The sequence below is a fragment of the Bufo bufo genome, chromosome 6 (genome assembly GCF_905171765.1).
Source record: "Bufo bufo chromosome 6, aBufBuf1.1, whole genome shotgun sequence".
NCBI classification, from domain to species: domain Eukaryota; kingdom Metazoa; phylum Chordata; class Amphibia; order Anura; family Bufonidae; genus Bufo; species Bufo bufo.
Window position 1 is genome coordinate 248159113 of NC_053394.1, and position 105997 is coordinate 248265109.

General features: G+C 42.8%; 1 protein-coding gene across 1 annotated transcript; it reads right to left on the reverse strand.

Moving 5' to 3' along the window:
* Positions 1–19421: 19421 nt before the first annotated feature.
* LOC121003681 (microsomal triglyceride transfer protein-like) lies at positions 19422–105773 on the reverse strand. The gene is made up of 18 exons (XM_040435549.1): positions 105478–105773; positions 98253–98440; positions 94732–94851; positions 85085–85192; positions 83496–83612; positions 69338–69477; positions 68405–68555; positions 54147–54304; positions 53394–53562; positions 50375–50482; positions 47614–47826; positions 42226–42440; positions 41932–42017; positions 41358–41479; positions 39759–39983; positions 24766–24890; positions 22751–22921; positions 19422–20181 (listed from the first exon to the last, which is right to left on the reverse strand). The coding sequence occupies exons 1-18, from the start codon at positions 105536–105538 to the stop codon at positions 20016–20018; spliced, it is 2643 nt and encodes an 880-aa protein (XP_040291483.1). The 5' UTR covers positions 105539–105773; the 3' UTR covers positions 19422–20015.
* Positions 105774–105997: the final 224 nt, after the last annotated feature.

Below are 105997 nucleotides of genomic sequence, written 5' to 3' on the forward strand. Positions count from 1 at the left end.
ATCTTTGTAAATGACAACTTTTAAAAAGATTTTATTCAAAGTTGTCAATTTACAGAGATATGTAAAAATACACCCAAAAACACATTGCCCTACTTCTCCTGAATACGGCAATACCACATGTGTGACACTTTTTTGCAGCCTAGGTGCGTAAAGGGGCCGAAAGTCCAACGAGTACCTTTAGGCTTTACAGGGTTGCTCACAATTTAGCCCCGCCCAAAATGCCAGAACAGTAAACACACCCCACAAATGACCCCATTTCGGAAAGTAGACACCCCAAGGTATTCGCTGAGGGGCATATTGAGTCCATGAAAGATTGAACTTTTTGTCACAAGTTAGCGGAAAGGGAGACTTTGTGAGAAAAAATAAATAAAAATTTCCGCTAACTTGTGCCAAAAGAAAAAAAACATCTATGAACTCGCCATGCCCCTCACGGAATACCTGGGGGTGTCTTCTTTCCAAAATGTGGTCACTTGTGGGGTATTTATACTGCCCTGGAATTTTAGGGGCCGTAAAGCATGAGAAGAAGTCTGGAATCCAAATGCCTAAAAATGCCCTCCTAAAAGGTACTCATTGGAATTTGGGCCCCTTTGCGCACCTAGGCTGCAAAAAAGTGTCACACATGTGTTATCGCCGTACTCAGGAGAAGTAGGGCAATGTGTTTTGCGGTGTATTTTTACATATACCCATGCTGGGTGAGAGAAATATCTCTGTAAAATGACAACTTTGTATAAAAAAATGGGAAAAGTTGTCTTTTACAGAGATATTTATCTCACCCAGCATGGGTATATGTAAAAATACACCCCAAAACACATTGCCCTACTTCTCCTGAGTACGGCGATACCACATGTGAGACACTTTTTTGCAGCCTAGGTGCGCAAAGGGGCCCAAATTCCAAAGAGTATCTTTACGATTTCACAGGGCATTTTTTACGCATTTGGATTCCAGACTTCTTCTCACGCTTTAGGGCCCCTAAAATGCCAGGGCAGTATAAATACCCCACAAGTGACCCCATTTTGTAAAGAAGACACCCCAAGGTATTCTGTGATGGTATGGTGAGTTCATGTAAAATTTTATTTTTTGTCACAAGTTAGTGGAATATGAGACTTTGTAAGAAAAATAAAAAATAAAATAATCATTTTCCGCCAACTTGTGCAACAAAAAAAAAATATTCTAGGAACTCGCCATGCCCCTCACGGAATACCTTGGGGTGTCTTATTTCCAAAATGGGGTCACTTGTGGGGTATTTATACTGCCCTGGAATTTTAGGGGCCCTAAAGTGTGAGAAGTAGTTTGGAATCCAAATGCGTAGAAAATGCCCTGTGAAATCGTAAAGATACTCTTTGGAAGTTGGGCCCCTTTGCACACCTAGGCTGCAAAAAAGTGTCACACATGTGGTATCGCCGTACTCAGGAGAAGTAGAGCAATGTGTTTTGGGGTGTCTTTTTACATATACCCATGCTGGGTGAGAGAAATATCTCTGTAAAATGACAACTTTGTATAAAAAAATGGGAAAAGTTGTCTTTTACAGAGATATTTATCTCACCCAGCATGGGTATATGTAAAAAGACACCCCAAAACACATTGCCCTACTTCTCCTGAGTACGGCGATACCACATGTATGACACTTTTTTGCAGCCTAGGTGCGCAAAGGGGCCCAAATTCCAATGAGAATCTTTACGATTTCACAGGGCATTTTTTACGCATTTGGATTCCAAACTACTTCTCACGCTTTAGGTCCCCTAAAATGCCAGGACAGTATAAATACCCCACAAGTGACCTCATTTTGGAAAGAAGACACCCCAAGGTATTCCGTGAGGGGTATGTTGAGTTCATGTAAAATTTTATTTTTTGTCACAAGTTAGTGGAATATGAGACTTTGTAAGAAAAAAAAATAAAAAAAATAAATCATTTTCCGCTAACTTGTGACAAAAAATAAAAACTTCCATGAACTCACTATGCCCATCAGCGAATACCTTAGGGTGTCTACTTTCCAAAATGGGGTCATTTGTGGGGTGTTTCTACTGTCTGGGCATTGTAGAACCTCAGGAAACATGACAGGTGCTCAGAAAGTCAAAGTGTGTAAATTCACATTTTTGCACCATAGTTTGTAAACGCTATAACTTTTACCCAAACCAATAAATATAGACTTATTGCATTTTTTTTTTATCAAAGTCATGTAGAACAATAAATTTTGAGAAAAATTATTATAGAAATGTAGTTATATTTGAAAAATTTTACAACAGAAAGTGAAAAATGACCGAAATTTTTGCAAAAAAATGACAATTTCAATTAATATCAAAAAAAGTTAAAATGTCAGCAGCAATGAAATACCACCAAATGAAAGCTCTATTAGTGAGAAGAAAAGGAGGTAAAATTAATTTGGGTGGTAAGTTGTATGACCGAGCAATAAACCGTGAAAGTAGTGTAGTGCAGAATTGTAAAAAGTGGTCTGGTCATTAAGGGGGTTTAAGCTAGGGGAGCTGAGGTGGTTAATTGCACCCCATATGTCGTGATTAATGTATATAACCCACCACCGGCCAGTGTATCAGTCCTGCAGGCTATGGTGAGTTTTATAGCACAGTACCCAAATGTAAGATTGCTTTGTATGGGTGACTTTAATATGCTAATGAACCCTGACCTGGACCGCTTTCAGAGCGCATCGGAGGATGGAGTGGTAGTTTCCTCAGCCTCCGTGCTCTTCAGGATGACCTCAGAAATGGGATGGCTGGACTTGTGGCGGGAAAGGAATCCCGTGACGGTGCAATACTCTTGTTTCACCCCTTCTAGGGGAGCCTTATCTAGGATAATTACCTTCTGGGTAATGCATTAATTCTGACAGAACTGGAGAGTATTGAGTATTGCCCGCAGGGGCCCTCTGAACACGCACCAATGGTGGCGAGGTTCTCATTGCCGGGAGATGTAGTGAGAGGGAACAAGATGCGCATACATCCGTTCTGGCTTACCCTCATGGACTCCAATGATAGGATCCCGGATCAACTCTGCATGCTTTTTTAGGTCCAGGGTGGCACTACAGACGAGCTGTTAATATGGGAGACGTTAAAAGCTTATTTGAGGGGATGCATTAAATCATCTATAGCATTCATTAAAAGAGAGGCCCATTGTAGGGAGGAGGAGCTTCAGAACTCCTGTAGTGAGGCTGAGATAAACTTTACTAATGATCCCACTGAACCCAACAGGCTGAAGTGGCTGCTCAGGGGTAGAGAGTATATGCAGCACTTGCAAGAGAAAAGCGGTCGTAGGCTGTTTTTCCTTAAGCAGCAGTCCTTTGAGCTAGGGGGGCAAGCGGGTAAGGTACTTGCTCACATTGCCCGCAACAACTCCGCAGTCCCCCCGGTTATACGTATCCGCGGGGCGGATGGAGGGACGCTAGAATCGCTAGCGGGCATTCTCGCTAGATTTCAAGAATTTTATCAGGATTTTTATAGATCAGCGTCACATTATTCCACCCAAGAGCTGAGGATATATCTGCAGGAGGTGACACCCCCCCAGCTGAGTAACGAGGACAGGGAGTTGCTAGAGGGTGACATCACATTGGAGGAGGTACAGGAAGCTATAAGAGGACTTACAACAGGGAAGGCACCCGGCCCTGACGGCATACCGATCGAAGTGTACAATAGAGATATAGATATTTTGGCCCCTAGATTGGAAAAAATGCTACAATCGGCGAAGAGACAACAGAGACTACCAGATTCATTCTATGATGCCACCATAGTGGTGATATTGAAACCAGACAAAGACCCTTTGGAGTGTGGGTCGTACAGACCCATCTCCTTATTAAACCTGGATTATAAAGTGCTCACGAAAATTATTGCCAATAGATTGAATAGGGTCATAACATCAGTCATACACCCGGATCAATCCGGATTCATGCCGGGGAGGTCTACTTCCAATAATATTAGGAGGGCACAGGTGATTACGCAGGTCAGTGGGTCTCTGGGCAAGCTTTGGGCCTTGGCCTCCCTGGACACAGCCAAGGCCTTTGATTCGGTAGAGTGGCCATAAATATTGGAAGTATTGAGCTGCTTTGGTTTTGGCTCAGTGTTCATCCAATGGGTTCATATGCTTTATAGGCAACCCAAGGTGAACATCCTTGTGAACGGCTCTCATTCAGGACAGTTTACCTGTCGCCTCTTCTCTTTGCAGTTGCAATAGAGCACTTAGCTCTTAGACTGCGACAGGATGAGGTCTACAGTGGGGTAACCCTAGGAGGCAGGGAAGACAGAATTGGCCTGTATGCCGATGAGCTGATTCTCTTTATGGACAGGGTAGATCATTCGCTGCCCAGGGCAATTGAACTGATAGAAGGCTTCGGACGATTTTCCGGATTGCACATCAACTGGTCCAAGTTGGCTCTGATGCCCCTTTTGCCCACAGACTGGCCCACGACACACTGTAATCTACCAGTTGTAGACATTTTTTAAATATCTGGGCATCATAATAACCAGGGATCCCCCCTTAGCTTATACTGTGAATACTGAACCCCTAATCTCTACATTCGCTGAGAAATTCGCGAAAATGGCAATCCCTCTCTATTTCAATTATGGGCCGGCTGAACCTTATAAAAATGGTTCTACTTCCTAAAGCTCTGTATATACTGGAACATGCTAGCACGACAGTTCCTCGACGCTTCTTTGATCGTCTGCACTCTATGATGTCAGCCTTTATTTGGGGGAAAGCTAGAAGGAAGTTGGCACTCCGGACTCTACAAAGACCCAAACTTCAGGGGGGAGCGGCGCTTCCTGACTTATTTTTGCATTTCCTGGCGGGCCACCTCTCATCCTGGATATCCCCGTCGTCCCTCCCAAATGCGGAATTTTACCTACAACATTTCCTGCAGATTAGCTCCTTATGGCCGATGCTGGAAAATATTAGTCTGTTCCCTGGCCGTGCCCTTCCAATACATAGACTAGCCCATCAAGTCTGGGCAGCGGCTAAACTTAAATCCTATGCGGATTTGCCAGACGTATTACCCTTGTGGGAGAACCCTATGATCCCTCATCTGCAGCGACATGAGGGAGTGGCATTGTGGAAAGAACATGGGGTCCAGACCTTGGGAGATTTGTATGAGGGGGGATCTCTAAGGTCCTTTTCCCAACTGCAGGATAAGTTTGCGATCCCACGGAATATGTTTTTCAGATTTCTCCAGATCAGACATGCTCTTTCAGTACAATTTGGAGGAAGGGAAAAGATTTCCAAATACCTATTGATTGGAGTGTTGTCCACACAGGGCCCTAGGGGTCTTATATCGGCTATCTATACACACCTCATAAGCGCTAAAATGAACACATCCCCATTACTTGTGGAGGATAAATGGAGAGTGTATTCCTTCGCTCTCAGAGGTTGAGTGGACTGAGGCCCTAGCAGCTCCTACAAGAGTTTCTCCTTCAGTTAACAATAAGCTGGTACAGTTACATATTCTTCATAGGAGTTATCTTACCCCTACTAGGTTATTTAAAATGGGTAGAATGGAAAATGGTAACTGTCTTAGGTGCCTTCAGCCCAATGCTAACTTCTGGCACATGATTTGGGAGTGTAGACATATCCGAAATTTGTGGCAGGCTGTAACCTCATTCCTATCTGATCTGGTGCCTGGGACTGTTTCTTCCTGCGCCAAGATGTGTGTGTTGGGAATTGTAGATGACGAGCAATGGTCTCATCATCACAGGATATTTTTAGAAGAAACCTTATTTATTGCTAGAAAGTCTATAGCGTTTAGATGGATGGCCGATAGACCGCCTACCTTGAATCAATGGAAACTGATAGTGAATCAACTCATTCCATTGGAAAAAATGGTTTATACACATAGAGGGTGTCCGCAGAAATTTCAGGAAGTATGGGGGGAGTGATGTGCGTCCACAAACACGTTACCTAATTGTTGATGCTCTACACGTCCTTGAACAAGGGCTCTGACTGTTATTATACCCATATATGCTCGGGGGCTTGTCCCCTGTGATACTGCAACCACTGATGTTTGGAGAATAACTTATACATGTCAGATACCCTGCTGTGCACAGGGAAACACCACCATGTATCGTGTATCTTGTTTTATTTATTTTTTGTTCCTTTATATTTCTTTGATTTTATTGCCATGTGACTTATGTCATGTACTTTACTATTTGCACCATTATACTCCAATAAAACGAGTTAAAAAAAAAAAAAAAACTGCCACCCCCTGCCACCCCCTGCCACCCCCAGGGGAAGGTGTCTGGTTCACAGGAAAAGGTCAGAAATTGATGGAAACACCACTGAAATGGTTCGGGAACAGCATGGGGAGGATGTCTGGTTGCATCTTGGACTCCCAGGTCGCTGCTGGGAACGATGTTGTCCGAGTAGTACGCCACTTTTACAGACTGAATACACACAAAACCGAAGATAAAATCGATTTTAGAGGAAAAATTGTTAGGAGACATTCTTTCCTGTATTTTTACTTGTATATAAAGTGCAAGTGCTGCTAAAAATACAAGCAAGAGGCTCTCCAATATAACCTGTATATCACATAAAGGAGGGCCTCATTCACATCCAGCTCAGTCTAGTCCCTTATACCCTGCCACAGCTCCGCGGCGGTGTGCTGTTTGTCACCTAAGCAAATTAGTTTCAGAATGGCCTGTTGCCACTTCCCCACTGCAGTGCTACACTGCTTCCAGCTACTGACTGATCGCTGACTGGTGCTGCAAGATGAGAATTCATAGGTGGAAGTGGAGGAGGAGAAGGGGGGTTGCAGCCACTAATGTAGGTGGTGGCGGAGATCCTGATGGAAGTAGGGCCCGCAATCCTTGGCGTCGGTAGCACCTGTGCCAGCCCAGGGTATGACTCGCTCCCGGCCTCCACAATGTTCACCCAGTGTGCTGGAAATGTAGCATCCCTGGCCAAACGCACTTGTCCATGTGTCAGTCGTTAAGTGGACCTTCTCAATAACTCTGTTGGTCAGGGCACAGGTGATGTTACGGGACACATGCTGGTGTAAGGCAGGGACAGCACACCGGGAAAAATAGTGGCAGCTGGGGACTGAGTAACTAGAGACGGCCACTGCCATCAGGCTGCGGACAGCCTCTGTGTCCACAAGTCTAAATGCCAACATTTCCAGGGCCAGCAATTAGAAAAGGTGCGCCTTTAGTGCTATGGCCTGTGGGTGGCTGGGTATTTGCGCTTTCGTTCAAAGGCCTGGGGTATGGACATCTGTACGCTTCGCTGGGACACAGAAGTGGATGTGTTAGATGATGGTGCTTGCGAAGGTCCAGGTGCAGGGCGGGAGGCATCCGGGCCTGCGTCTTGGATAGGGGATTGGACAGCACGTAACACAGGGGAAGAGGAGGCAGTGGTGTGACCTGCAGACACTGATTGTGGACCCAGGCGTTTGGCCCACGTATTAGGGTAATTTGATGCCATGTGGCGGATCATGCTGGTGGTGGTGAGGTTGCTAGTGTTCACTCCCCTGCTCATTTTGGTACGGCACAGATTGCAAATGACAATTCTTTTATCGTCCGCACTTTCCTCAAAAAAGCGCCAGACTGCGAAACACCTACCCCTTGGCAAGGGAGATTACCGCAAGGGGGTGCTCCGGGGAACAGTTGTGGGCCTGTTTGGTGTGGCCTGCCTTCTCCCTTTTGCCACCCCACTGCCTCTTCCAGCCTGTTGCGGTGCTGCGGATCCCTCCCCCTCTGTACTGCTGTCCTCGCTCGGCTTGCCACCTTCCCAGGTTGGGTCAGAGACTTCATCGTCCACCACCTCCTCTTCCACTTCCTCACTCTGGTCATCCTCCTGACTTGTTGACCTAACAAGAACCTCACTTATTGACAACTGTGTCTCATCCTCATCATGAACCTCTTGAGACACTAATTGCGGTTGACTTATTGGCAACTGTGTCTCATCATTATCATCCACCTCGTGAAACACTAATTGCCATTCCCCACCATCATCTTTTTCTGACTGTGGATGCTCAAGAGTTTGGGAATCAGTGCACAAGATCTCCTCATGTCCCTCTTCAAGCGGGCTTGTCGAGAGGCCCAAATCAAGGAATGGCGATGAAAAGAGCTCCTCGGAATATCCGAGTATGGGATCACTTGTTTGCCAAGACTCTCCATGGTGGGAGGAAGGACACGAAGCTAGGTATCATGGATGAGTGTGTTTCTTGTGCTCTGGCAGCAGGCACAGTTTCACCGTGCCCAGGGCCACGGCCTCTGTGTGCACCATCAGCATCACGGCCACTTCCACGTCCCTTACTGCTCGCCTTGAGCATATGAAATAGTATATATGCTTGCAAGTATGTCACAGGTATAGTAGCGCAGGTTTTGTATGCGAAAATAAATTTTACTGAATGTCACAGATATTTAGGATGCGCAAACGTCATACAGGAGATGTAGCTCAGGTAATGTCGCTGTCGCCAGCGGCAAAAAAATTTAACTGAATGTCACTAATATTTAGGATGCAAAAACATTATACAGGAGATGTAGCGAAGGTACTGTCGCTGTTACCAGCGGAGAAAATATTAAACTGAATGTAACTGATATTTAGGATGTGCAAACGTTATACAGGAGTTGTAGCGCAGGTAATGTCACTGTCACCAGCGGCAAAAAAATTAAACTGAATGTCACTGATATTTAGAATGTGCAAACGTTATACAGGAGATGTAGCACAGGTAATGTCACTGTCAGCAGCGGCAAATTTTTTTAAATAAATGTCACTGATATTTAATATGCGCAAACGTTATACATAAGATGTAGCGCAGGTAATGTCGCTGTCACCAGCGGCGAAAAAATTAAACTGAATGTCACAGATATTTAGGATGCGCAAACGTTATACAGGAAATGTAGCGCAGGTAATGTCGCTGTCACCAGCGGTGAATTTTTTTTACTGAATGTCACTGATATTTAGGGTCGCAAATGTTATACAGGAAATGTAGCGCAGGTAATATTGCTGTCACCAGCGGCAAATTTTTTTAAATAAATGTCACTGATATTTAATATGCGCAAACATTATACATAAGATGTAGCGCAGGTAATGTCGCTGTCACCAGCGGCTAAAAAATTTAACTGAATGTCACAGATATTTAGGATGCGCAAACGTTATACAGGAGATGTAGCGCAGGTAATGTCACTGTCAGCAGCGGCCAAATAATTACAAGTAATTTAGCGCAGGTTGCGCTAATTATGTATATTGCAGCCAGATAAAACAATAGTACTTAAAAGGACTCTAACACCTTTCAAGACTAAACCCTGCCTAAAAAAAAAACAATTCCTGTCCCTACACTATCTGTAACTTCTGCTGCAGCTCTCCCTAAGACTGAGCCGAACCACACGTCATCGGGTGCTATATACCACCCAATGACGCGTTATGGCCAGCCAATCATAGTAATGCCAGTAACCAACAAGGCTACGGCATTACAGTGAGTGCCAGTACTTCCCCGCAAATTAATTGGCTGCGTAGCAGGCGACAAACATGCAGGGAGGAGACACAAGTCAAAATGGTGTTCGGACAAGCATGCTCGCACAACACTAGTCAGTACAGAGATCTCTTTCATCATTTATTTATCCCCAGGACTGTGACTGTGATGAGGGGACATTTACTGCGTCTAGACTAGAGAAAGAAGGTTTGTACACATAGAAGAGCAGTGAGACTATGGAACTCTCTGTCTGAGGAGGTGGTGATGGTAAATTCACTAAAAGAGTTCAAGAGGGGTCTAGATGTATTTCTGGAGTGTAATAATATTACAGGTTATAGTTACTAGAATTCAGGATGTCTTTGTGTCACGGACGTTCCCGCGACAGGTGGCAGGAGATCGGTGAGACTGGCAACACGTGGTTTGATCTGACAGGTTTTCCTTGTGGATCAATAGGCGTCTGTGTTGTTTTCTGGTAATGACCACACCCTTGCCTCAGGTGTTGCTAATGTGGTCCTTTAACATTCCTTTTTTTTTTTTTGCTTCTCCCACAGTGCTGTGCGGTTTATAGCTTCAGTTTTAGTTGTGGATTGCTGGTGTCTGGATCTCAACAGAGTTCCTGGTGCTTCCACAGCCCCTTTGAAGTTAAGTCTTTCCTTTCCCTTTTGTATTTTGTTTGGGTTCTATGTGTTGCATTTCCCTATTGTTGGTATTAGGCCTGAAGGAGTCTCCTGTTTGTCCTTCCTTTTGGATAGCAATAAATTGAATAATCGGAAAACCTTAAAACAATCTTTAATTCATTACGTATTAAAATAATAGGCCCAAAAATTTGTCAAACAAAACTACCTACACTGCGTGTAGCAGTGGGGAGCGATTACTCGCGCTGGCGTTATTTTTAAAGCCGCGCGGGTCTAATTGAGTCCGCCCCTAAGATCACATGATCGGTCATGTGGGTCGTGACGTAACTAGTCACAAGATACCCGCGTTTCAGCCCGGAGTCACATGATCGGGATCGGCACCATCAGTGCCACCCATTCGCTGAGGCCAGCCCTCTACAATAGGAGGTAGGCCCAGCGCTGTAGGGAGGCGGATCTATGATGAGAATGTAGAGACATAGAGATGTGCTATCTCCAGATCCCACAGACCACCATCTAGACCGGCGAAAATCGCCAGATGAGGTGCGTCGCTTCCATACAGTCACGGAAGGAGCTACCAGGGCATTTAAATAACAGATTCAATAGGTAACAGGCCTGTTAGACAATAATCAGTGAATACAATACTTTTTGTCTGTACATTTAAAACCAGTCAAACCCACAAGTGCATGAATTATATGCACAGGTGAGAATCTCAGAAATGTTAAGGTCAGATACCTGTCAGACAACAGATCTAACCACAAATCATATAGTAGTGGGGTAAATCGTATAGAGCCCTATTATATTGAATTCAGGGGGATTTTTGTTGCTAATTGTGATCGAATTCTGTTATGGGTCTCTTCAATTCAGTATATGGAATATGGATTATCGCAGAGGGAGTAGAGCGGTCCCCGAAGTCACCGGGAGGACCTTGTTTCCTCAATGTAGCAGCCAAATGAGAGCTGCTCATTGAGGCAAGTGGGGTGGGAGGTCTTTAACTGAAATATCCACCATGTCTCCCTCTGCAGTATCCTCCTATCCCAATTGCCCCCTCTCTTCAGTGGAGGGATCAATTCAATGCCCATAAAGGTCATCCCCTTGAAATTTCCATTGTGACTCGATTCTATGTGCTTAGCTAGTGGGGTGTCTCTATTGTGCCTTATGTCACCAAGGTGTTCCCCCACCCTCCTTCGGAGTTCACGGGTAGTTTTGCCCACATATTCAAGGCCACAGTGACAGGTAGCCTTGTATATTACTCCCTTGGATCTGCAGTTCAAAAAACGCTTGATAGAATAAGTCTTGCCTGTTACATTGCTGCAGAAGTCATGGCCCTTGCTAATAAAGGGGCAGGCGATGCAGTCACTACAGCGAAAGCAGCCCACCAGTGGTTTGAGCCACATTTCCACATGTTCGTTGGACTCACTGAAGTGGCTGCGAACTAAGCGATCTCGTAGGCTGTGACCCCTATGATATGTGATCTGTGCAGTTGGTGTGACAATTCCTTTGATATCGGGATCCAACAATAGAATATTACAATGTTTGGAGATGACATTACGTACTTCTCTTGCAGCACCATCAAAGGTGCCTATCAGGCGTATTTGATTGTCCACCACATCTGTTTTATTAGGGTGGAGAAGTTCCGTTCAACTCCTCGAACGGGCTCTCTGATAGGCTATTTTAAGAGTAGATTCGGGATATCCCTTTTCCCTAAATCTCTCACGCAAATCATCGGCCTGTTTGTATTCACTCAACGTGGAACAGTTCCTCCTCATACGTAAGTACTGCCCTGTGGGGATACCTCTTTTTAAGGGGAGGGGATGGTGACTATTCCAATTCAATAGAGAGTTTGTAGATGTTGGTTTTCTGTACGTTTTGGTCTGAAGTTCCCCCCGATCACCTCTCATGATAACTATATCCAGGAAAGGGAGGGTGTCCTTTTGGCCTTCCGAGGTAAATCTCAACCCCACATCGTTGATGTGGAGTCCCTCCACAAAGTGCTGCAGTTGTCCAACTTCACCATTCCATAATAGGAAAATATTGTCGATGAATCTGACCCATGTCACCACGTGTGCAGCAACATGGGTCAAAGATTCACCAAAGACAATGGTCTCCTCCCACCAGCCCAGGAACAGGTTAGCATACGATGGGGTGCAGGGACTCCCCATCGCCGTGCCCCTGAGCTGGTGGTAGAAGATGTCGAAGAGGAAATAATTGCAGGTAAGCGTGAACTCCAGAAGTCTAAGTATCAGACAGTTATGAGCGTGGAACTGGCAACCCCTGGTTAACAAAAACGTCTCCACTGCCCTCAATCCCAGATGGTGTGGGATTGAGGAGTAGAGCGCCTCCACGTCGATGGAGGCCAACCATGTGCCATTTTCCACGGAGATACCCTCCAAGTGACCCAAGAGATCACCTGTGTCCCTGATGTAGGAAGGTAGAGTCCTGACAAACGGGCCAAGATGTAATCGAGATAAATCCCCACGTTTTGTCCTATGCTGTTAACCCAGGACACTATAGGTCTTCCCTTAAGGAAGGTGGTTCCCTTGTGGACCTTGGGAAGGCTGTAAAAGGTAGGAATAGTATGGCATTTTTTGTAGAGAAAATCAAGTTCCTCCTCGGAGATTAAACCTGCTGATTTTGCCTCACAGAGAATGGTTTTCAATCCTGTTTGGTATCGAACAGTGGGATCACTTTTTAGTTTCTCGTACGTGTCCCTATCCCTCAACAGATCAAGGCAAAGTTTTTTTGTATTGTGGCGTGTCTAAAACAACCACATTAACTCCTTTATCGGAGGATTTAATCGTGATGTTATTGTCACGTTCCAGGTTCTCAATTGCCTTATATTCTGCTTTGGAGCAGTTGAATTTGGGCTTCTCAAGGACCAGATGTTCCAATTCTCGAGAAACCTGATTCATGAAAACATCAATACAAGAAGGGTTCCCTGCTGGTGGTATTCTTGTACTTCTATTTTTGAGCACAGTAAATGGCTCTTTCCCCTCCTGTACGGTGCTATCACTCAAATTGAATAAGAGTTTGACATCCTGTAAGATATCTGATGGAATACCCAATTCTCTGCTTTCCCGTCTATTGGTCAAGGCAAAGTATTTGTGCCATTTGAGTTTCCTGGCAAATAAACTTAAGTCCTTGATCCAATTAAACAGGTTAAAAAATTATGTCGGTACAAATGATAGGCCTTTATTGAGTATTGCCATTTCGGCCTGTTCAAGTCTTCTCGATGAACGATTTAATATCTGCCCACATTGTTTTGTATTAGGGTCATGGGCGACGCTGATTGATTGTGATTCCGTAGATGGTAGGGTATTCCCTGTTCTAAAAAACGTGAACCACTGTTATCATAGGATCCCCGTGCCCCACTATTATCGTAAGCTCCACGTGACCCGCTCCCCCTTCTACGTCCACGACCTCTTCCACGATTCGGTTGACCACCCTCCTTTTCACTCTCAGAGATGTCAGTTTTATTTGAGGTAATATCAGAATCAGGTTTTTTTGTCTTTTGTGTTCCGCGATCAATAGTGATATACTCACTTTTTACAAATTGACCCCTTAACACGTGTTGAGGCACAATAAACTGGTTATTTACAATTGGTCACTAGGACCAGTGGTTGTCTCTGGGTTGACACGTGTTAAAAATATCAGCTGTGTCTGCACTACCGCTCTGAATGGCCACAATGTGGCTAGCTGGAGGACTGCACTTCACTATTATCTGCCTGATTCACTCCTCTATTTCCACACGGCATCCGCCGTGCACTGTTCAGTGCGTGCTGTTTGGTCACAGTGCGCTACCCTAGGATCAGTGAGTGCCCTCCTAGAGCTCCCTATTCGCTCATTCTAATTGCTTAGCCATAGCTTGGCAGAACACTAGCTGGCTAAAACACACATAAATCACAATCTGCCCCCCGACATGTTTTGCCAAATACTTGGCGTCTTCAGGGGTTTGGGCAGTGAACTGTGAAAGGGGCGGGACCAGGCTTTTAAAACCTTCCTGTCAGTGTCATGATTCCGCTGGCTAGTGTGTAACTCTTTTGTTACTGAGTGAGTAATTCGACCTATCTGTATCCACTTCTTAGGATCTTCTTATCCAGTAGAACCTCCCACAGTTCTATTGTCCAATGCGCTTCGGCTATGCTACTGCGCTTGCGTTCACACTTAGCGCATACCGAGACTGGTGGTTAGTAGTGCGCATGTCTGGGCACTTATATACTCATAACGATCTTAAGTACAGCTACGCATGCGTGCACTTTTAGAGTTCAAATCCTCACTGTCTCCTGCGTATGCGTATATTTGCCATGCAGGTTGATAGTTGGCCAAGTGTTGTGCTTCTAGTGCGCATGTCTGGACACTTAGATATTCAGTGGGGGGTTCCTACCGCTCTGCGCTTGCGTCAGGTGATAGTGCAGGAACACGTGTCAACCCTGAGACAACCACTGGTCCTAGTAACCAATTGTAAATAACAAATAGTGATATAGACTCGATTTTCTCTAAAGTCTTGTAAATCCCTATTGAACTGGTGGTGCTTCCTCTCCTTTAAGTGAAACTGAAACCTCTCCAATGTAGTTTTTAATTGTGCTTCATTATTGACAAAATCAGGTTCTTGTTTTAATTTATTGGTCACCTCAATCTGTTCAGTTTGATGTCTAATAGGGTCAGGTTGGCTCTTTCCTCCTCCAGCAGGAGGGACATGAAGCGTAGGGAGCTTTTAGTTGCTTCCTCCTCCCATTTGGTCATAAGAGTAGAGCTCCTGCACCTGCTGGCTGGGGTAAGAGAAATCCTTAAGCCTCTGGGTACTATCTGATGTTTAATATAGTTTTCAAGGGATTGGATTTCCCACCAGGAGCTAATTTGTTCCTTGAAGATTTTTGTCAATTCCTTGAAAGCAGCTTTAAAAGGAAGGGGTGTATCTTTTCAAGGTAAGTGTTTTTTCTGAGAATACATCACTGGCCTCAGATAACCATAGATTTCTATCCAGGCCGGTAGCCCAAAAACTTGCCATACCCTATGAATCGCAAGACAAAGCGAGCTAAGTACTCTCTATTTCACCAATAGGACTGTTCTTTACTTGCTGGCGCCGGCATACTTGGTAGTGCCTGATGCTGGAATAGCGCCCACTATGTGTTTTGATTGAATTCCTGGTATTCATTGGTCCCCTGATGACCTGGCCCATAGCCAGTGAAACGCGTCGGGACAGTTTGTATCATATTTGTTTGTCTGTCTGCCCCAGGGTGTGATTCATCTTTAAATTCTGACGAAGCTGGGCAGTCACCATATTGCCTATAAGGGACACCTAGGGACAGACAGAGGGGTGTTGGTTCATAAGTGAGGATTGAGGGATGTTTTAGGGGAAGAGACCCAGTATCTGTCTCCCTCTTTTATTGTATCCCTGTGTTTCCTAACTCACCCTCTGAGTAAGCCAGTGAACACACCTCTTGGCTGCTTAAAACTCTCTACCATATCAATCTGGTTGGCAGTAGATGACTATCTTTTTAGGTAGTTTTGTTTGACTAATTTTTGGGCCTATTATTTTAATACATGATGAATTAAAGATTGTTTTAAGGTTTTCACATTATTCAATTTATTGCTATTCATAAGTTGGGGGCCATATTTATATATTTGGTGTGACCGGCCACACATTTGGTTAAGTCACTTATTTGTCCTTCCTTTTGGAGGAACAGATAGTCTCGTCCCCGTACCAGGGTCCTATAGGGCTAGAAAGGAATCTAGGTATTCCTGCGTATGAACACACCTACCTCTGGGATCTTTTTATACTGGTAGACAGTCAGGATTTGGTTTAGGGTTTTACTAGGAGGTGTTCATCTTCCTTCCCTAGTTCTTAGGCCTGATTCCTTGTCCCCCCTTCCCTCTTATGCTCGGTGTGGGGTTTCTCTCCCACACCGAAGCGAGACACTTTGATTCTGATTGCCTGATAGGAGTCAGGAAGGATTTCCCCCCTATAATGAGGACAATTGGCTTCCATCTGATGAGGATCTTTGAACAGGATGGACAGATGTCTTTTTTCAGTCTTATAAATGATGTCACTATGTTACATATGGCAGTTTGAAATATATCTGTAGTCTCCTTTATATATATATATATATATATATATATATATATATAGATAGATACAAACATTGCAGTGTCACCAAACTTAAAGGGTTTTACAGTACTATCTATGGATGACCTATCTTGAGGATACATCATCAATATCACATCTTTGGGGGCCCCACTCCTAGCACAGCAACCAATCTAGCTGAAGCACCACAACCAGGCCCCAGAACTGTACATCTTTTTAAACTGTGTAGTGGCCATGTCTGGTTAAGGCAGTGCTGCTTATATTCAAGTGAAAATGGTGGGGGGTTTGACCAGTGGTAGGTATGACTCCCAGATATTGATGACCTATGCTAAGCATAGCTCATTAACAGGTAAAGGTGGTCATTTCACATTAGTCCTGGAAAACCCCTTGGACATACCAAAGGCCCATTCCAATACCTCTCTCTCTCTCTCTCTCTCGTGTTATTCCTGTTTCTACAGAAGAAATGTGCAAAGAAGAAGGTCTTCCCTGTTAATGAAATTAAAAAAATATATACTTATCTATGTAGAATGAGAAGATGCAGAGAAAAGACCCATTATTATTATTAAATGGTTTTCCAAGATTTTATAACTGGTAAGGTCATCAGTATCTGATCAGTGGGAGTCTGACACCCGTGACCTTTCGCAGATCAGCTGTTTGAGAAGGCATGGCGCTCCTATGAGTGCCATGGTTTTCTCCGTGTTCACCATGCACAGGACCGTACATTGTATAGCAGCTGTGCTTGGTATCGCGCTTAGCCCTATTCAATCCTATAGGGCTGAGCTGCTCCTAGGCCAGGTGACCTATAAAAGTGTCCTCACTGGCCTAGGAAAAGCTGAGAGAAGGCCACAGTGCTCACTGGATTGCTTATACCTTCTCAAACAGCTTATTGGCGAGGGGGCCAAGAGAATAGGTCATCAGTTGCAAAGTCTCAGAAAACCCCTTAAAAAAATTGATTTCCGTTTAACTCCAAAAATTAACATTACATCGCTAAGTTACTTTAAAAGATATCTAATCCCTTCAAAGTCTCCACAATCAAGAGATCTCAAGGACAGGAAGGCAGGCAGCCTCCTGAAGAAATTCTGGCAGGCATCAGCTCATCTCATTAACTTTTTGAATATCTTTCTCTTCTGATACTTCAGCTCAATCTGTAAGATCTGCAGCCAGTAATGTGGTCTTATCTAACTCCACTAGATGAGCACTGTGGCTCAAGGCTTGTAGGAACACACTCTCTAAAATAAGGTTCATTCTATACAATTCAAGGTAGCTATGTATTTAGTTCTTAGAACTGGACAAAATACTAGAAGCGGACATCCTGAATCCTAGCACTAGCATCTGCATTTTTCCATGTGTCCTCTGATCTGCTTAGTTCACAGGTAAACTTATTCTCCCTTTTGGCCCAGGTGGAGCTGGTTTCTAGTTCTAAAAAAAAATTAAAAAATACGAAGATCTATATCAAAGTTCCCTTATATACCAGAGTGTTCAGCATCTAAAACAAATCTGAAATCTGTCTGGAACTTGAAAGGGAGATGCTGAAAAAGCAGGGGGATTCATATGTTATTTATTAGTGTGGAGCTTCAGTCGAGCTAAAAATTGTTTACATCGTCTGTCTACTTAGATTTGGACTTGTTCCTCCCTTGAACTTATATGTAGTCCTGTTGGGTCCTTGTGCTGCTCTATTTCAACATTGACACTAAAAGGTTATAGACACCTTTGCAGTATTTTTCCATTCTTGCATTTAACTTATCTAGGGCTAAAAATCTTTTCTCAAAATGTATGAGCAGTTAAATGCACCAAGGGTGGGTTAAAGCCATTCTGTGCACCCTTGTTCTTCCTGTTTTCTCTGCCAGCCCTACCTCTCCTTCTTGATAGACCTGTTCTTGCAAGATAAATTTGCAGAAACCTGGCCCTCTCAATCAAGAAAGAGAGCAAGGGGCTGGCAGCGGAAGAAGGGTGAGAAAGGTTCCACAAAGTTGCTTGGCCCACCCTTAGTGCACTTTACTACTCATCTGCATATAGATTAAAAGTACTTCTCAAGAATTAAGCAATGGACCGGTAAGTGTATAAGCTACATTTATAGCGAAAAACAGACTTGTGACAGCTGTATTTGTAAGACCATGACACGGTCACTTTCAGAGACAAATTAAGTCCATGGGGTTATTCGCATGACTGGGTTAAAGAACACATAAAATTAAGATTCCAAGTTTACCATTGCAAAGAGGTTAAAATCAACAAACCAAAAAGTTTAGAAAATCCAAGAATATATGTCAAGTTTGCAATTTATGACCATACAACCGTAGCAGCATCCTGGGCCAAATGTTTTCTCATGTTCAGATTTACAGGGCTGCAAAGTGGTGAAACCTTCTTCAAGCATCACAGACTTGATGTTTTCTTCCTGAGCTATTTATTTAGTACTGCTCCTGTAGTGCTGTCATGAAGGATGGTTTTTAAAATGGGAATTATATCCTACTATTAATTTGGTTTACATGATTTGATCGAGATTGTGGTGCTGATGGACTGGCAGGAACTAATTTCTCTTTTTTGCCTTTAAGGGAATTTTCCATCTTTTTCCAGTGTATGTAACAAATTACAATACATTCTGGTTCAGTTTACCATCATCACAACTTTACTGTTAGGGATTGCGCTGTTTCCAATCAGCAGAAAATGAAGTTTGTGTGATATGCTAATTAGCCTTCCAAGTGCCCAGGTAGGCCAAACCCGCCTCCATGAAGAGCCCAAGTCGCCTCTACTCTAGTTCCCAGTGCCCCCCCTTGCTCCTTCATATCTTTCCCCTCTCTGTGATGTCACGATCTGCACAAAACTCAACTGCTCTGCACATACTCCAGATTTTGGCAAGACACATGATTCCCAGGTTAGCAGCGTTTTGTGCAAATAGTGACATTGCAAAGGAGGATGTGCAAATAGTGACATTGCAAAGGAGGAGGCAGACAGGAGGTGGGCTTGGGCACTTGCCAGAGGCGGATTTGGGCTCCTGCAACCATTAATCATGCCCTGCCGGGCTTTGTACACTAATTATATCAAACAAACTCCCTTTAAGGAGCTGGCCCATTTTCATATGATGTATTAGGATATATGGATGATAGACGAATATGACTACTACTCCAAAGAGTAAGAACTGATAGCTTGCTTTGGAGAAGTCAGAGCAACCAAATATTATCTGGTACCCATTCCTTTAATTGGGCACATCTAGTACCCACTGACAGCTCTGAACCCGGACAACCCCTTTAACTGGTTTACTACAGTCTAAGAGGAGGTTATTTGTGTGGTAGAACAAATAGGTCACAAACATGAGTCATTAATTCTTTTTATATCGAATCATAGTGTACATAATTTTAATATGCAAATTATTGGAGTATTTCTTTTGCACAAGAAGTATCTAAAAAATACGTTACCTTTCAGTTGGGGCCACACACAATTTTTGTAGTGCAACAGCGACAATTGAAACTGTGGGAGATCCCGGAATTGAGCTAAAATGTGCATTTATTCCAGTCATGTGAAAGCAAACTAATACCCAACTCTTTTTTTTTTTGCCACATCTCCGTCTCTGGAAAATTGCATGTAAAAGAATTGTGCATAGCCCCAGCTTAACAATAAGTGGCTTGTGCTCCGATAGGGGACAGAGTTATTATCTGCACAATAGGACGGCTCTGGGAGTCTTGGAAACAGCACACCTTGCTTTTCACCTTCTGCGGTTTGGAACACTAAACATTTCTGTTTAATGTACCATGACTATCTGCATTATGAAGAGCACTTGTACAAACTGATTTCCATTCCAAATTGATTTTATTGACCTCCTCAGATTACATAGTCGTCAGTGTGACAAGTTGAGTCCACAGCTCTGGTAATTAGTATCGCTCCTCAGAATAGGTGCCTGCTGCTGTCAGAGAACAGTGCTTATATCCTCAGCATCCTTCATTGTCCTACACATTTCAGAGTTTGCATTATGAAAGGGAAATTCTCGCCCCCACAGAATCGATGTTCTTCTTTTCCTTACGGTACGTGTTGTGTTGCTCGCTGCAAATGTTTCTGCAAGAATGTAGGTTTCTCTGCCAAAAAAAAAAAAAGTTGAAGAAAGTCAGGTAATTGCAATATGGACCATTTACATTTTTTTATTAACAATTTGTTGAATTCTGGTTAATCTAGCAGGACATGACTGTGCACGCTTTATTATTAAAATAAGCAATTAATCTAATCTTTATTTCCCATAGCGTAGGGCTTCTTCACTGCAGACCTAGTACTGTTCATAGAACTGCAGTGCAGCCCATTCAAGTGTATTGGAATGTGCTTCACTACCTGCCCAGTGGCAAGTCTGGAGTAACATAATGCAGGGAAAAGGAATGGAATAGTCATTTCTCTTTACTGTAATATTACTGTATCCCTTACCTTTAATTTTATCACTCTGCCTATTACACTTGTGCTATGATATCACTACAGTACTTTAAAGGGGCTGTCCAAAGTGAGTGGTCAGATGGAAAGTGTTACTCACCTTGTCACAAACTTACCTGTCTGGGCTCCAGCGGCGAGATCTCCAGCTTCTGTGTTGAAAGAGACGTGCTGCTAAGCCACGCACCCAGGGGACGCGACAGCATCCTTACCAACAGGATGCAATGCTCTTCCTCCCCCCAGCGGGCATGTGCTGGGAGAGATTAGTAGTGGGATGATTGCTCAGCTGCTCTATTTCTGTGTGCTAGTGTTTCTGACTAATGGAGCGCCAAGTCATGACCTATCAGGTTCTGATTCTGGGACCCGGCGCTCTATTTAAATCCCTTCCTGGCCATATACCAGTGACAGTGATAGTCTTGTTTGGGCTCACTAGCTAGGTTCCTGGTTCTTGGATAGAGGTGAGGCCTAGTATGAAAAAAAACTGCTGCGGTCCACGCAGTTGGGAGGTATGTTGCACCCCGATTCCACACTGCACTGGATGCAGCTTCATTCCCTTTCTTAGTTTAATGATTGTATGGTGTTCTCTAAGCAACTCTCTGGCAGTGTTATTTAGGCACATTATAGTTGAGCCAGTTGTACACTGTGTTAGTTGGGCATTATATGGCACTCCAAATGGTGGAACATCAATAGAAGGTACTGCGCAGAGCACTTATGGTTGAAACTGGCTATAACACCATAGATAAGAAACTGACCCTATGGACCAAGCTAGAGTCAGATATGAAAAATATGACATGTCAAATCTACTTTCTCCAGCAGGGATCTGGATACCCACATAATATACCTATTGACTTTGTGTTTTGTATATTATACATTTTACAGCTGAATTCTCAGATACTGGCTTGAAATAGTTGCTATAGAAAGCAGAGATATGCCGTTCTCTATAAACGTTACCAGCTCTTGTGATGACTGTTGTGATAAAGCAGACTATTGGTGTCTTATCAGCAGTCTAATAGGAGCATGAGTCATATTATGTCTGGGGAGGTATAATTCTTGGTGGCTATTACAACAGGGAAAACTGGAGGATAGGTAAATAATGCAAAAGATAAAAGTGACATTTTGGTCTTGATTCAAGGCATTTATTACAAATATTATTATTTTATAACCATTATCTATAAAGCGGCTGTAAGACTTAAAGGAACATCATACATTAATGGTTTAGGGGAATGCTTTTATGTGTGTAGCATCAAAGAAATTGGATTTTTGTAGCTGTGGCATAATCAAAGTGTGCTGACAATAATTACAGAGCATCTCTCATCATGATCAACCATATTAAGCTAGGCATACTGTCTGGTAGGGTTGATCATGATGAAGATAACAACTCCTCTCTTGCTGCATTTGGATGTTGCATTTCAGAGAAATGTATATTTTTATTATTAAGTTAATGGTATGCTCGGAGCACCAAGACACTAAACTAGCACCTAGGAGCACTGCTTCACCTCCTCCTCTCCCCTGTTGCCACTCCCTCTCCCCCATCGATTGACAGGGGCAGGCATCTTACTTCTCCATTACCTGGCCTTGAAATCTTATTCATGCGCCGGCAACACTACAGTCAGCAAATGCACAGTTTAGACCTTGGAGTGGCGACAACCAAATGAGATCAACTGTGCATTCGCCAGTTGTACTATCAATCTCGCATGTACGAGATTTCAGGGTCAGACAATCGGTGCAGGAGAGGGAATGGCAACGGGCAAGAGACAAAGGTTAAGCATTGCTTCGAGGGGCTAGGCATACTCCCCAGTTCTCTAAGCATCTAATTAGCATAATAAAAAGCATGAATTTCTCGGCAATGGAACATCCAATTGCAGCAAGAGAGGGGTCAATACACTCACCATGATGAACTTTACCAGCAGTATGCCTGGTTTAATAGGGTTGATAATGGTTACATATGCTCTTTAAAATTTTGAAAAATAGAGGAATACCTTTGGAATGTGTTACATCTATGACTAGGTTTGCACTGAAACATATAATTAGACAGCAAAGACATCAGTTTGGAAAATGTCTGCACATTGGACAAAAGATTTAGAAAATCAAATCTTATCTACTTATTTGGTACTGTATTACACAAAAATACATTGATAACATGCACCTTGCGCATTTACCCTACTGCTGCATCCTTCATAGACAGGTGCTCGCAAAATGGGGCTGCTGCTATTAGTTCGACCTTTACACTACCTGTAAGGCATGTTATCCTGTCGTAATTCAAGGCACATCTGCATCGGAAAGCCTGTAAACTGCATTATTGAATCCAAATTTATAGAGGTTTCTGCATCAGCCTCGGCCTTCACAGATATATGGAAGAAGGAGGTATCCATTTCTGTTGTGAAGTCAAGGAGAAGACCAGCTCTAGGATGAAAAATGGAATTCAAACTGATCAGAATGGATTTTTTTTTATACACAGGAAAAGAGACTTTAGAAATGTAAACCTCTGTTGAAGGCTATTGACAATATTGTATAACATTGTAAAGATTCTCATTATAGGATGAATGAGATTTATTTTCTAAAACTTAAAGCCCTTAAACATCTCTAGGTGACCCTTTTATGCCACACCCACAACCCTATTATGCATGGTATTTGTTGGAAAAAATGTGTCACTTTTCAATACTGTTTTTGCAGTTTTTGCAGATATTGCAGTCAGACGCATCATCTATCTGCTAAAACAAAGTGCTAAATGCTAGATTAAAGGGGGGTCTGAATGCTGGCAGCACCCACTGATCCAGGGACCCTGCCCCCTATTGAGGCCTTCAAGGAAACTAGAGGAGCAACATAAAGAGCTTTTTTGGCCCTAAAATAGGAATAAAGATGTTGTACATGATCAGAAAACAGTTCCACCCTTGTTTTATGCACCCCCCTCCATTCCTATATTCTTATGCATGCATATATTATCCCAGCTAACATGGTAGTGTTAAATGTAGGTCTGGTGTATTTTTAATAACTTGAGGAGGTTTTTGGTACCATAAAGTACAAGCAGAGAATATTTCATCTGATCCCCTGCCTTTAGTCCTAGCACTCATCTTAAGTTTCTCTCAGCCTGTCAACATTATCCTATCCCCGGCTTTCACAATGATATATATATTACAAAGATGTGACACATTATTTAATAAGATAAAACATCACGCAGAGACTGGTGAGTTAATGGGTTCACTTTCAAGTTTAAATCTCACAAAGATCATCTAAAACAGCATGTTAATTTACAGCTCCTCTCGATTTAATACATAGTGTTAGAGGAAAAAGTTCTACGGATGCAGCAATGGTGCCCTCTTGTGGAAAAGAGCAAACTAGAAAACCATTTTCAGTATGCAACATACTTTTTCCTCCTTTCTAGATATTTTATGTAGTTTTAAACAACTTTAGTTTCTCCTTATTGGGTGTCCAACTACACAATCCTCCGGCCTGTTAAAAATGTGTAGGGGCCATAGTAATCTATGAAATTGCTAGACTTTCCTTCAGGTTGCTGTCCTAGCACTGTATTCAAATGCCCAGGCCAAGGCAGAGTAGCTTGTTGCCCCCTCTCCACCCAAAAAAAGAAAAAGGTCACCAGTGTTTTTCCAAACAAAAAAGGAACAAGGCTTTTGCTTCACCCATTCCCTAGGTCATAAAGCATCTGCTACGGTTGCATTGACTGCAGCTACACCCAATAGACATGATAATAAATCTGTCTTTTGAATGGAGTCGTAGGACAATCTTTTTGTTAGAAGTATTCCCTCATCAATATCCGATCATTTGGAATCTGACAGCCCGCATTTCACCAATCAGCCAGACCTGGAAGCAGACAGCTCCATAAGCTGTGTATTAGCCATGCAGAGATAATGCAGGTGAGTTGCCATTAAAATAGTTCAGAAACTACACAGTGTACAGAGTCTTCTGCCTCAAACAGCTGACTGGTGTGGGTGCTGGGTGTCAGACCCCCAAACGACAGGTCATCAATATCTGTAGCCTGGACAACCTTCTAAGCTGATCACAGGATGTCTTTCTGCTCTGACCTCCAAAGACCAGCTCTAATCATAGAGAGAACCTAGCAGCAAGTTTTTCTATCCTCATTATTAATTATTGGGATGTGTGTGATGCACAGATGCACCTGGTTCTTCAGGTTGAAACATGTCCTTTGTAGTCGCTGTCTATTATCCGTTACTGTTACCTTCACATAAATCTATAAAAACATAGACGAACCGTCATAACATGAATCATACTTGGCATTGATGTTACTTTTTGCCTGCTGATCCCAAATGCTGACATCAATTTTGGATGAGATCTCTAGTCCAAGCGCTCCCTGATACCGGACAATGGCCTGGAGCCCAGACTGCAGTGGTAACCACTGGAAAATTCAAAAGAGAAAGCCTTGAATATAAGTTTACTACCAGACCGGAATATAAGAAATTGTATATAATACTGCATATATTCTTTAGGAATATATAAATGTTAAAACAAACACAAGTATCAGTTTGAAAAAATTATATACATGCAAAAGCAAGTATACTGGATATAATATCAAGCTGCATACATAGTCCACTACATTTTTCTTTCTTCTCCAGAAGAAGGTTGAAGCCACAAAGACCTGCTCTGGTTGGTGTGCGGCTGCATGGCATCTAAAAACTGCAAATTGGGGTGGTTTGTCAGTTCTTCTTTTTGGCTGCACATTTTTTGCAAGGAAACCAACAGTTTTTCAGTATGCAAACCATTGTGGTTTTGTGGCCAAAGCTGCAGCTGCAGAGAAATGTTGCAATATAATCCTCTTGATGCTGTTGTTTAGCTATGAGGACTAAAGCGCCACATGGATTTGGACTGTTACTGTGAACAGTCAAGCAAGTTGACGATGGAATCATCTCCAAAAAGTTTAAATTTAAAGAAGAAACACAATTTTCAACATGTTAAGCAATATCAGTGTACTATTTTGGTTTTTTTAAATTTTAGGGTGAAAAAAAGAAAAGGAGTACCTTGCAAAAGCATGGCAACCCAAGGAGATTTGAGCGTTCAGAAAACTTTGACCCATATTTCAGACCTTAAATAGCCTGTTAGGGTTAAGGTTTGTTCACAAGTATCATTAGGAAAGGCCAGGTGATGCAATTTTCCAAGCTTTATAAATACCCAGACTCCTCTAACCTTACCCCCCAAAAACAGCAGCCATTGGTTATTCTAAGCAGCTGTCTAACACTCTTAAAATGAAAATGGTTGACGCCCACAAAGCAGGAGAAGGCAATAAGAAGATAGCATAGAGTTTTCTGCTTGCTATTTGCTCATCTCAAAATTTTATAAAGAAATGGCAGTTAACAGGAATAGTAGAGGTCAAGAGAAGGTCTGGAAGACCATGAAAAACAGATAGCTGCTTGTAGGTTTGATAGAGAGGCAAATCAGTACCCCTGCTTGATTGCAAAACATCTTCAGGAAGATTTAGCAGACTCTGGAGTTGAGGAACATTGTTTTACTGGTCAGCGACACCTGCACAAAGATGGCCTTTCTGGAAGATTCATCAGAAGAAAATCTCTCCTACGTCCTCACCACAAAATTCAGCGTCAGATGTTTGCAAAATAATATCTAATATCTATTTTATTAAAAAGACACCTCTTCAACTCTTAAAGGTGGATGAATCATGGTTTGGGGTTGTGTTGCAGCCAATGGCATGGGGAACATTTCACGGGTAGAGGGAAGAATGGATTCAATGAAATTCCAGCAAATTCTGGAAGCAAACATAACACCAACTGTAAAATAAAAAGCTGAAAAGATGATGGCCTCTACAAATGGATAATCATCCTAAACACACCATAAAATACTACAGTAGAATATCTCAAAAGGTGCAAGCTGAAGGTTTTACCATGGCCCACACAGTCCCCTGATCTGAATATCATTGAAAATCTATGGCTAGACCTCAAAAGAGCAGTGCATATAAGACAGCCCAGGAATCTCACAGAACTGGAAGACTTTTGCAAAGAAGAATGGATGAAAATCCCTCAAACTAAAATTGAAAAACTGTTGGCTGGCTGGCTACAAAAAGTGTTAACAAGCTGTGATACCTGCCAAAGGGGATGCTACTAGGTACTAACATGCAGGGTGCCCAAAGTTTTGCTTCGACCCCTTTTCCTTTTTTGTTATTTTGAAAATGTAGATGAAAGATTAAAAAAAAAAACATTATTTGCTTAAAATACAAAGGGAATGTGTCATCTTTAACTTTATGCCTTTTGGAGCTCATTTAATCTCCAACTTGCTTAACTGTTATAAGTAGCAGTGATTTTGGGGTGCCCAAATTTTTGCATGCCACTGTAGGCAGTACCATTTATCATATGATGATTGTATAGGGTTATTATAAAAATCATGGAGAAAATGGGCATTTATGATTATTCTTAAATAGTGTATGTAAGAAAGTGGTCATTATAGGGATTTTCCTGGCTTCAGATATTGATGAATACTCTCAGGATATCAATATGTGATTGGTAGGAGTCTAACACCCATCAACCCTACCAATAATCAGCTGTTTCTGGCTGTGACAGAGCCAGAATCTAAGGGGCATATTTATTAAGCCCGGCGTTTTAGAAGCCGGTCTTAATAAAGCCATAAGCTGGCGGTGGTTCTGCCGAAGTTATTTAGTGGTGCTGGCTGCTTCCTTTCTGTGTTACATTTAGGCCTTTTTCAGTGCCTAAAACAGGTGTAGAAAATGGTAAATAATACGGGCCTGCAGGCCCGTACCCTTCCCCGCCCGATCCACGCCCACAATTTTAGACCTGGCGGGAACGGGGAGGAGTCAAAGATTGCACCGCAATCTGCGCCTGAAATAAGCCTATTTTAAGCCTATTTCAGATTGATAAATGACCCCTTAAGTGTATAGAGCGGACGCAGAAAGCTCTATACACTGCATTTTCTGGTACTAGTGTACTGAAGCTCAGCTCCCATTCCCTTGAATGGAAGCTGAGCTGCAGTATTCTGGCCTTAACACTACACAGTGTACCGAGAGGTCTGCCGACACCCAGAATCTCCACTAATCAGCTATTTTGGGTTGAGGATAGGTTATCAATATCTGAAGCCCAGAGAACCACTTTAATAAATTATCACAATGTGCACGCTATTTACATGACCCCACAAAATGATGTCAAATCATGGTAAAGATGATTTTTCATGCAGTTTCCATTATTGTTCAATGTATCCGTACTGCCCTAATGCATTCTGAGTGGATGCGGATCCGCTCAGAATGCATCAGTCTGGCAGCGTTCAGCCTCCGCTCCGCTCAGCAAGCGGACACCCGAACGCTGGGCCTGGCGCCCAGCAGCCTGACACCAAGTGTCTTGATTATCTTTCGTGCCAGCGCAGTCATTTCCACACGATCTCCTGCACAGCCCGGAGCCTGACTCCGCCCACTCATGTGACTGATCATGTGCTCCTGACACATGAAAGGTCCTTTTGCCCACTATCATCTCCTGAGGTAGGACATGTGAATGGTGATACTTTATCTGAGGTGCATGTTTTGGCTGTATTCTGCCCCCTGCCCTGTACTGTACCCCCCCATGCTGCACTGTGTGTGCCTCCTGCCCTGTACTGTACCCCCCATGCTGCACTGTGTATACCCCCTGCCCTGTACTGTACCCCCTATGCTGTATTTTGCCCCCTGCCCTGTACTGTGCCCCCCATACTTTATTCTGCCCCCTGCCCTATGCTGCACTGTGTGTGTGCTCCTGACCTGTACTGTGCCCCTTATGCTGCACTGTGTGTGGCTCCTGCCCTGTACTGTACCCCCTATAATGCACTGTGCCCCCCTATGCTGCACTGTGTATGCCCCCAACCTTGTACTGTACTCCCTATGCTGCACGGTGTGTGCCTCCTGCCCTGTATTGTGCCCGCTATGCTGTACTGTCCCCCCTGCCCTTTAGTGTGCCCCCTATGCTGCATTGTACCCCCTATGCTGCACTGTGCGTCCCCCCCCTTGCCCTGTACTGTACCCCCTATACTATACTGTGCCCTGTACATTGCAGCCTCCCTTCTCCGTCTCTAGTGCTTGCCACTTGGCACTATCATGGCACACTAAGGCTGGTTTCACATCACGTTTTTCCATTTGTCTAATGCAGGAGTAGGCAACCTACGGCACTCCAGCTGTTGTGAAACTACAACTCCCAGCATGCATTATTGCTCTGCTCTTCTCATAACTCCCATAGAAATTAATGGAACATGCTGGGAATTGTGGTTTCACAACAGCTGGAGTGCCGAAGGTTGCTGACCCCTGGTAATGTATACATAAAATGTATATGTTAACAGGTGACTCAGACTGACACCATAAAAAAAAATGATACGTTAATGTATACGTTTTTTTTTTTAACAGACTTTGCAGGATACAAAAGCGTAGTGTGCTGCGCTTTTGTATCCCATTTTCCAACGTAAACATCAAACGGATGGCAAAAATGTGATGTGAACTCTCCCTTACATATGCACATATAGGATGCCAAGATAGTCATGGAGGGGGGGGGCCCCATACAAAATTTTGCTGTGGGGCCCAGTCAGTTCTAGCTATGCCCCTGGCTGGCAGGGCCGGCCGTTCTGACTCTCCTGCGCTGCGCAGCCCCGCCATCCTAATCCGTATCCTGCAGTAACTGAACTTTAAAACAGTAACAGTGCTCATGATCTCATTACTATCTCACACACTCAGCTCCGGAAACATGCAGTGCGGGCGGAGCTCGCTCACTGACGTCACACGCCTGCTTCTCCCACCAGGCAGCGCAGGCGCGTGACGTCAGTGAGTGAACGCCGCCCGCACTGCCTGTTACTGGAGCTGAGTGTGTAAGTCAAGATAGTAATGAGATGGGCGCTGATTTAAAGTTCAGATACTGCAGGATACGGATTACTGAGGGGATGATCTGTAGGGTTGCCCAGACGGCTAGGCCCTTCAGAGTAGTTATTAACCCCTTTCAGAAGTCCTCCATTCACTGAAGGGGTGACTGCTGAAAGGGGTTAATAACTACTGTGAAGGGAGGACTGCTGAAAAGGGTTAATAACTACTGTGAATGGGGGGGACTGCTGAAAGGGGTTAATAACTACTGTGGGGGCATGGCTTTACAGGGGCATGGGGTGGGGGCATGGCTTTACAGGGGCGTGATACAATGGGCTTGTGCCCCGGATGTTTTCAGACCCTAGCAACGCCCCTGGAAGGCACACATTGGCAGGGGCATTGCGTTAAAACATTCGGGGCCTGGGCCCCTGATGTTTTGTCCCAGGCCCCGAATGTCCTGCCTGCCAGATAGATACAACTGTATTGCCATCTTCAGGATGGCAATACAATTGAATCTAATGCACTGGAAGAGCTAAAGGACCTGTGATGACATCACAGGTCGTGTGACCAGTAAAACAGGCAGTGGTTGAGAAGGACCTGCGATGATGTCACCATCATGTGACCAGTGCAGGAGAGGATGACAGTGAAGAGGAGAAGACCTGGGGGAAGAAGCTGTGCTGAGGTCTGCTACATGAGGAGAGGTAAGTGAAGGGAGAGGCAGAGCAATGCTGGGAATTGTGGTTATTTAACCGGGACTGTATGTTAGGGCTGAAGGGAGGGATGTTATTTACATGGGACTGTATGTTGATGGTGGCTGTGGGAGGGAGTGATGTTATTTACATGGGACTGTATGTTGAAGGTGGCTGTGGGAGGGAGTGATGTTATTTACATGGGACTGAATGTTGAGGGGGTGATGTTTACATGGGATTGCATGTTGGAGGCAGCTGAGGAGGGGTGATATTATTTACATGGGACTGTATTTTGGAGGGGGTTGTAGACAGAGAGGGATGTTATTCACATGGGCTGTAGATTGGAAGGGGCTGGAGAGATGGTGTGATATTATTTACATGGGACTGTATGGTAGAGGGAGGAATTTAACTACAAGGAGCACTGGAGGGGGCATTTTAAATACTGGGGGCACTTCAGGGTGAGCATTATAACAGTAGGGGGCAGTATAAATACTGGGGGTCTTCAGGGTGAGCATTATAACAGTAGGGGGCAGTATAATAACTGGGGGCACTTCAGGGCATTATAACAGTAGGGGAAAATATAAATACTTAGGGCTCTTCAGGGGGCATTATAAATACTGGGGGAACTTCAGGGTGAACATTGTAAAAGTAGGGGGCAGTATAAATACTGGGGGCACTGTATGGGTATTATAAATCCAGGGGACATGATAGGTGTCTTATTACTACTGGGGGCTCTATAGGAGGGACTTATAGATCTGCCTTATTTCTACAAAGCTAGTAGACGATCATAAGGCGCATAACCACAACCCAATGCAGGATACAACAAAGTTTATTACGAAACAACGCATTTCGGGGTCTTAACGACCCCTTTATCAAGTCTACAAGGAACAGAGATAGTAAAAAAATATAATAAAAAATAAATAGTGAAAAACAGATGTATATGTACTTTTAAAAGTTGTATATGGAATTTGATATATAGAGATCTATGGGTATATATTTGCATGAAGTCCAGTTTGAAGGAAGAGATACAGCACCACCTGGACTGGATTCTTTTGGAAACTTACCTAAAAGAATCCCTCATCCCACGTGGATTAAGGTTTAGATTCAATAGCCCTTTTCTGAATGACATAGGATTTACAAAAGACTGGAAAGAATACCTGTTAGAGTGCGCCAGAGATCTCAAACACCAAATTAAGACACACTCCGACCAGTTGTACAAGCACAAAAAAACATATGGATTACACCAAATATCACAGACAAATCACCAGTAGGTTATTATAATACGAACGTGAAACAATTGAAAATTAAACATCAAAACTCAAGAGATAGAACTGATTTTAGAACTAACAACATTCAATTTTGGCTGAGTAAAAACAAGGACAGAAACACTGGTAGAAATTACACTAGTAGTAAGAATGTGACTAATGAAAACCTCATCTTTTCCAGGCCCCCCAATACTAAACGCATCCCAATTGAGACGGCACCATACAGCCAAGCTAGACTCAGCACGGGATCTCCCTTCACGCAACATCAAAAAACAACAAAGTGTACGTCTGAAAAATTACCAATCAACCAGATCCAAACCTCAACGTCCTATTCTGTCTCAACCCACCCCCTTGGTCACACAGACACCAATACAATTACAAACCTCATCTTCTAAAATAGTTATAGAGCCAACCCCGTCTGGACCAGTAACCAACCCAGCCACAACCCACACCCCGCCCAGCCAATCCAATAAGGATGACACTGCCGCATCAACACTTCCACACTCCTTTTCCATCCACCCGGAATCCAACACAGGTACTCCCATATTCTTCACTCCCCTATCCATATCACCAAGAGACCGCCAATTATCCCCAGTACCCATAAATCTACCTCAAGGCTGTCCCCTCAACTTTCCCCCCACTTCCTTCTCCTCAGCCCAAACCACCAGTCGAGATGACACTTCCACGTTTGATGACTCTCTGCTCACCATCCACAACACAAGCAGCCCCAAGGATCTACATGAACCCCTAGACCAGACCTACTCAACCTCTGTGTCTTTTTTACCACTTCTGGGAACCCTGACCCCACACGCAAGTTATGCCCTAAAACAACCCTCAGGGACCACCTTAATTATAACATATTTCTTCAAACCAAAAGTGGAGCAACCCCAAAAAGGCAAAAAAAGAAAAAATGCAGAAGAAGCCGGAGAGGAGGAACTAAAAACCGAAACAAGAAGAGAAATAGAACAGATGACAAAAAAAAACCCTCAAGATCAACAGAGCCCCAAGAGGAACAAAACCTCACAAGAATGAATATTTTTGACCTCTCTAAATCTAACCTAACCACCGCACAAATGACACTACTCGAAAGAGGGCTCTCTTTTTATCCGGCCGAGAAGTTTAATGAGTTCCAACTCTTCGTCGACCTGAATAGTTTTATTAGAAGTATCACACTACAGAGGCACTTCGCCATTAAAGCGAAACAAGTCACTAAAAACGAAGAGAACGACAATCTAGGAATCCCGGACCCCACCACTACGATACACACCAATCTCAAACCGAAATCTTTATTTAACCCAACCCACCATAAAGGTAACTATATAGACACTTTTTTCTCGGAAGCATATAGGATCCTAGGAGACCTTTCGTACTATGAACCCCTCCCCCACAATCCCCTTAAAGAAGATGCAAAGAAATTGGAAATACTATTAAAACAAGCAGAAGAAGACCACGTCCTCAACAAAAGGAGAAAGAATTTATAACCATAGACTTTCCTACTATGGTGATCTTCTATTACCTCCCCAAAGTACATAAGGACATTATCAATCCTCCCGGAAGACCTATAATTTCAGGTATCAATTCGCTAACTAGTAACCTATGTTATGTGGACATTTTGGACACTATGTGGACATTTTTTTTACAAAAACATGTCACCAACCTCTGCTCCTACTTACGGGATTACTCCCAACTCATTTCACTCCTCAAAGACACCAACTGGGACCCCTCATATCGCTGGCTGACATTGGACATTGCCTCCCTTTATTCAAATATTCCACACGAGGCAGGCATTAACACATTTAACTACTATCTAGACATTGACGACTAATTGTCCCCCAAAGATAGGATTTTCATCAGCGAAGCAATTAGGTTGATTCTGACACATAACGTGTTCATGTTTGAAAACAACATCTACAAACAGCGGAAAGGAACCGCGATGGGGACGCGTTTCGTGCCAAGCTTCGCGAATCTCTATATGGGAGGAGGAGGAATTCATCTATAACCAACACGAATGGAGAAACAAGATTGTGTTTTACAAACGCTATATCGATGACTTGATCATCATCTGGAAGGGTAATAATGAGGAAGTCGAGGCCTTCGTGTCTTACCTGAACTCCAACGATTGGAACCTCAATTTTACAGTTAATTGCTCAACAACTTCAGTTGAATATTTGGACCTCCTGCTATACACTAATGATGAAACTATCGTGACCAAGACATTTTTTAAAATGGTGGATGGAAACAACTATTTAGATTTCAGAAGTGCACATTACAGTAAGTGGAAGAACGAACATACCCTTTAGCCAATTTAAACGAATACGCCAGAACTGCTCAACTACAGGTGACTTCACAACACAAAGCAAAATACTAAGATCTAGATTCCAAAACAAAAAATACCCAAATGGGATCATAAATGGGGCCTTTGAATGTGCAAAGAACCTCACTCAAAGTGAATGTCTCAAGACTAAAACGAAAGCAAAAGGAATAGAGGAGTCGAAGAAGTACAGACCCTCGTTCATTACCACCTACAATTCGAATCATGCCAATTTAAGGAACATTCTAACAAAACATTGGCACATTCGGAAAAACTACCCCTATCTTAGACATAACATTTCACAAAAAGGAGAGCGAGGACCTTGAAGAATGTACTGGCCCCTAGCAAGTTGAAACAGAAAGAGCCCCCCACAAAAACCAATGTGCTTTCTGATACGGTGGGCAGTTATAAATGTAATCACACTCTGTGTAAGTGCTGTAATAGTATATCCCATCGTAGAAAAGAGTTTAGAAGCAACTTCACAAAAGAAGAGTTCCACATCAAAAGTTTTGTTAACTGCTCTTCATCATATATAATCTACCTCCTGGAATGTGAGTGTGGACTACAATATGTAGGTCGCACGATACAAACACTCAGGGAATGCGTCAACAAACACAGGTCAAACATCACGAAGGGCTTCCTGAAACATAGCGTGTCCCGACATTTTCTCAATGTCCACAATAAAGATCCTACAAAGCTGATGATTACTCCAATTGAACAGATCGACGTAAACTGCTCAGAGAGATATAAGACAGTCCAGAGGAGAGAAATGTTTTGGATCTTCAAATTGTATACATTAAAACCACATGGACTCAATGAAGCCTTGGAAAGCAAATGTTTCTAAGTCCGGGTCCCCCCCCCCCTCCACTCCATTCATCTTTTTTTTATTTATTTGTTAATTTTTTAGACTGCTACATTCAGTTGAAAGTTCATTTCTCTAAATCAGTCATACACATATAGAAGGAGAAGAGAGACAAAAGGGGGTAATAAAGGGGAGAAAAAGAAAGGAGAAGGGAGAAAGAGGAAAAGAATGGGAGAAAAGAGGGAAAGAAAGAGAAAAGGGGAAAAGGGAAAGATATATATCTACCTGTTAGTCCTTTCTAGCCAATGTTCTAAATACCTTCCCTTCTTGTTTTACATGACCGCACAGGCACTGACATGCACCATTTTTAGAAGGACCAGGCAGTATACACCCAGCTGCACTTAAAACTAGGGTGACACAGGTATTTTTAAATACGTAAACATTTTCTGCCATTGTGTATCAACATATGCTAGTCCTACCAACATTATACATCTCGTCACATTGAATTATGTATACGTTAGCTATGTGGATAATGAATTATATATATATATTATGATTACATATATCTACTGATGAATTGATGTTATTGAGATATTTACTCACTCAACCAAGTATTTTAATTTTTATTTATTCATTGTAATTTTTATTTTTATTTATTTATCCATTTATTTATGTATGTATATGTATGTATATAAGGAGATACTTAGATTTCTTTTTATATACAGTACAGACCAAAAGTTTGGACACACCTTCTCATTCAAAGAGTTTTCTTTATTTTCATGACTATGAAGGCATCAAAACTATAAATTAACACATGTGGAATTATATACATAACAAACAAGTGTGAAACAACTGGAAATATGTCATATTCTAGGTTCTTCAAAGTAGCAACCTTTTGCTTTGATTACTGCTTTGCACACTCTTGGCATTCTCTTGATGAGCTTCAAGAGGTAGTCCCCTGAAATGGTCTTCCAACAGTCTTGAAGGAGTTCCCAGAGATGCTTAGCACTTGTTGGCCCTTTTTGCCTTCACTCTGTGGTCCAGCTCACCCCAAACCATTTCAATTGGGTTCAGGTCCGGTGACTGTGGAGGCCAGGTCATCTGGCGCAGCACCCCATCACTCTCCTTCATGGTCAAATAGCCCTTACTTTCAAAGTTTTCCCAATTTTTCGGCTAACTGACTGACCTTCATTTCTTAAAGTAATGATGGCCACTCGTTTTTCTTTATTTAGCTGCTTTTTTCTTGCCATAATACAAATTCTAACAGTCTATTCAGTAGGACTATCAGCTGTGTATCCACCTGACTTCTCCTCAACGCAACTGATGGTCCCAACCCCATTTATAAGGCACGAAATCCCACTTATTAAACCTGACAGGGCACACCTGTGAAGTGAAAACCATTTCAGGGGACTACCTCTTGAAGCTCATCAAGAGAATGCCAAGAGTGTGCAAAGCAGTAATCAAAGCAAAAGGTGGCTACTTTGAAGAACCTAGAATATGACATATTTTCAGTTGTTTCACACTTGTTTGTTATGTATATAATTCCACATGTGTTAATTCATAGTTTTGATGCCTTCAGTGTGAATCTACCATTTTCATAGTCATGAAAATAAAGAAAACTCTTTGAATGAGAAGGTGTGTCCAAACTTTTGGTCTGTACTGTATATTTTCTTATATTTATTGATGCACTTGCCCCACTAAATTGGGTGTTCCTCTTCTTTTTTATCTATATATTTATTTATTCATGCAAATATATACCCATAGATCTCTATATATCAAATTCCATATACGACTTTTAAAAGTACATATACAGTATATCTATTTTTCACCATTTATTTTTTATTATATTTTTTTACTATCTATGTTCCTTGTAGACTTGATAAAGGGGTCGTTGAGACCCCGAAACGCGTTGTCTCGTAATAAACTTTATTGTATCCTGCATCGGGTTGTGGTTATGCGCCTTATGATCGTCTACTAGCTGGATCACTCCATCGTGACAAGCTGAGATACGTTTTTTAATTTTGACCCGAGTGGCGACCTGGCCCTCGCCCCAAGGGTTCTCTGACGCATCTGGCAGCACCAACCTGTGCCTACAAATCTCACAGCCTACCTGCAATACAGTTGCACCTAATCTCGGTGCAACCAAAACAGGTGAGTCTATCGTATCCACCTGCTTTTTGAAGGAAGCTGTTGTATCTTGACTTATTTACCCTATGAGCGCCTCTCTCACACTTACCTTATTTCTACAAAGAGCACTATGAGGGGCCTTATTACTACCGAGGGGTCTGTAGAAAGCTTTATTACCACTGGGAAACAATAGGAGGCCTTATTTCTACTGGAGGCTCTGTGAGGGCATTATTAATACTGGAGGGCTCTTCTACTAATGGAGGCACTCTTGGAGAGCAAGAGCATTATCACTGTTGGGGGCACTGTAGGAGGCAGTATTACTAATGAGGACATTCTAGAAGGGAATTACTATTGGTGGGACTTGGAGAAGCACTATTACTATGGGGACACAAATTTTTCTTCAGGATAATATTTGGGGGTATTGGGGAGCACAGCGAGCAGCAGGATAACACTGTGGGGACTCCAGGTTGGGGGATGATGATAGAAATATGAGGAAACTAAGATGTCTGTGTGTCACACTCTGCAGAGACGAGGCGCAGCTGAAATAAGTTGTCCGGACCAAATGGAGAAGATGATGACAGAGGAGATCTACATCGGAGGAGACGTCACCTGAGAGGCCCTGGATGTGAGAGGTATGTGCTGCTGTATAGCAAGTACAGGAAAGTGTGGGGGAGGTCGATTCAGAGAATAGAGAACTGGGCCATATTGATTGGGGCTTGGGCCCCAGATCTTTTTGAGACCCTAGCAATGCCCCTGCACATTGGTATATTCTGAGCATACATAACTGTTTCCATCAACGGACCTACATCTTCATTCTGCAAGCATCTTCTGCAGATAATGGTGGAGAAACCCATGCGCATGACCCAGAAGCTGTAGGCTGCCTCACAGATGTGCTCTAGATTATTCTTCTACCAGTTTGAAACTGATTATGTAATTTGGAGTACAAATCAGACAAGGTCAAACAGCACTAAAAGCACACTGCAGCCAGAACAACTTAATAAAACCGTCTGCTTCGGCTCATCCAGTCTGCACCCAGGGCATATCACTGTTGGTTTTCTGTAATATGACAACCAAACAAAGAAGGTATTTGACAAAAAGTCAAGTCCCTGGCACATAGTCATTGCTCTGGTGCTAGAATTTTAATTGGATTTGAAGACACTGCCGTTACATCAAATTGTCATGTTAAATGCCTCAGTATAAGTAGAGATGAGTAATCTGCACAGATAAATCAGTCTAAGCATTGAAAAATTATAAGAGGCTGAAGAAGTACTGTAAGTTTTCAAAATTCACACAAAACGTAATTAGTATTCTTTCATACATGGAATTTTGTGGGAGTTTTTCTGCACTTTTGTGCTCTCAGTAGTGTTGTTTGTACCTGTGTTTTTGGTGTGTTTTTTGCAGTAAAAAAAATGAAGGTTTATAGGAAATATAAAATGCAGGACATGCAAGGTGTTTTTTTCTTGCTACTGGCTTTTTTTTGTTAATTAGCTGTTTTTGTTTCTCTGACGTCTTTTTTAAAATGTGACATAGTGTAGCTTTTTTGCATTTTTACATGACCTTCTCTATAGGAAAAAAACAGCATCAAACTACTAGGAGCACTACAGGGGGGATTATAACTACAAGGGGCACTAAAAAGGGCCATTATAATTACTGAGATACTAGAGGCATTACTACAGGGAGAACTATAGGAGGCATTATAACTACTGGGGGCTCCACAGGAGGGCCTTATGGGGAGGCCTTATTTCTACTGGGGGCACTTTGGGGGAACTATAAGGCATTATTACTACTGGGGGTTCTATGGGGGCATTATTATTATTATTGGGCACAATATGGAAGGCACTACTATTAATAGACACACTCTTGAGGAGCATTATCACTGTAAGTGGCACTATTATTAAGGAGGGCATTGTGGGAGAGTATTAGTATTATTATTGGTGAGACTTTTGGGAACACTTTGGGAACTATCTGTATGGCACTGTTACTTTGTAAGTATAGTACTTGGAGGCATTGGGGAGCACAGCAGTCACAGTATTGGGGGTGACCAGATGGGGTGTTCAGAAGTTGGGGAGGATGATGGAAAATTAGGAACCTAAGACTTCTGTGTGGCAAATTCTGCAGAGACGAGACATGGCGGATAGAAGTTGTCATGTATTGTCTGTGCCAAATGGAGAAGATGAGGAAAGAGAATGTCTACATCAGGGAAGACGTCACTGGATGTAATAGATATGTGGTGTTGTATTCTCATGTACTGATAACACTGAATGGAATGTCCATCCAAATATACCTTTAGCACTGGTGCTGGGGAGGGGGATCGAAAATTTAACATATGAATATTGTGTCTTGGTCTCTGAATATTTTGAGACCCTAACAACCCCTCAGTAATATGGAATGTAGCACATCTTTTTGTTGTTGCCAGATTCCTTATGATGATCATACTTACCTGATCCCCACCACTGGGTTCTGGATGCATCACTTCCCCACCAATTCTGCAGCTCCTAGGTCTCCTTGCATTAACATTTATTTTGACACAGGGCACTTGACTGCTGGAGCCAATAACTGCCCACAGCGCTCATATGTCACCCATCTGGCAAGTCACTGGGTGATGTGCCCCATTAAACCTGCTGGGTCAAGTGCTGCCACACATAAAACTAGATGTTGAGATGGGGAGACCCGGACCCTGCAGACCCAGAGGGGCAGTGATGGAGCTGGAACCCAGTAGCTGAGATTAGGTAAGTATGATCGCCACTGTGAGTCTGGCCATGCTGTGAGGGCTTTAAAAAACATCATAAAGGGGAAAAAAAACTATAAGTTATTTGCAACTAATCCATTAAGCTTTTCATTACAATACTAAAAACACTCTGATATAATAGATCCTAAATTTTACCATTCAAACCACATAAGTCTGCACAGGACCTCTAGACATGTAACAATAGGAGATTTATAGCAAAGACTTTTAAATGCATTTGTTGAAAAGGTGAACATATCGGTTAAAGTGGCTGTTCAGGGTAAGAAAAACATTACTACTGTCTTAAAAAAAACACATCTATCCATGCGTTATGTCTGGTATTGCAGATTGAAGTAAGTGGGGCTGATCTGCAGTACCACACACAACCTATGAACAGGTATGATGCTGTTTTTGGAAGAAAGCAGCCATACTTTTCTAAAACTGGACAAGCCCCTTTAAGTAATTATTTTTCTTTTGTTTTCCATCAACAGTTCAAATTTTATTTTAGGATTTCACCATACCTGAAGATAATCAACCAGCAGTATGTTCCCTCTGACTACATTGATTGGGTCTCCAGTGCTTGAAAATACTTTAGTCACTAAATCCATGTACCCACTGAAAAACACAACTGGTCTCAGCTGAATGCCTAACAAGACAGCTGACATTCCAACCATCGCATCCTCTTCTTCATTGTCTGCTTCTTCATTACCCATTAATGATTCTAGGCCTTGAGCTTCTATAGATACCTTAAAGAGATACAACATTAGAATGAATGCCATAATTAATGGAAATAATAAAATACCAACAGGTTATGTACCTGGAGCAGGCCCAAAACATTGGGTATTCATAATGCTTGGTTTACTTCCTGTTCATGTACATAAAGAACTACAAATAACAGGGGTGGTCAAGGTGTAGCACAAGAGTTCCATGTGGATTTTGGGCCTCTTTAATGCAGTATTTAACTCTCCAAATCCATAGAAAAGAAGTATCCATATGTCACAGTCAAGAAAATCTGGCATTGTACTGGCATCACATATTGCTGCCCGATATCCAATTTTCACACTGGCCACTCTTATAATAGGTCATGTTTTCAGTAACTATTATCATTATAACCACAGTCAAAATGACAATGACAAGTAACACCTCTGTATACAGTAGATGACACAGGATCCACTGTTCACAATCGCAGATATTTCTGCTTATCCACTCCCTACTGACCTTTTTTATTTTTTAGTTATTTTATGCACTTATATAGCACTACTATATTCTATATTACAGACATTAGCATCCAACTGTCCCCAATGGGGCTCACAATGTAAAGTCCCTATAAATATGTCTTTGGAGTGTGGGAGGAAACTGGATTACCTGGAAGAAACCTACACAAACATGGGGAGAACATACAAACTCCATGCAGATGTTGTCCTTGGTCGGATTCAAATCTAGGACCCCAAGGCACCAGTGCTAACCACTGAGCCACCGTGCTGCCCAGGTCACAGAGCATGCCCAGAAAACTCTCCCATAGAACTCAATGGGGTCAGAAGCTGTCCATTGTGTCAATTTAGCTGCTCTCAAAAGACATGAAGTCTAAAATGGGTTTTCAGAGACTTCTTTTATTCGGTGGGGGTCCGACAGCCGGGACCCCTGCCAAGCAGCTGTTTGAGAAGGCAGTGCTCCTGTGAGTGCTTCTCTCTGCTTTTCCTAGGTCGAGTGACGTCATGTTTATGTGTCATGTGGTCTAGGAGCAGCTCAGCCCCATTCAAGTGATTAATTTTCAGCAACCATCTCATTATCATAACAGGCAGGATTACAATTAAAGGTTAAACATCTATGTATAGATAACATAGGATCCACCGTTCACAATAGGTGATGGTCACATACTCTCCTTCCACACACAATGACCTCTGCTCAGGTCACAGACCATGCCTATGGTCCCAAAAGTCAATAAATCACATCCAAAATTACAATAACCTACAGCAGAAAACTAACCACAAGTTATAAAAAAAGTTATATTTATGAAAATCTGGTTTTAATTAGTAAAAAATACGTAGGGTATGAAGTCATTTTAAGGAAAGGTTTACGTACTTTACTGAGCTCTAATTGCAAATGGAATCATAGCTGACCTGCATTGCTTTAAGCTGGTGGTTGTCGTTATACAGTGTAATATCAGATATGCTTCGTTTCAATAACCCAGTCTCTGTGAACAAAAGATCCAGACCATAGGTGGATCCTGTATCATTTGTGGCTGGAAAACAATATGAAATGTGTGTTATAAAGGAAAAGGTAGCTTCAGGATAACCAATACATTGCAATGGGCTCATAGATGTACCTGACGCATTTACCAGATGAGTAACCGTTTACATATACTGACACTTAGTATTAGTATTCTGAATCCATAAAGTTCCTTCCACATGTATGGAGTATGATGATGAAGGAGCAGAGGAAAGAAAGGGGAGCATCAAACAACATTGTATCCTGTAACATATGCTAAGCAAAAACTTGCAATACACCCAAAAACACTTTACTGGGAAAGCAGATCAAGCAAGTCTATATTTATCTAGAGCATTGGTACATCTAGAGAATTACTAGTAGGCCTATTTAACGTTACACATACAGCATGATGCTATGATGATTTGCACCAGATAGCAAACTTGTCTCTATTGAATCTGGATTTTAGTTTTAAGTTCTGCAACTTACCAGATAATAATCCAGAAAACACAGTGGATCTACCAGGTCGCAACATTCTCCAATAGTCATTTTTAAAAGGGATCTTCATAGTCTTCCTATGTGGCAAATAAGAATATATCCATTGAGTGTGTAAACATAAATGACCGAAAGTATTAGCAACTTAACAACATGTTCTGGATTTTGATCACTAGATCATTCTCACTATGGTCTTTTATCCCCAAATGTCCTACTTAACAATCCTTGAATAATCATTCTGATATTCCACAGGCTCCACATTACAGTCCATAGTATGCTAAGATTTACATTAACTGATGACGGGGTCCGAGCTTGTGGTGGAGTTTGGAGAGAAGTAAATTGGAAGTTTCATTGTCCATTAAATCCAGAGCAGCGGAGATGCTGTTGAGGTCCACCATGGAAACATCTGTAGACAAGAGAGTCTCTGCTGCCATTAGCTGGCTCTTTTTATCATACTCTTTATGTGTTTGATGGAGGATTTGCTTCAAGGTGTCCTTCACCACCTATAATCAAAAGATTAATCATGGCATGCATGCAAACATTATGTACTATGTGTCCTTCATAGCTCACTTGAATGACTGAAGAATTTAATATAGTAATTCAACATTTTTATGAATAAATGCACACAGACTTAAAGGGGTTGTCTCATCTTAGACACTGGTGGCATATTTATAGCATATGCCACTAATGTCAGATAGGTGCGGGTCCCAGAGGTAGAACTGGCACCTATCTAAAGAACATACCCCAGAGAGTGAAGTAGAGTGCACCATACATGCACAGCATGCTCTGAATTCATTTTTATGGGAAGTCCCAAAGAAATGAATGGAGACTGCACCATGTAAGCATGACCACTGCTCCATTCACTTCTATGAGACTGCCAGAGATAGCCATGCCAGCGCTCGACTATTTTTGGTAGTCTCATCGAAATTAAAGGTGGGTGGTTTCACATACACGGCTGCTCTCCACTCACTTTTGGGGGCCCGTTTTGGAGACAGGTGTGGGTGCCAGAGGTAGGACCTACACCTATCTGACATTGGTGGCATATCCTAATGTTATGCCACCAATGTCTCAGATGAGACAACCCCTTTAAAGTCCTATTAGAGAATTTTTTGAGCCAATTATTGAAAACAGCCATTCACAGAAATACTTGTTCCCGATAATTAGCCCATATATTCATGCCGCCAGTCAGCCGATAACCACGCAAATGATTTGCATCTTTCATCAGGATGAAACGTGCATCATTATCGAACAACACATCTCCTGGTGTACTTAGGGATGTGATGTTTATAACCATTAAAGCTTAATGGGGGAACAATGATGGGAGTGGCAATAATTCCTCCCACATTTATTTTGCATCATGTAACAGGCCGATGCTGTTTGACATGTTTATCATCCATCTGTAATTGTTCTGTCCAAATATCACAAAATCTAATAGGGCCCCGAGACCCCGTCATTCCTTTGGTGGATATTTTACCTGTACAATGGCAATGTGTTCACATTGTCTCAAATACCGGATGTCTCCATCTTTGTTTGTCTTCTGAGCCTCCATTTCCACAGATGGTCTAGAGCTGTCAATGTATGTTAGTATTATGTGAGCATATTGTGGTGGTTTTTACTTTGGCTTTATGTGGCATTGCTGTTTATGAGTATGAAGATGGAAGTACTGTAGCATAGTATTGCTACTTGGGTAGCTATATGTAAGGGTTGCTTGGCCAATATTTATAATCCCTGCTATATGGCACTATATGGTAATTTACATAATATATGGCAGTACACTATTGGGGCACAGCGCTAACCGAAGGTAATGTACAAGGTACCATCCAATCTACTTGGGCTGACTTTGTCACGACTTTAGTCTGATTGTAAGTCCTTGCTCAGTGTATTTCTTTTCCAGAACTGTTCCAAAAATGTTGTGTTTCCTCTAGTTTTCTTTCATTGGTTGTGCTTTTAGAAAATATTGCTTTTAAAAGTACTTTTATTTTATCTGGTCTAAAAGTAATTTTATTTTTTAATAACAGTAACTTGTTACACAGAGGGCTGCCAAGTCTGATAGCATCTGTGTAGTGCGCCAATGTAGGACACATGCACCGATACTGTACGGCATACTGTACTGTACTAGCTGTGAAAAATGTATACTTTATGGCATGTACTGATCACAGCAATAAAGTACACGGAGAACGCCCTACCATGAAAGTGTAGACTGCTGCCATAAACACAGTAGTAATGACTTTGGGTGATTTCCAGCAATACAATGCATTGGTCCCATAGACCTTGAATGGAGAGGTACTGCGCATGTATGACCAGTGTTCCATTCAAACACCTACAAAATGGGTGCTCAAAGTCCCAGTTCTAGTGATTATGGCGGTCCCAGTGGTCAGGCCACCACTTATCAAACATTTGTAACCCACCTTAGGTGATAAATGTTTTTTGTGGACTAACTCTAAGCGCCCATAGCAAAAAAATTGTGGACAGGAATATTTTTTCCATTATGTATAACGGAAACAAATTGAACTATTATGTGCCCCCATAGACATGTATTAGGACGGAGCAAAACAGAATGTCTCTTAAAGGCATGAATTAGGGGGTTGAAAACTGTACAAACTAAGGCCCCTTGCAGACGAGCGTGCCTGGATTAGGTCCGGATGCGTTTCATCTGTGATCAGGGAAAATTGTGCGAGTAGGTAAGCAAGGTCAGTTTTGACTGCGATTGCATTCCAATGTTCAGTTTTTATCGCGCGGGGGAAAAAGCGTTTTGCACGCGCGTGACAAAAAACTGAATGTGGTACCCAGACCCGAACCCGGACTTCTTCACTGAAGTTCGGGTTTGGGTTAGGTGTTCTGTAGATTTTAATATTTTCCCTTATAACATGGTTATAAGTGAAAATAATAGCATTCTTAATACAGAGTGGTTAGTAAACTGTAGATTGAGGTTTTAAAAAATATCACGCTCACCACGTGGTGAGTGCGGTGACATCAGCGCAGGTCCTGCTGAATGAAGATAGAAATCTTTTATCTTCATTCAGCAGGACCTGTGCTGACGTCACCGCGCTCGCCAAAGGTCCTTTTGCAGGTCCTGAAATAAGAAGCAAGAAGAGGATGCCGGCTGCTCGATCAATTGTAACAGGTAAGTTAATTTATTAAATTTTTTTAACACCTCAATCTACAGTTTACTAAGCATTCTGTATTAAGAATGCTATTATTTTCCCTTATAACCATGTTATAAGGGAAAATAATACAAAGAATACACTTTAATGGGGTCCGGGGTTGCTTTCATCCCTATCATCTCCTAGCAACCATGCATGAAAATCGCACCGCATCCGCACTTTCTATGTGAAAAGTGCTGAATATAGAACATGATGCGATTTTTTAACGCAACGCACAAGTAATGCGTGAAAATCACCGCCCATCTGAACAGCCCCATTGAAGTGAATGGGTCCGGATTCAGTGCGGGTGCAATGCGTTCACCTCACACATTGCACCAGTGTGGAATTCTCACCCGTGTGAAAGGGGCCTAGCAGATAAGGTGTGGTTAAAAGCATGTCAAAAAAGTATAGGACAAAAGGCATGCGGTTTTACTGGACTTTTTGATGTTGCTGTGATTTTCATAGTTAAAATGTATTTATTTATTATGTTTCACATATAAAAACCACAACTACAAAAAAAACTGCAGTAAAACAGCATGAATTTTTTTCCCAATGTACACTGCTCAAAAAAATAAAGGGAACACAAAAATAACACATCCTAGATCTGAGTTAATTAAATATTCTTCTGAAATACTTTGTTCTTTACATAGTTGAATGTGCTGACAACAAAATCACACAAAAATAAAAAAAAATGGAAATCAAATCTTTCAACCCATGGAGGTCTGGATTTGGAGTCACACTCAAAATTAAAGTGGAAAGACACACTACAGGCTGATCCAACTTTGATGTAATGTCCTTAAAACAAGTCAAAATGAGGCTCAGTAGTGTGTGTGGCCTCCACGTGCCTGTATGACCTCCCTACAACGTCTGTGCATGCTCCTGATGAGGTGGCGGACGGTCTCCTGAGGGATCTCCTCCCAGACCTGGACTAAAGCATCTGCCAACTCCTGGACAGTCTGTGGTGCAACGTGACGTTGGTGGATAGAGCGAGACATGATGTCCCAGATGTGCTCAATTGGATTTAGGTCTGGGGAACGGGCGGGCCAGTCCATAGCATCAATGCCTTCGTCTTGCAGGAACTGCTGACACACTCCAGCCACATGGGGTCTAGCATTGTCTTGCATTAGGAGGAACCCAGGGCCAACCGCACCAGCATATGGTCTCACAAGGGGTCTGAGGATCTCATCTCGGTACCTAATGGCAGTCAGGCTACCTCTGGCGAGCACATGGAGGGCTGTGCGGCCCTCCAAAGAAATGCCACCCCACACCATTACTGACCCAATGCCAAACCGGTCATGCTGGAGGATGTTGCAGGCAGCAGAACGTTCTCCACGGCGTCTCCAGACTCTGTCACGTCTGTCACATGTGCTCAGTGTAAACCTGCTTTCATCTGTGAAGAGCACAGGGCGCCAGTGGCGAATTTGCCAATCTTGGTGTTCTCTGGAAAATGCCAAATGTCCTGCACGGTGTTGGGCTGTAAGCACAACCCCCACCTGTGGACGTCGGGCCCTCATATCACCCTCATGGAGTCTGTTTCTGACCATTTGAGCAGACACATGCACATTTTTGGCCTGCTGGAGGACATTTTGCAGGGCTCTGGCAGTGCTCCTCCTGTTCCTCCTTGCACAAAGGCGGAGGTAGCGGTCCTGCTGCTGGGTTGTTGCCCTCCTACGTCCTCCTCCACGTCTCCTGATGTACTGGCCTATCTCCTGGTAGCGCCTCCATTCTCTGGACACTTCGCTGACAGGCACAGCAAACCTTCTTGCCACAGCTCGCATTGATGTGCCATCCTGGATAAGCTGCACTACCTGAGCCACTTGTGTGGGTTGTAGACTCCGTCTCATGCTACCACTAGAGTGAAAGCACCGCCAGCATTCAAAAGTGACCAAAACATCAGCCAGGAAGCATAGGAACTGAGAAGTGGTCTGTGGTCACCACCTGCAGGACCACTCCTTTATTGGGGGTATCTTGCTAATTGCCTATAATTTCCACCTGTTGTCTATCCCATTTGCACAACAGCATGTGAAATTGATTGTCACTCAGTGTTGCTTCTTAAGTGGACAGTTTGATTTCACAGAAGTGTGATTGACTTGGAGTTACATTGTGTTGTTTAAGTGTTCCCTTTATTTTTTTGAGCAGTGTATGTGAATATACCCAAAGTTTTATATAATGTAAAATGTGCCAAGCTGTCAATCATATAGCCTAGAATGACAAGTATCAAACGCAAACACATCTGGAAAGTTACAGAACTATAAGGACAATAGTTGAAAACTAAATTTTGTACTAGTGTGAGATTCTAATATATGTTTCCTACCAACCCACTAGACAAATGTGTGACTTTAAAGACTACAGTGTGCACATGATTGACAGGTCCACTATACATGTATCATGTACACAACAGGTATTCTCTGCAGTAGTGCCAAAATGGAAAGAAATATTGCCTTATTATGGGAGACAAATAACAAGGAATAAAAAACAGTCTGCATGTTCCTGACATATACAGTACTTTGCAATTGAAAAAGCCTCCCCCTACCTCAATAGATAGAACTTCTGCTGGGAAGGCTTGCAGAGCAGAGAGTGCGGTGCTGCTCACTGCTCCTGTGTGCTCCTCTGCATACTGAAGTAGGATGGGAATAGTTTCAGGGAGCTGAGCGTTCTTCAAAGATAGAAGGTATATTTTCATCTCCGTTTCATCTTCTGCATTATTCAGGCCTTCCAGAAGCGTGGCCTTTGCAAATTCAACATCCTGCAAAAGTAAAGAGATGAAATAAAGTACACGGATGTGTCCAAGGCAAATATTTGTTATTAAGAAATATTCTTTATAAGAGATTTCAAGAAGCACTCTGGCATTACTCACTCAGATCAATAGACAGTTATTGTAAAAACATTTGTAATGCAGTGATTTTTACTTTTATTCTTATATTAGGTGAAAAGGCCTGAATTTCTGCTCTTCTATTATATCATATGATGCAATGGTAACCTCTGTTCTTTAGTGTTTTTGTGCTCCAGGAAGGGGTCACCATCTAACACCATGACCCACATCTGGTTCCCTGCAGGCTTGTGTGCACACCGCATGCCCTCTTTACTGAGGGCATCACCCCTCCTCCATGATGATCTTTACTGAGGGCATCACCCCTCCTCCATGATGTCACCGGACCCTATCTCCACCATGTGTGTCAGGAGAAGCAGAGACTTACAGCCTAGACTGCTTTTGCCATGTTCACCCTTGCAAAAGAACCAGTCAGGATGGCAGAAGGACCAACATGGAGGGAATGTTGCAAAATAACTTTATCTAGTGAGTTTAGAAATTTTAATTAATGTCAGGCAATGATGTTTAGGAAGCCAGTAAGATGGCTTAGGGGTTTTCTCAGGATATGTCCCACCACCCTGCCTATCAATTGTTTGGAGAGGACACAATGCTCTAGTGAGTGACGCAGCCTCTTCCTAGGCCAGTATTGTCACATTCATTGGTCACATGGCCTCTATGCAGCTCAGTCCAATTCAAGTAATGGGCTGGGCTGCAATACCAAGCACAGCCACTATACAAGGTACAGCAGTGTGCTTTGTATGCTGGGAGGTGGGCGCAGCACTCACTGCAGCACCAAGGCTCTTCAAATGGTTGATCGACAGAAATGCCAGGAGTCGAACCCCAACAGATCAGATATTAAAGAGGGATGACCTATCCTGAAGACATGCCAATTATTTTGTACTTCTTAAAAAACCTTTACAGGCGATTTCCAGCCATGTATTAGTAAAGCTTAAAGAGGTTGTCTGTTAAAAAAAAAATTGCTAAATCACAGAGATTGGGGTTAAAATACTAAAACAAGTTATACATATAGGTTTAAACTCCCTCAGTTCCAGTGCTGCCACTATAAACCTTCCCACTACTACAACCATGATGTCACCTTCTTGGCTGCAGTGATGACATGCCCATAAACTGCATGTGACCTCTGCAGCCAATCACTGGCCTCAGTGGTATTTGATTCGCTGCGGCAGTCACATGCAGTACATGGGCAGGTCACTGCTGCAGCCAACGAAGCCCGGCTGAGAGGATCTGAGTGACAACAATTGAGTAGAGGGGTTTTGAAATAGCAACTGTAATTTGTTTTAGTACTTTAAACCCTTCACTGAGATTTACCCATTTTTATTTTAACGTGGACAACCCCTTTCTGTATTGTAAAATAAAAAATTCTGCAGCTATACTTTGTGTTCCAATTTTTGGTTATTTTTAAAATCTCTGCTTGCTGTAAGTCAATAGGAACATTCTTTTTTGCATCTGAGGGTTGAATTACACCTAAGGCTACTTTCACACTAGCGTTCGGAGCGGATCCGTCTGATGTTTCATCAGACGGATCCGCTCCGATAATGCAGACGTTTGCATCCGTTCAGAACGGATCCGTCTGCATTATTACTTAGAAAATTTTCTAAGTCTGAAAGTAGCCTGAGCGGATCCGTTCAGACTTTACATTGAAAGTCAATGGGGAACGGATCCGCTTGAAGATTGAGCCATATGGTGTCATCTTCAAGCGGATCCGTCCCCATTGACTTCAATTATAAGTCTGGACGGATCCGCTCGCCTCCGCACGGCCAGGCGGACACCCGAACGCTGCAAGCAGCGTTCAGGTGTCCGCTCACTGAGCGGAGCGGAGGCTGAGCGCTGGCAGACGGATGCATTCTCAGTGGATCCGCCTCCACTGAGAATGCATTGGGGCCAGACGGATGCGTTCGGGGCCGCTCGTGAGCCCCTTCAAACGGAACGCACGAGCGGAAACCCGAACGCTAGTGTGAAAGTAGCCTAATAATAAACTCTCACAGCAAAGAGTGACAAAGGCTAATGAACTAAACAGCTAGCAATATAGGCTAATACATCTAGCTTATACTGATAAACTGTAACAAGCTATTAGTATAAGCTTGAGATTTGTGCTGCTGATGTATTATGGGGACAACTGTATTAGTAGCAGGAAATTCACCGATAAATCGGGCACAACGCCTTGTAGTGTAGCTCAGCTGAATGTAACAATGCCTTTCAGAGATCCATTGCTTCATTCTGAAGAAAAAGTACTGTTAAACATGAAAATGAGCCTTTAAGTGCACTACGAGCAGTCCCGAGCCACTTTGTGCACCCTTGCGCTTCCTCTGCCTGACCCTCCCTCTCCTTGATAGACAGGGCAGAAGAGATGATTATGCAGGACCATGGCCCTATTCTCTATATACACTAGAAGGTAATCAGTCAATGTAATGGTTTCTAAGCAAATAGTCCACACATACTGAGATTAATAAATACACAGTACGACCTTGTCTTCACAAAGATCCATCCTACACAATCTGCCAACAACCGCTCCAGTTATAATGATTCCAGTCTCCATTATAGTAGGATCAGAAATCTTCCCTTTAAGTTTTTCCTGACAAATGAATGTAACAATGCATTAGTTAAAGTCATAATAAACGTACTCTCAGCACCCTATTCTATAACTCATAGACAATAACAATCTGTAAAGTCTACGTACACTTTAACAACTTTTTTTTATTGTCATAATGCATCAAAAATGAAAATAAAAGCAATTTTGACTTGATAAAATTTTCTAGCATTTTGTGTCTGCAGCTCCTGAAAGACAACAAACAGACTCTATAAGTTCTGATCTCTATTGGTGCCTAATGGAAGAAACAGAGGACAAATAAAAGAGATTATGGCTGCAAGATCAGATTTTACAGGGTTTTTGCAAAATAAGTCCTCATGCAAACAACCATATCCATTTGCGGAACCGCAAAGTACGGATACTGGCCGTGTGCATGCCACATTTTTCTTTTAGAACTGGCTATTCTTGTCCTCAAAACGGACAATAGGACGCGTTCTATAACTTGTGGAACGGCCACGTGGATGTGGGCACAACACAGGTGACACCACCTTTGGGGACCCATAGAAATGAATGAGTCTGCAAGCAATCTGCAAACAATGAAAATTGGACGTGGCCAAAAACGATGGTCTTGTGCAATTTGTAATCAAGACTGTTTGCAAAGTTGCTTTATTTTCCATTTGAAGTACAATAAATGAGACAATACAGGGAGTGCAGAATTATTAGGCAAGTTGTATTTTTGAGGATTAATTTTATTATTGAACAACAACCATGTTCTCAATGAACCCAAAAAACTCATTAATATCAAAGCTGAATATTTTTGGAAGTAGTTTTTAGTTTGTTTTTTGTTTTAGCTATTTTAGGGGGATATCTGTGTGTGCAGGTGACTATTACTGTGCATAATTATTAGGCAACTTAACAAAAAACAAATATATACCCATTTCAATTATTTATTTTTACCAGTGAAACCAATATAACATCTCAACATTCACAAATATACATTTCTGACATTCAAAAACAAAACAAAAACAAATCAGTGACCAATATAGCCACCTTTCTTTGCAAGGACACTCAAAAGCCTGCCATCCATGGATTCTGTCAGTGTTTTGATCTGTTCACCATCAACATTGCGTGCAGCAGCAACCACAGCCTCCCAGACACTGTTCAGAGAGGTGTACTGTTTTCCCTCCTTGTAAATCTCACATTTGATGATGGACCACAGGTTCTCAATGGGGTTCAGATCAGGTGAACAAGGAGGCCATGTCATTAGATTTTCTTCTTTTATACCCTTTCTTGCCAGCCACGCTGTGGAGTACTTGGACGCGTGTGATGGAGCATTGTCCTGCATGAAAATCATGTTTTTCTTGAAGGATGCAGACTTCTTCCTGTACCACTGCTTGAAGAAGGTGTCTTCCAGAAACTGGCAGTAGGACTGGGAGTTGAGCTTGACTCCATCCTCAACCCGAAAAGGCCCCACAAGCTCATCTTTGATGATACCAGCCCAAACCAGTACTCCACCTCCACCTTGCTGGCGTCTGAGTCGGACTGGAGCTCTCTGCCCTTTACCAATCCAGCCACGGGCCCATCCATCTGGCCCATCAAGACTCACTCTCATTTCATCAGTCCATTAAACCTTAGAAAAATCAGTCTTGAGATATTTCTTGGCCCAGTCTTGACGTTTCAGCTTGTGTGTCTTGTTCAGTGGTGGTCGTCTTTCAGCCTTTCTTACCTTGGCCATGTCTCTGAGTATTGCACACCTTGTGCTTTTGGGCACTTGAGTGATGTTGCAGATCTGAAATATGGCCAAACTGGTGGTAAGTGGCAGCTTGGCAGCTGCACGCTTGACTTTTCTCAGTTCATGGGCAGTTATTTTGCGCCTTGGTTTTTCCACACGCTTCTTGCGACCCTGTTGACTATTTTGAATGAAACGCTTGATTGTTCGATGATCATGCTTCAGAAGCTTTGCAATTTTAAGAGTGCTGCATCCCTCTGCAAGATATCTCACTATTTTTGACTTTTCTGAGCCTGTCAAGTCCTTCTTTTGACCCGATTTGCCAAAGGAAAGGAAGTTGCCTAATAATTATGCACACCTAATATAGGGTGTTGATGTCATTAGACCACACCCCTTCTCATTACAGAGATGCACATCACCTAATATGCTTAATTGGTAGTAGGCTTTCGAGCCTATACAGCTTGGAGTAAGACAACATGCATAAAGAGGATGATGTGGTCAAAATACTCATTTGCCTAATAATTCTGCACGCAGTGTATATAGCTAAAGTTGCAAAGGTGGATACAGACTTGTTCAGATCCATTTAAGAGAAAAAAACGAATCTAATTATGCATTCATTTTTGCTATTTGCCTTGTTACTGATTCATTGATACATACATTTCTCTAATGTTATGATCCTGCATGTGGCCAAGCCATGTCCACCCATGGCAGCTATTGGTCGCATGATTTAACTGCAAAACTGGTTTGATGGGTGTGGCTTGGCCGCATTCCGCACATTGGGGTCATAACTTACAGGGCTCCAAATCAACATGTGCTTTTTATATCCTGGAGTAACATGTAGATGAAGGGCCTTTGGGTTACTTCAGGCACCAAGGAGCGGTTACAAGTGTTACCTTTGTACCCCCTCAAGCTATTTCATCAAAGGAGATGAGACCAACCAGGGAAGAGCCCCACAGCAGACAAATGGTCTGCATCTATGATATGCTCAACCTTGCCTTTTACCATCTAGTGTGCAGTTGACAGTAATGTAATACAGTTTAATTGCACTTTCAAAAATCTCATAATGGAAAGGATGAGAACTATGAAAATTGGGATAGATTCTCCTCTCTGATTTAAGTCAATTGGATAATTTATGCCACTATGTCATTTCTTATAAATGTGTTTTTGTTAAAAGGTATAAAAATAGGTAACGTAAAAAACACTGGTCTTGACTGGATAGACCCTTACCAGCACAAGATTAAGAAGGTCGGCTGTAGGGTGTGGTGTAAAGGCTGCAGAATACAGAAACTTTTCTTGTAACTGAACTTGTTTCTTTTTAGAAAAATCTAAAAATTCTGAAAGAGCTGCTAACGTGGCGGGAGATTGGGCTGCTATTGCTGCATCGATGAAGAAAGGCCTGAAAAATAATAAATGTCAGCAATCAGCAAATTCATTGTATGATGACAAATCAAACAATCATCCCGCATACTTTTTTTGTATCGATTGCTAGTAGTTTTTAACATCTCTGCTTGCTGTCATACATAGAACAACAGCTGTACAACTGTAGATAGCTAGGTGAAATACTAGATCAGCTTCAAAATGGTGAGGGATTGAGTACAAAGGTTCAGATTTACTTATGTGCTTGCACCTAGAATCTGTCTAGAAGCTGCCAAAAATTGATGCAATTTGGTGCAACTAGGGTCTACAACTTTTTCTGACTTGCCCAAAAAGAATGGGGTGGGACTTAAAAGGCAAGGGGTGTGGCCAAATATGCAATGTTTTGCCCCAAAATCACACCTCAATTCTGGCATAAAATTGTGCTTCAACCAATAGTTGGACAAAAGTGTCTAACCTTGCACCACATTTACCATTCAGCCTAAACCACTGTGATAAATCTGGTGCATGCCCAGACAACCATCTACAGGATTAGTAAATATGGGCCACAGTTGACACAAAACCAGAAAGCAGGTATAGTAACATTAATAGCATAAATTGACTTACACTAGATCAGAGGAAGCCGTTTTCAAGAGCAGTAGCACGTCATTCTTCTTAGCAGATCTTAATGCATTAACAACATTCCTAAAGTATTGAACTGTTGCTACCTTGGAAAAAGCCAGTTTATTGATTTTTTTCTTTGAGGCCTTGAGGTATCTTTTAAGCTAAAACCAAAATGTAGAGATTTAGAGATGTAACTCTACCACAAAAACTGAGCACGTCAAGTAAGTGTTTTATTACAACTAATAGAAATGTTTTTTTTTAAACTGACACTATCTTCTCGACATCATAGCTGACTATTATCTATGCCACATAAGAATAAAACTCCACATACTGATACCACTACTGTTCCTGTGCTCAAATTTCTAAATTCTAAGTGAAAATCTGATTTCAAATTCAGTCCTTCTTGAAAATATAAGATTGCTTTTATAGAGTTAGGTCAAGTTTAGATATTGCTAATGTAAAGCTACCCACACATGTTAGATAAATGTTGGCTGAACCCACCTATTTTGGCCAACCGTCTAATGAGTTTAGGAGCCTCCGAACTAACCCCCACCCACCCATCCACTTTCAGATCTTTTTGTTCTTGTAGAAATAAGCTTCTGCCAAAAGGTGTCTGTTCAGAACCTTTGCATGCTTGGCAAACATGCATATGTATGGAAGGATCAGGAGGACTTGGGAGACATAACTGTCGGCTGACAGGTATCTAGTTGGCCTTAGGGTAGTCCTAACTGAAAAGCAATTCTGTACTTTTGCAAAGACTGAATTCACATCCATCATACTGGTATATGCCGGTATACCTTTTTTTACCTATACAGAAAAGCACAGCCTACAGCACTATCGCATACAGAGGCACTCCATCTCTATAGAGGATGTATGCCACTGTATGCCTATACAAGAAGAAGCAGTGACAGCATCTACCTGGGTGTAGAATAATCCAGAACCTTTATTAGGCCTAATTCACATGTCAGTGTTTTGGTCAGTGATTTCCATCAGTGATTGTGAGCCAAATACAGGAGTAGAAGCTACATAGAGATAAGTCACATATACAACAAGATTTGGATACTCAGTCCAACTCACTGGTCTTGTCGTTTGATTCTGTTCACACCACATTCCACAGACAGTGTCCATAATTCTAAAGCACCTTGGCTGTGGAGCTTGATAATTCCCAAAGATGTATACAGCACTTTGTCCTTAAAATCTTGAAGTCTTTAGTAAGTCATATTAAACATATCTAAAAAAGGTTCAATCCAGATCATCACCCCTTAAAGGGCTGCAGCTTTCAAGATTTTAAGGACCAAGTGCTGTATACAGAAATAAGGTATAAGGGAAAGACCTGCACTTGTTCTGAGTTTAAACCCACATCTGGTTTTGGCTCAGAATTACTGATGGAAATCTGTGACCAAACACTGACTGTGTGAATAAGGACTTACTCAAGCATAAAACATGCAATGTTTCGACCCAAAAAAGACCCCTGTGTGCACTGAAACAATACATGTTTTGATGCTGGAAGAATAAATCCTTCTGCATCCTTTTTTTCCCAACTTATATGTTAAACATAGGACAATATAAGGGCAAAAACGTGGTGTGAACATGTATAGTTCAATTAGAAATATAAGATTTAAAGCATCATGGAGGTTAGATCAATTACAATGGAGTGTATAGAGTTGAGGGAGGAGAGGTGTTATGTCAACATGGAGTGCCTAAGGCAGAATATGGATTCATATCAAAATAATTTATCACATTTACAGCTCATTTGATGAAGTCAAGTCACGTGTTTCTAATTAAGCATTTACATGTTAAGAGAATGATCTAAAGCAGTTCATAATGAGATGCATCCAGACATACGGAAGTCATTATAGGCAGACGGTCAGTTCTTCATTTCACATGGCCATTAGGAAAAGGCAGAAAATTATCTGAAGTCCCTCAGTACATTATATTCAGGAGCCAATTTACCAGCTGTAAATGTCAAGCGATGGATGGGATTCAACAATTGCTGGATTTTAGCTTGTCCTAGAAGCGGCTATCTCTTTGGACTTAATGCTTTACCAGCCTTGAAAGTCACTGCCTAACCTTCAATTACCCAGAAACGGATGACCTTCTTGTGAGATATTGAGGTCAACCATCTGACAATGAAACCTCTGCAATGTCTCTCCAAACCCTTAGAATATGTTAATAGAAGGATAATGATGAAAGGCATTAACAGAAGCAAAAATTATTGCAAACAGAAATTTCTACTTATGCTGTCGAAAATAAACTCTCAAATTAATAAAAATTGTGCAATTTCATTCCAGTGAAGACCATGCTTATCTTATGCAACTTTTTAATAGAACATGCGACTTTTTCGTAAAGACGTGCGACTTTTGTAAAGCCACTTACTGAATGATAAACTGCTACCGTCAAACCACATTTATCACAGTATTAAAGGACCATTAACAAATATGACTTAGCCAAAAGTGACTTTGGACATATGTAAAAGTGGAGTAAGATGTAAGTGTAATGATAAATCTGGCCCAGTAGCTTTACAAAACAGTGAGGGGTGTACTCACTTTTTTGTGAGATACTGTATAGCTACAGGTAAATGCATGCTTGACAGTGTTAATAAGCAGCCTGTTTAAAAACCCACTGCACCATCATATTTGTTATGCTGCAGCAGCAGTCGTACAGTATTAAACATGGTGGTAGGCACGCAGACAGTGGCATGATGGCAGCAGAAGCAGCTATACAGTATGAAACATGATGGTAGGCAGGTAGTGGCATGATGGCGGCAGTAGCAGCCATTATGGTATGGAACATTATCGAAGGCAGGCAGACAGCAGCAGTGGCATGATGGTGCACGGTCAGCAACAGTGGATCTACTCATCAGCATTAGCCAGAAGAGTGTGCAAATCCTTATGGACTCATGCCTCATTCATTTTGAGAAAAGCGTTGTACACTGGTGGATGACTTTGTGTTTAGAAGGGAAAAAAAGCACAATTGTTCAGGGTTTGTAACAGAATGCTATTGGGGTGCTGCTAGCAATAAAGCCTGTGAACTGAGGTAAAAAAAAAAAGTCTGTTAATATACAGGAAAAATGATTTTCTTAGAGGGTTCTGTAATGCAGAACTAGCTGCCCCTCACTCCCTCAATGCTTTCCCTGATTAAATTCCCTAAAATCTACCCATTTACAGCTTATTCTCTCTCTATGCTCTGTTTATAGTTTACCTTTCACACTACATTAGTGGCTTGTGTCCGTAATAGTTTTTTGTCATACAGTGCCACATGATACCCTTCCAGGTCAGAAGTTGAACACAGAAGGCCGTTCTCAGCTAAAGGACATTCCCCAATTTTACCGCTGATCGGTTGAGCCAGGCTGTCTGTCAGCCTCTAAGCCAATGAGACAAAGCCGTCCCCCTATTTCCTCCCAGTCATATGATCCTCCATCTTCTTCCTCATGGTTTTCCCTGCCAATATTCACAGTAATATGGCGCTCACAAAACTTCAGATTCGTTTTGCGGACAAATTTTTGTGAAATTCATAACAAATCTGATTAGCTTAGAATAAATTTGCTCAAGTCCAGTGCAAAGAAACAAATGAAGTAGTCAAATGAAGTGCAAAATTCGACTAGAAGGGGTCAAAAAACAAAAAAGTTCATAAGTCTCCATTTAGCCATAGTAAAAAACCATGATGCCCATATAGTACAGGAGCAGGATGATGCCTTGTGGCTATCACTTGGAACCCAAGACTAGATGAGGTGGAGAGGTGGCAACACGTGAGTGAGGAAATTTTTTATTGTAATTTAGAAGTATAATTATCCACTTGGCAGCGACATTGGAAAGAACCAAATGTATGCTCTACTCTTTTCTGGAGTCTGAATGGAGAAGAAGGGAATCCCCATTTTCCCAACAGGTTGGAGTATTTGAGGTGGAACCGGGACCTATTAGGTATTTATAGAATACACTTGATACGTCAGAAATATTTTCACTGGCAATACACCTTTGGCTGGTTTTGCTGCAACCTATATAGAAAATCAGTGCTAGCATGAAGACTGACAAGAAGCAAATAACGTTGCTGCTCCACCCATGTATCTAAATACCCAGGGCATATGCTGTAGGTACCTGGGAGACATGCCCCATCTACATCCCTGATTATAACTTTCCACAATGCACATTTCTATTTTATTCCGGTTCTAAAATAGGGTACAAAATAAAAATGAAACATTTTTGCTAAATAGACTGCTTGAATGTCAAATTATAATTTATCCCTCTGTTTCCAATAGGCAAAAGATTACATTTTCAATTTTTATCCTAATTGTAAAGTCAAACCTGAAATCCTCATGCACCATATTTTATTAATATCTTTTACAATTGTTAGCAAGTTTGTAATTTTTACTTAATGTAATTTACAGATTGTGTCATGTCAAGCCGCAGAGATTTAAAACATATTTATTCTCAAGCATACATATTAAAAATCTCATCAGTCATTTCTAATGAGGCTCAATGCAGGTTATTAATGACTTCACTAAATGTGAACACTGCATTCCCAAGAATATAATTTGCTTAAGCTTACAGAAAGTTAGAACAGCTGTAATGCACAAAGATATCTGGGGACTGTGCATATCTGGTTTATTAATCACCTCTGATATAGCACCATCAAGTTCCAGCAGGATATGCAGACAATAGCAATTCAGTGGTGTCTGCCTAATGATCCCTTGATGGCAAGTGAGAATTAGACAGGTAGAACAGATTTATTAATCTTGCCTAAAATGTAGGCAACGTAGACCAGGCAGTGCAAGGCTACCTTCACATGTTGTGGATTATGTACGTTTTTTTCACGTTTTCTTGTGCGTAAAAACCGTAGCATAATACAGTACCAGCAAAGTGTATAAGATGAGACAAATCTGATGTACACTTTTTTTTTTTTTTTTCAGTGTGGTAGTTGACCTGTGTTAACCACTTCAGCCCCCAGTGCTTAAACACCCTGAAAGACCAGGCCACTTTTTACACTTCTGACCTACACTACTTTCACCGTTTATTGCTCGGTCATGCAACTTACCACCCAAATGAATTTTACCTCCTTTTCTTCTCACTAATAGAGCTTTCATTTGGTGGTATTTCATTGCTGCTGACATTTTTACTTTTTTTTGTTATTAATCGAAATTTAACGATTTTTTTTGCAAAAAAAATGACATTTTTCACTTTCAGTTGTAAAATTTTGCAAAAAAAACGAGATCCATATAGAAATTTTGCTCTAAATTTATAGTTCTACATGTCTTTGATAAAAAAAAAATGTTTGGGTAAAAAAAAAATGGTTTGGGTAAAAGTTATAGCGTTTACAAACTATGGTACAAAAATATGAATTTCCGCTTTTTGAAGCAGCTCTGACTTTCTGAGCACCTGTCATGTTTCCTGAGGTTCTACAATGCCCAGACAGTACAAACACCCCACAAATGACCCCATTTCGGAAAGTACACACCCTAAGGTATTCGCTGATGGGCATAGTGAGTTCATAGAACTTTTTATTTTTTGTCACAAGTTAGCGGAAAATGATGATTTTTTATTTTTTATTTTTTTTTCTTACAAAGTCTCATATTCCACTAACTTGTGACAAAAAATAAAAACTTCTATGAACTCACTATGCCCATCACGAAATACCTTGGGGTCTCTTCTTTCCAAAATGGGGTCACTTGTGGGGTAGTTATACTGCCCTGGCATTCTAGGGGCCCAAATGTGTGGTAAGGAGTTTGAAATCAAATTCTGTAAAAAATGACCTGTGAAATCCGAAAGGTGCTCTTTGGAATATGGGCCCCTTTGCCCACCTAGGCTGCAAAAAAGTGTCACACATCTGGTATCTCCGTACTCAGGAGAAGGTGGGGAATGTGTTTTGGGGTGTCTTTTTACATATACCCATGCTGGGTGAGATAAATATCTTGGTCAAATGCCAACTTTGTATAAAAAAATGGGAAAAGTTGTCTTTTGCCAAGATATTTCTCTCACCCAGCATGGGTATATGTAAAATGACACGCCAAAACACATTCCCCACCTTCTCCTGAGTACGGAGATACCAGATGTGTGACACTTTTTTGCAGCCTAGGTGGGCAAAGGGGCCCATATTCCAAAGAGCACCTTTCGGATTTCACAGGTCATTTTTTACAGAATTTGATTTCAAACTCCTTACCACACATTTGGGCCCCTAGAATGCCAGGGCAGTATAACTACCCCACAAGTGACCCCATTTTGGAAAGAAGACACCCCAAGGTATTCCGTGAGGGGCATGGCAAGTTCCTAGAATTTTTTATTTTTTTTCACAAGTTAGTGGAAAATGATGATTTTTTTTTTTTTTTTTTTTTTTCATACAAAGTCTCATATTCCACTAACTTGTGACAAAAAATAAAAACTTCCATGAACTCACTATGCCCATCAGCGAATACCTTGGGGTCTCTTCTTTCCAAAATGGGGTCACTTGTGGGGTAGTTATACTGCCCTGGCATTCTAGGGGCCCAAATGTGTGGTAAGGAGTTTGAAATCAAATTCTGTAAAAAATGACCTGTGAAATCCGAAAGGTGCTCTTTGGAATATGGGCCCCTTTGCCCGCCTAGGCTGCAAAAAAGTGTCACACATCTGGTATTGCCGTACTCAGGAGAAGGTGGGGAATGTGTTTTGGGGTGTCATTTTACATATACCCATGCTGGGTGAGATAAATATCTTGGTCAAATGCCAACTTTGTATAAAAAAATGGGAAAAGTTGTCTTTTGCCAAGATATTTCTCTCACCCAGCATGGGTATATGTAAAATGACACCCCAAAACACATTCCCCAACTTCTCCTGAGTACGGCGATACCAGATGTGTGACACTTTTTTGCAGCCTAGGTGGGCAAAGGGGCCCATATTCCAAAGAGCACCTTTCGGATTTCACAGGTCATTTTTTACAGAATTTGATTTCAAACTCCTTACCACACATTTGGGCCCCTAGAATGCCAGGGCAGTATAACTACCCCACAAGTGACCCCATTTTGGAAAGAAGACACCCCAAGGTATTCCGTGAGGGGCATGGCAAGTTCCTAGAATTTTTTATTTTTTTTCACAAGTTAGTGGAAAATGATGATTTTTTTTTTTTTTTTTTTTTTCATACAAAGTCTCATATTCCACTAACTTGTGACAAAAAATAAAAACTTCCATGAACTCACTATGCCCATCAGCGAATACCTTGGGGTCTCTTCTTTCCAAAATGGGGTCACTTGTGGGGTAGTTATACTGCCCTGGCATTCTAGGGGCCCAAATGTGTGGTAAGGAGTTTGAAATCAAATTCTGTAAAAAATGACCTGTGAAATCCGAAAGGTGCTCTTTGGAATATGGGCCCCTTTGCCCGCCTAGGCTGCAAAAAAGTGTCACACATCTGGTATTGCCGTACTCAGGAGAAGGTGGGGAATGTGTTTTGGGGTGTCATTTTACATATACCCATGCTGGGTGAGATAAATATCTTGGTCAAATGCCAACTTTGTATAAAAAAATGGGAAAAGTTGTCTTTTGCCAAGATATTTCTCTCACCCAGCATGGGTATATGTAAAATGACACCCCAAAACACATTCCCCAACTTCTCCTGAGTACGGCGATACCAGATGTGTGACACTTTTTTGCAGCCTAGGTGGGCAAAGGGGCCCATATTCCAAAGAGCACCTTTCGGATTTCACAGGTCATTTTTTACAGAATTTGATTTCAAACTCCTTACCACACATTTGGGCCCCTAGAATGCCAGGGCAGTATAACTACCCCACAACTGACCCCATTTTGGAAAGAAGAGACCCCAAGGTATTCGCTGATGGGCATAGTGAGTTCATGGAAGTTTTTATTTTTTGTCACAAGTTAGTGGAATATGAGACTTTGTATGAAAAAAAAAAAAATAAATAAAATCATCATTTTCCACTAACTTGTGACAAAAAATAAAAAATTCTAGGAACTCGCCATGCCCCTCACGGAATACCTTGGGGTGTCTTCTTTACAAAATGGGGTCACTTGTGGGGTAGTTATACTGCCCTGGCATTTTCCAGGGGCCCTAATGTGTGGTAAGTAGGTAAATGACCTGTGAAATCCGAAAGGTGCTCTTTGGAATATGGGCCCCTTTGCCCACCTAGGCTGCAAAAAAGTGTCACACATGTGGTATCTCCATACTCGGGAGAAGTTGGGGAATGTGTTTTGGGGTGTCATTTTACATATACCCATGCTGGGTGAGAGAAATATCTTGGCAAAAGACAACTTTTCCCATTTTTTTTATACAAAGTTGGCATTTGACCAAGATATTTCTCTCACCCAGCATGGGTATATGTAAAATGACACCCCAAAACACATTCCCCAACTTCTCCTGAGTACGGCGATACCAGATGTGTGACACTTTTTTGCAGCCTAGATGCGCAAAGGTGCCCAAATTCCTTTTAGGAGGGCATTTTTAGACATTTGGATACCAGACTTCTTCTCACGCTTTGGGGCCCCTAGAATGCCAGGGCAGTATAAATACCCCACATGTGACCCCATTTTGGAAATAAGACACCCCAAGGTATTCAATGAGGGGCATGGCGAGTTCATAGAAAATTTTTTTTTTTGGCACAAGTTAGCGGAAATTGATATTTTTAATTTTTTTCTCACAAAGTCTCCCGTTCCGCTAACTTGGGACAAAAATTTCAATCTTTCATGGACTCAATATGCCCCTCACGGAATACCTGGGGGTGTCTTCTTTCCGAAATGGGGTCACATGTGGGGTATTTATACTGCCCTGGCATTCTAGGGGCCCTAAAGCGTGAGAAGAAGTCTGGAATATAAATGTCTAAAAAATTTTACGCATTTGGATTCCGTGAGGGGTATGGTGAGTTCATGTGAGATTTTATTTTTGTTAGTGGAATATGAGACTTTGTAAGAAAAAAAAAAAATTATTCCGCTAACTTGGGCCAAAAAAATGTCTGAATGGAGCCTTACAGGGGGGGGGATCAATGACAGGGGGGGTGATCAATGACAGGGGGGGTGATCAATGACAGGGGGAGTGATCAATGACAGGGGGAGTGATCAATGACAGGGGGGGTGATCAATGACAGGGGGGGTGATCAATGACAGGGGGGGTTATCAATGACAGGGGGTGATCAATGACAGGGGGTGATCAATGACAGGGGGGGTGATCAATGACAGGGGGGGTGATCAATGACAGGGGGGGTGATCAATGACAGGGGGGGTGATCAATGACAGGGGGGGTGATCAATGACAGGGGGGTGATCAGGGAGTCTATATGGGGTGATCACCACAGTCATTGATCATGCCCCTGTAAGGCTTCATTCAGACGTCCGGATGCGTTTTGCGGATCGGATCCATCTATCAGTGCATCCGTAAAAATCATGCGGACATCTGAATGGAGCTTTACAGGGGGGTGATCAGGGAGTCTATATGGGGTGATCACCAGTGTCATTGATCATGCCCCTGTAAGGCTTCATTCAGACGTCCGGATGCGTTTTGCGGATCGGATCCATCTATCAGTGCATCCGTAAAAATCATGCGGACATCTGAATGGAGCTTTACAGGGGGGTAATCAATGACAGGGGGGTGATCAGGGAGTCTATATGGGGTGATCACCACAGTCATTGATCACGCCCCTGTAAGGCTTCATTCAGACGTCCGGATGCGTTTTGCGGATCCGATCCATCTATCAGTGGATCCGTAAAAATCATGCGGACGTCTGAATGGAGCTTTACAGGGGGTTGGTCAATGACAGGGGGGTAATCAATGACAGGGGGGTGATCAGGGAGTCTATATGGGGTGATCAGGGGTGATCAGGGGCTAATAAGGGGTTAATAAGTGACGGGGGGGGGGGTGTAGTGTAGTGGTGCTTGGTGCTACTTTACTGAGCTACCTGTGTCCTCTGGTGGTCGATCCAAACAAAGGGGACCACCAGAGGACCAGGTAGCAGGTATATTAGACGCTGTTATCAAAACAGCGTCTAATATACCTGTTAGGGGTTAAAAAAAACACATCTCCAGCCTGCCAGCGAACGATCGCCGCTGGCAGGCTGGAGATCAACTCTCTTACCTTCCGTTCCTGTGAGCGCGCGCGCCTGTGTGCGCACGTTCACAGGAAATCTCGGCCATCGCGAGATGACGCATATATGCGTGACTCTGCGCAGGGCTGCCACCTCCGGAACGCGATCCTGCGTTAGGCGGTCCGGAGGTGGTTAAAGGGGATATTAATTATTGATAATTATGCAAATCTCAATAATTAATATTCATAAATAGGCGTGATTCGTCTAGTGATGATGCCTATTTATGCCTAAATCATAATATAATTAACCTAACTAGGTTAACCTATTTAACTACCTCTGTTACCTATACACTCCACTGAACTACACTACGTGCGACTATTGCTGCGGCGCCTTATACTACAAAAGAATACACACTGTGCTTAAATAAAAGGTATTTATTAACAAACTATATGTCACAGTCTAATATTTGCTTATAATTATATATATCTATATCAATGAAATAGATACATATATTTATAGCAGCACACAGCAATATAAGTAAACACACTATAACAACACACTAATACGGTTCTAACTACACTAACACAGTTACCATTCCACCCCACACACTATCTATACATTACCATAATATATTTACATACTCACAAATATCGGTAACCCACCCGCCTGGCGACTTACTGTCCCTACCGGATACAAGGGGTTAAACACAATTGTGGCACTGCAGGAGAAAATACATGCAGGCCAAGGTACACAGGTTAACATCTGGTATGGCAGGGGTTATCAGGGCAGCAGTAGCAGGGATCAGGCATTGAAGGGGTTAATGGTCAGGGCTCTGCAGGGAATGATGCAGAGCAGGGGAACAGAGCACTGAAAGGGTTAATGCTCTGCAGAGACTTGCAGAGTAGATGCAGGGCAGCAGGCTGACTGTGGACTGGGGTAGCAGGGCAGCAGCAATGCTGCTGGGATCACAGGGTCCACAGGGGGGCTGCTGGGCACTGAAGGGGTTAATGGCAGGGGGCAGTGAGAATGCAGGGGATCCCAGGGCAATGCAGGGAAGGATTAGGGTTTCAGGGCAGCAGGGGTTAAGGAGGAGGCAGGACAGGGAAAGCGATATTTAGTCAGTTGCTCCACTTCTGCTCCGTCCTTCTGCTCTCCTCCTCTGGGCTGCTCTGGGCCCAACTTCTCTGGACTCAGCCCCCTCCAACTCTCTTCTGAGCGCTGCCAGCCTCTTGCTCCGGGTCAGGTATGTGCAGGGCTCAGTGCTGCCTGCGCTCTCTCTCCTCTCTGTGGGGGTGGCCGGTCATCTCTTCAGAGCGCAGCACATCGCTGCCTGCGCTCTCTTGTATCGAGGGGTCCCGTCCTGAGCACCGGATGCGCTCTCCTTCAGGGGGGGTCCCGATCTGCCCGAGCGCAGTTTTCTTGCCCTGCACCAGCCCGCGCTCCCAGGCAGGGAGATCCTTTGATCCTCCCGCCTGTGTAGATATCGCACATCTCTGGCATTGTAATTACAGCGCCGGAGGTGAGCGGCACACAGGGGCATGGGAACTTCTGGGCACAGTTTAACTGTATATATACACTTATAGATGCTTGGGGCACATCCATAAGTATATATATATATACATATAAAACAGGGGGTCTGAATGGGCAGCAATAAGCCCACCTATACATATATTATATACATAGAGATGTATGCTGACAAGGGGCATACATACATCTCTATGTATACACCTACCACCTGGACTGGCCCATGCAAAAGGGCCAATATATATATGCATATATGTAAGGGCATATATACATATATATTTAAATCCAACACTTCCCTCAACAACCTGCCATGTGGATTTTAAAATCTGCAGCATGTCAATTCTTTGTGCAATATTATGTGCAGATTTTACCAGTTTTCAATGCAAGGATGAGATCTGCGGGAAATCTGCATAAAATCCATCCCAAAAACTGCAAATAACATACAGTTTTTGGTATACATTTGTTGTGGAAACAGAGAAATCTGCACGAAGAACTGCATGGGTTTTCTGTCCTGAAACCCACACCTGTGTGCAGGTAGCCTAAAGGTGTGCCAAATTTATCACAGGGGCTCAGAGTAGATGATAAATGTGGTGTATGGCTAGACACTTGTCTCATTTTATATCTCTTAAGCCTCATGCACACGACCGTTGTTTGGGTCCGCATCCGAGCCGCCGTTTTGGTGGCTCGGATGCGGACCCATTCACTTCAATGGGGCCGCAAAAGATGCGGACAGCACTCCGTGTGCTGTCTGCATCCCTTGCTCCGTTCCACGGCCCCGCTAAAAAAATATAACATGTCCTATTCTTGTCCGGCTTTGCGGACAAGAATAGGCATTATATTGAAGGCCGCCCGTTCCGTTCTGCAAATTGCGGAAGGCACCATAGATGACAGAAATTAAAGCAGGCCCAGCATGCATGTGGGACCTACACTCCCTGAATTGTATGGTAGCCGTCATGGCACATAAAGGGTAGTATTTAGGGTTAGGACCCGTCTTACAGAGATCGCCTTGACGTGCGGCAGACGGGCTCAAATAATTTTGTACAAAATGATTTGCCAAGCATCTCTAATTTATAAGTATAGCACTAGCAATTATTATGCATTTTTGCACTTTATTTGGTTTGCAGAGAGCTGTTGTATTGCATGTTTTGTTTTACAATCCAAAATTAGATGTACCAAACTTTGCCAAATTTTGGCCCAAAATATGCCAAAATTCAGGCCTAGTCACAACAGCATGTCCAGGCCATTGAATTTATAACTTGCCTAATCAATTGTTTTACCTCCTCCACTCACTGAAATAAACATATTACATGTATTTGACTAAACTGAGCATGCATGTTTATGAAGTTAACTGGACGTATAGAGCAAACTCTACACACATGCTCGGCAGAGTTATTAGGGATTGAAAAGGTATTGGTGCCATGCTGCCCATATATTTGCCTAGCTGCACCGTACATGAATTGCAGTCATGTAGGCTCATAGAAATGTCCTAAGAGGTTATTTGAAGATTAGTTTCCTAAACCAGACACATTTCATTTAGGGAAGAAGCCATTGTGTGCATGACATTGTGTATGTGCATAAAAGTATGAATGTAGTCCATTAAACTGATGGACTATGGTTTGCTTAAGGGGGTCATTTAATTTTCTTGCAGTTGTTTTATCGTTTTAGAATTGATTGTGTTGGTGAGAGAATATACTGAGAGTTGTAGATAATGCAATACCCTAATACTGTATACCAGCCAGTATACTTAAAGGGAACCTGTCACCAGGATTTTGTGCATAGAGCTGGGGACATGGGCTGCTAGATGGCCGCTAGCACATCTGCAATACCCAGTCCCCATAGCTCTGTGTGCTTTAATTATGTTAAAAAAACGTTTTGATCCATATGCAAATGAACCTGATATGTGTCCTGTGTCCGGAGAGGAGTCCAGCGGAAAGGAGCCCAGCACCGCCCCGCGTCCTCCGAATCTCCTCCTTGCTGGCTGACGTCACAGAGCTGGAGCGCCAAAATCTCGCGATGCGCGAGGTAGCACATGCGTAGTTCGTTCCCTGTGCTGATGCCAGCACAGGGAATGAACATGATGCCAACACTGCGCATGCGCTAGCTCACGCATCGTGAGATTTCGGCGCTCTAGCTCTGTGACGTCAGCCAGCAAGGAGGAGATTCGGAGGACGCGGGGCGGTGCTGGGCTCCTTTCCGCTGGACTCATCTCCGGACACAGGACACATATCAGGTTCATTTGTATATGGATCAAAACGGTTTTTTAACACAATTAAAGCGCAGAGAGCTGTGGGGACTGGGTATTGCAGATGTGCTAGCGGCCATCTAGCAGCCCATGTCCCCAGCTCTATGCACAAAATCCTGGTGACAGGTTCCCTTTAAAAAAAAAAAGTAAAGGGAGTCTATCACCAGGAAATTCACTGTTAAACCAGGTATAAAGTATTGTGGGACTAGATCGGTTGAATGTAATGCTACCTTTCACTTGGTGATCTGTTGCTTCATTCTGGAGAAAAAGTACTTTAAATCCATATGCAAATAAGCTGTTCAGTGCACAAAGGGTGGGCCCAAGCTACTCTGTGAACCCTTGTTCCTCCTCTTTACTCTTCCTCTAGACTACATATTGTAATCATAGTGTTCTTGAGGTACAATCAACCTTTTCTTGTGTACATACAGATCATCCCTAATTTGCTATTATGCACTGCACATTTATAATGGAGTTAATTAAAATGAATTGCATATTACTAACTCACCAAAGTTTGGTTTCCTGCAGGCCTGTCCTGAGGTTGGCTCATAATTTCTATTTGGTGGAATTTCTCTTGCAGTTGTTCCAGTACCATGTCAACACTCTCTCCTTGAATTTGTGGAGAACCAGGCTTGGAGAATAAGAGCTCCAATTGCTGTCTGGATAAAAGGAAAATAATGTCCTTTAGGCACAATAAATTGACATCTACTGTATAGTTCAGTATTTTACTGATTAAGGGCACCCATACACATTGAAGGATAATTTGGCTAACAGGTATCTCTCCTGACTCACCCACACACATTCGACCAAGCCGAACATGTACATATGTGTATTTAGTGGGAAGAGAGGAGAAGGCCACTGCCAAACACTTCTGTTTCCAGGATCTCCCAGGAGAACAAAAATATTCACTTCATCTGATCCTTCTCATCATCTATCAAGGAGATTCAGCAGCTCCCCACACACTTTTTACTGTCGGCCAAACCTGCTGTTCTCCTAGGGTTCATCTGAAAATACACTTATGTATGTAGGGGCCTTTAGATGTTGACTTGAAGGGGGTGCAGATGCAGCAGTAAAATCTGGGCATTGGTACCTTAGAGGCCCACAGAAACACTGTTATAAAAGTATAGGTAAATGGGGGAAATTAGAGCCCAGGATCTTAAAATTATATCTCTAAATGGATTCAAGAAAACTCACTAGGCATTTTGTGTACATCATGGATAGTGTACATATACACCAATATTTTATGAAGATATGGTGTATATCTTTCATAAATGTTTTATAGACTGTTCATATAGATGTACTAAGTGACAAGAACATAAAATTAAAAGGTGTATGCTATTTTTTTGGAAGAGTTTGTGACTAAATTAGGACATTTTGATCAGTAATGCTAAACAATCCTCATGCCTTAATCTGTACTTTTTTAGTACTCAATATGACTTACCGGGATGTAATGTGAACACCAAGCTGAGATCTCAAACTTGAAGACAAGTTATGGCTTTCTTCAGAAACTACTTTCTGGAATGTGGAGCCATTAAGTAACATATATCCGCTGCTGGTGGAGTTCCAAGATACCCCCAGTACCTTAAAAAGTGACATGTTAATTGGTTTTAGGTTTTTCAGATTTGTTTGAGATTATTGCCTATACTTACTATGTGACATTTTGGTGTAAGTTTTAAGATCCCTTAGAATTGGCAAAACGCACCAAATTTATCAAAAGCCGCATGGTGTTGGATAAATTTGGTGCATTGCAACTTTTTCAAAAAGTCTGAATGATAAACCTGTCTTGGGCCTCATTACCATATTAAACAACACCTACTTTTATATACTTTTCAAAAGTGGCAAGTGTAGTGTTAAATGGAAAATTTAGGAGCACAATAGCAAACATTTTTCTACCATATAAATTTGATAAATTTCCGCCAATGTTTCTTAAACAGTTTTGTGGTTATCTTGTAACTATACTGTAATATATATACAATGTGTGAAAATTAAGACTTACAATAAAATAATTAATTTACCACCAATAACTTTTTCATGAAATGATCCTCCCAAACTATCACTGTTAATAACATTCCCACATCATACTACAATCTAGCCCTGGTTGGCAGAGCATGGGGCTATAAAAAATGTCTGGGTGCTACATTCTGAATCCATGATACTGCTGTCCATGAGGCCTTCTTCTTATACAATAAAAAGAATATAAGCCTAGAAATCACTTTTATTACTAAACTACCATACTGTATTCCACACTTTCCCAGAGAGAGATCATTTATCTCAAGAAGAAAGGAACACGGATAAAAGAAACAAAAACAGGCATAAGTGCTCAATCGTTTTTCTTGAAGGAACAAGTTCTAAAGATGCACTTTTTCATAACTAGGCTTGTAGCCAAACTCCAGTCAAGGACCTCCTACGGTTCATTAATGTTTGTCCCCAGCATATGCTGTAGAATCACACTTCTAGGAGGTACTTGTTTTATTTGAAACACTTCTTGTATGGATTTACACACATATTGTATTTAGTTTATAATTCAGTAAATAAATATAACATTTTTATACCCTAATGGTATAGTACACCCTGCTGTATAAATGCTTTTGTGCTTTAAAATTTAATCATTTTCAGTTTTACCTGATAACACCCACAAATGTGTGCTACTTTCCTATTCTGCAGCCTCTTTCCACAGCGTTGTCATGTGCAGTCGTCTCCTCTGTATTATAAACAAGAGACGGGCAGAGCACTGGTAGGAGGAGCACAGCCCTGAGTGCCTGGGAGAGCACTGGGAGGAGGAGCACAGCCCTGAGTGCCTGGGCTCTGCAGAAAGTGGAAGGGGGAGTGCTGCTTTAGATGGTGATATCTCCTTAATGGTAGCAGCTAGAAACATGCAACTGGTCGTGTATGAAAGCCTGGAATGTCAGCTTTCAAACAAGACCAAGAATGATGCTAAAGTTCATTCACAGCATCCTGATTTCTATCAGTGATATCTTCCCATGTACTGAACATATTGCTGTCATTCTGGTATTGTCTGAAAGCTTGGAATGCCAGCTTTTAAACATTCTCTAGCTGGTACCAAACCAGAGATATGAGCACCTAAAGCAGCCCCCGCCCACTCCCTGTCAGCGTGGAGGAGAATGAGGGAGCAGCTAGAGAGCTGACAGGTGACTATTAAGAGGCTAAAACAAATGCTTACTGATTTCATGTACTTGCAGGGCTTTTCTCTGGTTAGCTGTATGTGAGAGGATACACACTGCTTTGAGTTAGTGGGGGAGGTTATCTGCATTTTGATTGATCCTGCTAATTCATGTGAGGAGAGAAAGGGCTTATGGGAAGTGAGGGAAATACAGGATGTCATCAAGGACAGGGCAAAGATCACCACAGGAAGTGCAGCAGTGGCCATCTTAGGAAGATGCTGAAATAAAGGCACAGAGAAATCGTGTTGCTAAGGGCTAAATACAGACATCAGAAAGGTAAAATTAACTTAAAAATAAAGCTTCATATATATCTTCCCTTCAGTATCACATATGTTAGGAATTTTATTTTTGGTAGTGAAATGGCAGTTACACTTTAAGCCCTATTTTTCGGCATATAATCTCTAATGAGCATTTGCATGAAAGCTCTTTAGCAATCATCTGGCAGTGTGATACTGCCGCCACTTGCTCGGTGAATAAGCAAACGCTCAATCATCGGGCAATCAAAATCTTTTGTTACATAGGATACAAGTGACATCTACTACAGTATTTGTACTCAGAGTCTCCTGCAGTCCTATGTAACATCCCACAAAATACAGTGAATTATTGTGTTATGTGGGGTGTTATATAGGACTGCAGTTGCCATCTACTACATTATCGGTCCCCAGAGAGTTATCATTGTGATATGCGGGGTGTTACATAGGACTGCAGGGAACATCTACTACATTATCTGTACTCAGATATAACTCTCTGGGTACAGATTATACGAATAAGATTATGGTACCTGCAGTATGCTGGTCAAAGCTAGGGAGCCCTCCTTCTCCTTGCCGCACTGCTCCTCTGTCCTCCTCCTCTTCTGGCGAGGACACAGCAGCAAGGCAAGAGGGAGGAGGAGGGTGCTGCAGAGGAGAGCGGGCCTGCACTTGTGAATAGAAGATGTATGGCCGCCGCCACACAGCTTAGGGGGATGCTGCATCACTTATCTCTGCTAAATGTATTCTTTAATGAGGGCATTTGGGGCGGCGTTGGGCCCCAGAGAAATGTCGGGCCCGGGGCTGCTGACTCAAATGCCCCTATAATAATCAACCATTGGTCCCTGGGTAAATAAAGTAACCTCCCCAAGGGTAGGGTGCCTGAGCTTACCTATCTAGTTCTTAGTCTACCAGTGAATGTGTCAAGTTTAGTTTGCCTGAGCATGTACTGAACCTCTAGCCTGATGATTCTAAGTATCCACTTCCTGCCCTGACCATAGCTTGTTTTCCATCTGACTCAATACCGCTTACCCTCACCTCGGACCTGTTCTTCGGATATGCACGTACTCTGCTTGCCTCAACCATGGCTAATTCTTGACTAGTGTTTCCTGATACCTTGGTGTTTCTCACTGGTGCCCCTAACCCGGGTGGGTCAGCTACCAACTACAATAGGACCACTTCAAATGATAGTAGCCTGGTTGTTTCCCCGCAGTGAAGACCAGATTCTTGTATAGGGGTTAAAGGGTGAATACCAAGACAACACCCTAACATTTAGACCACAGTCAAACTGGTTAAATGTCACAGTGGGTCCACACCCACTGCCCATTGCAAATTTGTCGTCCCTTGTTCCTGCTTCTGGTTTTGACCCTTGGTCTTTTCAGTCTGAGTTCCTGCCTATGTCCTGCTACAGTTAGCAGCCTTTAATTCTGCTACCATTTACTAGCAAACGTCTTGCTGTCAGCCTGCATCTTGCTACCAATTACCAGTCCTGTGTACACATTCTAGTTCAGCTACCCAGCTACGCAGTTCCAAATTGAACTCTGCTACTGAACTATGCAATTACATAATTGGCTTTGCTGTGTCACACTTTGCAGGGTCACACTTTGCCTACCCACTTTGTTATCGCTGCTGCATTTGCCTAAGGATTCACATTTTCTTGTACATTGCTAATGCTAAAAGATAAACTCTTGCTCGAGAACAGTTTCATCCAGCTGTGATAAAGTAACATTTAATGGGGACACTAGTTTTCTGAAGATGGGGAGTTTATTCAGGGATCTACTCTTATATTTGGAACTTGAAATACATTTCCCCCCTAATACTAGATACTGGCAACCACCTCAAAGTTTATTTTTGCCTTCCTCAGGCATCAATATAGTAGGATTAAAGGTTGGATTTGATGAACCTGTATCTCTTTTCAATATGAACTATGAAACTAATAGAAACTAATAGAGATTGCTATTTTCTATTCTGATGTGACAGCGTGATTTGCACAAATGACAAGAGAAATTGAAACGTGTAAAAGGGCATTGTTATCCATAAGGTCTATATTCATTTAGGGGGTTCGAAACACTTGTAATTTCTGGTTATCATTTTTTTATACATAACCCTATGTTAGGTAAAATGAGAATATAACTGATGTTTACTTGGATTAAGACCAGTTTCTAAAGTCAATGAACAGAGAACTTTCAAAAAAAAAAAAAAAAGTAAGGACACTCAAGCCAGAAGAACATATTGGATAGCTGCCTAGAATGTAGGAATTATGAAACTGCTGACGCAAGTACTGGACTTCACCTGTCAGCTTGCCCTGACCCTTCAAGCTAGACCACAGACAGTTCCAAAGGTGAGTTATCGATAGGAATGCGACCACCAACTATCATTTTAGTATAAAAAGTCTCTTAAGCGTCTAAACTTAAAAGGGGTTGTCGAAGAGCCATGACAGCAGTGTTATAATAATTACAAATGTATAAGTATATAAAACTATATGAAAATGTAACTTACTATCCCAAACCCCCAGTTGTTCCAGGCTGTGATGTAATCGTTTACTGCAATGAGAGTCTGAAAGTAGCTGAGCGCTGGCTCGGCTATTACTGGCAGTCTCATAGTAGTGAATGGAGAGGATACTGTGCATGCGTGGTGTGTTCTCCTTCACTTCGGGGGCCCTGTACTGGAAATAGCATTGGGTCCCAGAGGTGGGACTTGCACCTTTCTGACATTTGTGGCATATCGTATATTGTAATCACAGAGTACCTTCACCAGTATAAAACGTAACCTTTACTGATGATCATTAAATCACCCAATTTGTGCGCTTAAAAATCAATTAACAAAGAGTCTGGGCGGGACAAGGAAAAGAAATTGAGTCACTCTCACACTTGCCCTATCAAGCCTTGGGCCCTGCCTACCAAAACGGAATGGCCGCCCCGATAGGAACCTCCTGATAGGTCCTATATGTCCCTAACAAGAGATAGATACTGCCACCCGAGAAGAGACCTAATTTGACTAAAGTCCAATAGTAATGTCATAAGTCGATGCATGTATCAGAAACTAATAAAGTTACAACAAAAATAATCGCACATAATACATATATGCTCCCAAATAAACCAGTGGCGTCCAGGTTTTGATCATCAGTGGAAAAGAAAGGAGCACATACCATATGTCCCAGGAAGGCAAACTTTGCCCCAATTCGTTTCTCTGAACCGTTCTCTGGGGTCAGTTCATCAGGGGACCACATACAGGTATAACAAAAAAAACTCCAAAAAATGAACAATGCAAGAATGGAGGCAATAATATGTGTGCGAATCAGATTATAATCTTGTAGTAATACCCAAATGATAATGGTAAATCTCATGGCCATAAAGACAGACAATCCCACATATTTGGGACCAAGTATCACATACCAAATGTCCACAGTGCTGCTACTACTGAGACCCTTTTGAAAATCTACCACACATCATTTAAATACTGATAATCAAAGTATGGCTTTCAATAAAATCGAAATAACAGCAGGATAAGCCAGTCAACATGACAGTTGCTATGACAGAAAGGGGAGGATATGATTATACTTCCCCAAATCCCAGATGAGATGCCAAGCCTGGCAACCCTGGAGTGGGAACTGGAGCAGGACTACCGAGATCTCTTCCACTCCATTGGGAAGGCTCAGCAGGACAGCAAGAAGCCAGACCCAGGTCCAGAGCCCTTCAGCTGGGAGGATATTGTGGATGTTTACTGGGAAGAAACCCAGGTGGCCGGTGGAGATGGGACCGAGGTCTCTCCACCGGTCCTGCAGGGAATTGGGAGCCCAGTCTCCATTCCCCAGTGACAGGCTGAGTTACAGGGGGCAGAGACAGTCGGTCCTGTCCCCCAGCGGCAGTGTGATTTACAGGGAATTGGGAGCCCAGTCTCCATTCCTCAGCGGCAGAGTATTCTACAGGGAATAGAGAGCCCAGTCTCCTTTCCCCAGCAACAGGACACTGTATTGGGAGCAGAGACAGTCGGTCTCCCTGCCCAGAGGCTGGAAATATGTATGGGAGAGGAGCTTGCTACCCCCTCTCCCTATTGGCAGTGTGAATGGCAGGGAATTGGGAGCCCAGTCTCCATTCCCCAGCGGCCGTGTGATTTACAGGGAATTGGGAGCCCAGTCTCTATTCCCCAGCGGCCGTGTGATTTATTGGGAATTGAGAGACCAGTCTCCATTCCCCAGCAGCAGCTTAACTTACCAGGGGGAGACAGTAAGCCCCACAACCGTGCAAATGGGACTGTGGTCTCTGCACTTACAGCACAGGGGGTAGGGACAGTCGGTCCTGTCCCCCAGCAACAGGGCTGTTTAGCCAAAGGGGAGACAGTCGGTCTCCCCCTCCAGCAGCAGAGCTGGGTATCCAAAGGGGAGACAGTCGATCTCCCCCTCCAACAACCAGGCTCCAACCAGGCTTTTTCCGTGGTAGCGCTGGCACCAGGGCAGAGTACCGCTGATCCCTGCCCACAAAGCAACCTCCACTCCAAGCCAGGGAGCAAAACAGAGACCGGGAGTACCAGTTACCAACATAACCTTGGTGGACTCACTGGACAGAGACAGGCTACAAAATTCAACAGGTCCAGTATTTGGTGGTGGGTGGACTGCCAGACTAACTCAGATACCGACCAGCGTAAGGTCAGGTATCTGGTTAGTCTTCCCTGGGAGGGGGAGATGTGTGGCGAAACTAACCTCGCCACTGGGTTTTGGAGGGGCCTGTTTGCCAGCCTCTTGCCCCAGGATTATGGGCCCTCTCATCAGCCCATGCTAAACTTTTGAATCCCTGGTCTAATTCGTGCCATTTTGGGATATGTTAAATGTCTATGTGTACTGTAAAGGGTGGGACATTGTATATTTGAGTAGTGATGTCTGTCCTATTGTCTCCACGTGTGTATTGGCGATTTCCCAGGATTTTGTGTGGGAGTGTTTTACTGTATTGTACGTGTTTATTGGTTGTTTTTACAAAACCCTGTGGGTGGTAACCTTGTTGGAAAATGTGTATAAGTCAATGCTTGTGTGTTCAATAAAGAGTTCCTGTTTTTACCCTTCATCATGTTGAGGCTGGTGTTTGGGTAACTGATCAACACTGGGGGATTGCTATACGCTGAAGATTTGCTATACTCCCCTGGCTATAACTACTAGCTCTTGTAAGAGCTGTTCCTGCTCTCTGGATTTAGGAGAGGTTCACCCACTGGAGCCTGGAGCCTTGTCGTAGGTCCAGGGTGGGTATGAGACGGCGAGACCTCAACCAAGCTTCGGCGGTTTGTGGGGTCTGCGGTGCTTACAGTGTCAAGTGGAGTGCTTGGAGTCCTCGGGAAGCGCTAGGAGCATCCATCGACGGAGGTACCCAGTCGGGGTGCCAGGAGATCCGTTACAGTAATCACAAGGCATCACAATACATATGGAGTTAATCACAACTTTCCAAATTTTGCACTTAAAAAATACAATATTTGTGCTTTGACGGACTCATTATATAGGAAATGTTATTGCACATATAAGGTGCCCCCACAAAACATGTCACTGGTAACCTGTGGCATTTTTTTTTATGGGGGAATGTTTTATGTGCAATACCCAGCACTTCAAATGTTTTAAATACCTTTTTTAGAAGTTCAGAGGTCCAGGTGTGTGGAGAAGGACGGCAGTCATGGCGTTGGTCGCAGAGTTCGACTCCCAGATGAAAAGAAGAAGAAACTGCTCCACGTGCAGACTGCTGGAGAATGATTTCTCCCACGCTCCCTCTCTCTCTCTGATGTCACTTCCTCTCACTAGCAGAGAGAAGGAGGGAGGGAGTGACTGAAGACAGCGCCGCCCTTCGCTAGCATCACTCACAGCTGATCGCCGCGCCGGCAGTGACAGCTGATTGTCCGCTGCTGATACCTCATCGCCCGCCGCCGACACCTCATCGCCTGCCGCGGCCGCCACTGACTGACATCTCATGGCCAGCCGCTTAGGGTCACCACTCGCCGACGTTCACCGCCCGCCGCCGCTCACCGCCGCTCACCGCCAGCTGTCAGGTGAGTAAGTCTGCAGTTTGAAATTAATCCTGTGCCCGGGTCTGAGAACGGCTTGTACCCGGGCACAGGATTACAAACACGGACTGTCCGGGTCATTCCCGTACGGGTGGCAACCCTAGGTGGAATGCAAATACAGAAGGTAAATCACAGCTATTACTGATAATACAGAAAAAAGGACAGAGAAACTATTGGGCATAAAAATAATTGTACAGATGAGCAGCCACTATATCCTGTTACTACAAGAAGATAAATTGACTACTGAAAAATAGTATTTAGCCATATATCATTGTCACTTCATATCAGCTTAGCGGATGAGGGATGGGGAGGTAAAATGAGAGGTTACTATCCCTCATATTATCATGGCAATATGCCACAAATGTTGAGATACAGTAAGACAACCCCTTTAAGGGCTCATGCACACGACCATATGTATTTTGCAGTCTGCAAAACACAGATTTGCAAAAAATACAGATGACGTCCATGTGCATTCCGTATTCTGCGGAACAGAACAGTTAGCCCCTAATAGAACAGTACTATCCTTGTCCGTAATGCGGAACGGACAAACAGAAACGGAATGCACACAGAGTAACTTCTGTTTTTCTTGCAGACCCATTGAAATAAATGGTTCTGCATATAGTCCGCAAAGACGGACACGGAAAGAAAATACATTCGTGTGCATGAGCCCTAAATGAGAGAATAACATAGCTCTCAAAATAAAAATTTCAGGACCTTGTTAAACTTTGGACACTCAAGCGGAATGTCTACACGTACCATTTTCACCTAGGCTCTTGTCAATGTCTTTTCTTCTGCTATTAATTAAAAACACAGCGAAAGAGTAACAAAAATCAGTTTGAAATGAAAATGCCATGTGAACATACAGTAAGGCTCATACATATGGCTGAATTTATGATTCCCCCACACCACTTTTCTTGCATAATAAAGGTCTCAAGCCCCATGTTTGTTAATCTTTAAATGACAGTTGCAAAATATTTTGTTGCAAATGTCGTTTCTCTGCCGCCCTCGCTACTTTGCCTAAAAGGAGGTGTGGTGAGGGTAGAGGAGACGGGGCCAGTGGGTCTGGCCATTTATCTTCAATTATCAGAAATTGTGGCATGCTTCATTGGACTCCACATATGTTTCATTCTAGAGGTAAATGGCTTTGTACAGGGAGTGCAGAATTATTAGGCAAATGAGTATTTTGACCACATCATCCTCTTTATGCATGTTGTCTTACTCCAAGCTGTATAGGCTCGAAAGCCTACTACCAATTAAGCATATTAGGTGATGTGCATCTCTGTAATGAGAAGGGGTGTGGTCTAATGACATCAACACCCTATATTAGGTGTGCATAATTATTAGGCAACTTCCTTTCCTTTGGCAAAATGGGTCAAAAGAAGGACTTGACAGGCTCAGAAAAGTCAAAAATAGTGAGATATCTTGCAGAGGGATGCAGCACTCTTAAAATTGCAAAGCTTCTGAAGCGTGATCATCGAACAATCAAGCGTTTCATTTAAAATAGTCAACAGGGTCGCAAGAAGCGTGTGGAAAAACCAAGGCGCAAAATAACTGCCCATGAACTGAGAAAACTCAAGCGTGCAGCTGCCAAGATGCCACTTGCCACCAGTTTGGCCATATTTCAGAGCTGCAACATCACTGGAGTGCCTAAAAACACAAGGTGTGCAATACTCAGAGACATGGCCAAGGTAAGAAAGGCTGAAAGACGACCACCACTGAACAAGACACACAAGCTGAAACGTCAAGACTGGGCCAAGAAATATCTCAAGACTGATTTTTCTAAGGTTTTATGGACTGATGAAATGAGAGTGAGTCTTGATGGGCCAGATGGATGCCAGCAAGGTGGAGGTGGAGTACTGGTTTGGGCTGGTATCATCAAAGATGAGCTTGTGGGGCCTTTTCGGGTTGAGGATGGAGTCAAGCTCAACTCCCAGTCCTACTGCCAGTTTCTGGAAGACACCTTCTTCAAGCAGTGGTACAGGAAGAAGTCTGCATCCTTCAAGAAAAACATGATTTTCATGCAGGACAATGCTCCATCACACGCGTCCAAGTACTCCACAGCGTGGCTGGCAAGAAAGGGTATAAAAGAAGAAAATCTAATGACATGGCCTCCTTGTTCACCTGATCTGAACCCCATTGAGAACCTGTGGTCCATCATCAAATGTGAGATTTATAAGGAGGGAAAACAGTACACCTCTCTGAACAGTGTCTGGGAGGCTGTGGTTGCTGCTGCACGCAATGTTGATGGTGAACAGATCAAAACACTGACAGAATCCATGGATGGCAGGCTTTTGAGTGTCCTTGCAAAGAAAGGTGGCTATATTGGTCACTGATTTGTTTTTGTTTTGTTTTTGAATGTCAGAAATGTATATTTGTGAATGTTGAGATGTTATATTGGTTTCACTGGTAAAAATAAATAATTGAAATGGGTATATATTTGTTTTTTGTTAAGTTGCCTAATAATTATGCACAGTAATAGTCACAGATATCCCCCTAAAATAGCTAAAACTAAAAACAAACTAAAAACTACTTCCAAAAATATTCAGCTTTGATATTAATGAGTTTTTTGGGTTCATTGAGAACATGGTTGTTGTTCAATAATAAAATTAATTCTCAAAAATACAACTTGCCTAATAATTCTGCACTCCCTGTATATACGGGGGAGATATAGCAATGTCACTGCACCTGGAAAGGTTCTTGATTTGCTCTCCAAATGTATGAAGTCCATGCAACACAACTTTATATTTGCAACATGCTAGACACAACTCTATTGAAGACAACTTTTCTGCCAACTTTTTATCTAGTTGCTCCTTCATGTGTTGCACTCTTAGACAGATTTTGAAACATCTTGTGGTCAAAAACTATCCCAGTTCCAAGGGTGTCTAAAAAGTAGTGTAAAATTCTGTTTGTATGAAGCCCTTGTGGTGCATTGTGTCACATCTTTCCCTAGACAGTGACAGCCATGCGAAGTGTCCCATAAGCACAAGTTATATATGTGTTATCATAGTTTCCCACCCTTCAGCCTACTGAATGTGTGTGAGCACCATGAAATTCTTCTCTAAGGTCCTTTGGCATGAACAAAGTCCGGAGTGTGCCTCGTGTAAGGTTTCTTGAAATGTGTGCTGTAATAAAGTTCAAGGCAACTACGCTAAGTCACAATACATTGAAATTATTGCATAACTGACTGTAATATGCAGAAAATATGTCAAATATATAAGGCTAGATATAATATTTCTTCTTAACGGTTGTTTATAGCCACAAAAGTTGAATGTGTGATTAGTAGGATCAGGATGTATGGATAACATTTTTGGTAGCACCATTTTCCTGGGCTAGAATACATAAGGATTTTTTCAAGGAAATCTAATCTAAAGAAGTAAAGGAACTGCAGAGAATGAAGAAAAACATGGCTACTTTCTTCTAGAAACGGTACTAAACCTGTTCATAAGTTATCTCTGGTATTGCACATCACCTCCATAGAGTGAATTGAGCTGCAATACTACTCACAACCTGTAAAATAGTATGGCACTTTTTCTTTTTTTGAAAGAAATAAATTTTTCTAATCCTGTAAAACACCTTTTAAGTTACAACTCTGTGTTATTACTTAAAGAGAACCTGTCACCATGAAAATGCAGTGCAGTTTGCAGACCGTATATTATAGAGCAGCAGGAGCTGAGCAGATTGATATACAGTTTTGTGGGAAAATATTTAGTAAAACTTGTGTTTCATTCATTTGAATTAAAGTCGATCCTATCAGTGATTGACAGCTATGGCTTCGTTCACATCACCGTTCAGCCTTTGAAGTCAAGAAGATGGTCCTATCAGTGACTGACAACCTTTTCTCTATGACTGTGCATACAGTGCATACAGAGAAAGGCTTCGTTCACGTCACAGTTTAGCCTTTCCGTTCGTCCTGCTTCATTTAAGAGCAGGAGAGCGGAAAGGACAGAGAAGGCACATAACTGAGCCAAACAGAGCCCTTAGGACCCAATAGACTATAATGGGGTCCGTTATGTTTCCGCTCAGAAGATGATTTTGAAGCGGAGACAAAAGTCCTGCATGCACAACTTTTGTCTCCACTCCAAAATCATCTTCTGAGCGGAAACATAACGGACCCCATTATAGTCTACGGGGTCCTTAGGCTCAGTTCGGCTCAGTTATGTGCCTTCTCCATCCTTTCCGTTCTCCTGCTCTTAAACGGAGCAGGAGAATGGAAAGCCTGAGAGAGAAGGTTGTCAGTCACTTATAGGACCATCTCCTTGACTTCAAAGCTCAGAAAGAGCAGCAATTTAATTGAATAAAATAAAAGTTATACTGAATATTTGCCCACAAAACTATATATCAATCTCCTCAGCTTCTCCTGCTCTATAACATGCTGGCTGCAGCTCAGTCATCATGTTCTACGCGACACTCGGGAACTCATAAAGGCTTGGACGTCCACTTAAGACAACAGTGGTGGATGATCACAGAATCCTTTCCATGGTGAAGAAAAACCCCTTCGCAACATCCACCCAAGTGAAGAATACTCTCCAAGAAGTAAGTGTATCACTATCTAAGTCTACCATAAAGAGAAGACTTCATGAGAGCAAATAGAAGTTTCACCAGAAAGTGCAAATCATAAATCAGCCTCAAAAATAGAAAGGCCAGATTAGACTTTGCCAAAACACATCTAAAGAAGCCAGCCCAGTTCTGGAACAGCATTCTTTGGACAGATAAAACTAAGATCAACCTGTACCAGAATGATGGGAAGAAGACAGTATGGAGAAGGCTTGGAATGGCTCATGATCCAAAGCACACCACATCCTCTGTAAAACATGGTGGAGGCAGTGTGATGGTATGGGCATGCATGGCTTCCAATGGCACTGTTGTCACTAGTGTTTATTGACGATGTAACTAAATGCAGAAGCAGCCAGATGAATTCTGAAGTGTACAGGGATATACTTTCTGCCCAGATTTAACCAAAGCCAGCAAGTTTGATTGGACAGCCCTTCACAGTACAGATGGACAATGACCCAAAATATATTGTGAAAGCAACCCAGGAGTTTTTTAAGGCAAAGTGGAATATTCTGCAAAAGCCAAGATAATCCTTAGATCTCAACCTGATCGCACATGCATTTTACTTGCTTAATGCAAAACTTAAGACAGAAAGACCCACAAACAAGCAACATCTGAAGACAGCTGCAGTACAGGCCTGACAAAGCATCACAAAGGAGGAAACCCAGTGGATGGTGATGTCCATGGGTTCCAGACTTCAGGCAGTTATTGCCTGCAAAGGATTCTCTACAAACTACAAAGTATTAAAAAGGAACATTTTATTTATAGTAATAAAGCCCCTGAAATGAGGAGGCTTTATAGAAAAATGGTTGCAATTCCTAAACTTTTCACAGGATATTATTGTTCAACCTCTTGAATTAAACCTGGAAGTCTACACTTCAATTGCATCTCAGTTATTTCATTTCAAATCTGGCATGCAGAGCCCAAATCACGAAGATTATGTCACTGTCCAAATATTTCTGGAGCTAGCTGTAACTATAAAAAAAGTTATGGGTGGCAGAATATGGTGATGGAAAGAAAAATAAAATTTCCAAAGTTTTTTTTTGTATTAAAACAAGAAAAAAATATTAAAATGTGGTATCACTATAATCATACTGACCCTGAGAATGAAAGTAACAGGTTATTTTTAGTATATAGGGACTTCATAAAAACAAAACCCTAAAAGAGTCAGAATTGTGTTTTGTTTTTTCCAACTCCACCCCTTTGGAATGTTTTCCATTACATCATATGCAACATTAGATAGTGCCATTAGAAAGTATAAGTTGCAAAAAACAAGCACCTATGTGAACAGAAAAATAAAAATTATGTCTCCGGGAAGGCAGGGAGTGAAAAATGAAAACACAAAAATGGAAAAGGGGTTAAAGGATCTATACAGGAAAAATCTGTTTGTTTGTTTTTTACCAGAAATAATATTACTTTTGTTTATGGGCTATATGTGGCATTGCAGATCAGCCATATGCAGTTGAATGCCAAGGCCGCTCATCACAAAAGAGAGGTGCTGTTTTTGGGGGGAAAAGGCAGAATTTTTCTAATCCTGGATTACCCTTTTAACAACCTTTTAGAACAAACAACATGGTCTCACCTTATAATCGGATTCATAACCAAATTCTGATCCTATGCAGCTATTAACATCTTTTGTCTTGCTGATGATATCCTTGGACATGTTGTAAGTTACTTGACATCTCCCTGAAACATCTTTCTAAAACATATAAAACTATTACATTAACTTTCTCATAAAATTTAAAAAAAAATCGGAAATAGCATTATTAGAGCATATTGTACTGGAGGCCTGAATGGATGGTCCTCTTGGGCCTAAATGGAAGGAGGGGAACGCAAGTGTCGCTTTTGCTCCAGTTCTTGCTTTGAAATAAGGATGCAGCAAAAACAGGGAGAAACATAGCATGTGGGAATTTAGTGTAAGCCAATACTTTGTAGGGTTAAAGTTTATTATTTAATCAAACACCAAAAGCAACAGAGGTTTCCCAGCTTATTACAAATCTGGTTGATAGATATACTGTACTTAGAACATTTGAATGGTAATGTATATCCTCAAGGCTCCTGAACTGTTCTGCAGTAGCTCCAGCACCAGGAATACAGTACAATGCTCCATGCTTATTGGCAATGGTTCTGGGTGTCGGACCCCCCACTGATTAGATCTGGATGGCCTATCCTGAGGATAGACCTCAATATTAATGAACGGGTAAACCTCTTTAATATGCAGCAGTTATAGTCTTACAGTCATTGTAATAAGTGTGTATATTAACTTGTATTTTTGTCACAGTTTTCCTGTAGCCACCACTTTTACAGCTCGGAATATACATTACTCATCTACCAGATGTGCAGACTTGCAACATCCCATAATTCCTTTTGGTGCCTTATTATTAAAAATGCAAACAATAATTTGCCAAGTTTCAGACGGGCAGCAAATCAGATTTTGTATTTCGAAGAATAATTGAATTTTAAAAGAGGGTTCCAGGTCTAAGGCTAGTTTCACACTGATGGTAAGAGATCTAGCAGGTTGTTCCGCGTAGCATTTATGCTAAGCCGATTCCCTGCCTATTTGTCGGATGTGGCCGGATCTCCGCCGGACCCCATTATAGTTAATCTAGAGAGCTCCGGCAGGCTGTTCTCTTACCGCTAGTGTGAAACTAGCCTTACTTTGAATTCATAAGGCCATCCGAATTCCCACGTACTGTCACTTTGCAATGTACTTATATTATGGTCCCAATCTGGTGCTTCTGATGAGCGTCCCACCACCCTTTATCTCATCCTACAGTACTGCTGTAGATTACATGGTACACATTCAGCATGTGATCTTTCCTAGCTTGATTTAAGCCCCAAAATAAGATATGCGTCATCAAATTTGACATCATGTGCATGTATGGGCTCTTGAGAAAAGCTAGTCCTCTAATCCTAGATTCCACAACCAGCTCTAAAATCTCAGACTGACAATCAAAGAAGAGAGGGCCGGGGCAGCGTTATTGGCGGAGTCATGCTGTGCTAAATTGAGCAGCCGCACCCGCAATGCATCAAAAACCTTATTTGCACAAAACTAAAAAGAAGCATTTCTCAGGATTAGAGGAATGGATATTTTCAGGGAATCTACCCTACATTGAGGTATGCCTACTATGAAATATAGAGGTGATCGACTCCCTTCTCATAGTCACTTACCTCTAAATGAGTCCCGGAGAGTGGTTGGAACTGAAACAGACTGACGAGTCCCCTTTTTATATCAAGCACTTGGCTATCATCTTCACCTGTAGTGTACAGGCCTATAACCTGGAAAAAAGGCACACATTGAACTAGTATTAATGCAGGGCCTATAATAATTCATCTTAGCAAAGTGCTTGATTCAAAATTGCATTGTTCAGGTATACAGTATGATGGCATTGTTTCCGTATGCAGTGTTATTTAGCAATGAGGTATGGAGACAAGATTCAGGTGTAATGTATTGCAGGTTTATTTAGGTGTACCATGTGATGGCATTGTTTAGGTACACAGTATTATTTAGGAGGGTGGTATGGAAACATGGTTCAAGTGTACTGTATTGCGGGTTTGCTCAGGTGTACAGTATGATGGCATTTGTTAGGTATACTGTGTTACTTAGGAGTGCTATATGAAGACATTATTCGGGTGCACTCTTGTCAGACAGCCAGGGAGACAGACGCAGTCTCTCCGGAAGCATATCACCAAGCAAAGACGTGTCTCTCATTCTCCCAGGTGGTCTCTGGCCCTCTGGTGGGAAATCCCTCACTCCTCGCTGGCCACTAGGGGCGGGTTGTCATCCCCGGAGGGCGGAGCTAGTAAAGGGTCATGCTTTACGCGTGCACGTCACTCTGTGAGATCCACTCCGGATCTTGGTACTGCTGGGAGACGGGACACCATCATTCCCAGTACTGATGCTGGTCAGGGGTCCCGAGATGCTGGAACCCCTAGCATCAGCTGTTGCCAGGTAACCACTGTTGTCATGTCTCCTGACTTGAACATGTGGTGGGAGGTTCCTTCCTCTGCACGCTCTCATCCCTCACCTGTGCTTCCCTGGTCTAAGGGTGGAGATTGGGTGTGACCTCAGCAGTGTCGGGTGATCTGTGGAGGGATATTTAAACCTGGTCTTTTCCCTCACTCACTGTTGATTATTCAGTTGCTTCCCTGGCTGTGGATCTGAAGCTATCTGGTGAGTGGTTTCTCTGGTTATTGACTCTGGCTTTGGTTTTGGTTGTCTTCTGGTTCTTGTGCCTTGGCTTACGTTTACTGACCATTCTCGTGTTTCCCTATTGACCACTGCATAGTGTCACAGTATTTACTTTGGGTTTTTGCCTAACTGCGGCCAGTGTGCCCAGCTGCCCTGCTATTTGACACCTGGGAAGGACTCTGCCAAAGTCCCCCTTCCTGCTGGAGGCGGGTGAAGAGTACCCCGGCCCCCAAGGGTGTTCAGAGTGCGACGGCTTGTGCAAAGTGTTTCTGGTACACCGCGTTTTCTGGCCCTCAGTTTGGATTTATCTTTGCATTAGCATTACAACTGTATTGCGGGTTTATACAGTGCGATAAGGAGACATTATTCAGGTGTATTGTATTGTGGGTTTATTCAGGTATACAATATGATGGCATTGTTTAGTTATACGGTATTTAAGAGTGTGGTATATTGTTCAGGTGTACTTTTGTTCTGGTTTATAGTGTAATGTAATTTTTAGGCACACTGTATTTAGGAATGCGGAATGGAGGCATTATTCGGGTGTACGGTATTGCACTTTTGTTCTGGTGTAAAGTATGATGGTATTTTTAGGCATTCTGTACTTGAGTGCAGTAAAGAGGCATTGTTCAGGTGTACTGTATTGCGGTTTAGTTTAGGTATGCTGAATGGCAATATTATTGAAGAGAAATGAGATCTTTGAGATTGTGTAACAAATGCCTATGTATCCATATCTATTTAGATGCACTTGCAGTCGTATGTACATTAACTCCCCCTACACTTTGACCAAGTTCTGTGTTCGCCCCTGTGACCAGAAATGGTATTCAAGGGAATGGGGATGTTATTTAAAAACTACTCTGGTAAAGACCTGCCCATACATTACTGTGATCGTGTATAACTGAACGATGCAAAACAATACAGGATTTTTCAGATATTTTTGAATATATTCAGGGTAAAGTAATTATTAACAATAAACTGTGTGTTTTGAGATTAGTTGTATAATGTTATAAGCCTCAAAAAGGGGTTGTGGGGACGACAGATTTTGATGACCTGTCTTTGATACCCAGCAGCCCCGCTGATAAACTGTTTTGGCAGAACTGGAAACTGTACTGTGTACGGTATGATGTGCTGGGGTACTGCAGCTGAGATCCATTTCATGTAACTGAGAGCTGCACTGCAGAAGCTACATAGTGTACAGAGACGTCTTCTTCCACTCCGTACATCGTATCATTTCCTGCACCTCTGCTGCCCAAAATAGCTGATCTGTGTAGGATTATAGGTTATCAATATCTGTTGTATACCGTACATAGTGATATCACAGCCATGCAGATTTGTCTCAGAAAATAATACGTGTAAATATGTGAATTAATGGATGAACTGTGCAGAAAAAAATACTAATCAATGAAAAAAAAAACAATACAAGCATTTGTAATAAAATGTTACCCCCATTTAAATTTCTATAATTATCAATAGCAGAATTGTAAAAATGTGGAGTGTATAAAAGTGCCGCGTACCAGGCACAGAAATGTATAATTTTACTAACTGGTAATATTTGCTATGAAGTGACTGCTCCATCAGCGCAGGGCGACGCTTAGAGATGCTGAGCAGAGAGAAGAAGCTCCTGTGCAGTATATTCTCTTCTATCCAGGGTGGAGCTGCCATCTAGTGTCCAAACCAATGCTGCTCAGACAGTGTACATACTGTATACGGTTTTACAGATGTAGCTCAGCTTTTTGATGGAGGGTGTGCAGATTTATTATAAATGTATTCATAGATCTGTGTTCTCTTGTGTATTGATCGTTACAATGATCATGGCTGTTTTTCATTGACTTAAAGTAATATCACTTGATCGGTCACATTCTTATGACTATGGCCTTCAAATCTGTAACATCTCCCTTGGGTAAGATTAGGAATTGTCTGTTTATCTGTGGGAATGAGGCTGGGGACATTGCAATTATCAAGGTCAAATTCAACCACTTTATTTATTGGATATCTCAGCACTAAAACTGCTGGATGTACTCACAAAAGTAGAGGTTAAAGGGGTATTCTGGTTGGTATAAGCAATCACCATCCCCAGAATAGGTGATAACCAATAGACTGGTGGGAGACCCCCGCCAATTACAAGAATGGAGACATAGCACCCTTCGGAGCCCCTCTGAAATGACCGGAGAAGCAGTTCAGAGGAGCCCATCTCTGTGGGAGTTCTGGAAATGGCCAAGCACTGTACTCTGCATTCTCTGGATCTCCTGTAAAGATAAATGGAGCAGCAGTGCACATACTCCATCTTCTGCTCAATTCATTTTGGAGGGCTCCGAGAAGTGCAATGTCTCAATTTTCTTGATTCATGGGGTCCCCAGCAGTAGGACCTTCTGAATGATATAACTTCTAATAACTGGTATACCCCATTAATTGATCAATGGTGGCAGGAGAGCAGCAGAGGTATAGCCATAGTGGGTACAGAGGTAGCAGTTGGACATAAGACCTTGCGTCCGAGGGGCCCAGAGGCCAATAGAATTTTTCTTTTTTCTGGACAACTTATCCCAAAATAATGGACAGCCAATATTTTTTACGGACAAATTGGAAAACCAGAATGAATGATAAAGATTCTCTGTAGAGTATGTCTATAGCTCAACATACTGATAATAACTCATTACCAGTATTTACAGTGAGCTGCAAAATGATGAGAATTACCGCCAAAATCTAGTAAAGTACCACCAGTGTCACAGCTGTATGTGAGCAACAATAGTATACACAGTAAAAGAGCTACTGACCGGACCCAAACTAGGGAGGATAAAGGGTGACCCCTGTCAGACCCTCAAAGCTCTCCCTATTCTGCTAAAGCACATGCCCGGATCCAAATGGCGGAACGAGGCATGCCCACGTGCCTAAGACTGATGACCACTGTAACCCCTACAATAGTGGAAGGGGCACGGCCACCGGTGCCCTACTCAGTATATGGAGGGAACCGTGGCCACCTCAGATCCAGTCAGAAAATAATCAGGTACACAACAATGTCTGTACACTTAGCTGAAGGTGTTGCAGCCGCAGAGAAGACGGATCCAAGGACAGCTGGCAATATCCGGAGTGCTTGCTGCAGCAGAACACAGGTCCAGTGAACTGAAAGCTACAAGTGAAGATACTAAAGCAAGAGCTACAACTGAAATGAGAACTATAATCCACGCCCTACAATAGGAGGAGGGGTGATATAAAGAGAGGGAAATCAAACGCATGAGGAACAGCTGGGAGGAAGGAAACCAAAAGTAAACAGAGCAGTGAGAACTCCTCCCAGCTCTAGTAGTGACATCATCACAGGGGTGGAGAAACAGAGCTGTGAGAACGTCCCAAAGCTCTGGTAGTGACAGTGCCCCCCCCTCTACGGGTGGACTCCGGACACCCAGGACCCACCTTCTCAGGATGAGCCCTATGAAATGCCCTGATGAGGCGAGTGGCTTTAATGTCCGACACCGGAACCCACATCCTCTCCTCAGGACCATAACCCTTCCAATGAACGAGGTACTGAAGAGAACCGCGGACAATGCGAGAGTCCACAATTCTGGAAACCTCAAACTCCAGATTGCCATCAACCAAAATCGGAGGAGGAGGCAAAGAGGAGGGTACCGTGGGCTGGACATATGGTTTTAAGAGAGATCTGTGAAATACATTATGTATCTTCCAAACCCGTGGAAGATCAAGACGGAAGGCAACAGGATTGATGACTGACAAGATTTTATAAGGACCCAATTTCCAGGAGGGAACCTTCAGTTTAATATTTCTTGTAGACAACCACACCAGATCACCCACATTCAGGTCCGGACCAGGCACACGTCTCTTATCAGCCACACGCCTATACCTCTCACTCATCTTTTTAAGATTACTCTGAATCTTTTGCCAAATGGTAGACAAAGACGAGGAAAATCTCTCCTCCTCAGGTAAACCAGAAAGAGCCCCTCCCGAGAATGTCCCAAACTGCGGATGGAACCCATATGCACCAAAGAATGGTGACTTATCAGAAGATTCCTGACGACGGTTGTTCAGAGCAAACTCAGCAAGAGGGAGAAATGAACACCAATCCTCCTGGTTCTCTGCCACAAAACAGCGCAAATATGTCTCCAGATTCTGATTGAGGCGCTCAGTCTGACCATTCGACTGCGGGTGAAAAGCAGAAGAGAAGGACAGCCGAACCCCCAGGCGAGAACAGAAAGCCTTCCAGAACCTGGACACAAACTGCGTGCCTCTATCGGAAACAATATCAGAGGGAATGCCGTGCAATTTAACAATATGGTCGACAAAAGCTTGCGCCAATGTTTTAGCATTGGGTAAACCAGGGAAAGGTACGAAATGAGCCATCTTGCTAAAACGGTCCACCACCACCAGGATCATCGACTTCCCCGAGGAACGAGGAAGATCCGTGATAAAGTCCATGGACAGGTGTGTCCAAGGACGGGAAGGTATGGGTAACGGGAGAAGGGAACCTGAAGGCCGTGAACGAGGGACCTTAGCGCGAGCACGCGTCTCACAAGCAGCTACAAAACCCTCCACCGACTTACGAAGAGCCGGCCACCAAAATCTCTGAGCAATGAGATCTACCGTGGCTCTACTCCCGGGGTGACCAGCAAGAACCGTATCATGATGCTCCTTAAAGAGTTTGTGACGTAGCTCAGGAGGCACGAACAACTTCCCAGAAGGACAACGGGCAGGTGCCTCAGTCTGGGCAGCCTGGACCTCGGCCTCCAAATTGGAATATAGAGCAGAAACAACTACCCCCTCCGCCAAAATGGGACCCGGGTCCTCGGAGTTTCCTCCTCCCGGAAAACAGCGAGAGAGAGCATCAGCCTTCACATTTTTTATCCCAGGTCGGAATGTAACAACAAAATTGAATCTGGAGAAGAACAGAGACCATCTGGCCTGTCTCGGATTCATATGCCTGGCCGACTCCAAGTATGCCAGATTCTTATGGTCGGTAAAAACGGTGATAGGGTGCCTGGCCCCCTCCAACCAATGGCGCCATTCCTCGAAAGCCAACTTGATGGCCAACAACTCCCTATCTCCCACATCATAGTTTCTCTCTGCCGGGGAGAGTTTTTTAGAGAAAAAGGCACAGGGTCGCCATTTGGCAGGAGAAGGGCCCTGGGACAAAACCGCACCCACACCCACCTCGGAAGCATCCACCTCAACAATAAAAGGTAAGGAAACATCGGGATGCACCAAGACGGGAGCAGACGCAAAACTCTCTTTAATCTTAGAAAAGGCTGCAAGCGCCTCCTCCGACCAAGAGGAAAAATCCGCCCCCTTTTTTGTCATGTCAGTAAGGGGTTTGACAACAGAGGAATAATTCGAAATGAACTTTCTGTAATAGTTCGCAAAACCCAGAAAGCGCATCAATGCCTTCTGATTCTCAGGAAGCTCCCACTCAAGTACAGCACGGACCTTCTCCGGATCCATGCGAAAACCAGAAGCAGAGAGGAGAAAACCCAGAAATTGAATCTCCGATACCATAAAAAGACATTTCTCCAGCTTGGCGTACAATTTATTTTCCCGCAGAATCTGCAGAACCTGAAAAAGATGATCCTGATGGGTCTGAACATCAGGGGAAAAAATCTAAATATCATCAAGATACACCAATACAAATTTCCCCATTAAATGGTAAAAAATACTATTAACAAAATGCTGAAAGACGGCCGGAGCATTCATCAGGCCGAAAGGCATAACGAGATTCTCGAAATGCCCGTTAGGGGTATTAAAGGCTGTTTTCCATTCATCCCCCTCTCTGACCCTGACCAGGTTGTACGCGCCTCTCAAATCCAATTTGGAAAACACCTTGGCCCCAACAATTTGGTTGAAGAGGTCCGGGATCAGAGGAAGGGGATAGGGATCGCGAATCGTGATACGGTTCAGCTCCCTAAAATCTAGGCAAGGTCTCAGAGAGCCATCTTTTTTTTTAACAAAAAAAAAACCCGCGGCCACAGGTGACTTTGAGGGACGAATATGCCCCTTCTCGAGACTCTCGGAGATATAAGTTCGCATTGCGATTCTTTCCGGTTGTGAGAGATTGTAGAGGCGTGCTTTTGGCAGCTTGGTGCCAGGAATGAGGTTAATGGGACAGTCAAACTCCCGGTGAGGAGGTAGCGCCTGAACACCGCTCTCGGAAAACACGTCCGAGAAATCAGAGAGAAATGATGGCACAGTTTTAGTAGACACCTCTGCAAAAGTCGCTGTGAGACAATTCTCTCTACAAAAGTCACTCCACTCATTTATTTGCCTTCCTTGCCAATCAATAGTGGGGTTATGTCTAGTGAGCCAGGGTAACCCCAAAACTAGAGGAGAAGGCAATCCGTTAAGGACAAAACAAGATATATCCTCCACATGAGTGTCACCTACAGCTAGCCGGATATTGTGAACAATGCCCTTCAGAGATCTCTGTGAGAGTGGAGCAGAGTCAATAGCAAAAACAGGTATATCCTTTTCTAAATGTGCAAACCTGAAAACCATGCATGGCTACAAATTGAGTGTCAATAAGATTGACGGCCGCTCCACTATCGACAAAAATCTCACAAGAAATGACTTTGCTCTCTAGCGCCACCCTGGCAGACAGGAGAAAACGGGAACTGCAGGTCAGAGGAAAAGCATCAATTCCTACATCAACTTTGCCCAAAGTAGCAGATGAAGCAGAATTTGATGATTTACCTTTTGAGGTTTTTCTCTTATTATCGCTCTTAGTACAGTTCAAGAATCTCCTAGAGGGACAAACATTTGCCAAATGACCTATGCCCCCACAACAAAAACACACCATACTCTGAGGACTAAATCCTCTTTTATCAGGGGCAAGTTGACCTAGCTGCATGGGCTCCTCCTCAGAGGGGAGCGAGACAGGATGAGGCCCCTGCACACTGAATGAGTCCGCACCACTGCCCCTAGACTGACCATGGCTGGACAGAGAGGTCTCGTTTCTTTCTCTTAGACGCCTGTCAAGGCGTACCGCCAATGACATGGCAGACTCTAAGGACGTTGGTCTCTCATGGAAAGCAAACGCATCTTTCAATCTCTCTGAGAGACCATGACAGAACTGACTCCGGAGTGCAGCATCATTCCAACCCGAATCAGCTGCCCATCTCCGAAATTCAGAACAATAAAGCTCCGCAGACAGTTTGTTCTGGCATAAAACACGTAAGTTAGATTCGGCCAGAGCAACACGATCCGGGTCATCATAAATCTGCCCCAGGGCCACAAAAAATCTTTCCACGGATCGAAGGGAGGGATCCCCTGATGGCAGCGAAAAAGCCCAAGTCTGAGCATTACCCCTGAGCAGGGAGATGACAATCCTCACCCTCTGCTCCTCCTTACCAGAGGAGTGGGGACACAAGCAAAAATGGAGTTTGCATGCCTCTCTAAAGCGAACAAAATTCTCACTGCCCCCGGAGAACGTTTCCGGAAGTGAGACCTTTGGCTCGCAACAGACTCCATGAGCCGGAGCAGAGCCCAATGCTTGAAGCTGAGTCATAGATTGACGGAGATCCGCTACTTCCAAAGAAAGACCCTGCATGCGGTCAACCAGGCCAGAAAGCGTATCCATGTCAAAAAAGGACGGTTTTGGTGGATTATAATGTCACGGCTGTATGTGAGCAACAATAGTATACACAGTAAAAGAGCTACTGACCGGACCCAAACTAGGGAGGATAAAGGGTGACCCCTGTCAGACCCTCAAAGCTCTCCCTATTCTGCTAAAGCACATGCCCGGATCCAAATGGCGGAACGAGGCATGCCCACGTGCCTAAGACTGATGACCACTGTAACCCCTACAATAGTGGAAGGGGCACGGCCACCGGTGCCCTACTCAGTATATGGAGGGAACCGTGGCCACCTCAGATCCAGTCAGAAAATAATCAGGTACACAACAATGTCTGTACACTTAGCTGAAGGTGTTGCAGCCGCAGAGAAGACGGATCCAAGGACAGCTGGCAATATCCGGAGTGCTTGCTGCAGCAGAACACAGGTCCAGTGAACTGATAGCTACAAGTGAAGATACTAAAGCAAGAGCTACAACTGAAATGAGAACTATAATCCACGCCCTACAATAGGAGGAGGGGTGATATAAAGAGAGGGAAATCAAATGCATGAGGAACAGCTGGGAGGAAGGAAACCAAAAGTAAACAGAACAGACACAGGAAAAAAGTCAGCTATTCTTACAGACTGTCCAGAAATTTCTGGACGGTTGGCAACCCTGCCTCTCATATTAAAAGACACTAAAGAACTTATAAGGGGGGGGGGGGGTATTAAAGCTGGTGTAAAGGAAAACTGGCTTAGTTTGCCCAGAGCAACCAATCAGATTCCACCTTTCATTTTCCAAAGGTGCTCTAAAAAAAAATGAAAGGTGGAATCTGATTGGTTGCTATGGGCAAGTAAGCCAGTTTTTCTTTACACCAGATTTGATAAATCTCCCCCATAGAATTTTAAAAAAAGCCATCTTGCTTGTGAACATCTGGACCATAAGACACATGTATCACACATTTGCAGTTATTTTAACTGCTCCTTTGATTGATGGCAGAAAATGGCTTGAAGCAATGTTAGAATAGCTCAGCCTAAACCTCCTGTGATGTGGACGGCAAATATCCGTATCTGTACATTAACATACCTTCCCGGAGCTCCAATGGATAATAACAGGGATTTCTGTGCAGCTTCTCTTCTCAGGATTGATGGCTATATTTTCTTTTGTTCCAGGAGCTGTATTATTGTGAACAGTAAAATGTTTCATCTAAAAACGGAACAGATACATATTTTATAGACACTGAAAATACTAAATCACTACATTCAGCCATACTGTATGGAAATGTATACAATTAATTGTACAGTCATGCCAATGGTTTTTAAAAATACCTGGGGGGGGGGGGGGACATTTATCAAACTGGTGTAAAGTAAAACTAGCTTAGTTGCCCATAGCAACCAATCAGATTCCACCTTTCATTTTCCAATGGAGCGGTCCAAAATAAATCGTGGAATCTGGTTGCTATGGACAACTAAGCCAGTTCTACTTTACACCAGTTTGATAAATGACCTTCACTAGTGTCTGAATTAGAGCCTTGAAACATTAACCTGTGCAAACTGTATGCACTAACATTAAAGGGGTTTTCCAGGATTTTAATATTGATGAACTATCCAGGAGAACCCTTTTTAAGAATCCAAGCTTAAAGGAAAGCCAGCCCTGAATGAGCCAGTCTTGCGAGAGCAAGGCCAGAAAAGAACTTTGCACATTCAAACGCATGCCAGATGTGTAAGAGGAGGGATATAGAGAAGTTCTTTGGAGAATTGGTGCTGAAAAGGACCACTGATTCTCCATAGCCACATGTTGAGGAGTTTAAAGTCTTAGGGTGCCTGGACACACTTGAGAAGCATATTGGCCATCTGTAATGGATAAACTATCAGGAGCACCCCGAACCACCATCAGGCAGGAGAAACCTAAGACCATGGTATACCCCAAAGAAAAGAAAAGTGCGTCCTTCCCATCACTACACATGTAACGCCTCAGAGTGGCATTACCACCTTCACACCTCGCTACTGTCTTTATTAGTTAACCTCATGTGTAGGAGCAGTCTAGTGCACCCCCAGCTAAAGGAAGGGCATGCAGCCGGGCACGTCTCTGTTGGATATGCCCAGGCCAAGCCAAGCCAGCGAGAGCACCTTCAGCTCTGCTGGATATGGAGGCCACAGCTTGGGGCCTCAGGAACCAGGAGGAGAGTTCCCTGGCCTAATTAAGAGACAGACTACAAAGAGAGAAGTTGCAGCATAAAGCAGAAGCTGAGTTATACAGCCAGCCTGTCAGCACAGCAGAGCCAGAGAGCAACAAATGTAGCAGAGTTGAGTTTGCCTGCCAGAGTTTAATGCTAAAGCCTGCTGAGCGTCACTGTGGACAACAACTGATGATAATGTCTGCAAAGTGTAGTGGAATATGTCAGTACTATATAAGCAAGTGAAATAAATCATTATGGATATGTTTAGTATGTATGCACTAAACTAAATCCACAAAAAATGTCAACCCAACTCATGTAACCTATTATGACATTGCAACTGGGTTTTTAGGTAGGTAAATTGTTGCTACAACAAAAGTGGCTTACGCTCTGTTATGACATCACAAGGGTAGGCTGTAGTGTCATCTCAAGTGGTTTCCAGTCATCTAAGCTATTACAACCTCTCAAGCAGATAATGCTGTAACATAACAACACTTTAATCAATTAAGCTATTGTGGCATCAGAATTGTGAAAAGTTGATTCCCATCTGGAAGGATGTTGTGACATCACAGGTGGGTTAATTCAGGTAAGTTGTTATGACATCGCAGATGGATTTTCCTCATGTAATGCTTTTGTTATATCACAAGTGGGCTTCAGTTAAGTAAGCTATTGTGACATTACAATAGCCACAGAGAGACTTTTGTGACATCACAAGAGGGTTTCCCTCAGGTATGCGACTGTGACATCACAAGTTAGTTCCCATCAAACTGTTGGGATATCATTACTGTGTATTTCTCAGATAAGCTATTGTTACCTTATGACTGTTTAATTAAGTGAGCTGAAGTAAGAAACCGTGACATCAAAATTATGATTCTAACAGCTAAAGCTAGTTTCACACTAGCACTAAACTGTTTAAGCGGGCTGTTCCAGGAGAGGAACAGATTTCATTGTATAAGCTGTTGCAACATCACAAGTGGGGTTACTGTTCTTCAGGTAAGCTCATTAGACAGTACAAATAGGTTTCCATCAGATATGCGATGGTGGCTTCACAAGTGGGCTTAATTATCTGCGATGGGTTTCTTTCTGGTAAGCTGGTAAAACTAGGTCTTATCTGGTAAGCTACTTTGACATCACAAGTAGGTTTAGTCATGTAAGGTATTATAACATCACAAGTGAATTTCCTTGGGGTATGCTTTTGTGACATCAGACGTGGCATGTCACAGAAGGTTACTTGACTGAAAACCAAGCTATAATGTTGCAATAGGTCTGTTGTGACATTCTAAGTGTTTTTTCTCAAATTAGGCTATTGTGATATCAAGTACCGTAAGGCTAGGTTCACACCTGAGCATTTTACAGCACGTTCCTACGCGCTGTAAAACACTCAACAGGCAAAAACCAATGTTTCCCTATGGGCATGGTTCTCACCTGAGCATTTTACAGCACGTACGAACGCGCTGTAAAACGCCCTACGCCCCAAGAAGTACAGGAGCTTCTTTCGGGCGTATTGTCGCGCGTAACACCTGTTTTTCATTGTACGCCTCTGTGGTCAATAGCAAGAACGCGCGTACGACACGCGTTTCCAAAATACAAAAACGCCCCAAAATAGGCCTCAAAAACGCCTGTAAACAGCGCTTATCGAATACGCTCAGGGGTGAACCCAGCCTAAGTTTCAGTCAGCTATCTCATTTTGATATCACAAGATTGTTTCTGACAAATGTCAGTTGTGATAACATCAAAAATGGGTTTTAGCAAAGTTAAATGTGAAATTACAAATACGTTTCCATAAGGTTGCTGGTTGAACATCACAAGTGGTGTTCCCCCTGGTTAGTTGTTGTAAGATAAGTTAGGTAACCCTGTTGTGACATCACAAATGGGTTTTGGTTATATAAGCTTTTGTGAAACCACAAATGGGCTTCAGTCATGTAAACAATTTTGACATCAAAAGTGGGTATCAATGAAGTTACTGTGAAATCAAGTGATTGCCCTTAATTTATAAGTATTATTAATCTAGTATAGTATATATTACTATTGTGACATCACAAGAATGTTTACCTTGGTAAGGTGTTGTGACATCACAAGTGGAGTTCACGCAGGTGTGCTGACATCAACAGTGGGTTTTTCTTCAGGTAATCTGTTTTGACATCATAATTGGTTTCCCTCAGGATACACAAGTGGGGTTCCCCTCAAGGAAGCTATTGTGTAATCACACGTTGGTTTCCCTCAGGTAGGCTAATGTGCCATTGTGGATTGTATTTATGTAAATTATTGTGACATGACATGCGGGTTTCCTTCTGGTAAACTGTTCTTTTATTCTTTATTTTATTCCCAGGGTAGGACAGGATAGGGAATAAGTAACTGATTGGCGTGGGTCGTACTTCTTGTGTTCTGTAGCTTAGACAGTATACATAACAAAATTATAAAAAGAACATACCTGTACATGTACAAGCTGCTCGTGTGGTTGGTCCTTGTTTCTCCACAGAAGGGAGGTGTCTATAACGGCATGAATCTGCAGCTTCGTTGTCGGCATTGCTGATTGTGCAAAATATGCTAAAATTAGATCCAGTGTGTAGTGATATTGATACAAGGTATTGGGTTCAAAAGACGGAACATCTGAGAAACCTATATTTAAAAAAATATTATTTCTGTTAGTTATAGATAAATTAATCTTGAGACTGGATATGAAAGCAAGCTTCACTAACCATCACAATGCTTGATCCTGCACTTTTTTATGTTTCTATTTGCATGTTCCTTTTACATTGGGAGATATTTACTAAGCCAAATGTGCTGGCATTCTGGCTCACTTTGCCCCAAAAACAGGCTTACATGCCCTTCACCAAACTTATTAAAGGGGTTGTTATTTTTATTGATGACCTATCCTCAGAACAGGCCATCAATATCAGATTAGCGGGGGCCAACACCCAAAACCCCCGCTGATCAGCTGGTTGAAGAGAAGGCACACGCTGTGCCAATGCAGCCTTCCCTTCATTCTTTACCTGCTCGCCGCTCCTACAGCAGTAGTGAGCAGGTGTAATTACAAGAAGCTGTCCCATTCACTTCATACTACAAGAAAGTTTACACTAGTCGCAGGAGCACATCCATAAAGCTAGCATGCAGAAAGAAAACGTATGGCAGCACAACATCTCACATACAAACAATAAAACTGGGAAATAGGGATTATTCTAGATTAAAGTGGTATTATACCTACTATAAATGAAAAAAATAGAAGCTCTTTGCGAACATTTTTGATCAAACGTGTGTCGGACCCATCTACCAGGCGTCAAGGTGGCTTCTGCAGATGGGTCCCTAACACTAACAGAACTGCCTCTCCTGGGCTTTACCTAAGCCTACAATGTTCAAGCCAATGTTCACTTCATACACTTGAATAGGATTGAGCCATTCAATTAAAGTGAATGGGACAGCTTCTTGTAATTACACCTGCTCACTGCTGCCGTTGCGGCGGTGAGCAGGTAAACAATGAAAGGAAGGCAGCACTGGCACGGTACATGCCTTCTCTTCAACCAGCTGATCAGCAGGGGGGTGGGTGTGCTAGGCGGAGACTTCAGTCTAGAAGTGAACCTGGTGACACCACCGGCTTTAGCGCTGCCCTAGGCTGTTTTACAGGCAAGGGCTGTGCTAAAGACCGCCCATTAGTGCCGGTGATGTCACCAGAATTAAACAAACAGCCCTTGTACTGCGCTGTGCAGCGCAGGGCAAGGGGGAACATCGGAGCTAGAAATGCTCCGATGCTCCACTCAGACATGGTAAATGAGTGAAGGGGAGCTCTGAACCTGGACAACTTTACCTATAAGGTGTCATTTTTTTAAATTTTCTTATCAGCATAATAAAAATTATATGGGCGAGTTTTGTGTACAGTAACAAGTTCAGTTCAAGATATTATATACACATTGTTCTGTATATCCTGAAGGTGAAAGATCAATTTTTGCATTTTCTCAGGTCCCTGCTCAGATACTAAGATGTGTATTGTAATTTGGACTCATAATTATATGTATTGAAAAAAATTGTAAAATGCCCCGATCGCTGTTTTTTGTTGCTTTGCCTTCCCCAAAAATTAAAGAAAGTGATCAGAAAATAATACATACTCCAATAATGGTATCAATAAAAACTGCAGCTTGCCCTGCCACCGCTCCATAGACATAAATATAAAAAAGCTTTGGCTGTCAGAAAATGACAATGAAAAGAAGTATGACAACGGAGCGAGGCGCAGATGTAGCGCAGTGAAAATTGACTGGAAGGGGGAAGTGTCCAGACAGGTCAGGGTTAATGTGGTTAGGAAAGGGTGTAGTGTTTCTGGGGGAGGGTCTGTGGGGATGGCAGGGGGTTCGCGCGCCGTATATAGGCTGGGGTTAGGGGCGGGATCGGCACCAGTGTCCGTTGCGCCTAGGCGAGTTGCCCACCCACCCGCCCTGTTTTAAGTTGTTTTGGGGGGATTTTTTCATGTCATAGCAGGGGGCTGGTTAACGGGGGGTCCTGGAAGGCAATTCTACGTTTTATTAGGTGCATGACACGTTGGAGCGTGCATCTTATGTGGTTTGGTAAGCTGGAAGCTGGGGGGCTCCTGTTGGGCTAAAAGGCCTACAGGGGTAGAGGAAGATATGGATTCTGGAGGATTCGGTGCCCTTGGGTCGGAGAGTGCGGCCGAGGGTAAAAGGATAAGATGTGAGGAGTGAAGATAGCAGCTTGCTTGGGTTGCCTTCTAGGATCCTTCCGCAAAGTGATTGTTGGGACATTGTACTGTTGATGTTTGCATATATGTATATCTCATGTTTGCATTATAATGATGTTGGATTAAAATATTGTTATTTAATAAACGGCTGCTATGGCCTTTCCACCAAGAATTCAGGTTTTGTGTGCTTACTGGGGAAAGGGGGAAGTGGTTGGTGGGAAGGGTCTGGAAATGATCTTACCTCCTTAAGTCAATGTTTTTAAAGCTGTTTTTTTTAAGCATTAAAACATAAAAATGACATGTTTGGTATTGATCAAATCATAATGACCTGTCATTTTTACCACCCAGTGAACATTGTAAATACGATACCTGTAAAACAATAATTGTATTTTTTCCAATTCCACCCCATTATTGTTTTGCAGCTTCCCAAAACATTTTATGGAATATTAAATGGAGCCATTAGAAAGTACAGCTTGTCCCTCAAAACAAATGGCTATGTAAATGGAAAAGCAAAACAGTTATGGCTCTTGGAATGTAGGGAGGGAATAAAAAATATTTATGGCACCAAGGGGTTAAAAGGCCAATATTAAGGTAAGCACTAAAAGGGTTGGATTTGAAAGGTGGGTGAATCTTCCCAATATTTTCATTAAATTTACTGTCTCTGACTTCTGATCCTTTTTGTAGAGAAAGATGCTGTCTGCGTGTATTGCCAGAAGTGCTTGGCTAAAATATTAAATTCTTCTGGTAATTTCTCTAATGTTTTTAGATGATCCGATGCATGAATCAGGTGGCCTTCTCTTTTTAACCTCCCCCTTCCCCCCTTCCACTTAGCAGGCAGTTTGCTGGTTTTCCCTGCTGGGAGTTCCACATGGGACTATAACAGAAGATATTTTGACAGCTGCTAAGATGACTTGTTCTTCTTCACAGCTCCTTCCATGTGTAATCGTATCTCTTCATACTACACAGTGTTGAACTTGTGCTGGAAAAGCGGAGAATTCTGTATGAAGTAAGAAGCCATCCATCTGCTAATGCTGCTTCAGTATTTCTCACCATATAAACCTGCTCACTGCAAAATGAAATGTATTCACACCAGTATGTCATATCAGTAACGCAGTCCAAAGAAAGTGATCACGCCTCACTTGTGTGATACCGAAAGGTAGTTTTGGCGCTCACCCCAGCTTCAATCAAAAGGGGCCCACCTGTCGTCGCTGTGTCACACAACTATAATCGCCAATGGGGCCGTCCGGCCTGAATATAGGGGTGCTGCAACTGTTAAAACTGCCACTCAGGTAGGTTTTCCGCAAGCAGATTGAAGAATGCCAGGAAGGAAGAAAAAAGGGTCCATGGATGGTGCTCTCTCAATGGATCCAATACAGTACAAAATGCAGTTTAAACAACTTGCATAAAATATAAGACGCATCTCTATTAAAAGGCACATACAAATAGGGTAAAAAACTGTCATACAGACAATGCATTCCAGGATTAAACCCCTTCATCACGTCTTTTCTGATACATCTTGTATGTTATGCAAATGGTTTTAACAGTATTATTGTAGTGTAATGGATCCATTCAGAGCGCACCATTCTTGGACTTGCATATTTGCCATGCCTGGTTCCTTGCCTTGCACCCAGTGGCGTAGCTATAGGGGGCGCAGAGGTAACAGTCGCTACCAGGCCCAGGAGCCTGATCGGGCCCAAAGTCCCTTGTGCTGAATAAGAAGTGTAAGAAAGTGCATGCTGGTCAAGTTACACCTCTGGCTGGAGGGAAGGGGATAGGTCAAGAATTTGCCATGGGGAGGAGGTTGCTGTTTCAATTTTTGCCTCAGGCAGCATGAAGATTATGTGCTTCCCTGACACAAAGCACTAAGGGAAGGGGGACCCAAGCTGAACTTTTGCACCAGGGCCCATGAACCTTTAGCTACACCCCTGTTTGCACCCCTCACCAACACCAAGGGCACTCCCACCGCCATCAAGCAGGAAACCTATAGACCTCGGTGAGCCCTGAGGGGAAGAATGGGTGCACCCGTCCCTTCACTGTGCACGTGGTCCCGTGGGAGTTCTGGAGTCACATTAACCACCACTGTCTGGACTACCACTCCGATCCTCTCCCCCTAGCACTTTCACATATCGGGCCTGACAATGCAGTAAGTCAATCAATAGTTTGTATAGAGTTAGAAAAACGTGTCTATACCTGCATCACATTTATCATGAGCCCCTTTGGTAAATCTGGAGCAGCTCTAGACAGTCTGGGGGCCGCTCACTCCAGGTCTAAAATTGTGGGAAGGGGGCGTTTTACCTGACTCCTAGAATTTTAAGGCAGCAGTGTAAACTGCCCTTCCATCTTGCAATTTGGTTTTTATCAGGAGAGTAATAATAGTGGTAGAACATCCCCTGACTGATATCAAGGTTGCATCGGGCACTGGATGAAGCAAGCTGTGTTGTCCGTGTCAGGATGACCCAGTAAAAAGGGTTGACAACCGTTCAGAAAGTTCTGGACAGTCTGTAAAAATAAGCGACCGTTTTTCCTGAGTCCATGATAGCTGGTGGTACTTGACTAGCTTGTTTTGGAAGTAGTGCTCATCATTTTGCAGCTCACAGAAAAGGCTGGTAATGAGCAGTGATGGCCAGTTCGCATTGTTCACCTGCGAAGACATGCGGGCTGCCATCTTTTCTCACCCGTCCGGCGATGCACAGGTAAGCCCTTACCTGTGCGTGAGCCGGTCTGAAATCAAATGCGGTTACCAGGTGCAGGCAGTTCCGAGAACAGCCCGATGAAGGCCCCCGGCGGCTGTTCTCGGAACTGCCTGCTCCTGGTGACCGCAATTGATTTCAGACCGGCTAGCGACACAGGTAAGGGCTTACCTGTGCCTCGCCAGACTTGGAAGAAAAGATGGCAGCCCGCATGTGTTCGCAGGCGAACAATGCGAATTGGCCATCACTGGTAATGAGTTTTCCTATTTAGAAAATAAATGACACTAAAATGCCACAAACTGCAGCAAAAATTTAGGTACCCTAAAAAACACATGAGCATATTCTGGCATTATTTTATTGAAGCCCCCAGCAACTCGGCTTATCATCTGTTAGAAGTGGTGCTGGCGCTCTGGTGGGTGCTGCGGCCTCTTCCTACGCCAGTGATGTCACGTGCATCAGTCACATGGTCAAGGCTCAGCTCAGTGCCATTCAAGTAAATGGGGCTCGGCTGCGATACCAAGAAAAGCTGCTATACGGTGCTATGCTGGGAATACTGTGAGGAGGCCACAGCGCTCACCGAAACACTGAAACAGCTGGTTGTCAGTGGTTCTGGGAGCTGGACCCTCACCGATCAGATATTGATCCCCCTATCCTTTAGCTACAACATCAATATGACAGAAGGTATCTGTATTTTGCAGATCTGTAGTTTGTAGACCAAAATAAGGACATGGCTGTGTGCATGACGCCTTATATTTAGACAGCATATATTTCGATAACACAGTCCGAAGATGTACCTAATATACTGCAATTGTTCATGCTGTGTAATAGATTCATCTTGATTAGAGGCCCTTTTCACACGAGCGTGACAGATTTGCTCCGGGTGCGTTCAGTGAAACTCGCACCACTTTGCAAGCAAGTTCAGTCAGTTTTGACTGCGATTGCGTTCAGTTTTTTTCCGCGTGGGTGCAATGCGTTTTAATGAGTTTTTCACACACGTGATAAATTGAAGGTTTACAAAGAACATCTCTTAACAACCATCAGTGAAAAACGCATCGCACCTGCATTTGCTTGCGGATGCAATGCGTTTTTCACTGAAGCCCCATTTACTTCTATGGGGCCAAGGCTGCGTGAAAAACGCAGAATATAGAACATGCTGCGTTTTTCACACAACGCAGAACTGATGCGCTCATGTACACAGACCCATTGAAATGAATGGGTCAGGATTCAGTGTGGGTGCTATGCGTTCACGTCACACATTGCACCTGCGCAGAATTCTCACCCGTGTGAAGGGGCCTAAGAGTTCTTAAGCAGCCAGGGGCCAGACCTCTCGCCCAGCCCTGACAATCTCATGTCTGTGCTGCTGCTCAGAGTAGTCGAGCTGCTGGAGCAGCAACTGTTCATGCTTCGCCGTTTGCCGCTTTTGAACACTTTTTGATGAATGAATCGATTTGATCACCTCTAATCTTGATAGAAGACACTTTGCTCCTCCTTACACCAGAGTAACGCCTCCTTCACACAACCGTTTTTTTTTCCTTTTACGGGTTGTTTTTTGCGTTCCATATACGGAACCATTCATTTCAATGGTTCCACAAAAAAAAACAGAATCTACTCCATATGCATTCCGTTTCAGTATTTCCATTTTTCCGTTCCGTTGAAAGATAGAACATGTACTACTATTGCCCACGTTCTGTGGCTCCATTCAAGTCAATGGGTCCGCAAAAAAAAGAAACACATACGGAAATGCATCCATATGTCTTCCGTATCCGTTCCGTTTTTGCGGAACCATCTATTGAAAATTTTATGTCCAGCCTAACTTTTTCTATGTAATTACTGTATATGCCATACGGAAAAACGAAACAGAAACGGAAACACAACGCAAACAAAAACGGAACAACAGATCCGTTAAAAACGGACGGCAAAACACTGAAAAAGCCATACTGTCGTGTGAAAGAGGCCTAAGGCTAACGTTACACTATTTTGACCACAAACTGTTGAATAATATCAATAGATCTTGCTCATTTTTGGACTTGACAAAGCCAGAGAAGTGTCTAGTATAGTGATAAAGTGTTTAAAACGGACAATAAATGAGGCCTATTGAATACACACCTGTCCGGCACATACTTTTGTAGTAATAAATGTGCCCTATTGACCTGTTGAATATAGTTGTAGGCTGCACCGACACATTAGAAGTTCCCATTAGAAAGTTTCAGCACTGGCAACTTCAAAAATGATTCAGTGTTATATAAGTCATGACGAACTTGGAAATCATTTAGCCAACTTACCCAGTGTAAGGCAGCAGCAGGCTAGGATGAGGAGGAGGGGGGTCTCAGAACTGCCAGCCATCCTGTCCAATGGATGCTCACGGCAGAGAGGATGAGAGAGATGTGGCTCTCTGTTCACACACCAGCTCCTTTTCAGAGAACTCTAATATTCAGTCATCTCAATGCAGGATTGTCCCTCAGCTCTGACCCAGAGAGGAGACCTGGACATATACAGCATTGTCCACTTACCATCCCTAATTAATCATTCATCAGATCTACATAGACTTGGGAAACTTTCTGACTAGTGTTTACTGACGAGTGGCCTCCTCCCAAAGACTGTTCTGGTGTCCCCCTCCTCCTCCATTCATTAGCTGGGGGAGGAGGCAGAGAAAACTTTTACTTCCTTTTGCTTTCAGTCCCTCATTTTCATTGCTTCTCCTGCTGCTCTTCGGTTATGCCAAGTGCTTAGATGTTAAATCCACTGTATTTTGGCTGCACTTCTCCTTGCTAGGATGCTGCCAGTTCCCTGGAGATTTATGGT

Excerpts from the sequence above, each read along its gene's own strand:
- LOC121003681 (XM_040435549.1), bottom strand. The coding sequence starts at position 105,538 with ATGGCTGGCAGTTCTGAGACCCCCCTCCTCCTCATCCTAGCCTGCTGC. Across the intron at positions 22,922-24,765 it reads AAAAGTAACATCAATGCCAA|AGCTGGTCTTCTCCTTGACT; the intron begins GTATGATTCATG and ends TTTTCATCCTAG. Across the intron at positions 20,182-22,750 it reads CAGGATAACATGCCTTACAG|AGAAACCTACATTCTTGCAG; the intron begins GTAGTGTAAAGG and ends TTTTTTTGGCAG.